At 46.0% G+C, this 135,993-nt stretch overlaps 3 protein-coding genes across 9 annotated transcripts; 2 read left to right on the forward strand and 1 right to left on the reverse strand.

Annotated features, from left to right (window-relative positions):
- Positions 1-17,217: 17,217 nt before the first annotated feature.
- On the forward strand, positions 17,218-48,783 carry LOC119393388 (nose resistant to fluoxetine protein 6). The gene is made up of 15 exons (XM_037660362.2): positions 17,218-18,060; positions 27,430-27,641; positions 36,195-36,306; positions 36,555-36,639; positions 37,177-37,259; positions 37,966-38,145; positions 38,809-38,902; positions 39,440-39,526; positions 40,956-41,121; positions 42,064-42,146; positions 42,428-42,550; positions 43,334-43,454; positions 44,722-44,911; positions 45,963-46,105; positions 46,949-48,783. Exons 1-15 carry the CDS (start codon positions 17,679-17,681, stop codon positions 47,255-47,257), a joined length of 2,370 nt encoding a protein of 789 aa, XP_037516290.1. The 5' UTR covers positions 17,218-17,678; the 3' UTR covers positions 47,258-48,783.
- A 1,462-nt stretch (positions 48,784-50,245) lies between these two features.
- LOC119393389 (uncharacterized) lies at positions 50,246-68,931 on the forward strand. Of its 2 annotated transcripts, XM_037660364.2 has the most exons (8): positions 50,246-50,431; positions 53,888-54,050; positions 58,439-58,524; positions 61,681-61,839; positions 64,112-64,150; positions 64,796-64,936; positions 67,874-68,152; positions 68,529-68,931. In XM_037660364.2, the coding sequence occupies exons 3-8, from the start codon at positions 58,468-58,470 to the stop codon at positions 68,754-68,756; spliced, it is 903 nt and encodes a 300-aa protein (XP_037516292.1). In that variant the 5' UTR covers positions 50,246-50,431; positions 53,888-54,050; positions 58,439-58,467; the 3' UTR covers positions 68,757-68,931. The 2 variants fall into 2 exon arrangements, with proteins under 2 accessions (XP_037516292.1, XP_049272191.1); XM_049416234.1 differs by lacking the exons at positions 50,246-50,431; positions 53,888-54,050; positions 61,681-61,839 and having other exon boundaries at positions 58,453-58,524; positions 68,529-68,929.
- A 13,510-nt stretch (positions 68,932-82,441) lies between these two features.
- On the reverse strand, positions 82,442-131,753 carry LOC119393390 (fibroblast growth factor 1). 6 transcript variants are annotated; one of them, XM_037660367.2, is made up of 5 exons: positions 131,055-131,753; positions 102,026-102,344; positions 96,722-96,832; positions 89,995-90,098; positions 82,442-89,255 (listed from the first exon to the last, which is right to left on the reverse strand). In XM_037660367.2, exons 1-5 carry the CDS (start codon positions 131,094-131,096, stop codon positions 89,058-89,060), a joined length of 774 nt encoding a protein of 257 aa, XP_037516295.1. In that variant the 5' UTR covers positions 131,097-131,753; the 3' UTR covers positions 82,442-89,057. The 6 variants fall into 6 exon arrangements, with proteins under 6 accessions (XP_037516295.1, XP_037516298.1, XP_037516297.1 ...); XM_037660370.2 differs by having other exon boundaries at positions 96,722-96,829; positions 131,055-131,752; XM_037660369.2 differs by having other exon boundaries at positions 82,442-89,252; positions 131,055-131,749.
- Between the last annotated feature and the right edge of the window lie 4,240 nt (positions 131,754-135,993).

Consider the following 135,993-nt stretch of genomic DNA (forward strand, 5'->3'; position numbering starts at 1 on the left):
GTTTATGTTACATTGTTTCGCGAAGGAAGAGCAGTCCTAAAGACGGCCGTCCTCCGTTTTGTAACAAATTGCGTGCAACCTTTCGCTTCGCGACTAACATGATTCGCGTTCTCCTTGAACGGTCCCCATGACGAGCATATCTTCTGTCTTCTGTACTCAGAATTCGCGTGGAAGCGTCGTATGCCTGTGCTTTTCCACGCCTTTCAGTTTCGGTGCCCTTCTAGCAACCTTGTTTATTAAGGCGAAAGCCTTAGATGCCTCACCAAACACGAAAATTGACCGTCGGTGGCGTCGACCCGAGAGATGAAAAAAAAAACCAAAAAAACATCCACATTACGTGATGACATCGCCATATGACATGATCATGACGTCACAGATCGCAACAATTTGTGACGTCATGAAGACGTCACATAACGTGACGTCAAGTGATGACGTCATCACACGACATCGTCGCTTGGTCAAAGGTGGGCTGATCACGCAGGCAGTGCAAAACGCAGGTGAGGGACAGAAAGCTTGCAATGCCTCCGATCTTGGAGGCGATGGGAAAACACGCTATTAGAAAGCTTTTGGAGGGGGGCGGGGAAGGTTCAATACATTGAATGAGAAAAAAGAACGAGATGATGGCTTTCGCCTCCGAGTCGTCAGGCAAATGCATATGGGTCATTCCATGCCAAATCACCCAGCGTTTTTCCGACCATAACAAATATGGCTGAAAAAATTTCCACGCTTTTCTTGAAGTTCAAAACTCGTTCTGCTCGTTTATTTCTGTTGCCAAAAATTTTCCCGCCTGTTTGTGAGAGTCTGTAGTTTTGTGCCGACTGAGCTAAAGGGCATCAAACAACAATTTTTTTCAAAGGGCGTTTATAGGATGCACTCAATAAAATGGTATTTCCGGCAAGCTAATGAAGTGATGTAACTGTAAAAATAATGACTTATTTATGTATATCGATTCTTCGAGGGCTTTTCGCACGAGCAAAATTGAATAAAGTTGCAAAGTTTGATATTTTTTTCCAGGAACAAGGCAAACTCAAAGGGTAGAAATTGATTATATACTGGAAGCCTGTTCGACATACTACAAAAGAAAAATAATTTAGTCGCTGAAGGTGTAGCAAATCGTATGAAAAAAAATTGCAAATTTCACTTTTTTTTGAGAAAAGCTCTGTATTCATCGTCAAAAAACTTGCCTTGGTGGTCGGACTAAAAATATGCACGATACTTCATTTGAAAGCTCTATGTATTAGCTAAACATAGGGAAAGTTAGAAAAAGGTATTATTTTTTTAACTTGAGAAATATTTTTTTGAAATTTTGTATCTCCACCAGCTTTTCGCCGACGTAACTCAAGCGGCATGAAGCACTCGCAAAGGCAGTCTTCAGCCCCTGCCCACTGACCTGGGATGCAGACGTCAAACATGGTGCTGTCTATAAAGCAACCCCATTTCCTTTTCCATTACTTTATAGACAGCACCATGTTTGACGTCTGCATCCCAGGTCAGTGGGCATGGGCTGAAGACTGCCTTTGCGAGTGCTTCATGCCGCTTGAGTTACGTCGGCGAAAAGCTGGTGGAGATACAAAATTTCAAAAAAATATTTCTCAAGTTAAAAAAATAATACCTTTTTGTAACTTTCCCTATGTTGAGCTAATACATAGAGATTTCAAATGAAGTATCGTGCATATTTTTAGTCCGACCACCAAGGCAAGTTTTTTGACGATGAATACAGAGCTTTTCTCAAAAAAAAGTGAGATTTGCAATTTTGTTTCAGACGATTTGCTACACCTTCAGCGACTAAATTATTTTTCTTTTGTAGTATGTCGAACAGGCTTCCAGTATATAATCAATTTCTACCCTTTGAATTTGCCTTGTTCCTGGAAAAAAATATCAAACTTTGCAACTTTATTCAATTTTGCTCGTGCGAAAAGCCCTCGAAGAATCGATATACATAAATAAGTCATTAATTTTACAGTTACATCACTTCATTAGCTTGCCGGAAATACCATTTTATTGAGTGCATCCTATAAACGCCCTTTGAAAAAAATTGTTGTTTGATGCCCTTTAGCTCAGTGGCGCAAAACTACAGACTCTCACAAAACAGGCGGGAAAATTTTTGGCAACCGAAATAAACGAGCAGAACGAGTTTCGAACTTCAAGAAAAGCGTGGAAATTTTTTCAGCGATATTTGTGATGGTCGGAAAAACGCTGGGTGATTTGGCATGTAGGAGGAGGAATAAACATTTTATTCAAATGGCAAACTAAGGTTCCCGTGGTTGGAGCCCCTATTCCAGGGCCCCACTGGCCCGAGCGGCTCGCTTGGCCTGGTCCAAGGTTGCCTGCTGGCTTCCCAAGTCCTGCCGGGTGAGTCGCACCTCCCACGACCTATGGAATGACCCATAAGGGACCGTGTGAGTTTTTGTGACTGTAAGGTTCGGGCATTGAGAGTCCGGCGTAAGGTGTTTTGTTGCCCATAGCTGAATCATATGATTGACGTATCTGCAACCTTGTGCAATCACATGCTGCTGCTCAACCCTTCATATGTAGCGTGGGGTCATGGCAGATACGACGTCACGGAACCCAGGACTGTGTTGCTATAGGCGTTGAAGGATCTTTGACGTTCCTCAAGGCAGGGGTCTACCGCTCGCTTTCGTAAACGTTCGTCAGCTGTCAAAACGTAGCTTCGTCGTGACGTACGGTTGCAATCTGTATGGAACAACAAATTATAGTGTTTACGCGGACATTGAACTTATTTAAGCGCTTATTTACTTCGAAGTCTACCATTTGTCAACAATGACGCGTTTCAAAAAAGCGCCTACGCGCTGTGTGCAGCAAACAAACAAACAAACAAACAAACAAACAAACAAACAAACAAACAAACAAACAAACAAACAAACAAACGAACAAACCAACCAACCAACAAACAAACAAACTAACTAACTAACTAACTAACTAACTAACTAACTAACTAACTAACTAACTAACCAACTAACTACACTTCGATCTATGCTTATTACTTCATGGATCGAAGACAAACGTGAGCAAGCCGTAAGAGCGGCTCGCACAAAAGAACTGATTCACAATGACGACACGGCGGTATATTTCGTGGAGTATTAGTGAAGTATTGGTGCGAGGAGTGCACGGGTTGGATCATGCGCGTAAATATGTTTAAACAACACACCTTACGCATGAACTATGCAACAAAAAGAAAAAAAAAAGCTCCTTTCTGTATTGACCGCGTTACATAGTTTTGTCTTTGCACTCCTGCTTTTATCAGTACAGCTTACTGGGGGTAAGATCACTCCTTTATATCCTCTATAAAGATTGTCAAACTCCCTCATGTGGGTATGCGCCACAGGAATTGGGCAAGCCCCACTACCGAGTACAGCAGGTTCGAGCGTTAAAGGGCCCCTCACCAGGCCACATATCAGAATTTAGTTAGACGCTGGTAATTGTTGTGTGCCGAATGAAGAGCAGTATGCCTCAAGAATTTTTCAGATCGGTTCATTACGAGCTGAGAAAAACAATAATTTGTAGTGGCGCGATACCATGATGCGAGGAGGCGAGTTTCAAACCCTTGCCCCTCGCCCCGTGTACCCTTCGCAAGCCAAATCTCTTCCCTGCCCTCTTCACTTGACACATGCGCATGAACGCGTCATGCGCATGCATGGTCACGTGCGCATGACGTGCCCGAGCCAGCCCGAGGACGTGAGCGGCGTTGCACGGCCGCTACCTTTTTTTTTTATGTAGCGGCCGTGGGCGTTTTGTCGGCGTTCTCTTTGGTGTACTGCCTGTTTCTGCAGGACGGGCATGAAAGTTTAGACATTTGTACGGGCACGAGAGTGGCGGTATCATGAGCCAATGCCGCATTAACGTTTACTTGGACGCGGTAGAATAAACGAGCATAATGAGTGCTCGAACGCGCCAGAACGTTACTTTCGTTTCCAGGGCTGGCGTCTGCTCGATGCGCTAACCGCGGGGACACGAACGCATGGGAAAGGGAGGCACATTAGCCCCGCATCTCTCTGCAATTCACGAAAAAAAAGACGCACACATTCCCTTTGTCTGTCTCATTATTTCTCTCAAGTTTTGTTAATTTGTTCAAGCAACAAATTACACAAACCACACATGTCGTGTGAAATAATTATCGCAGCGTCACGTGCTACTGTTGGCGACGTCAGACCACAGTCGTCTACGTAGAGGAGCGACGTCACAGCACTACCATCTACGTAGGGCCATTTTCTCATGTACGTCATCCCCTCATTTTTCTAAAGCGCGCGTCCACGAGAGGAAGGGCAAGCAGCGTTCACCTGGAAATTTGACCCATTTCCGCGGCGCGTAGCGTTGCAAATTTTAGCAGACGTGATCGTGAACGCTCACTGTATGCATTGCGCTCGTTAGCTCAAAATTGTCAAACCTGGGGAGGGGCCCTTTAAACAAGAACTCTGCTCGCCGAAGGGGAGCATGGGAAACACGGGAAAGAGAGAGGAAGAAAGAAAGCGATAGAAAGGAATAGAAAATAGAGAGAGAGAAAGCGATAGAAAGAAAGAGAAATAAAAGCCGAAGCTTGCACTAAGTCGCGCAAGGCTTGAAACAGCAAAGTTGGACGATTCTGAAGTCGAACAAAACAGTAAATAACCTATAAATAACCTAACAACAACTAGCTAAAGCCTAGCAACAACCTAGAAGCAACCTAGAAACAACCTAGCTAAAGCCTAGCAACAACCTTGAAGAAACCTAGAAACAACCTCCCATCACCTACCTAAAGCCTAGCAACAAGCTACGAGCAACCAGATTAGACTTCAGAATCGTCCAGCTTGGCTGTTTCAAGCCATACGCGACTTAGTGCAAGCGTCGACATTTTTTTGCAGGAAATGAAGCAAGGCTGAGGTTCATAATAGCGACGAGCAACGTACGAAATTATGTGAGCCTCCAGCAAACTTGCACACGCAGGCAAGCGCGATGACAGCAGGCTCAAAGGTCATTTCTTCGTGAAGGAGAAATATGTGTACCGAACGCCCCCACGTGGAATGACATCACTCCCTTTCTCTCTCTCTCTCTGACTGAATAGAAACACGTGATAGCACAGGCAACTGAGGAAGTTCTCCGTGCGGGTTTTACAGTACTTTTCTTCTGTTACACAGTGATTGTTTACAATGTAGAAACGACTGTTGTGATTTCCTGAGGGACGAAAACACCATGCTACGTTTCGTAATGGCGACACAAACGACGTTCACTTGACCAGAAGCATGCAGCAATGGCAGGTAAAATAGGCAATCGATGACGGCGCACATAGAGAACGCGAGAACGCAAGCATCACTTAAGCTCCTCGGGTTGCGCACATCGCCTCGTGAGTGAGCATTGGGTTCGTAATCGCGCCCCGAGTCGTCATCTGCGCTAACGCGACATTAGGGAATAGCTTGGGATGCTATACGCCCACCGGTACCGCGGTGTCGTGGCGGCACGTCACGAAAACAGTTTGCCGCTCTTTACGACACTCGTATTTTTTTTTCTACGCTGGAATGTTTACATATAACGCTTTCATGATATCCTGAGCAAAATAAAAATATATATAACGTATAGGAGTGTGCTTACGAAAGCTCTTAAACTGTCTGTCTGGATGTCTTCGGGAAGCTTACTGCGCAGCAGCAGCCGATCAGAAGAAGTATCAGGGAATTCATTCGTTCATTGCAGCTCTACTGCCTTCGTACGTTATGAAATTTCACGGTCAAGGACGGGAGGAGATGAAGATGAAGCATGTAGTGAGGCTGTCAAAGAAGATATGAAGGAGAAGATATAAAGGAAGATCGAAGGCGGCTGTTGAACGCTTCCAATAAAATCTCGAAAGCTTTCGTAGATTTCTACGTTTTGGCCCAGTCGGAAATGGACTCAAAGGAGCACTAAAGTTAAACAATAAATTATGCTTCACTGATAAATTATATTTTCAAAACTCTAGTGTTGTTAACTTCACCACCATAGGTTTATTAATGGATGAGAAAATCGATGTCAAAAGTTTCACTTTTAAATTTTCCGCCTAAATCTCCCATGGTGACATCACGGATTTCAAATAGTTTTCTTTCGTATTTCGCCAGCACTGGCTCCACGAAAATTTTTCAGACTTGGTATGTTAAGTCTCTCATTCCCTCAGAAGACAATGTACTTAATTTCTACCGATTAGAAACTACCTAGGCCTTAGCGGACGCAGTCAAAATATTTGACATCACGCTGACTGGCGCGGGAATTTCAACGAGGCCTCGCCACCCGCATTTTCTTTTTGTGCGTTTTCTCGCTTACCAAGCGTCTTCGAGCAGGAAGCATGGCGTTTTTTGGTATCCCGAATAGTTTACTATTACGAGAAAAAAAGTTGTTCTTCTCTTTAGTGTCCCTTTAAACATGTTGGCGACGTTCTACGCGAGTGCGGCTGCTCCCGCTTACTGCGCTTTTGAAAGTACGCTGCCTACAAATGCTATCTGCATGCAGGGAGCTTAGAGACTAGACACGCCAGCGATAACATCAATACGCCGGCCACCCTTTCACGGTGGTCTAGTGGCTATGGCACTCGACTGCTGACCCGAAGGTCGCGGGTTCGAATCCTGGTCGTGTGTGGCTGCATCTTCGATGAAGGCGAAAATTCTTGAGGCCCATGTACTTAGATTTAGGTGCACGTTAACGAACCCCAGGTGGTCGAAATTTCTAGAACCCTCCACTATACGGCGTCCCTCATGATCATATCGTGGTTTTGGGACGTTTAGCCCCAGATATTATCAATACGCCGGCCTGCTGTTGTGAGAACATGTCCGGCATCCTTCAACAGTTCCTGGTGGCTAACGACTGCGTACTTACGACCCTCCCTGTAAACAGCAGTCTTGCTTCTTCAAACGAGAGAGGCCGCGACTTCGGTGGCGCATGTCGAAGGCTGTCTGCGAACTTAATGTAACTCCGCCGACGTTCTCTTAAGTGCAGGGTTCGGACAGCAGGCAGCAGGTCTACTTGTGCAGGCGGAGTCGCCGGTGCAGACGACGTGTGGGACTCACAGTTATTACAGCCTATAGGGTTGCGTCGCAGCAGGGATACCGAGCGCCAAGCGGGGCTTGTTGCTGTGAAAATTTCCATGGTATTAGGTGGTGAAAAAAAAAAGAGCACTTGAGTCGTGAAACTAACGTTCATGCACCGCAAGTCGCTCTTTCTGTGACAGAACCAAAAATAAGAGCAGGATATGAAAAGAAAAACAATAATTTAAGCGTGTACAATTTACTTCACTCAGACGCACGCGATAACGCACTACGTCTATACAGTTTGAAACAGGCCACTGAAGTGATTACACAACCACAAAACGGTTATTATTATTATTATTATTATTATTATTATTATTATTATTATTATTATTATTATTATTATTATTATTATTATTATTATTATTATTCGATTTGAAAACATGCACACGCATATAAAGGACAAATAGGGAACATTGAAAGAATTGGGCTGACAACTGCCTCCGAGAGGGCAGCAATACCTGCCTACTCCTCACACGAACATCTTACGAGAGAACTGTTTGCGAAACAAAATTTCAGGGAATGTTGATGCTGGACAAATCGCTATAGTGAAGATGGTTAGTCGATGAGAAGGAGCACCTACTAAGTGAAAACTTTCTCAATTCGGCCCCTCGTTCGTAATGGTCCTTTTCCAATGGCCCTGATCTTGAATTACGCATCCCGTCCAGCTTACCACGACGTGACTCTACCTTGCTGGTCCGTCTATGGCTGGGAGTGGCCTTCTCAAATGCTTATTCCTTTATTATTGGAATGGCTGAGAGCCCGTCATGTGAAGTCTGCGGGTGCAGCGAAACAGTCGCGCACCTACTCTGTGAGTGCACCCGCTTCAACTCCGAAAGAGCGGCCCTCTCAGCCGCATTAGGCCAGCTGGACAACCAACCGCCCTCTCACGGAGAACAAGATCCTAGGGCCCTGGACTACCAGGTCTTCAGCACGAGCCGCTCTGAGGGCGTTGTTGCGGTTTCTCCAAGCAACCGGACTCAATGTCAAACTGTGTCTGCTGGAAGAAAATCTTGCTGTGTAGTATTTAGACTGCGGTTATGACTTTTTTTTTATTGTCGTTGTATTCTGTCGCGTGCTGTCGTCACAAACTCTTCTTCTCTTTCATTCTTTTACATCCCCTTCCCACGTGCAGGGTAGCAAACCGGAGACTGCTTCTGGTTAACCTCCCTGTCTTTCCTTTCTCCCTCTTCTCTCTCTCTTTCCAATGGCTGGATGTCTTTGCTCGTAATATCTCCAGTGACGCAATTGGGCAAAATTCCCTTTTAAGAACTTGTCTGGCGCATGCAATACAGGTTCTGGTTACAACGTGCGGGCGCCTGTAACAAGGAAGTGGGCATAAATTACAAACTAGATAATTCACCTCCACTTATGGAATTCAACGCAGTCTGCAGGAAAATTCATGGCGACGGTTATTTCGAGATGACAGTGGTGCTTGACTGCAAACACTACGGAAAGTGAAAGTAGCAATAAAGTTCCAATACTGGATGGAAATGCCGAAGTCCATGCTCCTAACGTTGCACAATTCGTTGTACAGGATTAATAGGCGTTCGAAGTCGCCAGCCCCGCGTCCTCCTGTTCGGTCCTTTATCGAATAGGTCTCCTTTGCTTTGACATTAGGTAACGTTGAAGACGCCGCTCGTGTAATGACCACGAACTAAAACAGACCTTCCAAGGCTATTTTCGCAGGTGCGGCAGAATTTTTTTTTACATTCTGCACAGCCAAGGTAAAAAAAATTCTTTATTGCTTGTGATACGGATTTCGCTTCAGCTCGTTTCATTCTGAGAACTTGCTGAACGCCATTGATATGTCTTCGTAATGTCCGAAAAAATGGGGGTCGCCTAAGCTTCGCCTTTAAGAGTTGAACGCGATAGCGATAGTCGGCCCCATCATCATCGCGCGCTCTGTTTCGCTTGTCATTATGTTCAGTCGCCCAGTCAAACACGCGCGCACGCACGCACGCACGCACGCACGCACACACACACACACACACACGCACACACACACTTGTGTGTGCGTGTGTGTGTATACACATACACACACATACACACGCATGCACATATACACACACGCACGACATACCTATAGTGCAGGTAAAGGTTTCCGCCCTCTTCAGTAGCACTTTTATGACAACAGTGTACCTCCTACGTGTGTGTGAGAGCATGCGCGCACTAATGTGTACGCTCTTTGTAATGGGTGGCATGCTTTGAACCTGCAGAATGCACGCGCGTGATAATTTTTCGAGGTTACGATGCACCCACTACGTGTTTGTAAGGGAATACGCGCAGTAATGCGTGTTCCTTTTGTCTTGGGCGGCCGGCTTTAAACCATCAACTCGTTATGCAGTTCACATGGTGTGACGCCCGATGGCAGTATACTATGGTACTGCGTTTTACTACGATATTACATCTCGTACTGTGACACCTGTACACACGACGCGTATGTTTGTGAAGCATGGAAGTTAATTTCAGTGCAGTTCCAAGCAATGGAACGTCTCTGTGGTAGAACACCTGCTTGCCACGCAGACGGCCTGGGTCAACACCCTCTAGTGCCTGGGTCCCATTCTCACTCGAACCAAAAAATTTTTATTATTTGTTTTATTTGCATCTTTCTCGATTTTTCGGTCACGGACAAGATGATGATTGTTCGCTCACAACCAACGACACCGGCGCCCACGCCGACACCGGATTTTCTGCGAAACGAGCTCTTTAACGCCATCACGTTAAAAATTCATGAGCCATTCCACTCTGCGGAGATGAATGACCAGCGAAGCTTTGTAGCACACGCCACAGAAGTGACACATACATTTTATGAAACGTATAGAAAGGCATAATTTTTTTTAAATTTAACGTATGCTGCACTTCCACCTCGATATGCGTGGTACAGAAGTGCAGCGCCCAGGTAATTTGTAAATTTATTTATTTAATTTCATTTATTCAATTATACACTCATTTATTTGTTTACTTGTTTGTTCATTGATTAACTGATTAACTTTGCTCTGTTTAATTTTAATGGATCACTGGTGAGTACTGAGGCTTGCCCAATTTCTGTGGCACATACCGGCTAGGGGTTTTCTGTTGGGTAGGTAATTGTTCACAATGTAACCGTTCGCTGAGTTACGGACAGCCCGGATGTATAGGGCTTCGTTGTAAAACCAGGCTATAGCATTTACGCGGTGCTGCTCTGTTTACATGCGTTCTCTATTGGGGTTTTCATCTTGCCGCGTCGTTTGCTATAATACAGGATAAATGTTATAGTTGCGCTGCAGGACACGTAGATATCCTATCTGTAGAGGAGCGCCATTCAAGGGTTGTCACGGTGTGTCTTACTTTTTGAAGCATAAATGTCACGGGTAATTCCTGCGTATATATCTGTGCGATTTTAATAATAAAAAAATCAGTGTTAGCGCTTTCTTTCGTTGTCTTCCTTTCTTCCTTCTTCGTGTAACAAGAAAATGGTTCACGAAAGCGCCCAAAGAGTTACCGACCAAACTTGTTTGAGCTGCACTAGAGCTAGGTTGCTATTTCTTTCACTCATTCATTAAACAACGTGCCTGTGACACCAGAAAACTCTGAGCGTGACTCACTCTAAACACCCATTACAGGTTTGAATCGCACGATCGACGCTACAACTCATCGATGTAGCTGTAATTTTGCATAAAGCACCTAATCATAATACAAGAACTGCGAAGTCCTGTTCTGTGAAAATGCTCGCCAAATTCAGGTGAAAAAAATAGGAACACCGCGCTCACTCTGGCCCCATGGCTAAAATCAATGTTAAGTCTCTTTTTTTTTTGTCTAGTTATATATTATCCTGCTCTCATGTAAATTTTTCTTTTACCGCTTGTGTGCGCCATAACTTATACCTTAAGGTGGTTCTTGTGCGTTAATTAAATTACTACAATATTTATTTGTATCTAAACAATCAAATATGCACAAGCAGGTCCTGTATATAGATAGAGAGAGATAAGATTCTTTAATGAAATGCCCGGAGAGGTTAGCCTGGTTTGTCGCCTGGCTTGCTACTCCAGGTGTCGGGTGATTATGGTATATACAATGATCACATATACACCATATACACTCAAATAGTACATACAGTCACAAGCCTCTATGTAGCTCTCCAAGAGAACCCTTCTGTAGGTAAGTATACTTGGTCAGTTCAAAATTAACAGCCAAGTAGCATTTGAAACTCACCTGGAAACTGCAGTTCAACGTCCAAACAGGAGTTTCATGGCTGAACATAGGCGTGTGCACAGCCCGGGCAGGGGGCCAGCCCCCCCCCCCCCTAATCACCTAAGAGGGGGGCGCGAAATCTGCCACGTACATTGACCCTTCTAGTCACCTAATAGGGAGGGGGGGGGGGCGCAAAATATTCCCCATGCATTGACTTAGTAGGGTGGGTGAGGGCGCTGCGACAAACCCCCCCCCCCCCTAATGGAGAACCCTGCGCACGCCTATGTGGCTGAAGCTTGTTTAAAAACAGATTTCACAGAGATTGCACATGGTGTCCAAAGTATAACTGCCGTCATACGAGACTTAACATAGTTTTTCCCTGTCCATGATTCAGGCTTACGTTGATGGTCCGTTTTCCTCACTGTTGTCTTTATATTTTGTAGCTAATAAGTGCTAAGCGCTTGCGTGACTGTCTTGTAGAAGGCTTCTTTTTTTTAATTTTCCGCTGCGCCTACACTGCCGCAGCGTACACATCGTTCTTACTAACGCTCGCGCATCCGCTTATGGGAGCACAGTAAACTTAAGGGAGCACAGTAAACGCTTTCCATACACCGAAGTAGAAATACGAAAGTGCGAACGTGTAGTTAATGTTACATCACAACCAAGTGGTACAGCACGTCGAATAAAGAAATGTAATACTTCGATATTTTGCACGTAAGAGACGTTTTAAACGTCCATGAAGACGTCAATGAAGAGCAAGCTTGTGCGCAAAGAGGGAAAGAAAAGTTCGAGGTTTCCTTAACTAACGCTTATGGGGCGTTACGGCGATAGCCACGTTTCCGTATGTCGCTTTAAGCAATGTGTTGTGTTGCAATGGTGTTTTATGTAATCACAGTGTAATCATGCGAGGGATGAAGACCTTCACTGCACACTATGTCTCCAGGGCTCCTAAGAGGTCGGTAAAGTCTAAGTGGTTCCGGGATGTTAAACGCCAACAATTAATCAAAGTCTAACTGGTTGTAAAGCGTAGTGGTTGTCAAAGGCCAAATCTACGCAAGTGCCCCGGTTGTAGTGACAGTGCCATTGGGTTTAGCCAACCGCAACACTAGACTTCTTTGTCTCTTCAGCTTGAGCACGAGCTTATGCCCACCAAGCACGAGAGGGAGGTCACGTGATATATATATTTTTTTTTGCAGTCGAAAATGTACGGTCTCAACCCTTCCAAGGTCACTTGAGGTCAAGCGCATACCTAGACACTTATGGCTGGCGCTATAAAATGAAAATGAGCATGAGAGTACAGAAGACCAAGAGGTGTGAGCAACAAAGTTGGAGGGATGGAGTTGTGCAATAAGCGAAGAACAAAACGGGGGATACTAGTGCTGGGTTCCATGACAGAAATATGTACAGCGACTTGAGGTTAATAAAGACGCTTATTTCTGCAACTCATAAGGAAGCGCTTTGAAGGAGTGGGCAGAAACAACGTTTCACAAGCTTAATCTTCTCCACCACCACTGATGGAGGAGGCGAGTGAGCGAGGCGTACACGAAAAGGCTCATAAGGAATGCAGTGGCTGTCCTGACGACGACAGGTCCTGTTGTCCAAACGTTGGCTACAGCGATATTCCCTATTCGACAATTTCTAATTTGGACCCTACGTGCTCTATGTTAGGCACCTCCAAGAACTAAGGTGTAGCCGGCGCCTTATTTGTGTGCCAACATCTCCTTACACCATGTCAAAAAAAAAAAATCTCATCCATACAAGCATCTCATCTTCCCCTGAACTTTTGTGTCGTTTGTCGTTCCTAAAACGTTAGCCCTAACTTAGATATAAAGTATTACGTCGGTAAAATCGATATTGGGCACTAAGGCGAGGAGTGTACGAGGGAAGCTTAATCGAGTCCAAGGAAAAATTGCACTCAGAGTTTGCAATATGCTAGTGGCAAATCGCACTAATCTGTTCAAGAAGAGTGCCTTGCTTGGCGAGTTGGATTGCATCAACCTAGAAAGCAGGGCAAGAAATGACAAGGAAAATGACGTGGAGTCCTTTTCCTGGTCTTCGTATTTTCACTGCTTTCTAAGAGAATTTGTTTAAATGGCTGTAAAGCACACCTCTATCCCTGTGAGTGACATACGTTGTAGTTCAGTACCTGGGATAAGGCGCTCCGCTATTCGCGTTTCTCTAGACAAGGACATCACAGACTGCGTATACACGGAAATACATTTTGCCAAGGTTGGTATAAAAGTACACAATGCATTAGAGCAACCCCAACTCATGTTGCGTTTGGTGTTTCTAACGATGAAATAATAATAATAAAAAAATCATGTTCATACTCGAACGCCAGTTTTTCTCGCGTACAGTAATTCGAACGAAAGTTGCAAGAGACGATGAGCCGTAATTTAAATCAAGGCCGGTAAGTCTCAGCGACGCTGCGATTCAGCAAATGCACGCAACACCTACTAATTAGCCCTTGCGCGGGCGGCATAAATGACGGTAACGCTGCGCAACGACGTCACCGCGTTAGCGGATCGCCTGTCAACGGCAACGCGCATGTGCCAACCACAAGATTGAGCTGGCTCGTGGCATCGGCAATGAACCGGCGAGCTTCTCTTTCGGCGCCTAAGTAGACGGTATGGAAGGTACTCAAGCGTGCGTATCCACTGCGTCACGCGTACAACTGGGCGTGGGGGGCCCATTTACGTCTGCGTCGCGATCAGGTGCCAAGTTTTCAAGCATCCGGTAAGATCGGTCGGGCATTACTGCGGCTTTATTGCCTGCAGCGCTTCTCGATGCCCGAAGCGATGGAAGTGAGCGGGGATTGCGTCTCTGTATATTTCGTTGGAATCACGGCTTCTGCGAAACGGCGGTTCAATATTGCGTAATAACGCGTTCAGTTTGACCGATGGTAAATTGACGATTTCAATAACACAATACAAGACGGGCAGCGCGATTTTGGACGGAATCCAACTCACCTTATGATATGTTATTAAGAGCAGATGAGATATAGATGAGGCATATTTACGCTGTTTGTGGGCTGCATACTTATGTGGCATACTTATGTGTTTGTATGCTGTACCGTTCATGTATGTGGGTTTGTCGAGGGGTAGATACAGGAGTATGCAAACGGGAGGAGCGAAAATATTCGAGTTTTGCCGTATATGTGCATACAATGAGTGTGCTAAACGACATTAGAAGAAATAAAAATACACAAAGCGCTCCTGAACTTAGAGCAGCGTGCAAGTTAAACAATCTAAGCTGCATAACAAATTAATCGGGTTAACTTCGACGTGCCTCGCGCGTACTCAGGTCGTAATTTTTCCACGTGAATCCTCAGATCATAATATAATTTTTGCTATGAATACCAACGCATACTATGAATGCCAACGCGGGGGTATAGAATTTTTTGAAAGAAATCTCTCTGACCCTTCTCTTAAAAATCCCATTAAAAAATGAGCGCTAACAGATGGATTCGCACTGGGGAATAAATAAACTAAAACAGAACAAAGAAAGTGCGTGACCCAACACGGTAGTCCAGTGGGTATGGTGCTCGACTGCTGACCCGAAGGTCGCGGGATCGAATCTCGGCCGCGGCCGCCGCATTTTCCATGGGGCGAATATGCTTGAGGCCCGTGTACTTAGAGTTAGGTGCACGTTAAAGAACGCCAGGTGATCGAAATTTCCGGAGCCCACCACTACGGCGCCCCTCATAATCATATTGTGGTTTTGGGATGTTAAACGCAAATAATTATTATTACAAGAAAGTGTGTCAGACAGACCAGCTGACACTTTGAAAGGCGCCTTGTCATCGTTGACTTAGTTTTAAGCAGCCAGTGGATAATCTACCGGGGTGTTGCCGTATTAGTGTCTTTCTGATTACTGCAGATGCCCAAGAAATACAAAAAGAACTATCACGTGGCATACACTTTTGCGCGCCGTGATTGCAGTGCACCCTAACGTTCCGCGTGCAAACGACCATGGCATTTTAACGGGTGCATTACCGCTTAAAAGGCGACAGGGCAGCGGCGATGGTGGTGGCTGTGCAATGACGCACCTGTTGCTTGCGACAGCACAAGCGATAACCGCTGTGCCCGCTTATCGCTGTCATGAACCGCCGCGATGGAAGCATATCGTTAGTACGCGGCGTGGTAAGGAGCACTGCAATCACAGCGCGCAAGCGGACATGTCACGTGGTAATTTTTGGTATGTCGTAGGCATCTGTGGTAAACAAGAAAACACTAAAATTTAATAGATAAAAAGTTCGAAAATGTCTAATCGGACGTTTTGGAAACCGATCTGCAACTTACTCATTGAATTTTTTTGCGCAGCTTCGTTGCTTCAAAAGTAGGTTAATTAATCTTGCCTAACAGAGCAATTAAACAGAAGAGAAAAATTAGTGGGACTTATACTCCAAGCAATACTCAGCAACGTACACTTTGTCGCGTTGCCATTGAGTGCGTCGGCATCCTTTTTAAACTCTGGCTAGAGTTAACTGGTAAACACGCCATAAACGTTGGTTGAACCCCGTCACCCCCCTACCCGAAAGAAATTTCTCTGTATACATTGTATTCCGGCGTACGAATTCACCCCACGTGGAAGCGATTAGATGGCTACAAACTCATTTTCGTTGCTGGGGGCAAGCAGCGTGCCAGCGCGCTGTAAACAGTCGCGTATGCTCTGCACAATAGCAGACTCCCGGACAGCCTTGATTCATCGCCAGCGCGTTACGTTGCTCACGGGGTAAACTGGCGCCCAAGACGCCGGAAGGAGCCACGCTCACAGCGGTACACAGCCGAGCAAACATAGCGGCCGGTCACCGCAGACTGAGCGAGAGGATGAGAGAGAGAACGAGTAGCGATAGAGGGAGAGACGGAGTTCATGACGTTGTTCCCCTACTCTCCTTCGGGCATTCCAGCCTGAAGCAATCTGTTCCGCGTACACACCTTGCAGCGGTCGCTAATTTGACACGCGACAGTGACTTTCTTTCTTCCTTTCCAATATCTCTCTCCACATCGGCCTAAAATACCCCAGTCCGTAAGGTGTGGTCTACTGCGTAGGTTGCTTATGGAAACCAGCGTCTTCTTCACTGATGTCTGATTCTTTGCTTGTTTACTCCTCCTTTTTCATTTTTTTTTTCTCTCTTCGAATACATTATCGCCGCCCGATTTCCCCCTGCTGTGATATCCGTCTCTCAGACATGGGCATCCTCCTAGCTTTCTTTTCACGCGCAATATCCGTTCTCCCGCCATCTTGATAAAAGAGAAAAGTAATGATGATAAGCACACGTGACACTAAAAGAGCGAGAAAAAAAAAAGTACGCATGACGCATTGCTACTTTCATTCGCCGTCCGATTTTTCGCTAACTTGATTATCTCGTGATTTTTACCGTTTTGGCTCGTTATCGCGTTCTCTCATCCCTTTCGCTATCTTTCGTTAACCTCGCGAGAGCATCGGCGGCGTGACGCCGGGGCCGGCAGCCAGCGTGCATCACGCCAAGGTCGCGAGTGCCCCGCGCGCGCGTATGTACTATGTACGGTAACGCCAACGAAGCGTGGCTTCTTACACAAACCGTGCGCTCGTCACAGCGAGAGCCTCCGGTAGCCGTCGGCGGGCTTCCCTTCCACGTCGACGCTTTCCTCCTCCCCAAAATATCACCCGCCTCTCTCTTTTACTTGTTTTACTTGATCAGACTACGCTGATGGAGAGGTGTGCTTCCTAAAAAAAGGAAGGCGATCCCTCTCAGTGTGATGACGCAAATACGCGGGTAATCCAGTGCGTAACGGCAGCAGGCCGAGAGAAGAAACAGTGAAGGGGAAAGGGTCTGGGGTGGAGGAAAAAGAGAGAGGAGTCTATAGACAAAGAAGCGCGTTATCGAATAGGAAAACACACACAACTTGAATATTGTGGCTGGGAGGGGGAAAAGGACGCGAGTCTCTCCCCCTTTGCTGCTCAGTAAAAGTTTGCTCGGCGAAGGGCACCTCCTTAAAACGCGCGCGCACTTCCGAAGAGGACCCAGTAGTGTTACTTTTATTTGGCGCACGAAGGGTGGCAGATTACGTTCGGAGTGCGGAATCGTCGCGCAATAGCAGACATCGGATATCAGTTTGGAAAGCTTCTGCAGCCAGGTTACAAGGCTGAGAAAGTCTCGTCATCGTGGAGCTTTACGATTCGGCAAGACCCTTAACTCGTCAGTGCAGATCTGTCGATATAAGGAGATCAAGTTCAACTCGGCAGCAGTCCAAAGGCAGCGCTATTCGTTTCGCTCCAAAGACCTCGACGACATTAAGAGTCTTTTCATCGGAGCGACTTTCAATTAGCTCAGTGCCTTGAAACGCGTCCTTAGAGGCGTCGATCGCAGCTTGTCCGAATTCCTACATCTGCACGGGGTAGGACTGAAAGGCGACGAAGCGAACACACTGGCACTTAGTAGTAGCGTAGTGGCTGAGCACTGAGAAACACGAGTCTCTCGAGATGGCATTCCCACCGAGGATCCTTCGTCATCGGCCCTACCTCTTCGTGATCGCGACGGCGTTGATCATGTGCGGGCACGTAGCGGGGTCCGCGAACGTTGATTTTCCATCCAAAATAGGAGACATCGATGCAGGGAGTGTGGACTCGGGACCCGTAGCCTGGGAGCCGACATCGACAGCGCCGAGCACGACGACGACCACAACGACACGTGCGCCGAACATGATGGATAGAGCTCGGAAACTGATAGCCGAGGCCATGCGATCGGCCGAAGGCTCGCCCCTGTTGCGTCGACTCATGAGGACAGAGGTGTCGCCCGAGTGCACCATAGGCCTGCTGCGGTTCATGCGTGACATGCGGAACCTCGAGCCATGGGCTGTCAGACGTGAGTACACGCTCCGTGCTTTACACTATATTCGTGGCGGTGCGGCTAAGTTGTGCCGAGTGGCGAAGAGCACAGCACATCGCTCCGTACCGTCTCTGGATGTTTGTTTCGAGTAACTTGAACTCCGAGACTGGCGTTTCGTGATTGCAAGTTGAAGGTTATTGTCTTGGGCAATGAGTGTTTGCGTGTGGTTTCGAGTTATTGATATGCGCTGCACTGATAACGATGCTACCTTTGGGGCGTCTGTTCCACCAATGAAACACAAGGTAAAAAGAATCGTGTTGCAGTGAAGGTGCATTATAATTATGATACTTCGTATCCTTAATTCATCACTGCCGCAGTGGTTACATGATGCGGTGTCGTCCATTCCTATGCGGCACGCGTAGGGTAGCAAACCGGTCACTCGCGCCAGGTTAACCTCCCTGCGTTTCCTTTTCATCTATTTCTCTCTCTCTCTCGTATCCTTAACGATCACAAAAGATCTATCCCAGACCTCCCGGTAATGGAGGCCGCATCGCGGTGGTTGGGAAAATGCGAAAACACCCGTTGTACATAGATTTAGTTGCACGTTAGGAAACCCCAGGTGTTCAAAACTAACTCTGTGTTTCCTATTACGGCCTTTCGCATAATCATTTCCTGGTTTTGGCGCGTAAAATTCCAGCGTTTAGTTTTTAGTTTAGAGCGAGACCAGAAAAGTTAAGCAGCAGTCGTGCGCCTATAGTCGTGCGTGCATGTAGAATAGGACTTTATATAAAGCCATTATTAACAGCATAAGGACTACGCTGCGCCTCGGGGACAAGGCGGCTTTAGAAAAATGTTTTGTTGTATTTGTTTACGTGCGCGCTTACGTTGCCCGATTCGCATTTCGCGGAAAACATTCTTAGGAAAGTGCACTATGGGCGCTGCCACTTGCGTCAAAACGTGGTCTTTGAGGCCGGCATTGTGTTCACCTTACTGCGCAGAAAAAGGTTTCTTATGGATGAATGGCTCTGACAACAAAGTTGTCGCTTGTTCATCTCCTTCACGCCGTAGCGCTTAACAATGAGACCAGGAAGCCTTTATAGTGTTCGCGCTGCGCAACTATGAGTGAAAGCCTGCCGTGCACACTGCAGCATGAAACAAAGATGTATTGTACGTTGCAGCAGTTGGACGCAACAGTTGTTCACCCAAATCTTCCAAGTATACCTCATTTAGGCAGGTAGACGAATTTGTTTCATATCGATCATCTCCTCGATAAATTATGCAAATTAAGGTACATTTTGTGTAGTTTCACGGGAGGACGCTCCTGGTGCGTATCTAGAGTACACAACAAGACTCAACATTTCTTGAGTTGTTAATTCTGTAATTCGCTTAGGACAAGGCAGCAGCTTAATTTATACTTTTTTTATTTAGACGAGAGGAACGCACTATCTAAACGGATTTATTACGGAGAACGTTTTGTTCGGAATTTTCCCTAATGATTGCTGTTACTTCTTGTGATGTATGTATTCAGGTGTTGTGAGAACTAAGCTCGTAATGCTAGAAGGGAGGTCGGACTTCTCATATTTCTGCAAGTCTCAGATAATATTTTGTCCGCTTTGGAAATGGTTTTGCTCAATCGTTCGTCTTTGGTTGTGACGGCTCTCGACACCGTCACGGCATCAGGATTCTCCGACAGCAACGTGAATTCTCGCATGGCTTCTATACACAGGCGGCCGACCCTTTTATATAAATCCCGCTGCTTAAATTTTTCTCGCCAGGGTGCTTTTTCTTTTGTCCTTGAGACGTCTTCACGGCGGCGCGTGCGTGATGTTTATAGAGGTCAAAGTGCGAAGCACTTTCAGGTTGGCGCCAAATCTCAATGACGGTGCGCGTCATAACGCTATACGACGTTATTTACCGTCACAGGTGGCACGCTCCGCACGCATAACGTCCCAGTGACATGTCTCGCTCGCGCAAGAGATTGCGAGTCAACGGAGGCGCTGTTTGAGCATTAGGATACTGTTTGGAGCACTTAGGCCCCATCCGTTGAATAACTCCGTAGCTTCGTGCGGTTTGCTACAAGCTCGAGAAGTGATCCATTCATGTCTTCCTTGACAGCGTAAGTTTCCACGTGGGAAACTGAGCCAGGTTTCGTCAGAATTTTACAGAAAGGACCGGTTTTCCAGCGGTTACAAACAACATGCTAGGTTGCTTTCTGTCGTACTCTTTTTTTTTCTTTTTTGAAGGCCGAAAGGGTGCTGCCTTTTCGTTTGGTGTGGCAGTTTTGTAGAGTGCATATTAGTGAGTTATGTACTCTGATGACGTCTACGCGAAGGAAGAGAGAAAGAGAATGAGACCGACGTTTCTTGTGCTTAGGTAAGGTCAGCGCCACCGAACCTTTTAAATGAGTGCTGAAACATGTCCGCCGGTAGCGCCAGAAATACGCTGCCAGAATACAAGCATCTCGTGCGCGCACGAAAATGCTCTTTCCGTGTCGGTATTACGAAATAAGCGATCCAGAAAAGCGTTTTACTTTTTACAGCCTGTCGTTCTTTTCAGATAGGCTGACGTATTTGATGATATCGATGATGATGATGTGAGAATTTCTTTTAAACGAAGCACTGACACATCCTTCACATCGGTAAAGTTTCCAAATTTGTCACCGCATTGGATGCTCTGACCTCCTGCGTAATAGACTATTCCCAATTGTATCTCGCCATTTCTGCGCGCTGTGCAAAGGTCATCTTCATCTAAACAGTTTCTCCTATAACCACGCGCTTTCAGACAACCTGTTGTGGCTTCGAAGAGTACTTCAAATCATCATAACGCGTTTACCTCAGTTACAAACAGGGCTGTCGTTGAAGGTGGCTTTTTACTAGAGCTGGCGCGCCTCACAGTGTCTCTTAGCTTACAGTAGATATACTAAAATCTCACATACGGGAGCACTGCATGCGCGTTTTCACGGGCAAAATTCGTGTCGCCTGTTTTTTTTTTTAACTTTTTTAAAGGCTGATACATATGTGTAAGAACATTGAAGCCATCAAAATGTGTGCCGCGTGAGTTGTCAGGGGCAGCTGTTGCTTTATACACGTCATCTCAATCTTACCGAGCATGAAAACGCGCTGCCTCTTTCCGCATGTGTTGACGTAACAAAAAAGAAAAAAAAACAGACTAGAATATCTGACGCCGTAGAAAGCTCCCGACATTTTTCGGGTGATACGAGAACTATGTGTGTTATACTTCAGGTCACGCGGAAGGCTTAAAAAAATGCTAAAAGTCGGGAAACAATAGAGAGCAGATGGTTCTGTCCGTAATCTTGGAGATGGCGCGCGAAATCGTTTTCGACCGGGGCACCGTACCGTCTACGGCGCGTTTTCTCACGAATGCTTTCTCCTGCTCAAGGAGATCAATATATTAGGAAGCACATTTCTATATTCCCATTCTTGTACTCTGTCTTCAAAGCCTTTATTTCGTGTCACGCTTTCACTTAAGCCATTCTTCCGGTGGTGACCTTGTAGAATGTACTACCTATATATACGAACTGTAGAGAAGCAGCCCACATTCTGCTTGCCCACTTCAACTATGGGGACACTGAGGCTGTAGACGCAATACGGGCTGTTCCGAAGCGGGCGACCTTGTTTCCATAAAACGACTCCGTTTCATTTTAGGCTGCAGTGACGTGACGCACGGCGTGAAATCCCCAGACGTACGCTCTGATTTTGGCTACGCTTCAAGAATTTAATGAGCCGGAGACGCCTGGTACTGTTATTGTCAGGCTGTCTGCATTAAGATGTTATGGACTGTGACTAGGTACAAGCAGGGTCGTTCACTACACTTAAAGTATTGAAGGACCTTGGTGTAAGCTCCGGCACATAGCTGACAGTTCTTCATCTTCAAATGGTCTGGGGCACAGCTGTAATCTACCTAACCTTACATCTTCGTAAATATTGTAGTGAAGTCAGATTGAAGTAGACGTTTCTGTGAGTGCCGTTGGCGTTCGGTTCAAATAATTTAAATAATGCTATACTCGTTTTCCTGTCACTGCCCCGCAATACCATGTGGCAGTGCAGTACGGGGTAGTTTACATTTAAATAGAACACAATGGTAATATTCTATTATCTACACTGTCTCAGATAGAGGATGGAGACCCGATTATTAGTCGTTTACGCACAGGCACCTGCCTAATGATGCATATCGGATGCTTTTCTGCAACAGATTTAAAGAAATGGGCTGAGGATGGTATTTTCATTGCCATTTTGGTGCTCAAAAACGAATTCTTCTAAACTATAGGGTGTCCCAGCTATCGCGCAGCACGATTTAAAAAAAGAGGAAAGGCGTTACGCGAACCAAACCTACAGCATATTGTTCCTAGTACACTACAGTAGCCACTGAAAGTTTTTTCGTTAATGAGGTTTAATTAATTAGTCATAATTATATTTCTAACTCGACAAGTACTCGCCTAATTGTCAAAATGTCAATGAGGCGTATGTAGGCGTGTTCAAATGGCATCTAACTGCACTACTTTCAACAACGTGCTAATTGCGCGCTCATTTTTTCCGGCTGATGAAGAAAGCCCGCTAAATATGAAAAATAACACGTGACTACGCTCCCACCCGCAAAGGAAACCAGCGCCCTCAAATAAGCTTACTGCAAACAACCGCTTTGCCTGTTGCCTGTTACGAAAGACAGCGTTCCGCATATTGGCAAGGGTACAGGTCGGGCGCCAGCGATATGCGTGCAATTTCGCTGGGATTCAATCCGTTCGATAGTACGCCGCAATCATCCTGTTCTCATTGACTGTTCTCATTGATAACGCGGCAGGTGTTCTGAGGTGCGTTTCTAGGCCGGGGAGTGGCAGATAGGGCTATGCGTTTTTTTTTTTCTGCATTTTTTCCTTGATACTGTCTGCCTAATAGGGAGCCTGTTTGAGGGCGCTGGTTCCCGACGCGCGCAACACTCTAGTCACGTATCACTTTTCATATTTCGCGAGCTTTCTTGATCAGGCGGAAAAAATGAGCGCGCAATTAGCACGTTGCTGAAAGTAGCGCAGTTAGATGTCATTTGAACATGCCTACATACGCCTCATTGACATTTTGACAATTAGGCGAGTACTTGTCGAGTTAGAAATATAATTATGACTAATTAATTAAACCTCATTAACGAAAAAAATAGCAGTGGCTACTCTAGTGTACTAGGAACAATATGCTGTAGGTTTGATTCTCGTAACGCCGTTCCTCTTTTTTTAAATCGTGCTGCGTGATAGCTGGGACACCCTGTATATTCGATGTTACCTCTTGCATTTATAACTTGCAGTGTTTTCACTGTGCTCGCGGTGTGATAAATATGTTCTTACGAGATCGTCGTAGATTCGATCGTGCTATACAAACGCACTCGCACCACTGCACTAAGCGCCAGGCAATACGCCCATGTTTTCTTGAAACGTCGTTATAGTCCGACCGATATCACTGGTTGTTAAAATCAAGAATTAGCGAGAGGCGGGGGGGGGGGGGGGGGGGGAGGCACTTAGCTTCCTATTAAGATATTGCATTTACAGCGACGATGGATAGCACTATTCTCTGTCGCTACATTTTTTATCCCTTCTTTCCTGCTTGTGCGCTGTACATATCGTATTTTAGAAAAGATATCTTTTAGGACACAAAATAGGGTTACATTTCATCCCCCCTCGCCCCCCCCCCCAAAAAAAAAAAGAGAGAGCGCTAAAAGTAAAGTACGACGCGCATGAATGGAAGCTCAACTGAAGAAAGAAAGAAGCTATTAAAACTAGACGCCCAGTTGTAATGGTTGTGCTCGTCTACTATACCACCCTCTCATTTGTTAACATCGCTACAGGAAAAAAAAAGAAAGCATGAAGCATCAACGACCTCGACGATGACCGCCAGGCTGTGCTTTCCTGATTCCCTACGTGCTCTCTTCCTTTCTCGAATATTTCGTACTCAGCGTCATTGGTCGTTTCCATGACGACATGATGGAGATAGCCTTCTATAGCGCGCAGCTCACGTATATTCACATTGGGAGCCTCCACAGCGACTAAAGATGTAAAAAAAAAGAAGAAAAAAGACAACAGCGCTTTGTGTGCTCATGATTCCGGATGTAACCATTGGGCGATCCTCGCGAGCGCACGCCGAATGACTCTGCGGGACACGGAATCGCATAAGGAGTTCTTCATCGCTGCGGTAAACAACGCCATTTGCATTTCCACGAGATGTCTCATTTATTCGCGCAGGGCAGCTTTCATTGCCGGCAGCGCGGCATCTCACAATACACGAGGAAATGCAGGCGTTGCGGCTCCCTCCATCCGACGCGGTAGCGGCTACGCTGTTGTCGTTTCCGCGTCGAATTGATAGTCGATTAGGAGAAGGTCGCTGCCGGCTCCCTTGCCGGGAGGTGGGGGGTATTTTTATTTGTAGTTCCTTCTCCTCCCCCCTCCCCTCATCTCAGTATAGTACTGCCGGGGGGCGGAAGCACCTTGATTTAAATATCCGGCCACAGGAATTGCTCGCGGCCAGGCAGGGGAGGGGGGGTGCGTTTATTTGACGCAATAGCACGTCTGCGCATCGAAGGCCGTCCAGGCAGGGAGGGCGTCGGTCGATCAAAACGCCTTTACCAAACTGCAGGTTTCTTTTGCCTCAATTACTGGGTATAGATATTGCAGCGCGCGCTGTTTTGGAAAGGCCGTGGGATATAAGATACTACGGCTGCAGCAAGCGACAACGCAGGATATGCTTATGCAATGTCAGATCGAACCGTTTAGTGCAATTTTTCTTCAGCGCACCGCGTTCTGTGGACGTCTGTTATTCTAATAGGAGAAACGAAAGGTTGGAAGAAAGTGAACGTTCACAACGGTGCAACGCCGTTTGCGAAATCGATGCTATCGGATGTCGATAAGAAGTCTGATAAAATGCGGGCCGTTCGTGTCGCGGACGTCCGTTATTTGCTGTACACTAAGCCGATCGATGCCCCAGGCTCGCCGCGAATAGCACATGAAGTCTGCGGATCTCAGGGTCAGTACGCATATGTCGGAGCAATCCGAGCAAAAACGCTAATCTCTCAACCTACAGACCAGTTAATTTTGGCGTTCTTCCTGCGAATTGAGACTTCTTATCGGTATGCGAAAAGCGATCACTTTTGCTGCTACATGGATGACGCTCGAAACACACTGTATATAATCAACGGATGAGCCGAGCGAACGTGTTTTGCCTTCTGTGCACAGTCGCTCGATTGTCTGTCCACAGTGCAGGGCGAATGACTTGCGGCGATCACCGACAGCCATGGGATCTGTGATCTTGACCAAAGCGATCGACGTCGTTGAGTTCATCAGACTCGCGCCCGAGACTCACCGAGGCCGGCGGCCACACTGCGAAATGTTTCCATATGTAAATTACTGCGATCAGATCGGCTTGGCGCCAGTGATTGTGCTCTCGGTTAAAGTGAGCTTTTCCAAGACGCGTGCAGCTGGCGGTGTCGCCGAAAGGAGCTCAGTGTGCGACTCCTAATCATCGCACAGGCAAGCGTGGTTCGCTAAAAAAGATACCGTGCAAAAACTACGAAATTAAATGTAGGCGCACGGACAAAGGTACTCACGACTAATTTTCATCACCTGATCTGATTACGCGAGTGTTTTCGCATTGCCTGCTCGCCCCTCCCCTCTAATCAAAATGTGGCCGCCGCGGCCGGAATAGAATCTGCGACCTCGAGTTCATTAACACGACGCCATACCTACATACTGATCGGAAGCCAGTTTTGGGACACAAAACTCCGAAATTAATTTTAATAAAAGTGAAGAGTGTCGCATCAGCCTGAAGCTTTGCCTTTTGATCCTACTTCGTTATCACTGCATTTATACCAATAAAATGAATTTTTACGTCGAGAAATTGAGGAGGTGGTCAGTTTCTCGAAAGAAAATACGGTCTTCAGCTACTAATCACGGTATATAAACAAGGAATAGTTTAATTAACGTTCTTGAAGTATTGTTCTGCTAATTAAACCTTACTTCAAAAGTTAATATTAAGTCCGCGAGCTGCTTTATTTTCAGAGGAAGTTAAACTAAAGCGTTCCATCTGCGTTTTCATCCCTTTTCTTCTGCAGGATGTATGCTGGTGTACGGCGCATCACTGAAAACTGGAAGCTGGGCGGGGGTTGTTCAAGCATTAAGTCAACAGGGAAATCACGACGCACGAGAAACGCATATTCGCGCACGCTAGATGACCGCAGTTGTGAAATTCACCGCGTCGCGAGGCCCTCAGTATACGGTGTTCAGCGAACGCGTTTTTTATATTTATTTATTTACTCCCGAAGAGTGCAATCAGTCGTCCTTGCGTGTGAGTCGCTTCGTAGGGCGTGCGCCATTAAGCCTGGAGTTAAGGCAAGCACAGGTTGTTTCGGACAATCTGGATTGTTTTCGGACAGCGCGGGTGTATACGCATGAAACCTTACAGGCTTGAGCGAGATGGAACGTGTTAAGGACGCAATTGCGTCGCAAGCGCCGCCTGGCGTCACCTTTGCGCCCGATAACATGCGATGCACACGCTAACACGTTGCCGTCAATATGTGTACTTGTTTCAGGACTGTCCACCGACTCAATCGACGACCATATGACACGTATTTCTGATGCAATTAGCAACGCAACCGGAACGAGGACAGAAAAAATGTGGTAAACGACACAGACATCCTGTGCCGTATAGCATTCCACATGCGACAGCTTGTGCCAGAACGAATAACCCAGTGAGCAGTGTAACAAAAATTGGAGGGGAAGTGATAAACATTCGTCGTGACAAATCGAAGTTAAGTGAAGGCATATGTGTCCGTAATTTGAATGTGTCCGAGTGCGCATGCGCTGCATGCGATGAGTGGTAAAAAAGCATGTGTGCGTATCGTTTTTAATATCTCGTTTTCTTCGTACCCCTAGCGGCTGATGTCGGTGACACTAGGGTGATATTACGTTCGTGATATATAATTCACCCGTTATATCACGTGATAGGTAATTTATCATTTTCCGTAATTTCAATTCATTCTTTCTCCAAATAAAAGTTTTCTAGGTCAGCCCCTATGGGATTTATTGGCCTTACTTTTCTGGTAATTCCTCATGATACGTGCTATAAGAGCTCCCCCCCCTCCTTCCTCCTTATACATGACAGGGTACACTTCACGACGTTAGTGAGCCTTAACCTAACATATTTAGACACTGCTTCTTGAGCTTCTTCAAGCTCGGATCTTCTCTAACCATGACCTTATCACCAGCGAGTTAAATCTGCAGGACATCGTATGTATAGCACATCTTTCTTATGCCGAATGTACTGTATTCCCTAGCAGCAGTATCCATGGGACGTAGGGCTCCTAGGCTGCTTTTCAGATCGCTATAAGGCGTCCTTTCCGATGCTTTCGTTGCAGTGATCGACGCCAGCGGCAAGTACCCCACCGGGCTGTTCCAGGGCACCATCTCTGACATCGGCGCGTACGACGAGTGCGTCGAGACGGTGGTGCACGACCAGTTTGGTCACGTGACTGTGAGCGGACAGTACTGTAACATGTACATCAAGCTCACCAACGACACCTCCGTCCTGGACCACATGATGCCTGCCTTCCTCATGACCAACAGGCGGGTGAGTTGCTTTTCATGTATTCCACCTTACTCCGTGTAGATCAATCGGTTACCTGACCGCTGCGGTCAGAAAGAGAGAGAGAGAGAGACAGGGGAAAGACAGGGAGGTTAACCATAGGAAGCCTCCGGTTTACTACCCTGCACAACAGACTCTAGAGGAAAAGCTGAGTCGAAAGTGCGTCGACCACAAGAAAACCGCCATTACACTACCGTGGTCATTGTTGCATGTGCAATTATATACAGAACGGCTAAAATTAGCGCTATGCAACGCTGCTAATACTGACAATATAAATCAGGCAGTGATTTTTTTACGCATGAGAGACGTGCGAACAAGGTCTGACGTTTATTTGAAATATTTTAAGGAAACATTCAAGGTTATTCAGGTAACTTACTGTGCGCAGGAGTCGTGGAGTGTTTGCACGCGTTTTTGCTAGACGGCGCCACCATATCCACTTGAGTTCCAGATCGCGAACGTTTGAGTGACTTGTAAATAGCAGTACGTCGTCGTCTACGCTTTTTATTGACGCGCGCTTACAAGTAGACTTAACGTGACCTCACTTTCATTAACTGCGATGAAAACTGAGTAATACCGGCAAGTCTAGGAAGCGTCTCAGGAACTGGCAACGTTCGCAGGGTAGTTCAATGGCGGCTATGGCTGCGCCCTTGTGGTCGGAGATTCTAATGCATGGGCCCTATGGGGAGCTTTTCCTATGGCCGCGGTAACCGAGTGGTTACGGTGTTCGGCTCCTGATCCGAAAGGCGTGAGTTCGATCCCGGCCGCGGCGGTCGCTTTTCGATGAAGGCGAAATGCTAGAGGCCCGCACGCGTGCAGCATGATTTCAGTTGAGGTCAAAGAACCCCACGTGGTCGAAATTACCGGAAGCCCTCCACTACGGCGTCTCTCATAGCTTGAGGCGCTTGATGACGTTAGACCCACAAACGAAACCAATCGTTTACCTCACCTGTTGTGCGTTGACGCGGAAGGAGCAAAGAAAGCTTTTTGACTTCACTAAGGTGTGAGAACAATAACTCATGTCTGGTGTATTCATTTGTTCAGTGGTCTTCAAGTTAACTGTAGGTTCGTTAGTAACCAGACGCAAAGTCTTCTATTACAGTTTCCGAACCTTTTAGGAAAATATTTATATGCTTTAAGATAATTACCTTATTACTTTTGAGGGGAAATTTACGAAGAGATGGCAGTGTACATAGTTATGAATAGGCGACGTCCCGGGTTTCCCTTCTTTTTTTTTGCGAGAATTGAAGCTAATGACGATGTACTTTTGACGAGGTACAATGCCGGCGCATAGTTAATCTTCCTTATCTCTGCAACACAGTCCTGTCTGACGTCACATACCGTTGATAGCGCGCAAATACGGGGCCTGTATCCAAACAAGACGGTGCTATCGCCTTCGATCCATATATATGATGCCGTCTGGCCAACTCTACGTGCGTGATATGACGATCAGATCTCGCGAACTACCATCGCCTCGGAGGCTGAATACGTGATAGTTTAACCGCACACCTGCCTCCCCTGCTGACCTCGTCGCCTGCGGCCATGGGATACAAACCATTTTCGAATTTCTGTTGACAGAGTGCAGCGCCTCCTGTATCACGCCTCGGGCTTCCGACTTGCAGTTTCTTTCGAGTGTCCTTGGCTCTTTCTTTGCCTCGGGAGCATGGACGTCACTCTAGCCAATAATAGCGCAGCGCCTTGGGATGGATTTGACAAGTTAACGGAAGAACGTGTTACTTGGTTTGCTAGCTGCTGTTCAGTCAGGCATAGCTCTCACAAGAAGGTCACAAAAACCGAAGCCTGCAAAGTTTACCTGAGATGAACGGTAATATGCTGACTACTGCGACCTTAAAAAGTAGACAAAATCGAGACACGATTAGAAAAGAAACCTCTGCGGTCTTCGTTGATTTCGAGGTCGCTGCTATACGCCTACGTGGGGCACATGCAGTCGTTCATAGGAAGGTCCTGAGAACCAGTGTGTCACGAAATTTGTTAGGTGGTCCAGCTGTGAGAGCCCAGCGGAAGTTTCGTTACTGCCGCTACCTCGTAGCCAAATGCAGGGCCTTCGGCGTCGGAGTTGTTTTAAACATGAAATGTTTATAATATAGATGGTAATTCTCTCGAAGTCCATTGAACTAAGTCCATTCCGTGGCCCAGCCGGGGGTAAGGCCTTCAATGAGCTCATCTGCACAAGCACGCAGTCGCAGTAGTTCGTGCAGTATTCAAGGCACGCGCGCGGCCTGGTCGACCGTTTGAGCAAGATGAATCGATAGTATTTGTTAAAGATAGGTAATATGTGATATGTGTGTTTGTTCAGCATAACAAACCTAACCAAATCTGACATCGTTGTTCGGAAACAAATGAGGCAAAAGATTTCGCTATTAACGAATTAAAGTGTAAGCAACTGTATATGCTGGGCAGGTAACATAATTGTTGGAGTTTAACGTCCCAAAACCACGATATGATTATAAGGGACGCCGTAGTGAAGGGCTCCGGAAATTTCGACCACCTCGGTTTCTTTAACCTGCACCTAAATCTAAATACACGGGCCTCTAACATTCCGCCTCCATCGAAATGCTGCCGGCATGGCCGGGAGTCGATCCTGCGACCTTCAAATCATGCTGGACCGGTAAACGCCAGTGCGAACATTCTCCCCGAACTTCGCTTTGAAGTTCTCGATTTTGCGGCGCGCCCCCTGTTCACAACCAGGCTTTAATTTGCACCAGTATCTGGCCCCAGTCAAGAGCCAAGATCAAACTGCTTGCCGTTTCTGAACCCACCTGCTTAGGCGTGCGCAGGGTTCCCCTTCAGGGGGGGGGGGGAGGTTCATCGCAGCACCCCCCCTCCCTATAAAGTCAAAGTATCGCGCAAATTTTGCACCCCATCCCACCCCCCTCCCCATCATGAACGCCTACGCCCACCTGTAACACTACACTTGAAACTCGAATCACAAGGGAAGTAACCGCCGAAGCATATGACTAAATGTCATTGACCAACGCGTCCGAGCCCTTTGCAGGCTTACTCCGTGTTGAAGGAATGTGCGCACGCGAAGGAACAAATAACGAGGGCCGCCAAAACAATCGACAGACTGTGCGCGGGCCACGCGAGCTCGTCGGAGGTCACCCGTACGAGTCATCGTTTGCTGCTCGGGAATGCGTGTCCAGACTACGAAACGACGAACGCTTCGTTTTGCCGAGACCACGCATCACGTAGTCGGAAAGATTTATCGCACCGAGGACGAAGCTCTGCCTAGCGAGCCGATGAAGAGTGTCGGAAAGCCCCAGGCTGCCGCTACCGGTACCAGTCGCAGGAATTCCGCGCAGTGACCGTACGCGTTGAGAAGCAGCAGCGAGGTCCTTCTGCTGAAAGAACGCACACGTTTCACGACCGTTATTGTTCGGAAGTAACTGGCGTCCTTGCTAGTACGTAGGTCGCCTGGAAATGCGTCTTTGTGAAGCACCTTGATGACTAAGTATGCGAGCAATCACGCTGGCAATTGCTCGCTAGAATGACTCTGTGTGTATCATAACCTTGAGGCTGAAGTGATGACGAAGTGCACACCTGGTAAAAAATCCTGAAGTCACGGAACTTGCGACTAGGCCCGTCATTAGGTGACCTAGCGTTTTGGAGCTAAGGTTTCTTAACTTTATGAGACAGACAGTTACACACTATTTCAAAGTTCTGGTCGCTACATTTGTTATTGAAACGTGGCTGCTGGAGGCCCCCAGCGAAGGTTGGCATGTCACATCAAAGGCTTCAGTGGGTGTTTGTACAATCAATGGTAGAAGAAGGACGACCAAACCTTCCACTCACTGTTCCCAAAATGGTTCACCGTGCATCACTGGCTGAATAATATGGCTGAAGCATAAGTAGCGTGGGCGGTATACATGTTCTGAGTACAATTCAATTAGGTGTCAAAACTGTGGTTTATTAGCTTCTGTTTTTTAGTTCAAGGCATATCTACATATGAAATCTGCGTTGGTTCCCACGGCGCTGCACGCAATTGACAGGGAACCGGCAATTTTATCTCTGGAATGACGTTCTCCCTGTTTTTGATACGATGCGTGCGGGCAATGTACAGTGTCGCCACGTGGCGGTAAAACAAAATATTCTGCAGTACACGCGTCGATGACCGCTGTTCACTCCTATCTCTAGCTGCACAAGACGCTTGTTTTGGTCTTCCTTCTTTTATTTCGGTTTGAGGGAGCGTGGGACTCAGTATACGCGTTTCGCGCGTTCACATACTTTTTTTTTTTTTCGGGGGAGGGCAGGGGGGGGGAGGAGGAACGTATTTTATGTTTACGGAAATCAAGAAGTGGCTTCAAAAGCTGCAGCGAAAAACCCGTTTTCCAGAAGTTTCACGAAGATTCTTGTCCTCGTGTCGTATTTGGCAGCGGACATCGGTTTCAAGCATAAAATGAATACACGATCATAAGACTGATGCGTCAGTTGAAGCATTGAGGATACAGCAAAGTTAACAAGGGTACTTAAGTGTCGGCAGTCCACACTTATGATATAGTTATCCGCTTGTTGCAGTACGTTAGCTCTCGAAAGAAGCAACACTTGCTGTCTGGAAATACTGCAAAATATTTTCTCTAGTAATGTAAGGAGACGCAGTGTGTTGAGGCTGCTATATTTTTGCTCCTTACTCAACAGTTGATGACATACATAAAGAACGGAGGTCTTTGAAGTAACAGCGTCATTTCGTTAAATTTGTGCTTTACTAGTGATTGTGGCATTCTGCAATGGAGGAACGGTTGGAGTACGTGTCACTTTAATTACTATAGTTATACGAGAGTTACCTTACGAATTTGCCATTTGCGATGGTGGCCCAGTGAAGAGCGATGTCATGCTACTAGGGGAAAGAAAAGGGGTCAGTGCGTAGGAACTAGGCACGAGTTGGACCGAAATACCTTAGCGGTATGCATGCCTAGTGCGCCTATAGTGTTCCTGGTGCTAGCACCCACGTCAAGAGAAACCGGAGGAAGAGGTAAATTTTCATCACGGCCGGCAGGGAATCCAGGAGGTGGCGTTCGCGGTCATTGCGAGGTCTGTAGGGCCCTCGGGGTAAGCATTCACTATGTGCAATTAAGTACCTCGTAAAGTACATAAAATCTCGGTGGGCCTATACGGGACCATATATGTGGCAACGGTCTACCAGAGGTCGTCGCGACCAGCAGCTTGCGCTCGCAAGGCCATATGTCGGAAAAGAAGCACTGAATTAAAATTACAGTTATCGCAGCCGGAAATCGAGAAGCTTACGTTCACAACGTCATTTACTTCTTTCTTTTCTTTTTTTAATCAGCATCAAGGGTCCCAGTTTGAAACTTTCTTGTGTCTGGCCGTTCCCAATCTATATAGGGCACACGTTTCTTTATTCGAGCCTCGTGTTCATTCTTGGCCATCGAAGATACGAAGCTTTCGTGTTGAATTTTGGTTGCGCGTCATACAAGTGGAGCGACCGTCCGTCGCTAATTACCTCTACAGTTACGTAGAGGTCATTTTGTCCGTAAAATGCCTAGCCACTATTTTAACGATTGCAAGCAGCGGTATTGGTATTGTTATTGGTGCAAGTGCTGGAGGTTAGCGTTTCCAGCCGTCTGTGTCCCCTTGAGGTTTTCTTTGCTCTGCATATAAAGTGGAGTCGCTGTCAATCGTAATAAATAAATTAAAAAGAAACGGGAAGGTGACCTTTTTTTTTTCCTACGCTACGCGCGTCACACAATAGCAATGACGTTTAGCGAACGTACAGACGCGACCATCTGTATTGTGTTGGTAACGCAAAAACTTTCACGTATGCGGACCAACCATCGTTAGTTCGTATCCATCAGACATCCGCAATGCTTCTGTAGAACCGCAACTGCTTTTTTTTTTATTGGGGGGGGGGGGGTCACGTGTAGAGATAGCCAGATTTCTTGGACGTCATTTTCTTGTGCTTGTCGCAACGATTCAGGACGTCGCCCAGAACTGATGCTATTCACGTCATCTCTACTACATCTTGATTCCTTTGCATCTTCGTACTGCGCACATAGTAATTACATGCGTTAGGCATACGGAATGGCAGGAGGGGAGAGATAACGCAGCTGTTGCGCACGGCAGGTTTCATAGGTCTTGAGAAAGCAGGATCCTTATAACCATAAAAGTTTATGGTTGAGGAACAAGCTGTCACATATCTATTGCGGAATCCAGTTCGAACGAATAGCACGACAGAGGCATCGCCTCGGGGAACCTATAGTTAGCAGCAAGTTGCGGGATGGTAATTTTAATGGCGTCATTCTGATTCCATCAGAGAGATAAATTTGCATTTATCCCTCTCAGCGCACGTGATGCCGTAACGTCGGCGACGTGCACAAAATGGGCATTTCGTAATGATCGCTTGATAGATAGATAGATAGATAGATAGATAGATAGATAGATAGATAGATAGATAGATAGATAGATAGATAGATAGATAGATAGATAGATAGATAGATAGATAGATAGATAGATAGATAGATAGATAGATAGATAGATAGATAGATAGATAGATAGATAGATAGATAGATAGATAGATAGATAGGTTTTGATGCACTTCTTCCCTAAAGAATGTATGCGACAGAGACATATGTTATTCATGTCGTAACCTGTCAGTCACGTTCATCAGACACTTACGTGTTATGCCAGTTTTGGTATATACCAAGTTAAGGACACTACCACGAGAGCACCCAGATGTAGGCGGCTAGACAGATGGATAGATGAAACTTCTAAAACTGCCTTTGTTCCGCTAAAAAATGCTTCGCATATGAAATAAGATTGCCCCGCCACGGTGGTATAGTGGTTATGGCGCTCGACTGCTGATCCGAAAGTCGCGGGATCGAATCCCGGCCGCGGCGGCTGCATTTTCGATGGAGGCGAAAATGTTTGAGGCCCGTGTACTTAGATTTAGGTGCACGTTAAAGAACCCCAGGCGGTTCCGGAGCCCTCCACTACGGCGTCTCTCATAATCATATGGTGGTTTTGGGACGTTAAACCCCAGATATTATTATTATGAAATAAGATTGATTGAAAGATCTTCATGTACCCTACTCCTGTAATACTGCGCGTACGGGTGGACAAAGTGAAGCCCTCAAACCAAACCGGTCTCCGACTTTCTGAGATCGTCCCAGGAAGGATGATAGACGCATTCGTTACGAAATGAGCTACAGGTGACGTGCCGGGGAAAGCCGATACCGGCGGCGCCGATCGCACAGCGCACACTTCTGCGTTGTCGTGTCGCAATGAGCGTGGCCAAACTAAACACACAGTCTTGGCGCACCGTGTGATTTTTTTCTATTTATTTTTATAATAGACGTTCGGGCGCCACGCGAGCTATGAGGAACGTGGCTTCTCAATTAGCAGTTTGGCGCGACGCCGGACACATTAAAAGGCACACGACAAAAAGTGCCGCGCGACGCTCCCACGATGTGCCTCGTCATTATCGCGTCAGTATATCCGTGTAAAGGTACTGCTTGCGTGCCTTTTACATGGAGTGGCGTTTTCCTGTTTTGTGATGGGCGTTTAAACAACGCCGGGAAAGTACAAATCGGCGAATCTTTCGCGTTTTCGCAACATTGGCCGGGGCTGAAAAGCAAGGTTGGATTAACACAGCCGCCAAACGCACGGCCCCGCCCCGCCCCGTCTCATTTCGTCATTTTCAGGTGGCACTGGCCTCCATCATGACAACGCGTGTTTTTGTCTCTATCTTCGTGATGCCGACATGTCTTTGACGCTGGCCAACACTCATTTTCGAATACAAAGCGGCGGGAAAACGCTTTATCATGCCTGTTTCGTGACTGTGAAACCTAGATGCCCTATACAGATTGCAAGAGAGTATACAAGACGGCAGACTTGAGTTATGGTATTTAACGACACGCAACAACCCACGGTCTATGAGACACACAAAAGTGGAGGGTTCCTAACAGGTTTTAACCATCCGGGTGTTGCTTAAGCTAGCTGCATTTAAACCTGTATAGCCAAGATTTTTTTTCCCCTTTCGGTTCCTATAATATTTTCTTCCTGCTGCTCGGATTGAAACCCGGAATTTCGCCCTCGGCCGACAAAGCACGTTAGCCCGTAAGCCACAGCGGCTAGCAGAAAATAAAACGAGATAAGAGATATCAGCGCATAGTGAAAGGTGGACACACATGCTAAGGTGCTGAAAACAAATGCAAATGTTTCTAAGCAAAATACATGTGGTTATAAATATGTAAGCAGATGTAACTGCTCCAGACATTAAAGAAGTGGTTACAAGCCGCATGGCTACACGAACTATTGATCCGTCATTTCGTACGATTCGATTTATTTGTTTATTTATTTGCTCATCTACTTATTCGTTTATTCAAAAACTTACTTTTCGAATGAATTGAGGGCTTTTTGCCTGAAAGCAGAGTCGAAAGACGCTTGGAGACATGCCTCTGCAGACACATCGTTTGAATACGGCACCAGATAACTAGTGTAGCCTTGTCTTTTGCCCTCGTGTTCATCGCCTTACTAATGACTTGCTGTTTTCTTTTTTATGCGCAGACTACGGAGCTCTTCCAACTTCTCGATGACGAGCGTGTGAGAGGCCTGCGTGTGGGGATATGCACCATGTCTGACTGCTCGAGAGAAGACATCCAGGCCATTGCGAATACGAGTGAGACCCCGTTGTGCACCTCTGTAAGAACATTTGCAGAACAGAAGCAGTGATAGCTTATTAATAGGGAATGCGACGACACAATTACCGGCTTAGTGGCTGCTTTTCAATTTTTAGCTAGCAATAGAGCCATTTATAACATGTATATTTGGAAAGTGCGGTGTTTGAGAGCAGCAGCTAAAATGTTAGAAGCTCAGCAAACGAGATTCGTAGACTTGTATTTGATCATGATTTCTATTTTCTTGCAGTTAGCGAAGGAATAGCCAAGGTCACAGTGAACGACTGCGTCACTGGGGAGCCTGTACCCATCTCGGACTTGCAGATAACGCTCATGTAAGCGTGTGATGCCTGCACTGTTACCAACTATAACATTCGCGTGGTTCCGAATTGTTGCTGTGGACTGCTTTTGTGAAGTATTTGCTCGTATATGCAAGAAGAAAACGCCAATATATATAGATGATCTTATGCAAATGAACCCTTAAAGTGATCTGTACCTCTAGGCTTTCGACAAGCCCTTGTTCTTGTAAAACGCGTATCAATTTTCAAGTTATTTTAGTAACTAGTTCACGGAATAGTGCGTAGATTAGGTCTGAGTTCATCTTGAGATTAAAACCATTGGCGTTCAGCACTGGTTATTTGCCGCAAATAAACATTCACAGCCAGCATCATGGTTTGGATATTGTGACATGGTCAAGTCGTCATTCGTTTTTGCTCTTGTATTCGAATAGCTGCGGTATAACTTGTAAGCTCATGCGTTCGGGCTTTATTGCACACTACACGCTGTCGTGCTGTGCATGTGTTTATTGAATATGTTACTGACGAATATGTGTCGTAACGTGCGTATGTTATCTTGCTCACTTTCTTTCGCAGAGCCCTTCTAGGTGTGAATGTCCTCTTAGTGGTCTTCAGCACCTTGTTCGACATGTATGCCAAGAAGAAAAACATGAAGAGAAGTAAGTCGCACGTAATCAAATTGTTTTGTCGAGATACCTTTCCATTATGCCACGACTCGTAGCTTTCATCCGCCAGCCATGATAATCTATTCTCAAGACGCACTGTTAGGCACCATGCTCGGATCTCCCTTTAACGTCCCTGACTAAGCAATACGACCATCAACATATAACTGATTAATTAATTGTATGTAAGGATCTCAGACGTTCTAAAGGCCGGCCACAGGTAGAATAGAGGAGATGTGCGGAGTATATCGTCTACATAGTTATGAAGCAAAACGACAACTCTTTTGGCGAAGTGCTCCTCGGGACTATCTTAATAAAGTTCATTGTCTGTCTTGTCTACTGACGAGACACATCTTGATGAAGTGACTAGTTACTGAAACATAACTGCTAAACTCCTGGCCGAATAAACTGATTGCTCAAGCATTGTGTTTTCGTGCTAAATTCTTCTGCGGGAAAATAAAATTAGCATACGCGACACAGACGAAATTGGTAGTTTTGTATTGATTCGAGCCTAAAAGGGCATTAAATCACATTAAATCGATCTAAATTGGTTTTTTAACAAGGGCATGAATCAGTGGTGGTAAAGATATAGAGATTGAAAGCACTGTAATTTCTATAAAACACTTTGGGTTTGGTTTTAAGCTTATCATCTGTTGAAACTGGAGATATGTAGTAACCATTGTAATATTTTCTTTGTCTGCAGCGATTGTGGTGAAGCTTATGAGTGCCTTCTCGGTTCCTCGAAATACACACACTCTGCTCTACGTAACGAGGAACAGCAGCTCTGAGGCGTACTGCTATCGGTTCCTGCACGGTCTTCGCTTCTTCAGCTTGTTCTGGATCGTGCTCGGCCATTCATCCATGGCGTTCGATCCCGTCATCTGTAAGTACCACTGTATCAGCAGCTTTTCTTTAAACTTCTCTCGGTATTTATTCCTATTCGCCAACATTAAATTAAGAAAATTTCAGCTTCGGTACGTTCGCTTTGAAAGTGCGCTCCACCAACCTGTTAACTGCTTAGAGCCTGTAAACCTGTGACCTGTATACCGTTTCTGTAAATGTTGTTGTTATTTCGTGTATTCGTTAGTGTTGTATTATAACCAAGTTGTTCAATTATTCTTAGTCATCTACCTTGAGGAAAGAAATTGCGTGAAAAGCTTGTTACAAACTTGTTTCATTCTGTTCGTTTGTCTAAATAATCATGTGTGTCTTGTTCACGCTGCTTGGAGTTCTTATCCGCAAATTCTATGAATTAAAGTAAATAAAATAACTGTTAAGCCTGCTCGTCGCTTAAATTATGACTACTTCACCATCGACGCTGTGACCTTTCTTATCTGTGTTTTATGTAAATAAGCGATAAATGGAGCGGATCATTTTAATTAGTTTCACATCAAGTCGATTCAGTGTTTTTTTCGTCACCACAAGGCGGTAGCCCGGAAAATGACGAAAACAGTGAACTGTATTTAAGAATTTACCACACTGATTTAAAGTAATGAAGCAGCAGGTTCATCGGTTACAACTTTCGTGCGTTTGCGTTCTTTCACAGCGAGGTTTGCCAACGTCCTGGAGGCCACGGGAACCTGGTTCTACTGCACCTTTTCAACGGCCTTCCTCAGCGTTGACACGTTCTTCTTCCTGAGGTACGTCGATATCAACAATCGCGGCTGTTTTAAAGCACGCGAGGAAGTTATGTGCAGTAGTTGAGATTATAAGTCATCTCTCTTTAGGTCGAACTTGTGACTTTCCCAGTATGTGCAATAAATAGAGGGGAGATGATGGCGCAGAAATTATGTCTAAGCTATTAATGCTGCGCTAAGATTAATGTGCAACATCCATGACATTCCGCAAACACACGAAGAAGACGAAATGAAAGAAGCTGTGCATCAGACATTTCACTTACATGCATTTAATGCTAAATGTTCAAATGATGTACGCTCTAATTACTCAGTTAATGTTGTTGCAAGGCGTTATGGATACTTTAGCGAGGAACAATGCTTTCGCGAGAGCTGCCGAGGAATATGCTTAGGCTGAGTAGTCCTACTATGGTTTTGTGTTTATTGGAAGTTCCACGTGGAAGCTTGGTGACGAATCCTTGAAAAATGTCTGACACGAGTTTAAGCTCTCAACGTTTTTTTTTTATAATTTAACTTTAATGTGTGATCGACTTTTCCTTGCAGCGGATTTCTCTTGGCTTACAACGTGATCAAGGTTGATTTGGATGCCTGGATCATCATTGCGGTCGCCTTGACTCGTCGAATTATCAGGTATGTGTGTGTGTACGCGTGTATGTTATGAGTACGGCAGCATATCTTTATGGTGTTTACGCATGCTCCAGGAAGTCAGGTGATCATCAGCAGGTCCTCTGTTTTTATTAATATTGGTGAAGGGAATGCAGCTGAAAATTTTGCAAAATTAGTACGTTGTTCAATGCAGGTGAACATGAGGCTTCGTCTTTTTTGCTTGGAGTCTCCTGACGTAATCATCGATGTTTTTTTATCCCATCTGTGTAGTAGGCAAATTTAATTATGAGTGCGAGTGAAAAGCTTCGCTGTGTTATACACTATTGCAAGTGGAACTGTGAGCACCATTGCAAGTGGAACTGTGAAGTGCTGCAAAAGGACGCTATAATGTCGATACCTCACTCTTAGAAAAAAAAAAGGTGTCTTAAAGATATGCAAGACACACGTAGCATCGCTCCCTCACATGCTATGGGAATGTCCCGTCCAGTATCAGAATGGTACTACCGAGACCCTCTCGTCGAGATGGTGCGCTGCCCTGCGCAGCTCCCACCTCGACGATCAGCTATGGGCCATCCAGCAAGCCCGCGAGGCGGCGAAGAGGCAAGACCTCGACGTCCCCACGTGGGAGGCCTAGGCCAACGAACCTAAATTTTCTGGTTCATAATAAAGTTTATTCCTCCTCCTCCTCTTTGCTACACATGTGACCCTCCCATGTATAACTCTCTTTAGAGAGGCCCGCTCACTCTCTTTAGAAGAGTTGTGGGATGTATGACTCTCTTTAAAAAGGCACGTTGACTCTCTTTTGGAGAGTCGTGGGACGCACTACTCTCCTAAAGAGGGTCAACGTGACTCTCTAAAGAGAGTTATTTACAGGAGAGTCACATGTGTAGCAAAGAAGAGTCAAAGGACACCTTTTTTTCTTAAAGTGCTCGGGAAGTTTGCGTTTTTTCAGAACCTCACTGCGCAAACATCGTTTCACGAGACAGTGTCAATCTGAAGCTGCAGAAACGATGCGAATAGGTTCACGGACGCTGGGTCTGACAGGTGCCTCTCTCTAGGCGACTGAAAACATGACATTTCCAATTAAGTTGCGCGAGTCATATTCCATGCGGTGTGAGGCCGCGTCAGTATAGCGTCCCTGGTGTGCCCTCGCACATTGTTTCTTAAAGGCAGGCCCGTAGCCAGCGCCCCCCCCCTCCCTCCCGAAATTTTGGTGAAGTGTTTAACAAAAATAAATAATGAAAATATGTGTTTTTTTTTCAAATAGCCAAGGTTTTCAACAAATGGGCCACCCCCGAAAAAAATTCCTGGCTACAAGCCTGCTTAAAGGTGTTTGTTAGTAAAAAAACAAGCACAAATCCGGTGTGTTCCCTTGACTGCTGTTGATTTGTAGTTATAATTCTAATAGTTAAATAAGGTTCTGACGTTCTTGGCCAATTTATTTCGCCCGCAGGGTAATGGTTCCTGTCACCTACGTAATCTTGGCCTTCTTCCTGGTGCCCCTGTTCTACTCGGGTCCCAACTCTAAGCTGCTCTTCGACAGTTACAACAAAGAAATTACCAGCCGCTGGTGGCAACTGCTCCTACAAGTCCGCAACTTCTACAACTCAACTGATATGGTTCGTCATGATACCCTTTTTGTCCTTAAATATTGTATGAAGGCGTATTACACAAAGAAGTCAGTGGGAGTAAGGTTATAAGTGGGGATAGTTGATTCATGTTGACCTTGAGTGTGCACTGATTGGAAGTATCACCCAAATGTGCTGCTGCGATTTCAAAAGAGCCTGCCGTCTTTCAGTCCGCAATGCAGTCGCCATTGCAGAAAAAGTATACCGTTCTTGTAGCAAAAGTTGAGCTTTAAACGTTTGTCGTAGCCGGTTGTGGTTGCCAACAAGTTGAAAACCTGGCAACTTGTCGTAACAACTGGGTCCACCCCTACCAGATTTTAGATTTAGGGCACTACTTTCCCGTCGTAGTTTTGGACGTCTTTTGTAATTTTTGCCGAAAAAGCTAAAAAAAAAATAATGAAGGTATGAGGAGGCTTGCTCTTCTATGACGGAACGGTTAGGGAAAACATGAAAGCAGTTTTCTTCTCAATATGGTGGCTTCATACAACTGAGTGAGCGGGGAGTTGATTGAAATATAGAGGGGGCCTTTCAATAACGGCAAGGATCTAATTTTGAAGAAAGCAGTGGCTTATACCAACCGTATGCGATCGCTTTGATGATCCATTACTACTGAGGATCGTAGCCATGCTAAAAGTGACACATGCGACTCTCCCAGTGTTTGGAACGAACAACTTGGCCTTTAGTTCGATGTGAGTTGAGCATAGTATGTAGAATATAGCTGAACTACACATTGAAAACTAAAAGCGGTATATTTAGGTAGCTTTCAGATAGCCATGTGGGTGTTTTAGCGAAAGCATTTTAGCGAAAAATATTTTAATGTAAGGCATGGCTAGGTACTACTACAAGTGCCCTTACTAAATTGAGTCGTATGCGAGAGCATTTATATTGATATTCTTGCGTCAGGCTACAATAACCTTCCTTTCGCTGCTGCAGGAATGTTTTGCCCACCTGTGGTACCTGTCTACTGACTTCCAGCTGTTCGTGGTCTGCATATTTGTCCTGGCTCTGCTGAGGAAGTAAGATTTTGTTTTATTCTGCCTTTTAGGCGTTGATCGAAAATTTTATCGCTAAACCTTGTTTTGTCTATGATAGACGAAACTTAAAAATTCGTATACTGAATTCTGACGCAATCTTGGAAACCTTGGGGGTGGAAATTAGCGCGCATTATTGCGCACGAGATTTTCTCTCAACCTCAGGGTGGATTTGGAAACTATTAAACCCCGTCAGTCATGACACTTTCCTAGATCTCAGTGATGCCACAACAATATCCCGTACGTTTGTTTTTTTTTTTTCACAGGCGGCAAACTTTGATGATGTGGACCTTCCTGGGGCTCTCCCTCTTCTGCAGCATATTCTCTGCTTGGCAAATGCAGACCGGAAAATATCTACCGGTCATCCCGTCGGTGGTTGGAGATCTCACGTAAGTGTAGAGGAAAAAGTAGTAAGGTCGTGAAGAATCACAAAGCTATAAAAAGCAGTAGTTAGTGTAAAGATTGTACAGGTGGGCCTTTTAAACGCTACAAGAGTAGATGCTTGCACTGCTGGCGTGGAGATCTCATTTATAGTCGGACAACAGACACTTTAGCGCAGAAATAGGAACGTTCGCAAGCGAGCTTCAACTGCTTACGTACACTTCAGGAGATAGTCTCGTCCTAACTTCGCTTGAGGAAAATACGTGCGGCGCGAAAAGGACGGGGATGAAGGGAGTACACGAGCAGACATACACGGCCGCCACTTTGTCCTTGTATGTCTGCTTCGTCTTTAACTTTGTCCGCGTCCTTTTATCGCCACGCATATTTCCCTCAAGTAATGAACCAACTTGTTCAGCAACATAACCTTTTAACTTCGCTCGCTCTGCACGCCGCTTGACTCCTGCGATTTACATATGACATGTCAACGTACATTACTTGGCCGAAATAGCGTACGTTAGTTTTGCTGTTTCTTGAGCACTGCTTACTCCGTATCCCACTTGTTATTCCACTTCGTCTAGTATACCTCTGCTCAAGTCATTCCCTACGTGCCCCTATCGCTTAGACGTGCAGTGGCTTTTGACGCATAGGCTAGCATTGTCAGATCAGGCGAAGGCTATGATATTACGGCAGATGCACGGCACAGGCGTTATTAAAAGTTGCATTGATTCACAAGAATGTTTTTTCTTCATCGCTGAACTAACTTTTGCTTTACTGTTTATTAACGTTCGCAGGACTATGGCAAACACATTCAATGAGGTCTACATGATGCCGTCGTTCCACGGAGCGAGCTACTTCTTGGGATGCGTCACCGTACTGTACCTGCAGAAGTACAGGAAGGCTGAGATGTCACGGGTACGTGCATGATAGCATGAACACATATTTCGTTGCTTTAAATGATTGCTAACGAGAGCCGTAGTGCTAAAGAAAATACGATTTGACAAAGGGACATGCAAAGACGAATAGTCTTTCGCTGAGTGCTTTAACTCTCTGCAGTAATCATGACGTATCAACATGTCCAACCTGTCACCTTTTTAAATCGCAATGAAACTGAGGCGCCACGGGAAATTACGTTTAGAATCACCACAAAGATGTGCACACAGTTAAAGTTGTCTGAGCAGAAAGAGTGAAACGAAATTACTCCATTTAACAGCAGCTGTTACGCTTTCAGAGAAAGCTTCTCTGGCCGTGGTCGGAGTCTATTGCGATGACTATTGGTCTGAGACGTTCGAAGTGAAGTTTGTTGCGCTTGAGGGGGATACATTTTTTTTTCTAGTGACCCTAGGAAAATCTATTTTGAGGGCTTGTAAAAGTTTTACAGAAACTCCAATAACTTTATTACTTAATGCTGAAATACGAAGTGTACGGATCCGTATCATAAACTGCATCAAAAACAGTTATTGTGTTCATGTAAAGTGCATCAACTATAATGTATCTAAAGCGGACGAACCTGGTAAAGTGTGAATTTCTTACAAGTTGACAATGATTACTCTAGAGTATAATTCACAAATTACTGGTATACTTGAAAGTTGTGTGTATTGCGTCATTCTTTCCCTTTTAGAGGTATTCTACGTGCCTTGCACACAAATGTAATCTTTAAAAGAGTTGACTGTTGGGCGAGTTGGTGTTTTGACATAGAAACCATCGTAAGTAGCGCAACTAGACATGACACACAGCAAGGAACAGCTGAGCACAGGCGCACTGCTCGCCTGTGCTCGTCTATTCCTTGCTGTGTGTCCTGTCTAGTTGCTCTATACTTACGATGGTTTCTATGTCAAAATTGTAATCTTGTTTTGTATGGCTCAGTTAGACTAGTGAACTTGTACATTCTTGTTCGATTTTATTTTTTACACTTACAACAACGTTGACTAAAATGTTATCGAACGAATGCAATATTTTGCCTCTGACAGTCGCCAGATTTCAGCTTTCGGTTGCTTTTCAAGGTAAAAAACCCCGTCAAGTTCAGTGGAGTGCTTGTCGAGAAAATTAATTGGCTACATTTACGTATTTATGTATTTATGTATTTAGCAAATTAGTGTTCCATAGATCTGAATGAAAATATCGAAGCGCAAATGCCCTAATGGAGGCTAAAGTTGTTCATTTTTCTCTGTTATACACGCAGGCTACCGAGGTGGTGCTTTGGTGCGCCAGTGTTGCCTGTGCGCTGACCTGTGTCCTAGCTCGTCGACGCTGGAACGCCGGCATTGTGAACCCTGGTGCGTGGGAGGACGTGGCGTTCGCCTTCTTCGACCGACTGCTGTGGTCTGCTTTCCTCAGCTGGCTAGTCATCGCCTGTGCCCGTGGCCGAGGAGGTGGGTGGAGTGAAGTTGGTTTCTATGGCAAAATTTTTAAGGTGCACAGTACGAACGCTTATTTCACGGTGAAAAGGAACACCAATGTCAACGTCACTTTTACAGTGTTCTTTGCTGGATCTTAAGGCTCATTCACACTTGCGACTAGCACCGGTCGCGCGACCATTTGCGACTGGCGACCAAAAAGCGACTCAAGGTGACCGATGTTCACTCCTGCGTGTGACTTATGCCCGTCGCCCCCATAGTATTCACGTCTGCTCACGTATGGCTCGTATGGTAACTGCCCCGTAAAATAAGCTGACGTCCTGTTCCTGCGCACCCGATTGGTTCAGACGTTTGCGACTGCAATCGCTCGGCTGAAAAATCGAGCAGCGAGGGATTGAGCCAAAGCAGTCGCTTTGCGATCAAAGCGGCCATTTGCGACCGTTTGCGACTAACTCGGTCGCGCGACCGATGCTGGTCGCATGTGTGAACGAGCCTTTACAGTCATGTTCTAAGTGATTCTTCATTTCCATGCGTGAGAGAAAGAAACGTTTAGTGAAAGACAGGTAGGTTAACCAGGAGACACTTCGGTGCGAATTAGAAGCGGTACTTGTGAAAGCGAGATATTACAGAAGACAGCATAATCGAAGCAAGCCGTATAGCATTGGATGTTGGTGCAACGAACTATTTTCAGGTCGGGTTGATTCGCTGCGTCCGAAAGCGATCTAAACTCAGAACACTCCGGCAGTCTACTGCAGTTTCAGCGGCAATAGTCATAATAACATTGAAAATATTCGTCGCTGTCAGAGGTGTTTTCTCGTTGGGAATCTTTTCGGCATTCATGTCAACCCGGAACGTGTGCATTGGATATTGCAGCTGGCTCAATGCATCGTTTTTCTTAACTTTCATAGCTTTTTTGCAGTGCTTATAATTGCTAAGCTGGACCAACATGTTGACCCATTTTTGACCGTGTCGCTATATAAAACCAGCATCTTGGCGCTATAGTCCAATGTGGCGCCCTTAATAGCAATCACGTTCGTGTTCTCATGTGTGCGTTGTCCACTTGCAGGCTTCGTCGGCAGGTTCCTGTCGTGGGGCGCTTTCGTGCCTCTGAGCCGGCTGTCATTCGGCGTGTACCTCGTGCACCTGCCGTACTTCGTCGTCATGTGCTTCGTCGCCAGGGAGCGCATTTACTACTCTATGCTCGGAGTGGTGAGTACTTTGTAACCTGAAATTTATTGCTTGCCCACGTGTGGTGATAGCCGTTTTGCGAGGAGTTACAACCGACTTAAAGGCTTGTCGTACAGCATTTAGGCTTTCTTTTGGTGTTTGAAGGATTCCTAGGCTTAGGAATAGCATGACTTAAGCACGTGTACGCATTTCTTCTCTCCGTTGTTATTGGTGGCTCATTGGCAATCACGACAAGCTTTAGTGGGGGTCACGACTCAGAAATCTAAGGTAACATTCCTCATTAAAACAAAATATGTATTAATTTCATCACTCACAAGCGTTTGGTAGAGGTGCTGAGCAGTAAGCGCACGACATTTATGCTTATCTTTCGTGTACGCAAATTTATTCTAGCGGTAAAATCGAATACTGTATTCCCCCAAAAGGGGCTTCCCTTCCGAGCTCCGTCTTCAGCAGCTCACTTGAATAAGTGAGCTAATTTTCTCTGCGGAAAACAACAGCGTCGTAATGTTAGTTGTTGGAAATTTAAGCATTTTCATCAAGTAGTAGCCTTTAGTAGAACATTTGGCGTTGCTTAGCCAGAAATATTGCTAGGAAGGAAGGAACAGGAGAGCGAAAGAGGGGGGGGGGGGGGGAGTAGGGACATTAACCAATCTAGAAAAACTGGTATGCTGCACTGCACTGGTGAAATATTGGTAGCCAATTATTGGTGCCCGGTTGCTTCGTAACAACAGTTAAATGGGATTAATGGCCAGCGAAATCTCTAATATGTGCAGTGGAAAGGAAAAAAGAAGTGCTTGCCGAATAAGATTACTTTTTTTTGATGCTGTTATATTAAACGTGTTCTTATCTCTCTTTGCCGCGCAGATATCAACGACGTTCTCGATCTTCGTATGGAGCTGCTTGTTGAGTTATGGCATTTTCGTTCTGTGCGAATGTCCGACGGGCGTAATAGAGAAGACCTTCTTGGCCTTTAACGGAATTGAGAAGACCATACACGGGAACCAGCACTTCAGGCACGGTGGTGCGAGCCGCAACAAGGGCTGGGCGTCGGCCGCAAACGGCAAGAAGCAGCCGCCCATCATACCCACGGTCGTCGTGGGGCAGGAGCAGCTTTCAGCGGCAGCCGCTGGCACCGCGCCGCCGGAGACCGTACCGCAGTCGTGTCGTTTATGAGCGACTAGGACATCATCACGATATCTCATTGATGCGAACTTCATTTTTTTTCCCATTTGCGTCGGGGAAAGTCTGTGTTACGCTTTTCGCGACCACTCCTCCCACTCCACGGTGTGTCGACATGACGGGCATCCTGAACTTCGTCGTGTGGCCCTTTTCGGTGCCCTCACAAACTTTAGGAGTGTGTGTGTGTGTGCGTGTTTGTGTGCGCGGGTTACGCACCCGACCGGAGGTGTTGAAAACCCGAAGCCAAAGACGGGCCAGCGAAAGAACACCAGTGACCTTCGAGTGAGAAGAAAAAGTTTGCTGGTCTTGCTGAACACTGGCCAGTGGCAGCTGTTGAAAGCGTGTACTCTTGGACTGTGAAATTATTTAGAACGGGTCTTTCCTATTGTTGTGTCTCTAAAGGGCATCGGCTGATGTTATTTGCCGCCTGAACATTTTGAAGGCAAGATATTCAGGAACGATGTTTTCACAGTGTCGAAAATGACTGCGAGTCATGACGCGTTGAGTTTTAGCCAAGCTTATATCACCGTATTATTCATTGCATATATTCATCATAAAAAAGGGCCCCTACGGAACTCCCTGTCACAGCCTTCTGGGAAAGCTGTTTAATGAGTCTGCTAGTTGCATGAGAGTAGTGGGTACATTCCTGCATGGTTGTTTAAAGTAAAGGGCGCTCCTTTCCCGTTGTGCACTGAGTGCAATGAACCTGGGGATATACATCACTACATCTGTTCCTCTAAGCGCTCTTGCTCCGAAAGGGAGACACTAATGGACGCTATGAAGAAAAGAGGGTTTCCCCATGGATGCTGTGAAGACATTGTGTTTCCGGCAGGTTTGTGGATGGTTCGCAAGGAAGTGGCTATTATACTTTTACGCTTTCTACGAGAGACGTGCTTAAGTGATGTATGGTGAGGCATACTACATGGAAAGAGTCGCTCAGGCGGAGCAATTGCCGGCCAGGTATGCCAGGCTAACACCGCCTGTGGCAACATCACCATCACCACCACCTCTTTACGAACCTTCTTTGCTGTCTGTATACGCTGAGCAGTGAGAAGAAAAATAAGTGTTTTGTACCTTGAAGTGAGAAGGTCGGAACACTGATAAAAAAATCTCACGTTAAAGAGCAGCGCAGCTTTATACAGGGTATTTATCAAGAGTTTTGTGTATATAATCGTAGACGATGCTCACAGGCACACAACGCGCGGACTGCCTATAATGGACAGTGCTGCCTGGTCGATGAAGGCATGTTCTGAATATTCACTAGTCTCTCTTATCCCAGCACATCTGGGAGAACTCGTTTCTTGTGATTCCACTGTATTTTCACTTGTCAACCTTAGCCATGCATTCGTACGTGAAACCGCCTTGATTTAATAGCTTATTCGGCTTTTTGAAATGCAGCAAATTAAGATGCTCTATTGAACCATTGTGAATATTTTATACATGCAATACCTTTCTGTGAAAAAAAATCTCCTTTATCCAAACATTGGCGGTGAAATAAACTCGAATATATGACTCAACGTGGTCTCTTTCTCCATCTTTTTTTTCCTAGCAACGACGCCACCCACGCGCACTCCATTTTAGGCTTCATTGTTTTCCTGAAACATTTAATTAGTCATTTTTATTATTCTATAATTTAGATCAACAAAAGTGTAGCGGCAATGGATATCGCAGATGTTCGGATGGCCAGGTAAGTCGCGAATTTGATTTCAAGGTCAAAGGTTGCAACTCAGTTCACCGTGAAGCTAAGGGAAACAAAAGTACGCGCAGTTTGAACACGTCATATCGCGCTGAGGTTCAAAGATCAAACATTTCAATAGGCGATGCTGACACGTCGTGATCAGCTTTTCTTTTTTCTTCACAACGACGACATTCAAAAGGGTTTGGTGCCGCTGCTTGTGACGTCATTTCTCCGAACGCTTGGAGTTTCTGGCATCTCAGTAACCTGTCAGCAGCTGATCGCTAACGTTACAAGGAGACGTCAATCACTATCTGCCGTGACTCAATGGTTATTTGGCGTTCTACTGCTTTATAAGCAAGATGCGGTTTCTACTACCAAAGTGCGGCACGAACATTTCAGAGGCAAGGGGTCGTGGCCTGAAACAACAACAACAACTGAAAAAAGCTTGTGTACAGAAATTTCATTGTACAAGCACTGTGCCGTCCACCGCTGGCCGCTTCGCTCCACGGGGTGACTGCTGAGTCCGGAAAATTTTGCGTATGAGTATCAATGGCCTAACGAAGGTGCAAACCCGCATGAATTGCTTTAAACCAGCGGTGACGTTGGTAGCCGGTTTTCCTTCGCCACGTGTACGCGTGCTCTGAAGGTGCTGTCTCACCGCGCCGCAGGTCAATGAAAACATTGGCGTAGGTTGATAACGCGTGCCATGCGGCACGAAAAAAAAAGTGCGTTTGGTTACATTGATTTCATACACTGTCTGCAGTCCCTAATGTGACCACGTGATACGCGTAATGGCTGGAATCACTGCCCAAGAGCCACAGTCTGCTGTATTCCTCATTTTGCCGTGGTTTCTCGGATGACAGTGCAAAAGGAACGGCATCTCTAACGCTCAGTAAGCGCGAACTATTGGTCGTAAAACGATCGCGCGTAACCCGCCCACAAAAGTTTTCGGAACACGGGCTCCACTGAAAATGCGAATTTCTGCTCTGTTGGTGCACGGAGCTTCTAACCTAGCGGGTAGCTGTGTAGGTCGCAGGCACTACTACAGGCTGGAGCATTGATTTGGAGGCTATGTTGTCAGACAAAGCCGGAATATAGCGTTCTCTGAAATTTGGAAATTTCGCGTTCCGCAAACTTTTGGGTGCGGGGGTACGTTATCAGCCCACGTGCTTGAATCTATGTTATCGCGGTATACGGCGAAACCGCGAACACCATCAGTTTCAGTGCGTGTTCGGTAAAGAAATACGCCTGTCAACGCCCCTAGTTGTAACTAGCACTTCTGCGTCTCTTAGTCTTCGCATGTTACTAGGCTTATATATACAGTCTCGCATCCTGCAGCTATCGTCAGTCGTAGCCCCGCAATGGGGCGGCCAGCTGGAGCACTTAACACAGCACTGGACGGCACTGAATACGTTCACATCAAGAAATGGTGTGAATGGAAGCGGTCCACTCCACCACGGCGTCGACATTCGTAGTCAAGTGCGACTTCGGTAAGTCATACCAATTAATTATTACCATATGCATCACGGCTATTCTGTGTTATCGTCTAGTAAACAGAGCAAACACTGCCTATACATTGCCTAGTAAATGCGGGAAACAACCGAAAATTATTTAGTGTTTCGAACATGCCGTGTGACTACTGGCTTATGGCGTTATGCTGGGAAGCACGAAGTAGCGATATTCAAGTACGTTAGGTAGACTTGGCAATCACCCTTTATAGGAGGAAAGGTTCCTGGTACACTGGCAGAGACCGTCCCCAGTACAGAGGGTGTTCAAAACGTTGTACTTCTAACGGGCAACTGGTTTTGCACACAAATTATAAGCCTTTTCTTCGTTTTTTTCTTTGCTTCCTTTGCTATTTTGTAACATTTCTTTTCTATTGTCTTTTATTCCTCTTACCCCCTTTCCCCTGCACAAGTAAGCCCCCCTAGGAAATTGCTTATCTCCGTGTCATTCTGTCTATTTCTTCTTTCCTTCCTCCCATTAAAGAGATTTCACCGTGGGAATTCCGTAATTGTAGTTTATAAACACACGATCTGATTGTGACATGCAATAATTCCGTTCTTGCTGGCACTCAGCATCATGCAAAATATTCTAAAGCCACATTTACGTCATGTACATGGGTGGTCAAATATTTCCAGGCCGCTATCTTATGTATTACTATGGCAGCGCGGCATGGGAACTTTTGAGCACCCCTGTACATGAGTACAGGGGTGCTCTGGTAGAGAGAGAGAGAGAGAAATGTAATGCGGAAAGGCAGGGAGGTTAACTAGAAAAGTCTGACAACTAGTGCATATGTCACTGGCGGACGCAGGAAGTGCAGTATCATCTGCATTACATAAATATGCGCGCGACTAGTCCCCGAAATCGAAGTCACCATTATCTTCACGCGCGTACTTGTTCGCCTTTCTTGCAGTGACTGTTTTTCACCGACTGACAGCTGTTGCAATGTTATCGCTCAGCAAGGCAGGCCTTTAGGTATAAGAACTTTCTGTAGAATTGTTGCCCCCTTCTGTAATCATATTTTACGTGAATAGTGACGCTAATATACAGTCGTACTGATTTTGTGACGTATGCACGAGAGCATGCGATAAGTCTGGAATGTGCAATGTGGAATATATCGATAGTATAGGCGTTTGACAGGTATTCCGGCCACCGTGCTGTCCGCCAGTGTAGTTATATGAGTGCAGTTTGTTTTTAAAGCCACTAGTTTGCCTCCATTAAACTGTTCTATATTTAACTCATTGGCGACTTGTGACAATTACTTGACAACCACGTCATATCGCTGCAAATCTGGTCACTAAAAGTAATGTTGTCTCTGAGGTAAGTCAAAATTACGCCGATGCGACGCGAACTGTAGACGCTGGAAACGAATATACGTGCATAACTTAGCCTTAAATTTTCGTCTTTCAATCCGTGAGAACTGTACTTAGACAAAAAGGACCCATGTTTAAAGTATTAAAATTATTGCTCTCCATGCAATCATTCATGCTGGGAACTTTTGATTCCGCAGATTAGTCATTCAACTGTCGTACGCAGTGGCGTAGCCAGTGGGTGGCACACCGGGCCCGTGCCCCCCCCCCCGCCCCCGTTTTTTTTTTTTTTTTTGCCGTGGCATACAGGGCCCGAAATGACACTAGACCACGTCTGCCGACGTGGCCCCCACTTCAGATCAGATCAAGGAGGTGACCCCCCCCCCCCCCAAAAAAAAAAAAAGTTTCTGCCTACGTCGTACGGATGTGTCTATGCTCCATTGAACACCATACTACCATCCACACCCAGCAAGCTCAAGGAGGCTCCCAAGGCAGCATGCAAGTACCAACCGATGCACTACGACTGCTGCTTTTTACTGCCGTGGAACACACCCAGGCGAAGAAGTGGGAGTATCGTGCCGAAATAAAGCACATACGCATGAAAGAAAAAATCGATTACAAATCAATAAGTCAACCACTTTTGCTACTTCTGGTACTGTCACTTTGGCAGCCTCCTCTACCAGCCATAGCTTTTGAGATGCATCAAGAATTTGTGCTCGTGGACATGACTCCTTCAGCAAAATCGATGACTGAGCTCCGCTCAAATTTTTCGCGCAAATCGCTATTTTGGGCCTTAACAGAAATGTGGCTCTTGGTGCATCAGTAGTTGAGTCGAATAAGCTTTATTCGTCCGATGGTTGTTACTTGTGCCCGGGGCTAGGCTGCCAGAGACCCACCATTCGATGAACGTCTTCCGAGGTCCTCGGCGATGGCCCTGCATCAGTAGGAATCACAGAAATAAAAATTTAGTAGTGAATCCACAACGAATGTGACAGCAGTGCGTTAGCATACCTTTATTTAGGTCATTCAGTTGTTCAGACATAGCACAAAGGAACTGCATCAAATTACCTTCAAATGCCTAAATATCCAACACTTGGCAAGAGGAACGTCCTGCACTAGCATTGCGGAGTACTCATGTCTCTGCCTTTCTGTAAATAAATCTCTCTCTCTCTCTCTCTCTCTGTACTCGTATTACGTGAGTGAATACGGTAGACTTCACACTGCCGGAATTTTTTTTTTTATTGCGATAGCAATTGTATAGATACTCGAGGCGTCGCTTGGGCAGCAACCGCGAATTTTGATCAAGAGGGCGCGATCGCGCGCGCTATCTCGACTGACATCAGTAGGCGGCTGATACCCTTGTATGTGTTGTGCTTTCGCCACTGACTTCGTGTTGAAGCGATATACAGCATGAAAACCGCTTCGTTAATTTGAGCAGCCGTACCTCCTTATGCCGGCGCTTTGTAGTTGCGCCAGATCCGATCCTAATGCAGTTAGCTGCTAGCCTTACTTCGTATAACATTCCAATTCGTTACTATCGTATTTATTGCATCGCCCTTGCGGCGAAACTGTGACTATTTTCAGTTGGCCTATTCTAGTGCTTAACGAATTAAAATCGGAAGTCATTCCGACGGACCAAGTCACTGGCGTTCAAATCCCCCCCTCAAAAATTTTTCAATTTTGCATGTGTATATATAGACACGCGCACATATTAACACACGCCGACAATGCATAAAGGTTTAGAACTTGTTGCTGGGCTAGTAGGTACACATCGAGGAAAAAGCTTTGACTCCTAAGCACCACCAGAAAAAAGACGAAGCACAGGAAAAGAGCGTCTTTTTCTGTGCTTGGTCTTTTTTCTGGTTGTGCTTAGGCATCTAAATATTTTATGCGTAAAGGTTGGTTGAACCCCCCCCCCCCAACCCCCGCAAAAAAAAAAGAAATTCTTGCTACGCCACTGGACTAAGTACGCTGTACACGATCACAATACGTCGCTTCTGACTAGAGAAAGCGGATGTGATTGTCTGAGCTCTCGTGCGGGTTCTGCAAGCGTGATCCCCATCCGCCGTTGCGTCCAGGCGTCGGCGGGTTTACGTTTGCGCAAACCGACACCGCCTGCGACGTGGCATGCAGGCGCCAGACAGAGCCAAAGACGAGGAGGGGCTGCTCATCCGGCGTCTCTTCGATCGTTGGGGTTTTTGTTTAGCTACACGGCAAGCAAGGCAGAAACTGCCACCAGAGCGATTGCCAGCCACGCCTTGGGATCGTGTTGATTCTCGGAGCAATGTGTTGACAGGTACGTCGTTGCGACTGTCCCGACCCATTTTCTGATGGTTTAAATGAGCAAACTGACGCGTTGCTCTGTGTAAGGGAATGATAATTAAGTCTACTCGGAAATAGCTCCATCGTTCGATTGAGATTACTTAAAGACAATGGAGATGTTGTAAAAGCGGATAGCCAACATGATAGCCAACATGTACCATTATTCAGGCTACTGTACAGGGGCGTAGCCAAGGGAGGGGGGGGGTTGAAACCCCCACCCCCCAAATTTTTCAGTTTTGCTTGCGTATATATACACGCACACATACAAACGCACGCACGAACATACATAAAGTATGGTTGAACCCCCCCCCCCCCGAAAAAAATTTCTGGCTACGCCCCTGAGGCTACACCTGCCATTATTGAGCAACACTAACAGACATTAGGGAGTTTTCGAATAGCGTACGCAAAGCTTTGCGTTGGCTTTTCGCGCAACTGCGCATGCGTCGTTAACCGCTTGCGGGCTCCCGCTAACGCTAACTTAGCGTACGCTATTCGGAAACTGCCTATTAACGAGTGCTATCAAATGGCAGGAAAAGACCACGTATCAACGTCGTTGTCGTTTCTCCCATTGAGTGGCATTTCCGTATCCGCGACAGTACTTTGAACAAAATTACGTTTTTTTTTTTCATGCTCGTGACGTGTCACTTTGTAATGAGAAATGACTTGAAGAGCAGTTATGTCCATGACCGGTAAAGACGACACGGCGTATCTCATATGGCATCTCTCACAGTTTACCTTATACTGTACTGTAAGTTTGTTAGACCAGATGTTATAACATGCGAGTGAGGCATCCTAAATATTGTGAGCCTTTCTCCCATTAGTTAAACTTGTGAACATAAAGTGCAGCGTTGTACGGGTGCAGGAGGTAGTCTACCATCGCCGTTTTTTTTCGATTTTTCTTTTTTGTGGCTGTGATAGTTATCAGGAAATTGTGGTGTACATAGTTAGAGCCCCGGAAAGCTATAGCAATGCTTCTATCTCCTATATATCTTTTTCTGTTTTTTTTTTTTGCACCGCGTTGTAACAACAATGTGAAACTGTCGGCATTGGCACCCGAGCATTGCCCCAGTCACCTCGTGCAGTTTCCGGTCCCAGACTCGAGGAGAAGGAGGAGGAAGAAGTTGTGGGTTGCAGGCGGATCTAGCCTTGTGAGAGATGCAGGCAGTTGCCCCGCCCACATTCCTCCTTTCATATTATGTTCAAAACGTGATCCTTCTTTTTTAAAGCGAACTGCTGCTGAGGTACCAAGAGGGCGCGCGCAACGCGACGCAATAATGCACATGTCAATGGCCCATGAGCTATCCCAAGCACACGGAGCTGTCCCTGTCCCCCTTATCACCACACAATGTCGCAATATGAGTGCCACTCATCACCAATCACATACGAGGTCTGGCGTTAAAAAATTTAATAGCAATAATTGTTGGGGTTTACGTCCATAAAAAATGACATTATGAGAGACGCCGTAGTGGGAAGGGGGGGGGGGGGGCTCCGGATATTTCGACCACCTTGGGTTCTTTAACATGTACGTAAATCTAAGCACACCATGAAGCACACGGACGTTCATTGCATTTCGACCCCATCTAAATGCCGCCGCCGTGGCCGGGAATCAGTTTAAAATTTTCAAGAGTACTTCATCACTTGTCACATGCGAGGTCTGCAACGTTTAAAAACTTCAAGAGTAGTCGCGACACCTCCTTCCTGAATGTCCATTGTTGCACGCGGATATACCGTGCCGTTAGCGGTATCTCGCATAGGCCACACGCTTCAAAACAATAGGAAAAGGAAATACGAGCGACATTTTATCAACGCGGACTCGAAGCGCTGCACAATCAAGCCGGATGAATGATAAATATTTATCTCGCCTCAGCGACTGGCAAACCGTCGACTCTGCGGTCGCAGTGATCGTCTCGCGACCCTTGCAGCAATCACTGGTCGCGGCAAAAACCGAACTGCATTTAACGACGGGAGTCTGGTTTTGCCATTCTCTGGAGTAAACCGATGAAGACCTAATCAGGTGTTGGCGCTGTGCTCCGTGGTGAAAGGAAGGTCAGTTTCACATTTTTAACTCATTTACCTTCTGTTTCTGCAAGTGCACATCTAGACTGTTTTTTATCTTTGTATTTTTGCGACTGGGTGTCTACAGCCTAAGGTTTGCATGGGTCTATATGGGTCCTATAGTGAAAGAATTTAAGAGTTTCGCCGTTAAAAAGACACACTGCAGACGTATACATATACCGCTGTGTTTCCGTTGAGTTCTCGCTGTTCTCGATGGACGTTATGTTGACATAATATCACGCTTGGTTTTTGTAAGAGTGCAGGGGTTTTTCTCGTGACGCAGGCAGGCGAGTGACGGCGCGATTGATATCAAATGTGAATACAACGTTGACTGTATTTACAACGCCCGTGTTTACTTTAAAACCTAACGACCGATGATTATGAAACAAAAGTTACATTGCGTGTATCTCATTCGCATGAGCTTCAAACTATAGATCTTAAGGGTGCAGGTTTTTAAAAATCTGTAATTTGTATTTGTTACATCTCGTAATATTGACTCCTCGTCAAGTCCTAAGTTTGTGCGGTTGCACCGTTGAAATTGGACGCCGTTGCTGCTGCATTCAAGGCCATGTGGCGGAGAACTTGGAGAGGTGCGCGAGGTGTGGGGGTGAGTTTCGGTGTCTTTGATGCATCATTTGCCAGATCTGCTTGCATCTTTGAAGGACTCTCTTTTTTATGGCAGCATGCAATTCCTTAACATCTGCCAATGTGCTGGACTGCTGACGCAAAGGTCGCGGCATCGAATCGCAGCCTTGGTGGCGGTATTTTGATGGAGGCGAAATGCTTGACGCCAGTGTACTTAGATTTAGGTGCACGTTGAAGAATACCGGATGGCCGAAGTTTCCGGAGCCCTCCGCTAGGGCGTCCTTCATAATCATGTAGTGGTTTTCGGACGTAAAGACCCCAACAACAACATCTGCCGAAACATTGGTACGTGACTCCCACGGTAGCCGTGATACGGCTACTGTTATGACGACCAAACCGTTCTAAATGATCTTGTCCATAGCGACTATCTATATGATTTAATTCGCAGCAGCTGCGGCAGGCAGTAGTTTCGTTCTTGCCCTGAGTGGAGAGCTTTGTGCTTATCAGCTGGATGCCAATGCTGCTGAGCCAGTGCGGCAGGTTATGTTGGCTGACAATAGCACGCATATATTCATCAGAGCATGCATACGAAGCGTACGTTTTTTCGTTGCTAATATTTAGCAAAAGTAGAAATATTGCCACATATTTTGTTATATACGGGTATTTTGCAGTGGCAGTTTTTAGGTAGCGGGGGCGAGTCATGAATTATGTTTTACAAAAGCAAGAAATGTTCATTACAGTCATGTTCAACTCAACCAAAATAACCACTTTTCTTGTGTACCTTGACCCGCGCGTGCTTCATCATTTTGTGATTAACAGTCCGGTGATAAATCTTCAGTTCACATATGAAAAACCCTTCGAATGTAAATATTTGTGGACCAGAGCATTCCTAGGAACCTAGCTGACGCCCTCCTGGTGATCAGCAAAACTTATGCGTTTTGTAGCTTCTTCAGTCACGTGCGCGAAATCTGAAACCAAACATTTACTTAGTTCTATAATTTTATTGCATTCGTTGAAACCCGACTTGAAATATCAGGTTTTATAGTGTACGTGTCCTATACGAAAAACAAGCGCAAATATATTCTTGGTGGTAAGCGACTGAGCACGTTCTTCTTTTACGTTGCAGTGATTATGTTAATCACTGTTACGTCTAGTATAATAATAACGATTAAGTTATGTTTGAGCATTTGTGTTTTTCCTTTCGTTGCAATTTCATTGAGCATTTCGTTTCATTCCCACAGTTGGTTCAGACTTTTTTATGATGCAGGTATATATTCAGTGTTAGTGCCACTGTAGATACATACATTCTTACTCATCTCCATCACATAGACTTGCAGATGAGCTGCGATCTGTGTAAGTTGGCACATATTCTTCAAGATTTCAACCAGCCAAAAGACGAAACACTGAGGAGAGAAGCGGCACACACAACGACTGGACTAATAAGTGTGAATTCAGTTGCTAGTCCAGTCGTTCAGTGTGCCACTTCTCATTTTTTTGTCTTTTGGCTGCATGAACTCCTCAAGAATAGACTTGCACAGACGGGATTGAATGGGAGGCCATATCATTAGCGTTCGAGATAAACAATTTTTACTTCAGTACTTCGGAAGAGGTCTTTGCAAAAATCTCCTGTGTGATTGTTTTGCATACGATGATGAAAGGCTTGTCTTTCGGATAGCATTAAGTCATTTCAGTGACAGCTTGTTGTGTTCTCGAACTACGAAGCTCGGCCATCTTCCTGAAAGCGAACGAGCATGGAGCGCTGTCCAAATGAAGGGTGCCAAAAGGAGCTATCGGAAACGGAACGCAAGGTAGGCCTCGAGTCTGCCAATGAGCGTTGTTTTCGGTAGTGTTACTTCCGCAACGAGAGATCATTCACTACTGCGACGACGCATATCTCAAAGGATTATTAAATGCGAAGCATTTCTAAGCGAACCAAAGGCACTTTGAGCGTTTCCATCTACGTATTTATCTATCTAGCCGTCTACGTCTGGATGCTCTCGTCATCGCCTTCTTAACTTGGTGCAGACCAATATTGGCATGGGAGGATAAGATGACTGGACGAATATGACTGTCTGGTCATGACATGAATAATGTGAAAAATCATGTCGCGTACGGCGTCAAACCCTTCCCTCCAAGGCACGTGTGGCACATACCCGTATACAACGGGCCTCGGTATGAGGGTATGCGCCACCAGTGAGTGACAGTTTAAATCTATCCAGGAACGGCGAGAAGATAGATTGGTAAAATAAATGCGGGAGCGTTAAGAAAAACGGAAACCGGCCGCGTTAACCCGCCGAATGCAAAGAATAAAAGTCAGCGTCCCAGCAGGAATCGAACCCGAGAATTCTGGGTGGCAGTCAGGTATTCTACCACAGAGGCACGCCAGATCTGAAAACTGCATTGGAAAAAGACTCTAGGCAGGCGTAATGTCGGTGCCACGTCAATTGTGGCTGCAGTGCTGGTTATCTATATTTATAATAAAGCAATGAACATTACATGTGTACTTCTATAATACACGCGTCATATCGAGTTAACTTCAATTGTGGCTTCAGTGTTGGCTCCGCTTTTAGAGCAGTCTAATACATTACTTTTTTTTTAATTTGCATAGCTATGATTCAGCAAGCTGTATTCAAGCCCTGCTCGACCCCGGAGGAACACGCTAACGAAAGTTGCACATGATATTCACATCATCGCACCGTAAATTACACTTCGTTTCGGTAATACTGACATCTGTGCTCTAACGTGAGTGGTTACGTTACGTCAGACCATAAATTACCCTTTGAACGCCAGTGTAGTCAACGTGCCCGATAAGCCCGTGATGTGCGCACTACTACAACACTTACAAAAACACGTCGATCCATCTCGTAATGCTTGGCTCAAAGCCAAAAAATGCAGCATGGACAGCTACTGCCTGATTGCTTCGCATGAAACGGATTCCCACAAGGCGTGGTATCTGCCGAATTTTTTCGTATGATCGATGTTTCGGAAAGCGAGCATTCGACATGTCTGATACTGTGTTGCTGACAGGTTTCTTTCTCGTAACAAATTCTTGCGGAACAGTTTTGCCCGATGCCACAAAAGAATATTTTCTGGGTAGTTTTCTGCTTTATGTTCGCTCAGTGAGGATGAGTGTCATGGTGAAGATATTGCAAGAAAAGTATCTTTTTTTTGTTGTTGTGAACGGCGTTTTTCTATTATTCTTTCAAATCATTAAAAGAAAGGTAGTCGTTCTTTAACGAGATGCTGCTGTATATATTTTGATAACAAGTACCACAAGGAATACGAAAGAAGTTATTATTACTATTATTGCTACAATTACATTTTAGTCACTGATTTATACAAACACTGACAAGAGAAAGAAAAGCAGATAGCAATTTTACAGTAAGCTCAATATTACACATTAACGATAGACATTGTCATAGAAAGCTAAAGGCCAGTAGTGCGTGTGTGAAATGATCTTCGTATAAGATTTAATTTAAAGCTTTTCAAGGCAGCTGTGCTTAAAGTTGATTCCAACAAGCGCTTTGAATCGGTCGCAACTTTCTTCTTCAATTCCAGGGGCGTAGCCAGAACTTTTTTCTGAGAAAGGGAAGGGGGTCGGACTCTTTTTATGTATTTTCGTGCGTGTGTTTGTATGTTTGCGTGTACACACAGTAAAAGCTTGTTAATTCGACCCCGTTAATTCGGAAAATTGGATAATTCGGGCGTGTTCTCTGGTCCCGGCAAGCATATGTATTGTTCAATGGCATCAAACCCTCGTTAATTCGGTCATATTTGGCCGCAACCCGGTTAATTCGGACGATGCTTGGAGCGCGCCAAGCACGAACAGCCGCAAAGGTACGACACAAATAAGTGAAAACGGTGTTCGCGAATATTTGAAAAGGCCGCGGGCCTTCGGAAAGGCGTGGTCGCCATCCAAAAGCTTACCACAATGGCTTAGCTGGCTACCAAGGCTTCAGCGGCTGCGGCATATTTGCTTCGTTTTAGATTTTACTCGGCGCACGCGAACTGTGTATGCTCTATATATGATTGTGTCGACAGCGACTGTGCTCAAAGCTGCGACAGGCAGTAGTTTCGTTTTCGCCGCGCGCCTTCAAAACTGCGTAGTCTTCATCCATGGCTGCGCATTAGCGAGCAAGGCTTATTCAGAAGCAGATGCGTGCACAGCACTTTCGTTTCTACTGGGCACGCACGCCGCTCACATGCCTTCAGAACTCCGTGGACACTACGATCGTGTCGTTAGCGATCACGGTTTTGTCAACAGCCGATGCATCACTCTGTATCTTCGTTTTGACTTCAGGCAACGTGTGTGTAATGTCACAAAACTCTAACACGGTGGAAGCTGTTGAACAGCTTGAGCCGCGGTCCGCATGCTGGCGTAAAATTCGCTTGCTACAATGTGATGAATGAATGATCAGTTGCCGGCCATTATACCAGCTGAAAAATTATCTCGTGCGCGTTTTGGTGGTGATTGCACGTGGCGGTACGTAATGAGCGATATGTTCAGAGCACGTTTTGGCTTAAGACCCGGGGTTCTTGAGTCGCGGTCACATTGTGAATGAAGTCGCGAATGACGAAAAATGAGGCTTTTATACTTTCTTATGCAAAATAAGTACAAGATGTAAGTGTTCATAAAGAAAATTCAAATGCATTGATGTAATAGGCACTTGTCTGTTGTTTTCTTGATACTTTCGATAATTCGACATTAGGTTAATTCGGACATTTTTTCCGGTTCCGTGAAATCCGAATTAACGAGCTTTTACTGTATGCACATGCAAAATTTAAAAAATTAAGAGGGGCGTGTTGCACCCCCCCCCCCCCACGCGCACACACACACCCTGGCTACGTCAATGTACTGTTGTATCCACTTTTTTTATGACAGCTGTATCTGCTATGTCAATGACGCGTAACCGTTATTGATATTTTGTATTGATACTTATCTCTCTTTTCGTCATATCTCTCAGCCACACCTGGAAAGATGCGCCTATCGAACAGCTCCCTGCAATCTGTGTAACGCGGATATCGTTTTGAGCAATTTTATAGAGCATTGCACCACCGCTTGCCCCAAGAGAAGCGTCATATGCAAGATTTGCACAGCTGCTATCTTCGCAGAGGAAACAAAGGTATTATTGAGTAAGACTTGTTGCTGGGCGAGTTGGTTGAAATCTATGGGGTACATTTTAGCGCAAACTGTGAAAGAAAGCACGGGAAAAGAGTAGAGGAAAGCAGAAAGGTCGAGCGCTAAACTTCAACTGTTTATTCGAAAGGTGAGGCCAACAACAAATAACCATGTGCGCATGCGCGCGCCAGTAAGGGAAAAAATCACACTTTCATGTCAAATAATTGCATCTCGTTTTGGAACAGACAAACAGACGTATCACTGATACAACTCGTGCCTCTCTTCTTAATATGGAACGCCTCCAATAACTCTCGCGCTAATGTGTCACTGCTCCTGCCTATTACCTGGATCTCACGAAGCAGAGGCTCACAATTGCAGGCTGCGCAATGCTTCGTGAGATCCAGGTAATAGGCAGGAGCAGTGACACATTAGCGCGAGAGTTATTGGAGGCGTTCCATATTAAGAAGAGAGGCACGAGTTGTATCAGTGATACGTCTGTTTGTCTGTTCCAAAACGAGATGCAATTATTTGACATGAAAGTGTGATTTTTTCCCTTACTGGCGCGCGCATGCGCACATGGTTATTTGTTGTTGGCCTCACCTTTCGAATAAACAGTTGAAGTTTAGCGCTCGACCTTTCTGCTTTCCTCTACTCTTTTCCCGTGCTTTCTTTCACAGTTTGCGCTAAAATGTACCCCATAAAGGTATTATTGCTTGGTCACCTGTGCATTTTTTTTTTATTCTCAGCCGCAGCACTATATACCGAGCTTGTTCACGAGGGGTTATCTTTCGTAAGTGCAATTTTGCACAAACTAGACGCCTTCACTAATTATATTGCCAGGATCAGGGTTGACTGCCAATTTTTATTAGGAGCAATCGTAGTGTGTGAGCAGTTTGCGTATACATGTAGTGTCTGCATGCAGTGAAGGACAGCAGTCTTCCTCGACATGGTAATTGCTCATGTTACTCTGTGAATGACTGAAAAAAATTGGGGGACGCTTAAGCTTCGCCTTTAAGAGTTGAACGCGATAGCGATATTCTGTTCCTAGTGCGCAGTTCCAATACTACGAGTGTTTAAAAGAATGCGCGCACTAAGGTGTGTGCCTTAGGTAATGGGTAGCATGCTTTAAACCAGGAGATATTATGCGCGAGAAACTTTTCCGAAGTTGCGATGCACCCACTACGTAGTCTTAAGGGAATAGGCGCAGTAATGTGTGTGCCTTTTGTAACGGGTGGCTGTCTTTAAACCACCAAGTCGTTATGATATTGACATGGTGTGACGCCCGATGGCAATGTACGCTTGTACCACGCAATATTACTCCGATATTACATCTCGTACTTTGACACCTGTATACAGGACGCGTATTTTTGGGAAGCATGAAAGTTACTTTCAGTGCAGCTCCAAGCAGTGGCGTGGTTGTGTGGTAGGACACCTTCTTGCCACGCCCACGGCCTGGGTTCGATTCTCACTCGGACCCAACATTTTTATTATTTATTTTATTTGCAGCTTTTTCGATTTTTAGGTCACGGACAAGATGATGATTTTTCGCTCACAACCAACGGCCCCGACGCCGACGGCGGAATTTCTGCGATACGAGCTGTTTAACGCTATCGCGTTAATAATCGGAGTGGAGTAAAGGGGTGGGAGGTTGCACTGATATTAGTTACAAACTTGACAAGATACCGTGTCCATGTAGAGTTGTAAACAAGGTCTCTCACGAACACTGCATTCCAAACAGGTGGGGACAATAGGTGCGTTTACGTGAATAAGTTTCGTGGCAGGAATACCATTTCCCCTGCTGTCGTCGTGCATTCGTTCGAGCTAGAGGTCAGAGTTCCCATCTTAAGAACTCTGGCCATCGATGTTTCGTTTTAAAAAATTGAAGCTTTATTTTCAAAAATACCACGAGGGAAGGCGTCAAGATTACAAGCCGTTGTCTGCCATTGCACAAACAGCTAATAGCATGTACACACTATAATGAGGACCAGCAAAGACCACTGTGTTTAAACAGTTTCGAACGGCTCTGCTATTTTTAGAAACGCATGCGAAATTAAAGAAAAGATGGAAAGAACAGTAGCGGAACACTGCTGTCTTCGTCCACTTACTTGCTATTGTAAATAACATAGAGAGCAACATGCCCAAGCGTTCTCACAAACAATACTTAGTTTTTCATGCGTAAAGTGAACGAATTATTTCCTATACATTTTGTTGCAACAAATTCTGAAGCACGTATGCTTCCTTGCAAATGTCGAACGCTTGCTGAAACTTCTTTTCAGGAACACTCCGAGACCTGCCATGTCACGGGCGACAAAGAAGTGAGTCGTGTTCTTTTATTTCTTGTTTTATTTCGTAGCATGACGTCGGCTTAGAATAGACTTAGAAAAAAAGCTGTTGACCGCTACAGGCACCAGTTATTACAAAATACACCGTAAGTCATTGACCCTGAGCGTTTGAAACCAGTCATAAAGGCTCCCAATGGCTCCATTTCCGGTCCCTGAATCCATTTACAATCACAGAGAGCCAGCACGCCGCAAAATTCTAAACTTAGTCGGTACGGCTTTAAAACCTTTTGCATTGTGTCTAAATAAACAGCGGATATTATAGAGCTTCTGCCAATGAATGTCGCGGAAATTTGCAGATTCTTACGTAGCATGAAATTGACCGTTACCTTCCGCTGGGAACGTCCCACGCGAATTGAAAGAACAGGTTTACTTTCTTGCGCGCGGCACGCCTGCAGACTTTTCTAAGTGCTGGCAACATGTTAGTGAACATGCCGTACAATCTACTTGTACACGGTGCCAAGAGATAATCAATAGAACAAACCAGAAATTTCCAGTTTGTCGCATACCTCAATTTTTTTGTTATGCGTCGATTCTACAACTAGTCGCACATGTTTGCAAAGATATAGCATACTTTATCTAGACTTTTGTTTGTCGCTTGTGGTGCTTTCAATGTTGCAGAAATCGGTCGACCCAAAAGGTAAAGGCGCGCCGAGGAAAAAGGCGAAAAGTGGCAGCACGAATGCGGACGCCGAACTCAAAGAACTGCGGAAACTACTGAACGCTGCGATGAAGGAAATAGCCGAGCTGAAGCTTTCTCAGGTGCGCAAGAATTTCTCTCCAGAAAGCATGACTGGTTTTCAACCCGTTGTTTATTTGTTGTGAATGATTAACACACAGCATTAACCTGTGCTTCGTGGGGCAATGACGGGGATGCCGTTGAATGGGGCACAACCTGCGTTTTCGCTCACAAGGAACAAAAATCATATGGTCCCTCATGCATTTGCCTAAGACAACCCGAAGCCCATGACAGCCGTCTTTCTAAAATAACACCCAAAAACTTGTGTTGTAGCACAAGTCGTAAACGCTTTAGTAAATGACATCAAAGAAATTGCGCGACGGAAACACGGACAGAAAAAGACGAGTACAAACACAGCGCAATCTTTCAACTGTTGAAAGTTTGCGCTGTGTTTGTACTTGTCTTTTTCTGTCCGTGTTTTCGTCGCGCAATTTCTTCGATGTCACGGATCACCAACTAGCCCAAAATGCTGCTCTCGCTTTAGTCAATCCCGAGCTTAAATCTTTCGAGGAATTTCCTCGTAAAAGGAAGTACAGCAGTTTTTCCATGTGAGAGAAATGTACCTCTGCTTTTCAAAAACTCATTAATCGTTGCTAGGCCTGCTTGTAGCGTATCCTGAAAGACTTGAATACTTGAATCCGCTGCCCATATGCACGTTGTCAGCATAAAGTGAATAATTCAAGGTTGCAGGCAATATGTGTGACAGTTCAGCCATAACACCATTAAATAAAAATAGGCAGAGGACGCTACTTTGGGGAACACCTTGATCAACTTTATGCTGTTTGCTTTTGCCATCGACACTTTCAATCAAAATTTTCCTGTCTTTCGAGAATTCTGAGATCCCTCTTAGTGTTCGTCCAACTATGCCCAACTTAATTAAACCATGCAAGACGCGTATGTGGCTAGTTGTGTCAAATGCTCCTTTACGTCTAGAAACACTGCTATGGTGACTTTCCCACAACTTCTCTCGTAATCTACACGTGTAACAAGATCGAAAATAGCATCCATCGTACACCGACACCTTCGAAAGCTTGCCATATTTTCGGGCAGTACGTTGGTCCATTCTGTCCTCCACTGAAGCCTAGCATGAATAATCTTTTCCATAAGTTTACATCATCATCGACGGAGGGTGGGATGGGACAGGGGTTCTTGCCCCCGCCTCACCCGGAGGAAACTGCCGGCCTTTTACTAAAATTCATTCATTCATTCATTCATTCATTCATTCATTCATTCATAAGTTTACACAAGCAGCTAGTCAGACTGACAGCACGGAAGGAACGTATAAATGACTTTTGCCAGGTTTTAGTACCGGAACGACTCGTGCGATTTTCCAAGAAGGAGGAAGACATTCTGATACCCATGCATCGTTCAGTACTTTTAACAAAGTATTTGTGGCCACCGGACCCAGGTTTCTCAGAGCAGCATATGTCACCCCGTCCGGCCCAGCTGCTGTCTTCTGACGGCACGATACAAGCGAGCTCTTTGATTCTTCTAGCGAAAACACCTGATCTCGGTCATGATGAGTACGGAGAGCCAATGCTATCGGTGCTTTGACTTGTTCTACCGAGTTTATGTACTCTAGTGTACTCACTGCTGCACTTGGGCGTGTAATAAGCTGGCAAAACTCATTCGCAACGCTCGTTTCCGGTACATTTCGGACCAAATCCAGGTTCTTGAACGGCTGTTCGTGTGTTACAGAGCGGAGGACATTCCATAATTTTGACTCTTGTGTAAGGGGGGTAATTGAAGTGCAGAATTCCCGCCAGCGATTTTAGCCTATAGTCGCTCCAGTTGCAGACTCATACGATCATGTATTTTTTGGCATTCTCGGTCATTTTCAAGATGACCTGTGCTCCGGTATTTCCTTTCAGCTCTGCGGCGTATTGCTCTAAGTCTCTCGTATTCAGTCTACTCCAACGTAATCATCAAAAATTTTAACAAATTTTAAACACACATTTAATTTGCCCATGAGGGATAACAGGGTGCCTGTATCAGTTAGTGTCTGATTCACTTGTTAGGTGATATCGAAATGCCTGCCAATTGGTTATCTTTGTAGAACGCCGATAAGTTGAAAAGCGTAGTCTGGGATGCTGCCTGTCGGGCGCGCGGTACGATTCAAATAAGGTAATGTTGAGGCTGTGTCATAGTGCGAGCTGTTTTTAGTCATGAAACCATTCCAACCTCTAGCTCTTTTAAACAAGACGCATTGTTACCGCAAGCTTGATCGCGCATATGCACCGAAACTGGTGCCGAATCAATAAAACTTCTTTTTGGTGAACGCTTTTTGCCATTGGCCGTCCAGATTCAGCAGTAGTACGACAAGCCCCATGACTGGCCGAAATAATTTCTAACGAACTCCTGTAGTGTTAGTCGTTTTTTGTGAAAATGGGCCCTGGTGCCTTCGAGCAAACGTTTGAACCAATCTTTAGAATTTGTTCAAAGGTGATGCGGCCTTGCAGTGCCCCCGGTAGCAGTTCGTAAATCGAAATGGTTGCCGTAAAGCACTTAGTTGAAAACTATATATATTAAGGTTTTATTCATGAGTGAACTGCGCATTTAGATTTATCTTGGTAACAGCGTCTGCTACAACGAGAAGTGTAGTTCAAATAATCAAATTTTGACGATAAACGAGCGTCGTTTTTATCCGTATAATCTCTAACAGAAACCCCCGCTAGTGCTTTCGACCTCGTGGCTATAGATCCTTTCGGAAAAGTACGTGTTGACGTAGCCAGGGGAGGGTTCAACAGTCCCCACACCCACCAACTCCGAAAAATGTTTCGATTTTGCATGTCCATACACGCACACATACAAACACACGCACGAACATACATAAAAAGTGGTTGAGTACACCCCCTTCCCTCCCTTTCGATCCATTTCCGGAAAGAATTTCTGGCAACGCACCTGGCATTTTTGCTGCTTGGTTCATGAGTTTAGAATTCATCCTTTGTGCTTTGTTTCAGAGCATTCTGGAGAGGAAGACGGCAGCGCTACTGCGTCGAACTGGAGCGTCGTTCGTCTGGTGCTTGGAGTCGTACCGGCGACTTCGCCGGCATGCGATCTCGCGCCGCGAAGACTGTCTCAGTGAGCCGATCTTCTTCGGCCTGGCCGGCTGCAAGTTTCGGCTGCAGGTTAACCTGTACGGCGTCGCAGGCGGTGCTGGAACCCACATGGCCTTCTTCGTCCAGTTCAAGGTCGTCGACCTGGCCAGGATGGACAGTTGCTGCGTGAAGAAAACTAGGGTAAGTCGCAATAATTTCTGCGGCGTCTAGCTAGCCCTCTTACCAGACTCACATTCTGCAAATGGGCTACGATGTGCAATGAACGAAGCCCGATTTGTGACCGAAATAAACTGCAACTAAAGAAAAATAACTACGGAAAAAGAAGGAAATTAAATGTTAATTCCAGTTTCTACTTCCCGATTCCTAATAGACATCCGGTTTCTGCTTCCCGACCTCTTAATTGACTTCCTCAGCCCACTTCAGGCCTGTGAATTCCAAATGTAACGCGGCAACCTTATGCCATGACGTGCCTTCATTCGCTCTCAATGCGATGACTGTGGTACGTGACTTTTTTTTTATGTACAATGCGGTAAACGTAACCTGCGTGCACATGCAGTGCCTGATACGAGTGGCGTCCCAACGAGAGGGCGTCGACCACGTCGACCACACGTTTGACTTCTGCGTCTCGGGCCAGGACCGTCGCCGCTCCACGAGCCGTCCGCTGCACATGTGGAACACGCTCTTTGGTCGCGAGAAGTTTATCCTCTTCGAAGAACTCGAAGACCAGCGTGTTGGATACGTCGTCGACGACATGCTGATCCTGGAATTTCACGTTATAGACTGACTTTAAAAAAAAAAGGTCAATTAAAACAAAAAAACAATGAAGCCAGAACAAAGTGTCGCGCTTTCTGAAGCCACGTGGAAATAACTCGGAAATCACCGTCATATTTCAATAGTGTTTCACGGTAATTCCATAAAGGGACACTCAAGCGAAACAATAACTTTAGCAAGGGGTACCACAAAAACACACGGGACACAGAGACATCACGAAGCGGTGTTGTCTGTTCGTGTCCCGTCAACACAACAGCGCTTCGCGTTATTTCTTTTAACAGCAAAGCTTTTTAGCAAAATCATTCCTTGTCCGGCGAACCAAAAAACTATCATCTTCATAAACGGGTTTGTGCCACAGAAATTGGGTAAATCCCACTATTCACCACTGCGCCACTAAAAATCAAGAAGGCAACAGTTAGCCCAACAAATGGCTGCGATGCGACGGCGGCCCCGAAGCGATGGAAGACCTACGCCAGCGACAACGCACCCGTAGATCTATGAGACGTGCGAACGCTTTGTTTCAGCGCGAGGTTCTGTCTCTGGAGTTTGGACATCCGTGTCGTGTCGGTGACTGTCTGAGGTTTAACTTGAACCTCTCTGCGCTGAGAATCAACGAGGCAACAACCTAGCATCACCTAGCTAAAGCCTGGCAACGACCTAGAAGCAACCTAGAAACAACCTGCATCGCCAAGCTAAGTCCTAGAAACGACCTAGAAGCAATCAGATTAGTCATCAGAATCGTCTAGTTTCGCTGTTTCAAGCCTTGCTCGGCTTAGTGCAAGCTTCGCGAATTTTTTCTGTCCCTTATGCTTTTGCAGTTACCTTTGTTAATTATGAATCACCAACTGGCCTACACCCACACTCTTCTATGAAACAATAGCTTAGTTGAGACTGACAAATTATACTCTGGAAACACTAGTATAATTAATTTGAACACCATATGGTAATAAATATATGAGTAAATCAATGTTAAAAGGGTCACCTCTAAATATCCTGCCGAAATCTCCGATAGTGACGACACAGATTTCAAGGTTTTTTTTTTTCGTATTTTCTGGCCAACATTGGCTCAACGAAATTTCCCGAAACTTGGTATGTTAAGACTCGGGCTCCCTCAGAAGGCAACGTACTTCCTTTCTACCGACTGGGAATTACGTAAGCCTTTGTAGACGCCATCAAAAATCTATAGACGTCACGGCGACTGGATCGGGAAATTCAAAGTGACGTCGCCACCCGCCTTTTCTTTTTGCACGTTTTCTGGCTTACCAAGCGTCTTGCCGCAGCAAGCGTGTTGTTTTTGGTATCGTTTTGGTATCGAGTAATTTACCAATACCAGAATTTTTTTTTTCTCTTTGTCCCTTTAACCTTTAATTTGTGCTATGAGGACTGAACAAAATCTAAAATTAATTGTCTTGGTGAAAGTTAACGCCTCCTTTATGATACAGTTAGTACATCAAACAGAAAACCAGTGACTTACCAGAGAAACACAGGGGCAATAATACTACTTATGCATTTATTTTATTTCACTGCGAATTTTCTTTCTGTTCACCATTTCGTTCGGGGATAAGTATATTGTTTGTTTATTTTTCCGTTCTTGAGCTACATAATTTGACCTCTTCATTGGAGGAACACTGTAATTGGAGTGCGCAAAATGCTCGCTCAATCGAGGTGCACATAAAGGCTTCCAAGCGCACTCAAGCAGGGTTGCCAGGTCGAAAAGACAAAAAATAGCCAATAAATCGGAAAAACTAGCCAGAAAGTAGCCAACTTGAGCCAAGGGCAATAAAAGTAGCCAAAAGTAGCCACACGTGTGTGAAAACGACTGCAACCTTGTTATTCAAATGACTAAATTCAGTAGCCTTTTGGTGGAAACGTAAAGAAATACACCAGAAACCCTTCAATATCATAATTTCTGAGAATAAAGCATAAATTGTTGACTTTAGCAATCATTTCGTGCCGCATGATGAAGTTTCTTACGCTGTTACATAAATGACGTCCTCTTCGCGTGCCTTGTGTGACTTTTCTTGAAAGGGCTACAAGTACCACCGACAATAAAAATTAGTGCTGCATAAGTGTGCACAAAGTCAGTTTCCGAGATTGAAGCATAAAGCTCACTTCGGCAATAGTTTCTCGCGTGATGACGAAGTTCCAGTTATTAATATTCTCGAGTCGCAGTCTGCCCCTAATTCTTGGAAACGACACAAGCAGTTCGTCAGATATCCGATTTCTAATGCCGACAAGTGCATAGCACGTTGGATACGGAGCGCTTTCGGTTGTCCTGTTCACTTTCAATTAGTTTAAAGTCGCGTTCAGCAATATGTGGTCTGCGAAATGAGACGCCATGCAACAATTTTCTCCCAAGTCTCAGCCACTTATGCATAAGACTTTTCTTTTATATAATGCGAGCGCCAAATTCAATTTCGGGAGCTTGTAACACGCCTTGATAACCATGTTTTGACACCAAATACTCGAACGCCAGCGGCTGCGACGTCACAAGCTACTGATAATTTGGTTCAAATTGAGGCAACAAGAAAGTAGCCAAAAAGTAGCCAAGTAGCCAACACACTTTTTCTGCCGCCACCGGCATAAAAAAGTAGCCAAATTGGCGCAAAGTAGCCAAACCTGGCAACCCTGCACTCAAGCGCGCTTGGTATTGCGGCGCCATCTGTGTTTATTACTGAAAAAGACAAGAGAAGCGGATATGGCCTCGACGGTTGGCAGACGCCGTCACTCGGTGGCATTGCGGCCTGCGAGCGAGCATGCGAGTTGTCGCAACTGTTGGCATCCGCATGGCCTCCGAGACGGTCGCATGAAGCGGCAGCAGAAAAAGATTATTTCTCGTGGATTATTAATGTGGATTAATTCTCGTGTATTATTTATGATTATTTATGTTATTTGTGCCCCTGTCACTTTATGCCCAATAAACTTTCGATAATTTCTGGAAGCTTCATTTAGGTGTGAGAACATCTCAAGAACAAATTCATGTGTATCAACGTCAGAAAGAAAAGGTACGTTGTCGCGCCATTATTCGGATACGTAACACTCGTGCACCATTCAGGTATTCAACCCGATCGGATCATATTAAAGCAATACATGGACAGCTCAGTAGTAATGACAAAAATATCATTTATTTCCGCAAGCCATTTCCCATGGAAATATGAATCCGCTGACGCTGTAAACTGCTCTCCTGTCAATGCATTCATCAACAGAAGTTGGAGTTCAACTGGTAATAAAGTTATCGGTGTTATCTGTATTTCATATGCAGTCTCTTGATCCTGCATACTTATCGTAAACCTTGTTTCCATGTTTAGGTGTGTGTCATTTTAGGTGTGTCATTTTTGTGTGTGCTCACGTTTCTCGCTCTGTGAGTATGATTTCATTCTTTTCCATTTTTGAGCGGTATTCAAAGTTGTACCCACTCTGCATGTGCCCGGGGAGGGCCCCTAGTATTGTTAAATAAATAAATAAATAAATAAATAAATAAATAAATAAATAAATAAATAAATAAATAAATAAATAAATAAAATTATAGGACCCTCGCAAAGTGACAAGCCACTGGAACATCAACAGGTTTGTACTTTATCAAGTTTTTAAATATATGTTGCTTAAACTGTGTATTGAATCCTTAAGATCTTGCTTAACACTAGATTGTTCGAAGTGACGCGCATTACTCAAGCAAGAGATCGAAATGCCCACTTGAATAACTAAAAAGTTACAAGTTCAGTTTTTAACAAACTGTTAAGCACATATTGCGTTTTACGAATTGTATCCTGTGCTTTGGCAAGGTATATCTACTTCTACGGACTTCTCAGGAAGGCGCTCGCATCAAAGTAATGAATCATTTATAATGCAGGCTCGCTTACGCAGACGTGAAGGAATACGATGCGCGTGGAGGAGTTTTGAGAATTTATCCTTCTTGCATTTGTCGAACTGCGGAGCAATATACTAGAGTAACACAATTGCCGGCACCCCCCCCCCCTCCTAAAAATATTCTCTCGGAAGATCGGTTGCCCTGGTCAACCAATTTCTGACAAATCAATGCCAGAAAAACCAATAAATATAAACGCAGGGGTCGCAGACGTGTAATTCCACCGAATTAGCGGCGCCCGCAGGGGCATATGTTGACGAAATGGCACGCATTAGGCAAAAGAGTATATGCAGCTTCTATTTTCCCAGCTGCGTTGCGAAAATTCTAGGATAGTCTAATAAAGTTTCGATCAAAATTATGGTAGTTTCTATTACTTAATACATATATTTATTAGCTTCTATCAGCAACATAGTAATTTACATTGTACATATATCAGTTTATAGGCAATTTTTGTTGTACATATACAGAGTGAAAGTCTTCACTGATAGAGTGCATAGAAATATGTAGGACATCCGAAACATCGGACTGTTAGACTGCAAAGTTTTCCGTTCCTTTAAGCTGCGGTAACGGACCATAATATCATATCTGTAATGTAACTTGTGTAGAAACTGAAAGAAAATTCGAATTAAGAAAGACATAAGGAATGAACGAAAGTTAATGAATTGATCATGGTGGAGTTCGATAAGGGAATCGGTTTCAATAGACTCAATCTCAAGCCACTGGATGAATGCCTGTTGAAGAACAAGAGAGAGAAAGATAAAGGAAAGACTGAAAGGTTAACCAGAGGAAGTCTGCGGTTTGCTACCCTGCACTTGGGAAGGGAAAGGGGGTGTAAAAGAATGAAAGAGAAGAAGAAGAGTTTGTGACTACAGCAGGCAACAGAAAAGTCATCACAGCCCAAGTATTACACAGCAACGTTTTTTGCCAACAGTCACAGTCTGTCATTCAGTCCCGTTGCTTGAAGAAACCGCAACAACGCTCTCACAGCGGCTCGCGTTGAAGACCGGGTAGGCCAGGGCCCCAGGATTTTGTTCTCCGTGAGAGGGCGGTTGTCCAACTGGCCTAATGCGGCTGAGAGGGCCGCTCTTTCGGAGTTGAAGCGCGTGCACTCACAGAGGAGGTGCGCGTCTGTTTCGCTGCACCCGCAGACTTCACATGACGGGCTCTCAGCCATTCCAATAATAAATGAATAGGCATTTGAGAAGGCCACTCCAAGCCACAGACGGACCAGCGGGGCAGAGTCACGTCGTGATAGGCGTCCTGTTGTTCAATGTAGTTCAAGATCAATGCATACACTGATCTTGAACTACGTTGAAAAATAAATGATAAACATTGTACAAGAAGGTCGCTGGCACGACGAATGCCTCCAGCATTTCATGCGTATTTCTTGTGTTTTTCAAAAAGATTCCTCAAAATTTCGTCGTATTCTGACATTGTGGAGTCATTTTTAATTAAAAAATAAAGGTAAGCCTATGCCTCCACAATCAATTGCAAAAACGTTATCAGTACCAGAACGGCTCTCTTTAGAAGAAGCTTGCACTAAGTCGCACAAGGGTGGGTCACAGCAGAACCCTGGCGGGCACCTATAGCTGGTCCTGGCTTGGCTAGGCTTTTATCCCACTCACCTCTCCCTTTTCCACACCTTGCTATAATAGATCCGCCACGGTGGTCTAGTGGTTATGGTGCTAGACTGCGGACCCGTTGGTCGCGGGATCAAATCTAGGCCGCGTTTTTGGTGGACGCTTGAAGCCCGTGTACTTAGGTTTAGGTGCACGTTAAAGACCCTCTGGGTGGTCTCTCATAATCATATCTTAGTTTTAGGACGTTAAACCACAATAGTTATTATATTATTTTTGCTATACAGTACTGTAGATGGCTATGCTTGCTCTCTTATTTTATATCGTATTTGTCTGTGTGTCACCTTTTTATAACTTTCTCCGTCTATTTCTTTCCGTTTTTCTTTTTCTGTCTTTCTTCCCTTTCTTTGCCTTTATTTTTCTCTTCTGTCTTTCTTTCTCTTTCTCTCTCTATCTCTTTGCACTCTTTCTCCCCTCCCTCTTCATTTTCCTCCTCCTTTCCCACCCCCTTGCCACACTATACTACACAAGGCTATGCTGTGCTCTGCTAGCGTGCCTGAATTGCCGAGTGGTTTCGGTGCTCGTCTTCGGATCGTGGGTGCACGGGTTCGAATCTCGCCTCGCCAAGAAATTTTTTTCGCCAAGAATTTCTCTTTTCCTCTTTCTCTATATTTCTTTCTCTCTCTCTCTCTACTCTTTCTCTCGACCATCAGAGTAATTGCATCACACGCTGAACAAATCGGCGGGGGGGGGGGGGGTGATTCTTAAAAGGAAGAAGGAAATGAAAATGAAAATTGGGTGTAGAGTGCACGATAACTGTCTCTCAAGTGAGGACACCTCAACCGATACACTCACGGGGGACTGGGGATTGAAGGGACAGTGAGAGTGAAAAGAGATAGTAAAAGAAGAAAAAAAAAACAAAGGTAGGAGTGGAAGAAGAAAAAAAAGAGAAAAAAAAGGTGAGGGGGGGGGGTCAGGAGAACGGGCGGCGCACGTGTTCGGGAGCGCAGCAGAAGAGGAAAAAGAGAGCGCGTTCCGGTTCACGATGACGATAATTTTCTATATACGACACACGATAAACCTCGAGCATAACATATCTGCTGTAAAATGGAGCAAGCGTCGTTTTTCCAGCAACAACGACACACTGTCCATTAGCCGCGACAGAAAGGCGGCTTTCCAGCAACACAGACTGTGGGAAAATGTTTTGGGCCCTTTCTGGCAGCGTTAGAGCAACCTCCCCCCCCCCCCCCCCAAAAAAAAAAAAAAGAAATAACGTATTACAGGTCACCGCTTCAATGTGTGACGTCAGACAAAAATTGAGCTTTATCATAGGTGATAAGGGCCTCAACTTTTTCGACTGCTTTTCGACCACTATTGCGGGGAAGCAAACGCATCAGTGGAAGCTTTCGCTCGGATACCTCCATTTAGCACGTGTAGTAGGTAACCCCTGCAGGGTGTGACGTCAGACAAAAGTTGAGCCTTATCATAGGTGATAAGGGCCTCAACTTTTTCGACTGCTTTTCGACCACTATTGCGGGGAAGCAAACGCATCAGTGGAAGTTTTCTCTCGGATACCTCCATTTAGCACGTGTAGTAGGTAACCCCTGCAGGGTGTGACGTCAGACAAAAGTTGAGCCTTATCATAGGTGATAAGGGCCTCAACTTTTTCGACTGCTTTTCGACCACTATTGCGGGGAAGCAAACGCATCAGTGGAAGTTTTCTCTCGGATACCTCCATTTAGCACGTGTAGTAGGTAACCCCTGCAGGGTGTGACGTCAGACAAAAGTTGAGCCTTATCATTGGTGATAAGGGCCTCTACTTTTTCGACCGCTTTTCGACCACTATTGCGGGGAAGCAAACCCACCAGTAGAACCTTTAGTTTGGAAGGCTCCTTTTAGCATGTGTAGACGGCAACCCCTGCAAGGTGTGAGGTCAGAAAAAAGTTGAGCCATATCATAGGTGATAAGGGCCTCAACTTTTTCGACTGCTTTTCGACATCTATTGCGGGGAAGCAAACGCACCAGGGGAACATTCAGCTCGCAAAGCTCCGAAAAATAAGGTATAAAGCGGTTTGTGTCATTAAACGGACTGCTTTTGTTATCGTAAACGTTCGTTACGCTGCGGACATTCAGGTGGGGTTTGTCGTTTTACAGCGTAGTTGTGCAGCTTATTGCGTGGGCAAGGAACACACCTTGGATATAGTTTAATTGGTACTACAAATGGACCGAATAGAGGATTATGAGCTTTTAAATGCATAAGCAGTTCTATGCAGTTTCCGCAATAAACGTGTGCGTCTGTCTGTCGGTCCCTTTGTCGCGTAATACTAATGGCTATAAAGAAATAAGTGTATGGAACAAAAGAAATTTTCTTCGGGGTGCTGGGTTTCGAACCTACGACCTCGGGCTTAGAAGCCGAGCGTTTTACCCGCTACGCCAAACACCAACGCTTGCGGAGCGCGAATGTATCCGAACTATATGAATGTGTTGTGTCGATGGTAAAATAAATTTAAGAAGAGAACAGTTTCTGTCAACAAAAATACCTGGGGTTTTACGCCCTAAAACCACGATATGATTATGAGGGACTCTGTAGTGCAGGGCTCTGGAAATTTCGACCATCTGGTGTTCTTTAACGTGCACAGTGCACAGGACCCGAGCATTTCGCCTCCATCGAAATGCGACCGCCGCGGCCGGGATCGAACCCGCGACCTTCGGGTCAGCAGCCGAGCACAATGACCACTGTACCATCGGGGCAGACGTAGAAAGAGAACATTTTTTGTGAAGGCTTCGTTGAATTCGTAGTAGTGAAAGAAAAAGTGGCACCATCTCCCGTTGAAGGGGACCATGAGACGATGTGAAGCAGCGTTTCGGCATGTCGAGCCCGCGTTTCAGAGGGGGAGTGGAGAGGGGGATAGGGGAGTGGGGGAGGGGGATGGGGAGGGGAGATGTGAGAGGGGTAGTGGAGAGGAGGTGTGCGGAGAGGAGGTGTGTGGAGAGAGTTCGCACATGTGCAGTAAGGGTGGTCACGCCGCACACCACCACTGCCGTATTGAACTCCGCCATAAGATGCTTCGCATCTAAAAGCCTCTTTAGGGCGACATGTCGAGCCGACATGGAGCATTCTGTAAGTCATGAAATTTCCAGTTTTATGAAAATTAATGCCAAGCGTGCATTTTAGTGATCGTGGGATGCGCCTTCCATTGAGCCGTTCCAGACGCTGGCGGACGTTAAAAAGAGGACAGACGCCGCGCCGGTGCTGCCGGAAAACAACGTTGCGGGGAAGGCTGCAACCATACAGTTTCCTAAAATAAACACCTGCGCTTTCGCGTCACTTACGCAACTTCAAAAAGAGATTATGCGTGGAGTTTTTAATGCGTAAGAACTTGTACTCTGACTGAACAAGGAAACTGTACGTCAGTCCCTGTGTCAGGTATAAATGTACTAAACGAAACAAAATAATTCCGCGGTGCTGGGTTTTTCGAACCTTCGGCCCCACGCTCATAAGCCCAGCACCGACTGTCTTACCCACTGGGCTAACCAACAACGCTTATTGCGAAGCTGAATGCATCTAAACCATGGGAAGTATTGCTGGCAATACAAAAGTTATATACGGTATATAAAAGACAATATAAATGTATACAGATACAAAACTAAATTTGTTTTTGCGCTGGATAATTTTTAGATAACTTTTTATTGCGATAGCAATTATATGGACAATCTCAGTGGGTTCTTGCCGTCGTTACACACACACACATACACACACACACACACACACACACACACACACACACACACACACACACACACACACACACACACACACACACACACACACACAGCACCACTTACCTTCGGTGGTACGTAGATCTCTCAGGTGCTTCAGCGTGACCGCGGCCGGGCTAGACTGCACGCGCGCGCGTGCGGTCTAGCCCGGCCGTGGCGTGGCAGAGGCTTATTCACTATCACCCGTGAGATGGCGCAAGCTTTCAGGGGCGTCGCCCCGCTCGTGCTTCGCCGGAGTTGCGCTGCGCACCTCCAGTCCTGTACTTTGACCTGCAGTGCATGGTCGCCCGTGCTCGTGCGCTTATGTCTTGTGGGGGGGGGGGGGGGGTTCAACAGATGACTGTGCTTTGATCGCAAAGTTTGCGTTGAAGCCATCGACAGCTCGAAGGTGACTTCGCTCGATGCAGCAACCGTGTTTGCTAAAGGAGTGAGCAGCTAGCCTTTCTTCGTATGAAATTCCAATTTGTTGATGTCGAATTCATTGATTCGCCCTAGCGGCAAAACCATGACTTTTTTTTTTTTTCAAGCACAATGCTCACAGGTCGGTACTACAACAAGTGCGTTCGGCACAGGTTGTTGTTGTAGGCAGAGTGTCGGAACGGAACGAAAACCGAAAACGAAAAACGAAAAAAAAACGATATTTTTGACCGGAACGAAAACGTAACCGAAACTTTATTTATTATTTCGTTCCGGAGTGAAACCGAAATTTTTTCGATCGTTTTTCGGTTCACGAGAAAATTTCGCAATCCGGAACAACTGAACTCATGCAGTGTAAGCATATCTCAGGGTATAGTATTAGCGCGTACCTCAGACAGGAATTCCAGAGCAAAGATATGTTGAAATTGTACGAAAAACGAAAACAGTGGCAACGAGAGATGTTTATATTAAGCAAGTGGGCTTTTGCGCGCCTGTCAATCAGGCCAAAGTGGAGAGGGCATTCTCGGCGCTGAAGTTTGTTACAGCGAAAGCTGTTATGAGATCACAACAGCCGATTTTGGCGCCATAGTTGTCCGCTGCTGCCGGTGTATGTGAGCGCTATCGCGTGACATGAGAAAAAATTAAATGAGAAACAAATTTCTAGGTCTTCCACTACAGTATCACGCTGGCGCTTATAACTCCGTTGCAAAAATACTCTATACAGGCGTCATGTCGGGCAAGGAATCTTGTTAACATATGTAAGATAGCGTGGCAGAAGAGTAAAATAACAACCGGTCATCACACAATGCTAATAGCGCGAAGAGTGTGTGGTTTAATGCTTCCAACCAGTGTTGCGGAGTGGCCACTCCTGAATTTGAATGACTCCGGAATCATTCCACATTTTCGCGACCCCGGAATGGAATGGGGACAACGCTCGGAGGAATGGAATGGGAATGGAATTAAGCGCCTTTTGCACCGAATGGAATGGGAATGGAATTACGTCTTTTTCCGAAAATAGAGGACGTTTTCTTCTACGTGCTCTTTTTCAAACTTCAAACGTTAGTGAGTCAGAGCCTCGCAAATTAACACTAAAGCAGTATTTTTAAAATAGCTTGGCTGATTACAAGCACGGTACATTTATAAGCAACGGGCCTACTACAAACAGAGGCATAAGTTAGTGTAAAAACAAATGCATTATCCCAGCAGATACCGAAGGGAGAAACAAATTACCCCTGCGCGTTGGTTCCCATTGATACCCCCACCCGAAAGTGGCGAATACTTTATGCAAAGCCTGATCTTTATCTCACGAGCAGTTTAGCACCTGACACACGTAAATAACCTTTGCGACAAGGAAGACATTGCATACCAGCGCACAGGCGAACACAGAAAGTTCTCCTCACCCAATCCATGCTTGCGAGGCGCGCTTGACAAGCGTGAATGCTGACGGGCAGTGCAGCCCAGTGCTCCGTATTCGGTGCAAAGGCGCTTTTGACAGCATAAAAATACGCTATGTGGTCATTTTAGCATTAACAGATTTATCCTTAAACAATATCAAAACACCACCATTCGTTCAAACATTTTGACCACGCAAATACTATAGGTAGCGGGAGAACTGCCCCTATGGGAATTAGTAGGGTGGTTGTACTGCACGAGATATGTCACCATGTTACTATCCCTCGGCCTTGGTAACGTGTCTTGCGTACTTTTGCAGTTCTTAATGCATCTCATGACATGAGCTTTACGGGGCGTTCATTCTTAACTCGATAAAGCTATCAAGATGAATTTCCTACGTTGAGGAATTACAGGAATGGAATCGAACTGCCAGGCCTTTCCCGGAGCGGGAATGGGCTAAGTTTTTTTCATTCCGAGGAATTGAAAGGAATGGAAATGCGACAAGTTCTAATTCCCTGGAATGGAATTGGAATGGAGTGGGGGCGCCCATTCCGCAACACTCCTTCCCACCCACTGCAAAGTGCTCAGCCATAATTCTTCATTTTCAGCCACAGCACAAATTGCAGATAATGCCTTACAGATGTGTAGCGGGTACCATGATTCTCCGAAGAATGACGAAAAATGGCATAGTGGAAACTTCGCTACTTCAGAAAAATAGCAACGATTTATGACGTGGTGGGTACCTTGCATGTGTATTTGTATTAGTTGCCCCAAGAGATAACAACGGGTTCTACAAAGTCCGCTCTTCTAGCTTTTGCTGTGACTGTGCTGCGTGTTTCACGCAGGCCTGGCAATCTTTTTATCAGAACAGCGGTCTCGCACATAAGAGCTCTAGTACACTCAATGACGTGCTACTTCTGAGATCGTGCTCACTCCCTTGACACAAAGCATTAAGCCAACTAAAAAAAATTCGTATTTGTCTTGTGAGAAAATAAATACTATGACTTTGAACTGAATACTGGTTTGTGCTGGTTGGTAGGAATACGTGTTACAGTTACTTCCGCACCTCTGATGAACGTATTTTACCCTTGTCCCACTTTCTTAAGAGGAGGGCAAGTAACTACATCACAAATCCAATGTTTTTTTTTAATGATTGCCTTACCTTTTTCACACTTTATTTTCATACAAAAGAAAAAAAACCATTAGGAACCGTTACGGAACGTTCTTTTTTTTTCGTTCCGGAACAGAAACGGAACGGAACTTCTTGCGGTGGAACGAAACTAAAACCGAAACGAAAAACATTTCGTTCCGACACCCTGGTTGTAGGTAGTGGTGATGTTGTGCTACGACAGAAACGGTTATCCTGGCGTACAACGCCGGCAATTTTTCCGACCGAGCCTCTCACGAGTCGATAGTGCGGTTGTGTAACCAGCTGTTGATCAGTTCCGAGTCTCAGAGGAATGTGATTCATAAAATAAGTTGTTCGTATTGGACACCTTTACAACGCGCGTTTGATGTAACATGTTCACGTACTCAATCAACAGATGGCTTCAGTTTTTTTGTCAAGCGTTGTTGTAGCGGGATTTTCGTGGTCAACTGCTAACGTCTGCGATGTCTGAAATTCGATGGCCCGCCACAGTGACAGTAGCTTGATGGGAGAACTATGCAGAAACACTAGTGCACTTGGTTGTACAGGTTCCCGTTAAAGAGGTGCCGCCGGTGAGAATAAAAACAGAGCTATTAGATGCGTACGTCGGCTCTCGTAGTCTGTGCTTCTTGTCATGACGCACCGCCATCCATCTACTGGGCACCATCGAATGACATTCGCCAAGAGCTATCTTTGGCGATCCAAAGAAAAACATTATTCGGAAGTTTGGTAAGCACTTTTGTGTAAATAATTTTAACTCGTGGACAGTTAAGAAATGATGAGATGAAAGAAAGAAAAGGTAGTGAAATTGACCATAACAAGAAAATATTATGGCAGCCTCGCACTAGTGGTTCCAAGCCTAAATCAAGAGCGCAGGCGGGTGGCCTTCCTTGTTTCTCATTGATTTTTCTTTCTTTCTTGTCTTTCTTTCTCTTTCTCTCTGTTTCTTGGATACCTTTTTTGCATGTTTCTTTCTCTCTCTTGGTTCTTGTTATCTTTTTTGTCTTTATTCCCTTTGTTTCTATTTTCCCTTTCTTTCTTTCTTTCTTTCTTTCTTTCTTTCTTTCTTTCTTTCTTTCTTTCTTTTTCACACGTTCGTTTTCGTTTGACACTCGCACCTATTGTATACGGAAGTGGGGCTTCTCCAATTTCTGTGGCGCATGCGCACAAACTTCGGCGAACTACGACAGCTTACCTGCTCAAAATCCATTTATTACGCTACACTGAGAGTGAGGGAGCAGAATAGAAAGGTGAGGCATACGAAGAGATAGAAACGTAGTGCACGCAAGCAATCACTGCTGTTCACAGCACGGAATAACACTTGTCGGTACTTGTGTCGCTCATGGAGATCCCCTTTAGTAGGAATTCCGATAGCAAATTTATAGTGCTCTGGTGCCGCGGCTTGTGAGGTCGGTATTCTAAGGAATATTTTTTCTGAAGGAATTCCATGTGGAGGCATGCACAGTCAAGACTCATTTTAGGCCCCGCAAATACTGGTAAGAAACGTCTTTATTGATGTAAAAACGTCTTCGGCAAAAGTTATCTCCCTGAGTTAATATGCACAAGCGAAACAAGAAGCGGACAGGGCACACACTGTCGGGGTTTGAAAGGAACTATTGTCGCATGTTTATTGGACCCCCTTCGAAATGCACAATGACTAGATATACAGTGAAGTACGTTGCACATACGCGACGATCTGTCAATACATTCGAGCGCGCGTTTTCACTGAAGCTGCTTCATAGATTAGAGAGTTTTAGCGCACTGTTACGTTGACCACCACTGTCTCCGCCACGAGCTGACAATTCGCGAGCAATCTCGTCGCGCCTACTCGAATGCGGCGCCAACAGCGGTGGACCAGTGACGGCATGCTAAAACCTTCTAAACAACACTGAGTATAACATTGTCAGCGACAATGTGTACAAAAGCGAGCACACAACAACGGAAATGTACATACACACTCCGCAGTTACGCATACAATAACAACAAATGTTAATGATCCGCAAGATATATTACGTCTATAGGGCACAACACTTGCATACAGAAGCCATAACTAGGTATTATCTATACATTAGAAAAACATCTGGAGTCTGAAGCAACATACTGTACATTCAAAGCAGTTTCGTACGTCCCTACAATAGCACGAAAGCAAAAACAGGGCTCAGGAATTGTGAAGAATCCTCAGAGAACGGTAGCAAAAATAATGTACAACCACGGCAACAGTGGAAAGTAAGGTTAAGGCAAATAAGCCAGCTTTATACCGGCACTACGCACACATTAAGATTAACGACTTTCAGGAAGGTTACGTTAAGACGAGACGGTTTTGACAAGTCTTAGTTCTTGTCTGCCGACATGACGATCCCTGTGATCGCAATAACCTTTATGTCGAACACAGGAAAATTGCAGCTATGTGCCTGGGTTTGAGTGGAGGTGGTTCAATACAAGTTGCAGTATTCGAGCTCCAATTATTCGAGCTCCATCTTTCGCCTGTGTACATTTATGACATCCTGAGCCACGCGATCCCTTGCGAAGAATTGGAATAACGGGCTTTACGACTTGGAGCGCGGTCCAGCAAAAGTCTGAGGATACGGCGTCCAACGGGCATGATCTAGTCACGTAGACAGCTTTCTTTTTTTTTCTTTTTTTTTACTTGACCTATCAGTGTTAACCCTGCTGTGCTCCGCTTTTAACAGCAGGTGGAGCATATGCATTGCCTGACAACTGCCACAGAAAAAAAAAAAAATCTAGCGGACTTCTAGCAGTCATCGAATGATTCGTCCTCATACCCTCAAGTTACATTTACCTGGTGTAACTTTTACGCGGCCAACTTCCTAAGGGATACGCTTGATAATATAGCTATAATATAGCAATGATACTGGGGAGAAAACACATCATGCGTTTACATTCTTCCACGTTTCCATAACCACGGAAACTGGTTAACCACAACGAATATGCATTTCGACGCTCATTTTAAGCCAGCAGTTTTCGAAGATGACGCGAATGACGCATTGTAGTTCTTCCTTTGGCAATCACAGCGCACCCTCTAAAGATATAAGTGCGAATTTATGATTGCGTACTAACCATTTGACAATGCTTTCTTCGAGTATTACACCCATTTTGATGTCTGCCGCCTTTGGCTGCAAAAATCATAACTTTTCATGAAACTGTTGTCTTGTTTATAGGTTAAGTGTCATTCACATCAACAAAAAAAAAAAAGAAAAAGCCCACGCAATTCGAGTCCTTTCTAAACCAATGGGCAAGAGACCCTGCACAACAGTGGTATCGGCTGCTTACATGAGGCTGTTCCCCACGGAGCATCCGTAGTATCATTAGGTGCTCGGTTTTGGAATGTACACCCCTTTGCAGGTGTCCTAGCCTCCTAATGCGCAATTCATATCCTGCGACGCGAATCACCAATGGCGGCGGAGAAAAGTGAAGTAGGAAACCCAAACAAATCAGAAGCTGGGAGTAATGTATCGATCGATCTAAACGTCCGTGGTCGCCAGTAGTCGTTGGGCATGGATAGAGAAGAAATATTAGAGAAGAAAAGGCAGGGAGATTAAGCAGTTTAGGAAAATCGGTTTGCTATCCCACACATGGGAACAGGGTGGGGGAGACTGAAAGATGCAGAGGAAAGACAGAGAAAGAGTGCGCATAGCACAGCACTCACACATTACCGAAAACTCAGGAAGATGAAAGTGTACAGTGCTCAAACCACTCCTCCTCAACTTCCTGTGTAGCCTAGACGAACAATAGCCGACTTCCGGTCGGCATTTGAATGCGCCCACGGTCTTCCTCCAGACTTTATGCCTCAATGCTTACCAATCGAGCTCAGACTAAAAAAAAAAGACAGATATACAGAAAAAGAGTTGCCCAAGAAGAGAGACGGAACTGGCAGAGGGCCATCTTTGCAGCTGTGTGCGTATACGTTCGTTCAGTCACGGGCTCGAGGAGATGTTGACTGCCGGTCCGTGCCCTTATCTCGTACGCAGAACGCTATGTATAGCATCTGAGGAAGTGTCTCTAGGAACTCGGCGCGGGGAAACGATGCGCGAGCAGCCGTCTGGGTTGAAAAACGACCTAAGAGGACGAAAAAGCCAAGCCCTTACCAACGTACAGCCTCCCTCTTTGATTCGTTTCGCTGTTTTACTTTCCTGACCTTTTCGCAATGTTCACAAAAAAAGTACACGTTGCGACAGACACACGTGGTACTGCGTATTTTCGGTTTCTTTGAAAGAAGCTGAAGAAGGTTCGATGGGCAACGTTAGCTGGACTACTACTCGTACACGAAAAGACCAATTGAGTGAAGCACATCTGCAATGCGGTGCGGGCAAGGAGCGAGGTTATTTGCTTGAATAAAAAAAAAAAAAACACTGAAGGATGAATGGCAGAAACGAGAGAAAGAGAGCGTTTTGGCCATATCAGAGAGGAATTAATGTGTACAGGTGTCAGGCAAAAATTCGTCTGTCACGTGTCGCTGCGAAGGCATCATTGTGGCCACTGCTCAAGTGAAAGCGTGAACAAGGCTACATTACGAGACATTCGGACTGTCAAGCAAGTCAAAACACTGCAAGAAGCGATCGAGAAGGAAGTAGGCTGCAGAGCGCACGGTTCAAAGTTTAAGGGGCGGGGGAGGGAGGGTCTGTGAAAGTGGGAGGCGAGCCGAAAACCACACGCTAGCACATTAATGGGCATTGTGGCAGAGAGTACCTCATACAAAACATCAGCACGACCGGGTTCTTCAAGGTATATACCGGCGCCATATATACACGCAAACACTCGAATAGTTGGGAGGCGTCTTTCACTGTGGAACTTTACGCTGTCGGATAAGTAAAGTGAAGTTTGCTGTAAATCGCAGTAAGAGTCCCCCCGGTTGTATATAGTTGGACGCAATTCCACAAGAAGTAGCCAACAGCACTTGTATATCGCAATGCATATCGCCATTCTGGTAGCACCATAACAACAAAAAGTGTATTTCTGGTTAAAACCATTTAACTTTTCCTCGAGACTAAGCGGATGTCACAGTTGTTTGTTGTTGTTGTTGTTGTTTTTACCAGGAAGCATGGTAGTAGAGAATGAAGCGCAGCTAAGTTTCTGGACGAACGCCAACCGCACACCGTTCTGCCTCTGTCGACATACCTACAACTACACTTCAACCCAGGTCGAGGTTAACAATCTTTTTGCTAGAGAAATGGCAAATAAGATTGGAGCCTGGAGTTAACCAGGGCTATGTTTTCTTCTACGCAGCTTCGCCATAGTATCAACGAAGGCCTTCAATGAACATTCAAGCAACAATAAGAAGTAGACGTTCCGCAAAGGAAACTGCGCTTCGTGCTTTTCTGTACCAGCAGATGTTGCTGAAAGAGGCGAACCGCTCCTTGAGTAAAGTGTAGACACCAACAGAAAATTCCGTCAGTTCGATTTGTCTAAGCTTGAAAAAGAGCTTTGCTCAGAACGTCGAGCAAATCTATCCACTTTTCGCAAGTAGCAACAGGTAGCCTAAAGCGAAATAGGCACCTGATAAACGTTGGTAGAATTCTAACTAACTTAAGTAGATATACGCTCTGCCGGTCAAAATACAAAAAAAATATTTCTTTGCGCTATGAAATAATTACAAAGCTATATGTCTACGCTGACGATGAATAATGGTAGACGAGTTACCCTGAGCGACAAGAACATCTGGGCCACGAAAACGTGTCACGCAAGAACCTCTCGTAAGGCAAAAAAATATTCACCAAGATCCTGATGCTTGGCATATCATTAGCGAAGACGGCTGACTAATCAATGACAGAGAGCAATTATGAAATAAAGCTTTACGAATTCGGTCACTGGCTAAATTGCAACAAATAAGCAACAAAGTTCACGCATGCTTCTTTTCGCTTCTTTCTTTCGGCTAGGAACACAGTCAACTAACTGTGCCGTCAATTACCCTTTCGCCTTATGGTACTTCTTAAAAGTGGAACTACAGTGATGTATGCTTTCTTGAAAGTCCTTTAGACACTACTATATAGGTAAGGTGTCTCGCCCTGAATACTTCGTTTAGATTACTGCTTGTTATAGATTCGAGTCCTAAAAAGGGATCAGTGGTACGCCCTTATACAGTGTTACGATGGCTCCATAAAGCTGCGCCAAACGCATCTTACGGTACGTCATCCCATCTTCGGTTATCTACATTTATATCTCATCACAGCATTCCAGCGAAGACGCCAGTTCAAGTGAGGCAGAGAAGACAGCGACCCAAACCGGTGGCTGATTCTTTGGCTTGGGCATAACTGCAAGTTTGTATCGGCCACAATCACATACGCACAACCGTGGACATCTAAACTACGCTCAACAGTTATTGGGACGTTTCTACGTCACACTACAACCCCCGAATCCGAAGTTGCCTTCACAGAACACCTATATGTAAGGCTTTTCCTCACTGGCCAGCGTTCAATTGTCCACCACTCCCGATGGAGTTCGGCGTTAGCGAAAAATGAACAATCGCAGCAGTAAGTGATTGCAGAGGATCAAGGGTAGTTTCACAAACTCCGTGGCAAAACAATAAAAACTGCTCGCGCCTACAGTTGCCCGTTTCACTCCTGCTTCGTTTATAAACGTGAACGCCAAAGTGCGATCGCTGTTTTTTACATAACGGGTACATAAGACATTATGAACGGTTAAGCCGCCCGCTTAATAACCATTCGCACTGCTTTACCATTCTTATAGTTGAACAAGCTAATCCAAGCTACCATCATGGTACAACAAATGGCTGCGAGTGCGCGCAAAAATCACTCAATCATCTTCAAACTACATAAGTTATAACAAACCCTTGCCGCCGAACCCGCATTTCAAAAGGTGCTGACGTCAGAATGCATTTGCGCATATCCACTGCACAGCTACAGCAGTACACGTCGAGTACAGTGTCTATTACAGAATCCGTAAAAAGCAATTATCACTCGCATGCGACAACAGAGGCTCGGCAACTTGCGGCACAACCACTACTGATGCGAAGCCTTTCACAACACCAAATATGGCCGATGAGACAGAGCATTCATGTCGTTGTCCCGTCATAATTAAGAGTGCGGACAAGCGAGAGAAACTGAACACCTTGTTCTCACATTGTGAAACCGAACGCAGAAGAGAGAGAGAGAGAGCCCGGGACATCTCGATTGATTTTGCCGTCTCTTTCATTTTTCTTTCTTTTTGTTTTGACGCGAAATCGGCAATTTTGCATGACTTAACTCTTACAAGAATTACCCTGGCGGTACGTGACGCCGCCCAGTAGATCGGCTGTTTCTTTACATCGAGGCTGCTGGGAGGGCATAGCGTTCCCAACAAGCGTCTGCGCTTAAAAAAATTCACTTTGGCTTCTGAACATTACGTGAAGTGGCTTATAATGGAAACTTGCAGGTTCGTCTAGGTTGGGCTAAGTGCATTTGGTCGTTCCTCGTTTTGGCAAGGGATACTTCAAAGTGGCACGTCAAACGACTGGCAGCATTCTGTCAACAGCTGTATTTCGTTCTTTTTTTTTTACTTCGCACCAGCTTCTTACAACCTATTCACACGTACGCCTTTTATTTCTCGTATAGTAATTTCATTTCTTTTAGCTACGCTCCGAACTTGTTTTTGTTTAAGGACGAGATCTTCCCAGCATGTGTCATGCTTTAGTAGGAAAGAAACTGCGAGTAAGGCAGTCAACTGAAGCTTCCCTGACGACGTTTGAAGGTAATTTCCTGCAATTACCAAAAATAAGTATGCTCGTCTGTGTTCGTTCCACCGTGTCTTCCAGTTCGAGCCATGCCGTCTAACTTTCTTTCACGCCTTGTAACTTCAGCTGGTCTGAAGGTAAAAGTGCAAAGCCGTAACAACTGTTCAGGTCCTCGGTCCATTGTATAAGGGCCTCTGAACTCGGTGACACGTGATCGCTCCTCGTCTCTCACACCTCTTTTGCGTTCAATTTCGTCCGCGGAAGCCTACGTCCTGACTTTCGACTCCGACAGACCCATGCGTCACACGCATGCGCACACCGATCTCCGTGTGGCTGCGTGGCTGGTGCCAGGCGATGTCTCGTCCTCCGTTTCCTGGTGGAGCCTTCGACGTTAGGATGTAAGCACCGCAGGCTGTTGACGAAGCACCGAGGCTGCGGGAGTAGAAGGACTAGGAGCGTGGCTTGGCGGCCCTGGGAAGGAACTGGACGGCTTTCTGTCCGCGCGCCGTGCGTGGTCCCGGCTTGGGCACGCCCGACTTCTTGATGCCCAGGTACCAGCCTTTGTCCTTGTTCAGCTTGCTCAGGTAGAGGTTGTAGCCGCCCTCGTACATCTCGTAGAAGATGCCCTCTTCGTCCATCCGGTTCTTCTGGAACAGCGCAACAAAGAAGGGGAGATAGCGAAAAGAAGACGCGCGTGTGTTAGGAGATATTCCGGAATGTGTCAGGAAGTGCTGTCTTATCTTAAAGGCCCAGTTATAGTTCGATTGAGCTTTACATCCCGGAAGGCTCCCTAGACAACGTTTGTTCGTAGAAGGCTGTTCTGTATTATTGCTGCGAGAAAGCCTGAATAGCGAATTTCCCGTGCTCTTAAGATTTTAATGTTTCTCACAAAGAATAATTCAACTAGCATAAACTCGAGCTCGTAAATTTACGCGCTAACACTAGCTAAGCATACTAAAAAGGTTGTTCTACCACCTCAATGACAAGAACATAAGAGGTTTTTAATTCGACTTTTCGAAAGGGAACCAGCTGCGAATGTGGCTTATTTTATATAAAACTCGCACACTGAATACACTTTCGATTTTAGCTACACAATTCTTTCCGGAATGTGTTCTGTCTGGCGATTTTAGCATATGCAAACAATTCCTACGGTTTTCTGCCAAGCCAAACGCTCGCTTTCACAGACAAAGAAACACATTCAGACATCCGGACAGAGACAGGATCACTGACAGCACGGGGAAAGACGGCTCTCCGTTGAGTTTGCTTTGCTCTATTTTTGTGTACAGGAAAAGGGTGCGGAAAAGGTTGAGTACGTTCCTAGCCGACTGCACGTGGGCGCAGAAAAGCACACAGCATTTATAACGGAATCGCGTTCACTGTATTTACCTTGGCGTATACTCTGCCTTCGGCGTCCATGCAGACGAACAGTCCCGTCTCGACGCCACGGATTCGCACTTGGCCAATGTCGTGCGAAAGAAGCTCCAGGATTGCTGAAAAAAATATAACGTACTGTACACTGGATTGCTTATTTCGTCCGGCTACTAACGATACCAAATTAGTCGCATCCATGCAGAGAGCTGAACAAAAAATGGCGCATGTCAATTGAGACACTCAGAACATACAGATATTTTGATTGTTAGGTTAAATACCAGCAACTAAATAAAGGAAAGGGACAAAATATTACGAGGGAAATAAATGAACACAGAGAGCGACGTCCTTTTGCGAGATAATTCTATCAGTATAAATAGGTGCGTAGACTAGTGATGCAGAACTATCGGTAAATTGACTATCGATAGTATCGATAGTTTTTTTGAAACTTTCGATAGTGCAGACAAACTATCGATAGTACTGCTATCGACAAACTATCGATAGTGCACTCGGTAGTACCACGGTAAATATTACTAGCGATATTACTGCCACGCCTGTTTATTGCATTGTTTTGATGTATTCGGGTTTCACCCAGAAAAACTGTTAGCAACGTTTGACGCAGGCCGCGCCGTAATGTTTGAGAAGCTTCACGATTGTTTGAGATCATTCTGTTAAGGTTACGCGCCGGACGCGAATAGTAAAATTTATTCGAGAGCTTAAGCGAGCACCAGCGATAACGCTGTAAGGTTCGATGACTGATGTATAAAAGACTACGCTTTCCACCGGTGATCAGATTACTCGACTGCCGTCGACTGTTCTCGCCGCTCTCAGTGCGCAGCCTGTATCGCTTGTATTTTGAGTTTTGATTTTCTGGTCACAAGATCGCCCAAATAAAGAGCTCCATATTTCCCAGTCTTGTTGCAGCATTCTTTACCGCCACAACACGACAATACTATCGATAGTGGTGTGAATAATTATGCTGCTGCTGGCCAGCCATATTGTCAAAATATTTTCGATAGCCTACTATCAGCTTCGCTTAATTTATGAACAATTTTTGGCGAGAGAAATAAGTTATTTCCGTAGTGAAAAGGGCTGAATATGTCAATCAAGGAAGTCATATCCAAAAGCTACCAGTTACACCTTACAATTAACAGTTAGTTCTTCATAATTTTTTATTTTGAAATCATAAAATGCAACACAAATTTGAAGCCGCGCAGTTACACCACATGTAACGGCTTCCTTTTCGTTGAGCTGAAGAGTTTTACTTTATGACCATGTGTCAGCAAAGCACTCTGGTGAAGAACACAAGCCTGTCAACTTTCTTGGCCTGTCAACTTTCTTGCCCTTCAGCCTGCTTCTCCGGCTCTCCTATGTACCGCGCGCGCGGGGAACCAAGTTTATTCTGCAATGAGTTCGTGCTGCTGGTTTTATACTATCGATAGTGCCATCGAACTTTTTACTATCGATAGCGCTATCGATAGTATTCTTTACTATCGATAGTTCGATAGTGACTCAACTATCGATAGTATCGATAGTGCCATCGATAGTTCTGCATCACTAGCGTAGACGCTTCAAAAAGCAGAGATGCGTTTCTGTTGCTTATGGCTTCGGTATTGGTAGGCTTGGTTGTTAGGGAGGAAAATCTCCCTGACAAAAGGGAGAAACGCTGTGTCTGCAAGAAAATATAGAAATATGTGCGTATGTGCAGTAACCATCCCAAAGACCAGCGTTCTGCTTGCTGCCGCTGTGTGTTAGCAAAGTTTATCGACAGAACAGCGTACTGGACCGAGAACACAAAGAGACATCAGAATGCCGATTGATGGAATGTCAGATTATACATGGCTATCTCATTTACGTGGTGATAAAGCTTAGTGAATAGCATCCCTATGGCGAAGATGCAGCTCGTTCTCATTCAGTGGCTTCGGGGACGCTGCGACATCGTTGGCAGCCACCTCGGCGATGAGGCGGCCCGCTTTGCCAACGCTGGAGCTCCGATACGTTTTATACCGCTATCCATAGAAGGCGCTACATGAGAGCTCCGTTATATCGCGCTTGCTGTCACGTCTGATCATTTAAATCCTTCACAGGACTGGAGCTGTCGCTTATACAGCATCAATCCATCATTACATCTACACTTGCCAACGAATATTTCACGACGTGAAGGGATCGGCTCCTGTGTCGGCTGTGGGTGGAGGTAGCGTTCCATAACTTATACAGCTATGACGTCAGTACTACTGTCTCATCCACTCATCCCAAGAGCAGATATGAAGGAACAATCGATTAACTAACGTGTCACTGTTTCTTCTTCGGGGAACAACGCGAAAACATGTCAGCGTGCCTTGATTAGACGATATATGGCCGACCTGATAGCAAGAGTCCTCAGAATTTCGCATTACAGCTAATCAACCCTGCTCCCCCCCCCCGCCCCCCTTTCGCAATGAAGACAGAAAATCCGTTGGAGCTTTTCCATAGAGCACATGAAGGCTGTGGTGCTCGATTGTTGATACGCTGTTACATACCTTGATTTCACTTTCAAAATTTACCCGCCACTTGCCATTGTAGCCCAATAGATGGCGTCACGCTGCCCAGCAGCGTGACTCGTGGGTTTGATCCCAGTCGTGGCGCCCGCGCTTCGATGGAAGTGAAATTCAGTAGCCATCGTGTACTAAGACAGAGGTGGACGTTATATAACATAGGATGGTCAAAATTAATGCGGAACCCATCGCTGCGATGCGCTTAATACGCATATAGTGGTTTCGATATGCCAAACCTGAAAATTTATGTAATTTTTATTCTTGATAGTAAAAAAAAAGTTCATCGTTTCCAGAGCAGCCGGAGGGAAAAAAGATGCAGCAGTGGTTCATTGTATCAGAAATAAATAAAAACTTTGCATCTCCTTCGCTGGGTGAGATGGAAACTTGACAATGGGTTATTTCCTCGAGAGAAAAGGTGGCTGAGGCGTGTCTAACATTTTCGACAACGGCTAGAAGGGAAAGTATTGCATATAATAATTTCTGCACATGCGCGTCTTCAAATTTCTTTTTAACTTCCCAATGAAAGTTAATCTTACTATGCCCATTTCTCTGTGCTCAGCGCTAAAAATGCTCGGAAAGAACAGTTCACGACCCAGCTGGCCAGGTTAGAGTTATGACTACGCTGGCTCGTCAAAACTTTTTTTTATCATTACTAGCACAGCGGGCACCACATGGTTCATGTCATGAATGTTCCCTTATCTTACGCATATAATACGGCACAAAACGTATGTAGAGCCAAGCCAGGCACATGCATGCCAAAAAGTGGCCGTTAGCGAGTGGAAAGGCATGCATATGTACTGGGAGCCCCGGAACTAACGCAGACGTTCTAGCATGTTCGCGACTGTTTAGTCAGAAAGCTAGACAGGTCTGCTTGTCGTTATGCTGACTTGGCACCAAGCCGTCGAGGCTGCCGGCTGTTTGTCTTCGTTTGTTGCTAATTATACGAGCTTGAAAGATGGCCGTATTCCCGGTGCACTTGTTTAACTGCCTGCCAAGTGAAGGGCCGAGGCAGGAGGACAGTGCGGACCGTCAGGTGCGTGGCCTGGCATACATGACGAGAACATACTGCTCTCGCTCCTTGAACTATTAGACACCGTCACGACCTTTGAACTACAAGCCAAGGTAACGCTCTACGTGACGCCAGCGGGCAAAAACAGTGTTCCACAGTCGCCGTCATGGCTACGAGTGGCACGCTGGCTAACACTCGCAGGATTACACAGACAGAAATACGAAATAAAGTGAATGGGAAATCGACCGCCAGTATAGATCAATTGGTAGTGCATCGGATGCGTTATCAGGATGTTGCGGGTTCGGCCTTTACAAGCGACAAGTTGATTTTCAACCCCTTTAATACATTTCCGTTTATCTGGTAATTACTACGCTACAGCTAAAAAACTACAAATGTTCCCTACGCCTCCGTTGGCTTGATTCCCTGCTGGTTTAACTAGGTTGTGTTCAACAAAGAAACGAGCCCTTAATTCATTCAATTTCGGAACAGTAATAGTTACTCTTCCGCAATTACATTTCCACCATAGCTGGAAGTGGCTACCAGGGTGCCCTACATCGAACTTTTTCACAATGCCCTACTTTTATTCATTTTCACGAAAAGAAAAGGTCAGTTATCAAAATTTTCCTGCCAGTCCACGTACCCGGAAATATATGTGTGCATTTTATCTTCCTTTACGAGTGCTTTTGCTTGCCGTATCGGAATGGCAGACAGTGCTGCCTGTGACCATTGCGACAGCGATGAAGACATTGAACACATTCCTCTGTTTTCGTCCTCCCTACAGTTCCCAGAGACAGACCCTTCCAGCTGTGTTAGCCCGCCTCGACGACCAGCTGCTTTCCGAGCACTCAATCTCGGAATGCTGAAACGTACGATCCTCACATCAGAGAGCGACCAAGACGCTGGAGTTTCTACCAACAACCAGCCTCGTTGAACGACTATGACACTTCCGTGTTTGCTCGCGTGTGTGTGTGTGTTATATTTCTACCTCTCTCTCCCTCTCTTTCTTTCTTTCATTCTTTCCTTTTATACCGTTTTGTATCTCGTTATTCCGCAGCATAAAATAGCAAACTTGATATTTATCTTGCGATTAACCTCTCCGCCCATCACTTATTTCGCTCTCTCTCTCTCTCTCTGCAAATCAAAAACTCTTTCTAAATTCAGTAAACAAGATACGTGGCTGTGACAGCACGTTAGCATTACTGCCATATTCCATCACAGGGCGCTAATGTTATAGCAACAGAAAGACTATTGATGGTGTACGTGTGCCACCGGTGATGCAAGAAAGGTTTTAATTATTTTAGGGCTAAAGTATGTTTTACTTGCAGAGGCAAACAGTGGCCACTACTGTTTGCAACAACAGTTAAGAATTTGCAACAAACCCGTACAGTAAATCTTCAGCCAAGTGATGTTATAACAGCGTGAGTCTTGCTTGCTTCGTGCAACATATGCAATTCAGCAACTCCTCGGATCATTCGTTGTTGCGTGTCTGTACCTCTACATTGTTCTAATATGCATTCTGCACTTTTACGAAGAGTAAAGCACATGGGGTACTCATTGACAAAGCGCCAGTCTTTCGGCACGTGAATTTGAATTATCTTTTGCGTGTTAGTTTATGAATGACACCGGAACAGGTTAGATTTATGCATACAAAAGTATACTACAGGACAGACAAGCGTGTACAAAGAAGATCACGCCAGCCAGCACACATATAAACAAAGTGATATCCCTGTTATAAGCAAGGAAACAAACGTTAAAACAAAACGACATTTGCATGACTGAGTGGGTGTTTCGGCGCTCCCTTCACGGAAAGTTACTCGCAGCCAAAATGGAACGGAAATAAAAAGAAACAAAGCAAGAGCAGTAAAATTTAATTTGTCCTTGACTACTCTGTTCAATGTATATAAAAAAACGGCGTGCAGCTCAATTAAATTATATCTCTTTGATCGAGGCACACGCGATTGAGACTAGTGCATGTCAGAGAGATATAGGAGACTCGGTTCGCTAGATATCGGTCACCCATGAGGTCAAATAAGCAAACAAACAGACATCCATAACAACAGCCGTATACGCTTCCAGCCTATAGTCATAGGTGTCAAGGGAACGTGGTAATGCAGCGCTCATTCTTTTTCATGGCTAGGGGGTTTACATGCAAGTAAAAAGCCCTACAACCAACCGGGCATCAAGTTTCTCGGCGTGTGAAAAGTTGCACGTGAACAATGACTCGAATTACATTATTAAAATGATATACACTCCCCGTACAGCAAAGGCGTGTACAGCGTGCGAACACAGCGGGTGATGTTACGATCCTCGGCCGGCACTTACAGAAAAGTTCACGCACTTATACAATTGAGTTTTGCGACACAAGCACTCCTTTACGCGAGTGCTTCGCGTGTGCTCACGAGGCAAGGAAAAGTGTTGTGACCCGTCATGTACTTTGTGTGAACCGTAACGCGAGAACGCATATTTCCGCAGTTGCCCGCAGAGAAGTGACCTCCGTGCGCAGCGTTAGGGAGCCCGGTATCTCGCAGACGCAGGAGTTGCAGCCGTACGTGCAGATCTACAAACTTTAATGGCCGCATACCGGACAGAGTAAACGGCGAAAAGAAAAACGTGTTTACACGGGCTCACCAAACTGGCAGCATGTATCTTTCTGGAGTCAGGCCACTGAACAAAGAAATCCGAGAGCCTGGAAGGTTGCCACTGTTTTGTCGAGAATAATAACAGGCTGGGCAAGGTTTCTAGCATTGTGCGTGACGTAATGGATATTGCCTCATCCGGTGTGGTCAAGTGAGATACGTGAGCAATACTGTAGACGAAAGACATATTTTGAAAGTTCCGTATTGTTTTTTCACCATGTCAGCTCGCGTGTACTCCCGGAGTCTGTGGCCGGTATGCGTGACATTTGAATAATTTGCATATGACGTTGCTGTTTATTCATTGCCTCGTAAATACTGAATAAAAATAAAAACATTTGTTGTCACTCACAAAATCATGATTCATACTGAAGTTCCGGAGCCCACAAAGTTTCTGTTCACGATGCAGCGGGCATAGTACCGTTGCCGTACATTTGATTTGAATCCGTAGCAGTTCGCGTAGAGGATGAGTATGCAGATTGCATTGGTAAGTAGTGACTTGTATGCAGCGCAACCTGTATTAGTACGTAGTGATCCGAATACCGAGTATTATGACGCAGAGCCTGTACCGTTTTCAGCGAAGTGCTCCTGTGTGCCGTGGACAACACCGACAGGCTCCGCGTCCTCTTCGACATCACCGTCTTCGACCCGCTCTTCTAGGTCAACGCCTTCCGCAGCTTCTTCGTCGCCGATGAGCACATCACGTGGGATGAGGGCGAAAGAAACAAACAAACAAAGGGCAAACACCGTCAGACCGGAGGTTATAGACATATCCAAAGAAGATGATGAGGACGATATAGCGAGGTCTCGGGTGCTCTGCAGGTGATGAGGAGATGCTTTAGCTTATTGCGCTCGCAGAAGCCACGTGACAAGAATTGTCAAAGCGATGAAGGCAGAACGGGAATGCGATGAAGAGGAAGCGAATGTCGTGGACATGAACCACATGAGCGGATCGACGTCGGACAGGCGGTACAGGATATGAAGGGCAGTGAGGCACATAGCGAGGAGACACATTACGGACACATGAGAAAGCGATGATGGACGAGGCAACAGATGCACTGGACCGTCTGGGTCATCGCAGGTTCTCTATGCGATGAATTCATACACAAATAGCGATAAGCCTTGGGGCACGGATAGTCAAAACACAGACAGAGAAGGGGCGGACAAACGTAAAGCTTGCGGGGAGTTGAAAAAGAAAACACATCTCTCGTGGCACATTTTCTCGACGTTTGACATTGGTTCTTTTCGAAAACGAGGCCAGAGTAAGGTTCTATTCCTGCTTTAGTTGTACATTAATGTGCAGTTCTGGGCAGCGCGGCCACTGCAATTTACACACAAAGGAACGTAGACTTCATTCTTCAACTTGGTAATCACTGATACCACCGAAAATGTTTATACTGTATGTACTTGCGCGTTTCTGCGCTTACCAGCCGACTCATCATCTCTGTTGGCAGCGCCTTGCACATACACAGGTAGTGTATTTGTATCGATGCTGACTGTAGCGACTCAAACAGGCAACAACGCTGTGTACTCATGGACGCATCGCTACGGAACACATTTCGGCCGCCAGACAAACTTGTTCGGAATTACAGTGGAGGAATTACAGCGAAGAGGCATGTGCAGGCTGTTTCACACTTAGGGGAAAACACGGAGCGCATCGCAAGGCGCTTCACGTTTTCCCCTAAGCGTGAAACAGCCTGTACATACATGTTCCCCGGCTAGTATCGAAGCTTTTGTACAAGGAGCCAGGTCTCATTTTTAGAAAGGGGGACAACAACTTTTAGAAAGTTGTAGCTTCGCTACAACTATATGGGCAGGAAAGCTTCCCAAATTTGAAGCTAACTTCTCTTTTTCGTCTTCCTCATAAAAAACGCCTATTAGAGTGTATGTTATTGTATTCTTTGATAACACGATACCGACGATGATAGAGAACGTTGGGGAGACACTGATGGAAGTACTATAACAGGATAAGACAGCAACACAGGGGCATATGCTACTGCGTGAAGCAACAAGAAAATATAGACGATAAACACATGGAAAGCGGAACTTGGGTGTACACGGAAGAATGTGCAGGTGGTTAAAGCAACGATGAATAGAAAGGGGAAAAAAGAAAAAAAATGTTGGACAGCAGGACACGGGACGACAACTTGCAGGCTGCTTTGTCGGAAAAGCAAGTGGACTACCAAACAACGTGGTACAAGAAATAAGGCATGTTTATCAGCAGATCATGTATTCTATATTACTGCTTATGATTAAAGAAGAAAAAAGAAAACCGCTGGGGCGGCTTATAGTAACTATGACGCTGCTAATCACGGGAGTGTATTTGATTCTTGGCAAAGGTGACCTTATTTCAGTGGGGGATAAATGAAAAAACTACCATATATTTAGATTTGAGTGCCCGTTAAAGTACCTCACGTGCTCAAAATTAATTCGTAGTGTATCACTAGGACATGTATCACGAGAACATAGCGGTTTCGGCAAGTAAAACTCCAGGTATTAAGTTTAATTTTTAATAAGCAATATTTCGGCGGTTCTATATAAGTTTAGTTGTTTCCCGTGTGAATCATATAAGGACTAGTTTGCATCAGCAAGTGTTAATCTTATCTTTACAACATAGCTGAATTTACAGCGGCGTATACCTGTACGTTGAAAACGAAAAAAACTTGGGAAGGATAGACTTCTTAATAATCTTCGTATGATGCATATGTTTTAATTTTGCGCCAAATAGCATTAGACGCCTAGATTTTGCTGGTACGATATGCAGCAGCAGAACACGCTGGCTGCTGGCCGCTGAAATAGTGGGCGTTGTAAGACAAAGCTGTCACCCGATTCAGCGATGAAAGAGAATGCCCTTATATTTCATTTTTGAATTAATGTGACGTCTGAGGAAGTTTATTGAGGATTAACACAATGAGAAGTTAGGCGTAGTTTACCATAACGTATCGCTAAGAAAGTGCTACAAAAACTACTTGAGAAATTGCATGAGTGGAAGTATCGCTGGCTCAAGTTCATAAGGGTTCAATAATGCATGTCGCTGGGCGAGCTATCTCCAAAGGGTTATCTACAAAGAATATCCTTTCTATTTGTACAGCCAGCTGGGACACATTTTTTACAAAAGCGAATTTATCAGGTTAGACATCTTTGTTTTCTAGACGGAGGAGGTGGATAAGGATGAAACAAAGGTAGGGAGGTTAACCTGAGCTGAGTTCTCTATAGAGAACAAATCAACCTGGTTTAGTATTTGTTTAGTACAAATGCTGTAGTATTTGTACTAAACAAGTTATAAGATCGACATTGTACCAGTCTCGCGGACCTTTCACACACGAGTGAAAATACCATCACAATAATAAATCTTTCTACAGAATAAAGTGTCAGCCGTACTTTGAGCTGTACGACGCCTTCGATGCATTCAAAACAGTGAATAGGGCGCGAAACACATTTACATTTCGTAATACCTTTCGTTTATTACATTTGCAATTGAGGGGAAAGTAATTTGCTGCAGTGAACAGCTAACCGCGGGCTCACTTGCACTACACCCGCTTGGAAACGGCACTCTAACTATAAACTCAGCATGGAAACAACGAAAGTGGCTTGTGTACTCCCCTGGGACAGCGCTCTGTTCGAACTCTTGTTTCCTCATACTCTTTCGCGCTGTTTCACATTCGATATGTGCAGTGCTCGTCAAGCGTTAACGATTTCGCCAGTTTTGAGTTTTATGCGTTTGTAACATGGGCCTGATTAATTATACTCGAAAACACACACTTGGGACTGTACACCATGTTCAGAAAGCGGAGATATCGGGCAATTAAGCATAGTAAATTCTTGCAATTAAAGGGGCCCTGAAACACTTTTCCAAGTAACCGTCGAATGGCTTCACTAAAGGAGCTAATTGCCTCACGAATCGACCGCCTCAAAAATGTTTAGAATCCGTCAAGTACGAGCGGAGTTAGAGATTTGTCGCACGCTGTAATTGCGTTCTCTCTTCACGTCCCGACGAGCGCGCTGGGAGCTAAGCAGGGAGGGAAGGCACAGGGGAAAGAAGTTACGTCGCCCGCGCGTCATGACCTTGAGCACTTATTCCTTTTTTTTTTCTTCTTCGAACGCGTGGCTTAGTTTCAGTGTGATCGCGAGCGCGCGGGCACGTGGCGGCCTCTTGCGGCGGCCCCAGTAACTATGCAGCTCACGATGCTCAAATCAGCCAATGGTCGTGTATTTGGGTATATGGCGCGGTCATTTGGGTATATGGCATAATCTGTAGAAAGAAGAGGGAACGATTTCTAGCTGACAGAATTATTTGTAAATTCCAGGCCACGTGCTGCGCTGTAATATTTGGCTCGCGTGTTCTCAGGAGCCTCGACTACCGATCGGCAGCATTTCTGACCATGTTCAAAAAGTGTTGCAGGGCTCCTTTAATCCTAAAGCTCATTCACACCAGTGATACGCAGCGGTACCACGGTCAAGTTAGTCGCGAAGTGGCCTGGGGCACGTAGTCGCAAATGGGCTATTTGTTCAAAAAATTACTGTTTTGGCTCAGTCGCCCATTATGACGTAATATTTCAGCCGCGCGCCACGCATTCGCGATGCTTGCGAACCAGGGGCGTAGCCAAGGGGGGGGGGGGTTCAAAGTCCCCCCCCCCGAAATTTTTCAATTTTGCTTGCGTATATATACACGCACACATACAAACGCACGTACGAACATACATAAAGTATGGTTGAACCCCCCCCCCTGAAAAAAATTTCTGGCTACGCCCCTGTTGCGAACCAATCACATGCGCCTGCACCGTACGTTTGGTTGTTTTACGAGGCAATCGGTGGTGCAAGAAGACGCGAACGGCACCAATCGTGACGCATTTCGGTGTGGCAACGGGCAGGCCACACCGTATAATTCAGAGTGATAATAATAATTGTTCGGGTTTTACGTCCCAAAGCCACGATATGATTATGGGGGATGCCGTAATGTTGGGCCCCAGAAATCGCCTCCACCGAAAGTGCGGAGGCCACGGCCGGGATTCGATCCCGCGACCTTCCGGTAAGCAGTGTATAATTCAGAAGGGCAAACTGTTGAACTAATAAGTCGGATTTCTTAACCGCAAAAAAAAAAATAATGGACAAGATACAAGTACAGTGATCCGTTTTTCTCTGTTCCTTGTGCCTTGTCCATTTCAGTCGCTCGCAGTTAAATAACAAGCCACGCCAGCCTCAATGACAGCATTGGTCCCAGTGAGTCGCTTCTTGGTCGCAAATCGCAATCGTTCGCACCCGATAGCCAGGTGCGAATAAGCCCTGAAAGGCGTTACTGTCTGTTCAAGCTTCACTTTGCGAGCATTGCCCTTACAAGCTGCACTCTAAAAATAGATCGACTAAAAAAAAATCACCGCATCGTACATTTGAGCACGTGATGTGGGACTGCCCCCACATACCCAAGGAACTCAAGGCGCAAATCATCCCAAGACAAGGGTTTTATTCCGCCATCAGAAGTACGGATCGTCACCGTCAGCTTCGGGCAATCCAAGGGGCCCACGATGCCGCAGGCAGGTACTCCCTGCCTGTTCCAACGTGGGAGCGGCCCGCAGGGGCGTCGGGGTAAAACCCGGCTCTCCTCCCTCGGTGTACAATAAAGTTATCTATCTATCCACTAATGTGAATCATGACGAGTGGCGAAGCACTGGGTATCGTGCCGGTATGTCACCGTACGTGGGAAACGGAAGTGAAGGTGAGTGGGAGGGGGCGAGCTCCGCTGTTTCCTCAGTCTCAGCACCACTAGTGCGTAGCTACCCGAATATTTTCACTCGATCTTTTCTTAGAGTGTACCCACCACCAACACTCTGGTTCACTTGCAAGATGGCATAGAGAGTGAGAGAGTGAGTGGTTACCGTATCGGTTGTACGCCTCCCGTGTGCCGTACACCGTGCCGGCGGGGAAAACGGCCAGGTTGTGTCCCGTGCGGCAAAACAGCTGCTTGACGGGCCCCAGGTGGTCGGGCAGGTTGTCGTCCCGGCCGCCCAGAAAGGCGGGTCGGAAGCGAGCCATGTTGCTCCAGATGGCGCTCGCCTCGCCCACCAGCCGAGACGGGGACCAGCGCGAGCCACACGCACGGGACGAGTTCGAGCCATCGGGCACGCCGCCGTCGCTGGCCGCCGTCGCATCGCCCGTCGACGGTTCGGTCGAAGCCTCACGCGCCAGCTCAGCCTCCTGCGTGTCGAGTGCAGAGAATGTACGTCAGCGTACATTCGAAACACATTGTGTACATCTTAAATACAGGGCCAAAATTAAGACACGCGCGTGTATATGCGTGCGTCATTTAGAAACCACCAATGAAACCTACAGACAAATAAGCCAAGGAAAGCATAGATGACGTTATTTGTTGTTTTTAACTGTAGTTTAATGATTATGACACAAATTGAAAGGAAGTAAAGTGAACAAAAAAGCACCTATTCTCTCGTTGGAATCTGAACCCACAACCTTCGAATTACGCGTCCAATGCTGTACCAATTGATCTACGATGGAGGGCGCTCCCTCGTCCACTTTGTTGGGTGGCTATGTGCGTTTAATCCCTGGGAGTGTTAGCCAGCGCCACTCGTATCCAAGGCGGCGAGTGTGAAACACTCTTTTTGCCAGAGGTCATCACGTGGCGCGTGATCTTTGTACGAGGTGTCAGCTGACCAATAAACCCTCGAAGGCTAGCTAGGGCACCAAGTCTGCAAGAAACGAGCCCTTCAAAGATTTCCCCTTCTTTCGTACTGTGTCATTTAGACGGAAAGAATAAGCGCTAAAGATTGACGAGCACAAAAAGGAGAACAGACAAAGGACTCAATTTTGTGCTCGTCAATTTTTAGCGCTTATTCATTCAGTATTCATGGATAACCAACTAGCCCAACAGTCTGTTCTGCTAATGTGTCATTTAGGTCGTTTGTGTAGGCAACAGTGGCAAAGATTGCTTTATTACATAGCAGGTACTGGTATTATTCGTCCAAGGGCTTTCAGCTTGTCAATGTCCGTAAAGGCTTCATAATAGACTCGTCGTTCAGAATGAATCAATATCCAATTTATATGTCTTCGTTGTAGTTTTGTATGATATTTTTACGTTCTAATCTACTTCGCTGCTGCTTTCTTCTTCTTATTTTAGCCATGAAAGTAGTGCTGTTCAGGTGCTATCCATTGTCAGCTAGTAAACATCGCCATTTTGTATCGATTCCTCTATTTCCCAAAATTACATAACGCAGTTCAATGAAACACGTGGCATTCAAGTGCCCTCTGAGCAGCGAGATCACATCGTTCAAAACTAGCGAACGCAGGGATTCTAGTTTACTTAAATATGCCTGCTCATGGCAATGAAAGTAAGATATCAAAATTTCGCACGAGGAGTTGCGCGCACGCTTTATATAAATAAAGGCGCGTGCGCACGGGAGCGCCGATGAGCAGATAAGGAGCGCGCTCCATCCATCACGTGCCCTTCGCCGAAAGTGAGAGGTCCCTGGGAAACTTGCCAGACAGCCAATGTGTCTCTGTCTTTTGCCGGTTTGCTCTCCATCGCAGGAGACAAAATCTATAATATTCCAGGAGGTCGCACGCTTAACTTTGAAGTGTGCGCTTAGTCTTGATATACGGCATAAGTTCGTAGTACTTAAACACTGCACTGAGGTTCTCCAACCTTTCTCTTAGGGGGCATGGCTTTACTCTTGAGTCATAATTTCCTATCCAGCAGTTCTCTTTAAAGCGCCTTTGTTTAGACTGGGCCGTCAACGGCTGCATATGTGAGTCTTTCTTTTTCGAAGTTTTCCCAATGGCACACACAATTAGATATACAAGTGGAGGCCGGTTTCCGCGATATACACCAACAGTACTTCATGGTTGGACTCATAGAGCCACGAATCATAGTCCGGTAATCTCGTTGGATGAAGGCCCACTGCTTTCAGGTAATGCCGTCGTTTTGGTTAAGGCCAGGGCATGTCCATAACAAGTGCTTCACTGCTCGTAAACCTGCTGCCAAGAGCCTATAGACGTTCAGTGTCGTGCAGATATTTTAACAGAAGACGTGAGCCTTCCTTGCGCACAAGTCTCGGCCCTTCGGGGAATATTTTTTGTCGCACACACGCGTTTGTAAATTATATTGTTTGTAGGTTCATCAAGTAAAATTTTCCTTTCGACAACGAAGAGCTGGCTGGAGTAAACGAAGTGCCCAAGTCGTCAATACTCTGTATCACTCTTAATCAGGTCCTGGTTAAATACTGGTTAAATGCTGGTTATGTCCAGGAAACAAGACGAAAAAGGTCAGGTTTCCTGGCTATATCTAGCACTTTAAGCGGGACCTGATTAAGAATGTAACGCTTTCCGAGTGCTTGTCACGCGAGACTTGCTCCGAGTGAGCAGGGCTCCTCATTTGACATCACATGACAAGAACTTTATTTCAGTCCTGAGGAACTCAGCTCAAGAGAGCTGGAGTAAGATATGCAAGCATTTTATGACAGCTGGGAAAACTAGAAATAAGATGAAAATCATGGATAAAAAAACTCGTTCAGAGTACAACAAGAAACTGTAAAAGCATTACTACCCTAATAAGCACCTAATGCCAATGAAAAGCCGCAAGAAGTGAAAGGTGATCACAGATGTTGGTTGGCTTCTGACGGGCATTGAAGCATCCGGTGTGTACCATAACACGGACCACTTTGTACGGCAGGCACAGTCCAGTGCTAATCGTTTTCAACCCATAAGTTCAGCCGGGATCTAATATGCCGAGATATCGGACATCAAGCTCTCGGATCCAATGCTTATATTTTCAGTAACTGTTTTCTGTTGTACACTTTCTATTGGGTGCACATTCTTATAAGGGTGCATTTGTGAGGTGTTCGAACTATTAGTTAGATTAGACGACAGAATGGTCTTTCTGGGCTGTGGATATGAGAAGCGGTGGGTACTCGATCCCTGGACCTCACAGTCAGTAGAAAGCTGCAGCCAGGCAAATTTAAGGCAGGTCTTAGAATGCAGCTCTTGACACTGCATTGAAGGCCGTCGTATTGGTTAACATGGCTATAAAACAAAGGGTCGTGCCCAAGGCGGGTCGACAATGGGCACTGTCTGCCGCTATCGACGTATTAATCGCACTGCGCTCTCATAGTCACTGGTCGTCGATCTCGGAAAGTCGAGGACGAAAAAAGGTCATAAAGGCAGTAAAGGTTCACGAAACTGAAGGCAGAGGCAAGGACGAGAACAGAGTTGAAGCCGATATCAGTTCCTGTCTTGCCAGCGCCGAAAAATCCAGCGCAGCTAGTTTTTGTTTCCTTTTCACCTTTACGATTCACACGTGCATGTCACATGATCAATAAGAAAGTGGCACGGACGAGTTACATTTTAGAAGGAGATAGAAATAAATAATCCAGGGCTAGCTAACGTTATCACACTACACAGATAACGCAGTGGCGTCCGCGACATAGTTGGGTGCAAGCTAACTAACGCCACAAGCCAATTGTAGCAACTCATCTCACGGATTCTCACCCTTTCTATAACGCCATTTTGTATTGCCAAATATATGCTAAAGTGTTTTGAAGTTAGTGATGAATTGGTGTTGTTGGAGGGGCCTTACACTACAACGACATCCGCGCCCTTTCGTAAGGGAAGCACTCAATGAAACCTCAACGCAATCGAATGCTGCTCGTGCACGAACGTTGCGGCCACACGTTTACTATAAGGTCTTCATGTGGTAGTAAACGAGTGGTGTGTATTCTCGCAACGTGATTTGACTACGATGTGCAATCAGATAAGCGCTTAACCGGCTGACGATCCCAATTGAGTGAGAACCAATAAAAGCGAGGAAACCACGCGTGAGATGCACAGGCGCCGCGCAGAAGTCTCACGCGCCATCTCATGCTACAAAAGTCAGGTCACGTACACGCGTGGAGCCAAATTATACGAGTAGTTACGACTAAACGAGCTCATTAATTACATTAAAGGGTATATATATAGTTGAAAAACTCGGCAATGGATAGGGGCAAATAAGAGGCCTGACGTTTTAAGCGACGTCCCTTTTGAATCGCTAAGCAGTTCACATGGCCGCTTATTTGACAACACTCGGCACTGATTTTTATTACGCGCGTTCGTGTCCAGTTCTGCAAATGATAAAAAAAAACAAGTATCGAAGGCCAGGAAGAGAGAACGTTTGAACAGGAATTTAGAAACATCGAAATGCCAGCAGCAAAGTAAGTAAAACAGCACATCGTCTTTATAGGAAACAAAATACCGCAGCTGAAGCAAATCGTAAAATACAAGCGCCCCGACTTGGTATCTTCGTGAAACCCAGCAGGCCGGCATACATGCTCCCTCCTGCCCTCCCTCCTTCATCTCAGCTCCCTCGTGCCAGTTATTTATTTATTTTCGTCCTTTAAATATTTGCGTTTCAAGGAAACGGCGGCAGATTCGACCACAGAAACAGCCGTGGGTGTTCGGCCTTCTCCGAAATTTATTGAGAGCCACGCTATCTTCTCTTTGCTGGGCAGTCTCGAAATACGTGTCCTATAAAGATTGCATGATACGCAGAAAACGTGGCATCGGGAATACGTATTGGCCGGGAACGGTCGGCTTGGGTAACTTGCGATGAGATCGCAGCTACTTTGAAACGGAGGGTGGGGGGTCGTCGTGTCAAACGCAGCATTTATGTTACTAAGCGGTGAGCTGAACGAATGTCAGCGATGAAACACTCACATTTACTCGGCTGCAAGCTGCGGAGCTTCACTGGCATCTAGTATAGCCCCTCGCATATACGGTACAGTGATATAACCAGACGTCTAGCTCGAGTTAACCTTGTGCGAGACTCCGAACAATAAGTAAAAATTACAGAGCCTTTATTGCAGTCGTCGTCCAATGCATTGACACCAGGATCTACAAAATACCTGCCTGATATTTACCTCTAGCGTAACTACGGTGTAAGGAGTATTTCTCTCACACCGTGACCGTAACTGTGTGTTGCTGTTGTCCATTATTCTAATAAGTGATCGGTAACATTTATATTTTAAAAACACTATATTCAGCTTTCATTTTTCCGGAGAAACAATAATTGATGGCGACAGGAGAGGATCCAGGATTTGCTTAAGACTGGCTGTTCTTACTTTTCGTATGGTGTTGATGATTGTGATAACTGCACGGTTGGTTACGATGAAAAATAACATTAATAAGCAAGGAAGGACTTCATCAACTTGTCACGTGTCGCACATTCCACGGAACTGCCCCCATAGTTTTTTATTTGGATACCCTAAGGGCCCGGAGGGCATTATATAGGGGGCGATAAATTGGAAGTGAAAGATACAGTCACAATTCAGGCTTACTGTAATTGAAAAAGTAATACTATCAATGCAATGCGAAAACGTAAAGATGTTAATTCAGGCATACAGGAAAAAAAGAAGTATAAATACAATGCAAACCACATGATATACAAATGTCAGGCATACAGGAAAAAGAGAAATATTATAAATACAAAGCAGACAATATGATTTACAAACATCAATAGCGTTGGGATGATGATATTTGTAAATAATGTGGTCTGCTTTGTATTTATAATATTTCACTTTTCCTGCATGCCTTCAAGGAGACGGGGAAGGGGCAGGACAGCTGGTCCTTGGATCCGCGAATGAACAGCGCTGAAATCGAATGCTAACTTTGTCTTTACAATGTTTGAAACGGCGGTGACAATTAAATTAGTGTGATTCCACAATATTGTATTTTCGCGCATTTGTTTCTCTCCTGTTTTTTTTTTCCCAGGAATATACTATAGTTGCCGGAGTATAAGCTCGCGGTTATTTTCAAATACAGTATAATTACCTTGCTGGTGTTATTTTTCCGTGGAATACACTTTTAACCAGCCACCGGCCGACAGAGAGCATTATAGTACTGGGAACCCAAAGTGTTGGGTACCCCATAACCAGAAAACCAGCTCGCGAACCGGAGGACCGAGTACACAAAAGAACCCAAAGCTTAGGGGCCTCTGTACTAATACTCTCTGCCGTTACCATAGGCCTGCTCAGGGTTCCCCATTAGGGGCTGCCAAGTTTCACCCCCCCCCTCCCCGCCTGTTCGTTAGTAGAGTCCGAAAGAAAACGCCCCCCTCTTCGTTAGTCAAAAAGCATACGTAGCTATAATCCTGCGCATGCAAAAATGACGTGAAAGGGCTGACCGAGCAAAGTAGAGTTACTGTATAAAGGTAGCATACACAGTAACTCTAGAGCAAAGGTTTGGGTCAGTCGCCCTGCCCCCGTGTGCACGCCTATGACCGTGACCAATATCTCTGACGTCACCGAAATCAGACGATGGAGAATTTCAAGATTGCGTCGCCACCTTCCATTCGTTTTCGGATCTTTCCATGGCTGAAATGGTTTCATAATTCAAAAAGCGTAATTTCTTACCTTAAATTGAGGTTCTTTTCTTGCGTTCACTGGCAATCAACACAACTTAAGAACGCGCCACTGCCAAACGTATATATTACAGTCGTAAATCTAAAGAAGGTCCACTTTATATTAGCATCATTAATGATTAACTTATTTATTTCTTGCCGTACAGGAAAGACAACTCGAAGGCCGAGCTACTCTTCAGCTTTTAGTCAGTAGCCATGCATAACGAAACGCTTATGTACGCTATAAGAAAAAAAAAAGTCCTTTGACTCCTTTTGGGGAGTCTTGATTTGCCACGTATATGACTCTCCTTAAAGAGGCACGTCAACTCTCTGTGCAGGTCACTGTACTCTCTCCGGAGAGTCGTGTGACCCACAAGAGAGTATAAACGTGTCTCTTTAAAGAGAGTCATATACGTGGCAAGTCAAGACTCCCCGAAAGGAGTCAAAAGACTTCTTTTTTTTTTTTAAAGTGTATAAGAGAACAGAGCACCGGCAGACACATGGCTATGTTCTTTACCGTAATCTTGAGAGCTCCTCGCCCATCAAGACAATCAGGAAGCTCTTCGTCACGCAGAGGGCGCGGCAGATGTTCTACGCATTGCTTCTGTGCATTATTTCCCTTATCGTGTTTTATCACTTCTCAATGTTCCTTGTCGTATCGACAAGCAATGGCTCTCAGGTGTCACCACCTCGAGGGATAAGAGGAGCTTTTCCGAACTGCACGAAGGGTTACATAAACGGTGTACGAAACAAGGAACTTGGCAGCATACGTGGAGCGAGATAACAAATGTGCAAGACTATGGTAACATCGTGCAGCAGATATTTTCCTTCTGATATAAGAAATAGAACGAATCAGAACAATCTGCGACAGACTGCTCGCTAAAGCAGACTACAAACAATAAAACAGTTACGCTAACACGAATTTATAACGCCTTGTCGAGCCTGATTGCCTCTATCCGGCCCACGGAAGCTAGAAGATTTGGACAAGAACACTTGTACTCGTCTCTTCGTGGAAATACTGAGTCCGGCAGGGCCCCTTGTTCGACACTTTCTCCTCACATTGCTTATTTTATGCAGCTTGCCTTGCAAACAATCTTGATTTTATACAAAAGTTCGTGCGGTCACAAAAGAAAGAAAGCTTTTGGAGACATTCCAATGTCTACATTACCCATGTGAGAACAAGACCTGGTGTCTTGAACTTTACCGTAAATAAATACATACTCGCTAGAGTGTTATGATTTCCAGGTATTCTGCTTTAAAAAAAAAGCAATTTAGACCACTGTTCAGGTCGTGTCTCCATCTACGAATATACCATTTCACAGTAGTCACGTTCACTCTGACTACAGCTGAATATAAGTTTTGCACTCCCTCCGAGATCTGCCTGCGGCTGCCTTTCGGTTGAAAACTAGTTACCTCTCGCTGTCGACTTTGCGCAGTATGACCCATGAAAAACATCGACTCGCTCTACAACTGCTGCAGCCCGCGAACGCTACGACCCGGTTCGACATACTTAAATCGGGGGCAGCGGTCTCCGTGAAGCTCAGCAGCAACCTCCAGGGGCGATCAGCCATCTGCCATCCCCCAGCGAGATCCCAATGCGGCATCTACTACTGCCCGGTTACAAGCATAAATGCAAATACGACATCGAACACCGGAATGTTGATCGATCACGTTAACGATACTTTCCCTCTTGCTGGACGTGATGGCCAGCTCAGCGGCTGTCTCACTGTAGCGGCCGAAGCACCCCGTCAGCCGGTTCAACTAATGAACGTGCACCAGAAAGCGATATCCCCCTAATGTGATCGATCAAGGATACTCCGATTGGAGGGAAAGGAAGGTCCCGTGTACGGGTCAGTGAACCACGAAGCGCCTTCTCGATCAAGCCTCCCTCGCCCATCAACTTCGGCGCAGCGCGTTTGCTCCGCACGGCAGCCAGGCCGCGTTAGGTTGAGTTTACCTTTAGAGAGGCGAAGTCGCAAGCGTGGAGGAGGATCACGACGGAGAAGAGCAGCAGTGTCGGCAAACGAAGCTCGACGTCCGGTCGGCCACAGCTCATCACTAGCGCGCGCTGAGGAGACCATGACCGCTGCGGTAGCCGTTAGACACCGCCGCACGTGCGCTCTTGCCGGCTTCTCATCACCGACGACGCTTCCCATGCAGAGATCTCGGACCGCCGGCGTGGCCGGGTGGCGCTTGTTTCGTTTTCCCCTTGCCGACTACGACTTCAACGACGACGCCTGCAGCCGCTGCCTACCTGCCTGGAGTGCGACCGTTCGGGGCGGAGGAAGCGAAGGTCAGTCGTGGCAGCCGGTGTACGCCTCCGTTGATACGGCGACCATAAAGCGACGTGGTAAGGAGTCTCGGAAGAGGGAAGTGCTCTCTTCAAGCCGCCGCAATTATCCACGCTTCGTGAAATGCCCGTGAGCCGCGGCTTCGTGGACAATCTAGTTGGGCATCGCTCGGTAAACACCGGTGAGCACCCTACCCCGCCCCTCCCCCCGACTGCCTCCCCTTCCCCTGCGGCACCCGTGTGTGTGAGCGTGACACCCTTCGCGGCGTCCGCTGGGGTGCCTGGGGAAACCGTCCGCTCCTGTCTCACGTTCTCGGAGACGGCGCCCCGCTACAATGCGATTATCCATGGGCGGCGACGGCGTTGCACCCTCGGCCGGTACACGTCCAGGAGCCGGTAGTGTCGGCGTTCACCGTGCATCTCGTCCAAACGACTCCCAACTTGTTCCCCCGATTTTCCACGTTGCCGCCGCTTGCCACCGCCATTGAAGAACGCGAAGCGGTTGTGTGCAGTCGCAATTACGAGGAGGAGAAAGGAAGATGGCGTAGAGAGAGAAGAAAGTTGTTGGGAGAAATGAAAGTGCGTGTGTGTGTGCGTGTAGACGCTATCCGCCCAGGGCTCCTTCTCGCCGTCGCCTTATATATTCGATAGCGATCGGACACGTCTCCCCGTTCGAGAAAAAGCCTATCCTGTCGGTTGCCGTGGCTTCCAGGGCAGGAGCCCCGCCGTCTGTGCTCAGGGAGAGAGCGGTAGCATTTGGATGACTCGGGCTGCGCCCAGGCGCCCGCTCGTATCGCGCGCGTTGCGCGATGCGCGCGTTGGCTGCGTACTGAGAAGTGCCGCCCTGGCGCTACGACGGGTGCCCGCGGATCACGTAGCGGAGCGCGTGCGCCGCTCGTTCTATTTAATTACGTGCAGCACTGCGGAAACTACACCGTCCGCTAGAGCGGTCAGCCCTGCACGGTGGAGAGTGGTCGGGAGTTTCCACTCAAATGATGCTTCATATTTGAGATTGTTGTACGTTGTACTTCTATGGTACACTCGATACACTTCGCAAGCAGCGTCGAGAGCGTGAACCACCATCTGCATGACGTTAAAGCGCGTGTCGGGCGCCTCAACGCTCCGTAGCTACAGTTGTAGCCGGACTAATTTAGGCTACATGTCATTCGCTGACTTGAACATATATATCAGGGCTGCGCGAATAAAAAAAGAAGACTGTGGCTTTCTTCTCCCGTGTTTTTTTCGCACAGCCCGGCTATGTGTGTTCAAAAATGCACTAACTAGCCCAAACAAGAGCCTTATTGCTTCGCTGACGTATGTCATGGCTCACTGGAAGGGATTTACACATTCCGCCGCCATACAAACAAAGATGTCACCAGCTTCGTCCGGGGAAAGTACACACAACTCGCGACAGCTGAAGTGTGCGCCACGGATGACGCGAACGTGCAGCTAGCACGGCGATGCGCTTCGGTATTCCTTTCGCTCTCGATCGGCTGATACGAGCCTAACCGCGTACGCACCAGTGCACCGTTTTAACGAAACGGAGCGTGGCAGTCGAACGCCGTGTGAGAGAAGCGCGGCCGCTTGACGAGTCCGTGAGTAGAATTGGAATCAAGTATCTCGTGACCGATTCTGCAGCCGCCGTTCTATACGAGGCATGCAGCGCGCGCCTATATGTGTGTATACTATACTTAGATAAACGCGCACTTTTGTCCAGGATCCAGCGCAACTGTGAGGTAAGGCGGCGCGCAGGCGACTGTGGAACGCTCCGGATAATGAAGTGGCGGAACGTGAACGGCTCCAGCGACCGTCTAACCGGCAAATGCTACGAGTGGGTGCTGCCGTTTATCGGCACCGTCGATCGGGCACGAGGCCCTGGAAACATGAAACGTAGCGTCTGCTTCTTTGTATATTGACTTTCCTCAAGACAAGCCATTCGACGCGGTAAGGATATAAGCTTCAACAGAATTCAGCCATTGCGAACAACGCGGTTTGATTATGTATGTGAGCAAGGCGAATCAATGACCGGACCATCGTTTCTCTGAGGGCTTAAGCGTCGTATATCTTCCTGAGGATATCGCGCTTATATGTCACATATGGAGGCTTGTAGGCCACCCAGAAGATAAACGACGTTTTTATGCCCGGTATAATTTAACTGGCATCGTGTACACACACAATAAAGCGCATGCAGCAACACTTTCCATTGTGACCCTTAAGGCAAATTTTCCGCTCATACAAATATAGAACGCACTCGGTGAGCAAGTAAACACCTATATATATGCGGCACGCAGCAAGTCGAGAACGGAAGGCCCTCGGGCCATTTGGCCTGCTCGCAGGGGTGCGCGCGTCTGTGCCATACACTTCCTCGATCCGTATCCCGCGCATGCGACCCAGGCACCTACGAGTCCGTATTGCGTGTTCTATTGATTACCCATAGTGATAAGATGACACCACAAACCATAAAAGTGGGAGCGTATAGGCTTTAGTCTGCTGGAGTGTTCCGTCCGGTTGTAGTACACGCGATGATGAATTCGATTTGTAGCTTCCATTTGCAGCTTATTTTCATAAAAACGGAGTGCAAAATAATAACAAAGGAAAAGAAAAAGAGAAAGAAAGATGCTTATACTCTTATATACAGAAGCGCTTAAAATAATCCAGGATAGTCTGCCTTGGTGCTACAGTTTGTAGCTTCCATTTGCAGCTTATTTTCATAAAACCGGAGTGCAAAATAATAACAAAGGAAAAGAAAAAGAGAAAGAAAGATGCTTATACCCTTATATACAGAAGCGCTTAAAATAATCCAGGATAGTCTGCCTTGGTGCTACAGTGGTTGCGGTGCTCGGCTGCTGACCCGAAAGTCGCGGGTTCGGTCCCGCCCACGGCTGTTCCAATTTTGGTGAAGGCGAAATGTTAGAGACCCGTCGACTGTGCGATTTCAATGCATCTTAAAGAACATCAGATGGTTGAAATTTCCGGAGCCCTCCATTACGGCGTGCTTCATAATCATATCATGGTTTTGGCACGTAAAACCCCACATATTACCATTATAAGAATCCAGGGTCGTCAATGTAATTTCATAGCCATCTACAGTGGGGTTGCGGCAGCTTACTGCGCAGCTTTAGAACGCAATAAGTACACGTCAATTACTTACACTTTCGGTCCACCGATGCTGCAGACAACGATACAAGCAGTGTACACGTCGACACTGCGGCAACAAATCCTTGATTTACTTTATACTTTTCATTTTTCTCTTGCCGTTCACTCAGCTCTTATTACTTTAATAATCTTTGACTCCGTATTCCTCTAGAAGTTTTCGGGAAGGAACTACGCTTCGCTTTTTTTGTTCGAGAAAGGAGGACGTTCGTTGTGATATTCTTTTTCTTAGCATGGGCAATGCGTCTTTCAGAGCTCGCACATTGTTCAAGAAGTCCTGTCCTTATCTGGCCACCACCCACCCTTATGTCGTCCCCCACAGGCGTGCATCGACGTGTGTTTCCTGCTTCCACATTCATTGCGCGTACAAAAGGTCTTTCGGAGGATCGATCCGGGGCGGTGTCCCCGGGTTTGTGCGTCTGAGGAGCGGACGCCCGGATGGCAGGCTTCGAGCACGAATCGCAGCTCAATGAATAACGGACAGAACCGGGTACGGAGCGTATCTAGGGCACGTATACTGGCGCTCACTGTATGGCAACAAGAGAAGGAAGGGCACGATGCGACGCGTACTCCTGGCGCCATGTTCAGTTCAATCGCAGTGTGTATACATTTGTGTACGGGATTTCTTTTCGCCATTCGTGACCACTGATGGCAAAGAAAACCCAACAGACACTAAGCTTTTGGGGAATATGACCCCGTCCATACTCAATTTATATGAATTTACCTCGCAGTGGGGTGGATATTGTTAAACACGATCACTTTTGGGGAGACACAGACAAGCATATCATGTCCGACAGGCCGTTAGCGATAGCCACAGCGAAAGAATAACATTTTTTTGTAAATGTCCTGGAATGCTGACTGATAATAAGTAAAATTGTGTTACGTACTTAGTCGATGATTTACTCATTTTTGTGCAAAAAATACAACATGAGCGACAGCGCAATAGCATATGTATACAGAGCGATCCACCCTATCACCTTTCTTGCAATGAAGTGTCAAAATTATTGATAATTACACACGTCATAATTCTCACCTGAAGGCGCTGTAATGATATACAGAGGCGGCCCTGAAGGGCGCTGGCCACCTGTGCTGATGCACCGGGGGCACCGTTAATTTAATTACTCCTCAGGTCAACCAGACTCAATCGGAACTTGAGCGTAAAAACAAACCAATACTGATGAGGCTCTCAAGACTCTATACGTCGTTTTCTCACGAGCACCCATCCGTGTATATTTGGTGTTGCTGGGTGCATTACCACTGGTGGGGCAGAATTGAAACGACTGCATTTAATGGTTGTGTAGCGTATTAGTATTGTACTTGACAGTTAAGATAAGGAACCACTCTGGAAGGTGTGCTGAATGCATCAATAACAGTTGGCTTTAGTAAAAATCGTGATTTTAAGAAGAAGGTGTTTAAATGTAGTAGGGTATTGAAGAACACAAAGAGTGGAAATCAATGGAAGAAAAGCATATGTAATCATTTTCGCGAATCTGTAATTCTGCTCTACTCATACAAATGCTCGAGGCACAATTGTGCTCGTTGAGGCTAAGAATTACATTAGATCGATAAAAGAACCACGCGATAATATTAGTTTATGTCGGTCTAATGTTATCCCACATTTTAAAAAAATTGGCGAAACTTGCACTAAGCCGCGCAAGGCTTGACTCAGCGAAAGTGGACGATCTGAAGACTAATCCGGTTGCTTGTAGGTTGTTTCTATAGGCCCTAGCTATATAGGTGATGAGGGTTGTTTCTAGGTCGTTGCTAGGCTTTAGCTAGGTGATGCTAGGTTGTTTCTACGTTGATTCTCAGCGCAGATATGTTCGAGTTAAACAAGACAGTCACAGACAGGACACAGATGTCCAAACTCCAGAGACAGAAACTCGCGCTGAAACCAAGCGTTCGCATCTCACAGTCGACACGAATGTCGAACTGTTGCCTTCGTCTTTTGTAGTGGACCAGAGGTAAGTAGTGGGATTTACCCAATTTCTGTGGCACATACCCGTTTATGATGATGACAGTTTCGTGATACGAGATACAAGGAACGATTTGCTAAACGGCTGCGCTGTTAAATAGATTAAATCCTAAATTGTATTAGGAGCTATAAAAAGCTTTCTTAGCTCTCCTGGAGATCCCCGCATTGATTCTATAAGTACTTGTTACTCTTCCCTAATCGCCAGTGTAGGGTAGCCAACCAAAAGTTTTTCTGGTTAACTTCCCTGCCTTCTCCTTATCTATTTCCTTCGGGCGCTTCAGATTTCAGCTGCCGCAAGGACTCGTGCACAATACAATACGTGCACAACCCCAAAGGTTTTGAAATATTCTCGTAAACAGTGACGCCATACATTTGTAGAATTCAACAAAAATTAGCTTGCATTATTCCTGACCAATGATATTACTTTGTGGGGTAGAGTTATTCTTTTATAGTTTGTTTTTTTTCACGGTATACTTCAGGCTAAAGTTTTGCCCATCTTTCAGCTCCGTATCCGATCTATCGCGAAATGAGGCTCGAAGGAAAATAAATTTTAAACTATCATAGAAGCAATTATGAATGATTCAGTAACGTGAAAGACGAGTGATAAGAATAAAATGAGCAGCAGTGCGAATAGCCCTGCGCCGAACGCGGAAGCATCTTCGAACTGGATGAGACAAAAAATACATATTGTAAGCGCATTTTACGTACTTCATCGTTCTCACTTGTACATAACCATCATCATCGCTATTTTGCTTCGTGTTTTGAGCCGAGGCAGACACTGCGAAATAAACGGGTCTGCTGGTCTGCTGGCCTTGTCTGGGCCAGTCGTCCTGCGTCTTGCAGAGTATGAACAGAAACGCGATCCTCCCTTTCTTTACTTCTTTGTCCGAATCGTCTCTCCCTGACCTACCTACGCTTCAGCACGGCTTCCACGCCGCTTCCCACGCCATCAGAAGCTCTCACAAAATTCTCTGTCAACCAAAGAATTGGTTGCGGTGGGGGAAAAAGGGTATTCACCCTTTCTCAGACAAAGGCGGTTCAAGCCAGTGCAGCCGGGGCTCTTCAAAAAAAAAAAAAAAACGGCTCGATACGGGAGCAAGTCAAGACTCGTCCCCCAAACCGGCGTTGGGCGCCGTTTGAGAAGCACAGACGTCTTTGCAGAGTGGGGTAATAGACACGACGACGCTTGACTGCGGCGAAACACCATGACGACAGATCTTTAACTAACTGCCGCCATTTACTCCCTGGTATGCAGAGCGGAGACCCGCGAAACGTTCCCACGCACCTATGCAAAAAGAACACCGGCGCCAGCAGTTAGCCGTTAGGCCTGCCCACCGCGAATTTTTCCTGCTTGTGACACTTCTCCGTTTGTTGTTTATGTCTTTCCCGGCGGTCCCCTCTCTCCGCACCACAGCCGAAGTAGAGTTTACTCCAAGGTCCTTCGAGTACACTCAAGCTGAGACGTCGTTCTTCATCGTAATCGCTCCTGTCCTCTCTACCCGTCGTTGTCGCGGCTTCCTACCTCCATGAAATCGGGTTCTGCCCTCTTGGTTCTGCCTCGTCCGAGGTTCGATTGTAGCGTCCCTCTACTATAGTTCATACTTTCTTTCCTTTTCTTTTTTTCTGTGTGTGTGTGAAAAGCAAACTTCGGAATCCACGGAAACGAGTTTTCTTGTTTGTTGTTTATTTGTGACGGTGGAGGGAGCTGTGTATAAAATGCCTTTTTTTCTTTATGTACTCAAGTAGGCTTAGCCGGTGGGAGCTGTATGAAGGAGGAGCTAAAGCACTGCTCTTTGTCCTCTATTAGCCCTCGCGGTGGGGACGACTAAGTGACCGGTCGAGAGTACTTGAAAGCTGAAGTCGTTTCAGTGATGAGGTCCTTTGAAGATCTTCAGTCCATAGGAAAAAGAGGATCACCTGTTTGCGAACATGGCGACGATATTTCGGCATTCATTCTACATCGCTTCAGCTTGTTGTCACCTCAAATATTATTCCGTCTGAATTATTACTTTAAAAATTCAGGAGCCCTTGCCTTAACAAAAAAATGGAGGAAAGAGGCTTGGCGTGTGTTACTTTCTTCGTGCACGTACTACTTTCTTTCTTTCTTTCGCAACACTTCAGTCGCTACAGGCAACAAAACGGTCATGCGTTCATACCCAGGCAACAATGAAAATCGGCAACGTGAAATGACAAGGCTTCGATGAAAGGTGGGATTGCCATATCAAAAACAGCTGATTGCCGAGCCCGACGATTGGGTATCTCGCTACTGCGGACTGTCGCAGATTTTTCCCACATAGGCCACTATTTAGGTATGACCAAGAATCGGGTGAATAAGAGAAAAAAATTGTGTATTGAAATATGCGCTCGAGGCCAGCTCGTGAAAATCCTACTAAACAATTAATGGGAATAATTTCTGGGGTTTTGCACGCCAAAACCACGACATTATTACGAGGCACGCCGTAGCGGGGCGCTCCACAAACTTCGACCACCGGGTTTTTTTTTATTTTAAGTGAACTAAAATCGCACGGTATACACGGGCCTCTAGCATTTCGCCTCCATCAAAATGCGACGGCCGCACCGGGATCGAACCCGCGCCTTTCGGGTCAGCAGCCGAGCCCCGTAACCACTGTGCCACCGCAGCGGTTAGCGTACCATACAATCATTCATGATTACTGAATGTTCATTATCCTTTTTTGAAAGAATATAGACAGTGCAAGAGATAAATTATCGTAAATTTATATGAACCCTACATGGGCCGCCAGACTGTTTTATTTCCAATTTCTTGACACCGACGTTTCACGTGTGACTTAGCCCCGGTGTACACTTAGAAATAAAATACCGTAACGTTGGCTTTTTTTCATGGTATTTCATTTACTGTTTTCTGTTATGCTCGGAATTTCACCGGGTAACCACGTAGCAACTATATATTTGCAAAGGACTAAGGTGTGTTGCTCAAGTTTATTTCACTTGCTTTCGTGCCGTGAATGACATCCGCTCCATACCAAAACGCATAGCTCGAGGAGCTCCGTATCAGCCGAGCTCAAGAAGCACTCGAAAAAAATTGCACCATTTCCCGCTAGAGGGGACCATGAGGCGATGCGAAGCCGGAGCACTTGCACGATCGCGTTCCGTTGGTGTTCGTTGGGCATGCTACCGACCTCGCGTCGTGGAACGCGAAGAGGATTACAAGAGGATTACGCGTATGCGGGGCGTTGCGCAGGAGAGAATTTCGGCATGTCTAGCCCGCGTTTCAGAGGAAGAGTGGACAGGGGGATGGGAGAGAGGAAGTGGAGAGGGGAGGGGCAAGGGAGTGGGGAGAGGGTAAGTGAAGAGGGGGAAAGAGGAGAGGGGAGATGGGAAGTGGAGAGGGGATGACAGAGGGGATGTGGAGAGGGTGAGTGGAGAGGGTATGCGCATGCGCAGTAAGGGTGGTCACGCCGCACACCACCACCACCACCACCACCGGATTGAACTCCGCCATAAGATACTTCGCATGTAAAATATTTTCTTGAACATTTCCGCTTGCACACCTGAGTCACGCTGATAGCGCAGGAGGTATGTCCTGTGTCTATTTCCCATGAGCTCGCAACCCTTGCGTCTGATTCGCGCCTGACATGTTATACATTTGTGAGCAACACTGAGACATAATAAAATATGGTTAGATTCGATTCGGTGTAATTTGATTTCCAAGAGGGGGGGGGGGGGGTATCGGAAGCTGTTAGTAGCAGGAAGCTTCCGTCTGCAGCTTGACCTTGCCCAAAATTAGATGTAAGGCTTGGTTGGTGTTACTCCAGAGCACACATTGCATGATAAGTGAACATACATATATTGTGTGGTTTGATAGACACTATTTGCAGCTCAACATTAATTGTAAACCTTAGCGATGTCAAAGATTTCAATGTGAAAAACGCAGACAAATATTCGAAGGTGACAAAACGAACGAAGAGTACAATAAAGTGGTGTGCTGGGCCAGCTGGTGCAGCATATTGTAGATTGTATGAGCGGAAAACAGCCGGAATAAAAGGAAAGAACTGTCTGTCCTGTCAAGTTCTTTCGTTCTATTCCTGCTGTTTTCCGCTCTAATCTACAATACGAACGAAGAGTGATCGCAACGTCATTTATTTATTTATTTATTTACATTACCCTCAGGGCACATAAAGGCGTTACAGAGGGGGTGGGTAATATACCAAAAAATGTAGTAAAAATGAAAAAATGAAAAAATGTAGTAAAAATGAAAAAATGAAAAAATGTATCAAAATGAAAGCCCGTAACCGTAGCGCATGTCTTTTGGACGAAACGGAAAATACAACGGCAAGGTTAAGAACAAAAGCAGAGAGCTAATGAAAATTACAAGCGTATTGTAGTAATCGCCCATTTGCAATTTATTACCTTAACCGCACTGGTAAGGGTAAGATTACGTTGGGTAATTTTACCGCTACCGTAAAGAAAGAAAGAAAGAAAGAAAGAAAGAAAGAAAGAAAGAAAGAAAGAAAGAAAGAAAGAAAGAAAGAAAGAAAGAAAGAAAGAAAGAAAGAAAGAAAGAAAGAAAGAAAGAAAGAAAGAAAGAAAGAAATTGGTGTTGCCATAAAGAAGTTTCAGGTGAATTTCAAGCGCCGTTCACGCTTTAAAACATCGTTTTGACTAATAGGACATGTTAACTAGCGAAAAAAGACGTGGACGAGAAGAAGGAATACAGGACAACGCTAGACTTCAACTAAACTTTATTACACATAACATTCAGGTATATATAGACAACTTGGCGGGCGCATGCGCGCAAAGGTCCTGTTAACACCGAAAATTAATCAGCACAGAAGAATTATCAGTTGCTTTCCAGATAGCCAAGTTCCTTGTCAGAGAGAGCCAAAGAGGGACTGCTGACACAGGCGTCAGCTTCTTTTTTAATGATCAAAGCTTCAAAAATCTCCCTCTCCCCCTGCGTTGCGAACCCGCGCAGCACTGACATTTTTTCATAGTATGGAGAGCATGAACATCTCCTGCAATGGTCGGCAAGGTGTCCACCACCAGCCAACGCCTTCACTGCCGCTCGGTGCTCCCGCAGCCTTACGTTAATGCAACGGCCGGTTTGGCCTACATAACACCGGCCACAGGACAGCGGAATCTTGTACACCACAGCAGTTCTGCATGGAACAAAACGAGTGGCGTGACTCACTTTACAAGCCTTGTCTTGGCTTAGCCCGTTCACCGCTGCACACATACGTACAAGCTTGGTGGCAAGGTGGTGGACACCTTGCCGACCATTGCAGGAGATGTTCATGCTCTCCATACTGTGAAAAAACGTCAGTGCTGCGCGGCTTCGCAACGCAGGGGGAGAGGGAGATTTTTGAAGCTTTGATCATTAAAAAAGAAGCTGACGCCTGTGTCAGCAGTCCCTCTTTGGCTCTCTCTGACAAGGAACTTGGCTATCTGGAAAGCAACTGATAATTCTTCTGTGCTGATTAATTTTCGGTGTTAATAGGACCTTTGCGCGCATGCGCTCGCCAAGTTGTCTATATATACCTGAATGTTATGTGTAATAAAGTTTAGTTGAAGTCTAGCGTTGTCCTGTATTCCTTCTTCTCGTCCACGTCTTTTTTCGCTAGTTAACATGTCCTATTATTCACGTTACCAACTAGCCCAACTTTCCGCCTTAAATCGTTTTGACAGCATAGACTCGCTCACGTGCATTCTGGCATAAACATATTGTGCGTGGAACAGCTCGACAAATGCAGATTTCTTTTTTTTTTTGTACAGTTGAACTAAGCCATGTAATACGAGATAAAATTGAAGCAAAACAAGAACGTCCGGCTTACCTTGGTTGAATCCTCCTCCGTCCTCTCAAAACAAGAACTGCGCTCGATTGCCGAGAGTTATACTTCCTAAAGTTTACTTCTTCACCGCGTTACGCGACTCTATTGAGCGCCACTTTCGGAGCCACTTCACGGAAATGAAACGCGGGCGCTCGTGACCTCGAAACGGTGTGACCGAACGTGCCCAGCAAATTGTGAACAAATCGATCCCTGAAGCGCTCTGAAGCACGTCAACAGCAGCCTTCTTTCATTCATCAACGAATGCGGCGAGACGACGTTGGTGCCGATGAAACCGTGCACAATCGCGGCGACGAATGTTAAACCTGTTTAGGTGGTCGAGAGGTCTTGCGCAGGGAAGCACTGAAAGGCCGTAAGAACACGGAACGTCCGGAGCTTGAAGTACTCCGCGCGGGTGTTTCAACGCCGACGTATCAGCGACGGACGCCGGCCGGTGCGCGAGCACTCGCTCTCTGACCACTGCTGACGGAGCGGCCCCGACACAGTGGGTCGGCGCGTTCTTGTGCGAGCCCTGCCCAGCACCTCTATCTCTATACGTTATCGTGCTTTTCTTTTTCTTTTATTGTCACGCAAAGCGCGGCAACGTCACGCGCGGGGGCGCGTGTCGGTTCGGCGGCGCGGTCGAAGGTGGGGGAGGAAAAATGAAAGGTGACAAAAAGAAAGCGCGCAGGACTCGCTGGCAGCGCCGTCGCGGTCGTTGCGTGGGATGACGGAGCGCGCACGACATCGGAGGGAGTGCGTGAGTGTCTACAACGTGTGTGCTTTCTCGACCGTATAGCCGCTACGTCACAGCGCCCGCACTAATCGTTCCCAAGCCTGCAGTGCCTTTCCTCTGACATGTATGTTAGTTCATGTGCGCGCGCATGTGTGTGTTCAGTGTGCGTGTATGAGTTCGTGTAGCGAGCCAGTGCAAGCAGCCGACACGAACTCACGCTGCTTGCTCGTCTCACGAGCGGCTCGCGAAGGGGCTAAAATAGGAGCCTTCATAGGGCGAGGATCGGCGGTGCCCAGGCCGCTCTCTCGTTCGTGAGCGCACACCGTATCTCACATCTTGACACGCAAGCACAGACAGCCTCGGCGAGCCGCCGCCAAGGATACTCGTAACACGTGTTTGCGTGGGATCAGCTTTTCTTTTTCCCCGTGTTTTTCTTATACCAAGTGCTGTACAGGAAAAAATAAAGAAAAAAAAACACTGCAGTCCAGAAAATGCGCTATGCTGTCTAGTAAAAAAAAATAAATGAAAAAGCGTGTTTCGCTTAACCGATAGGGCGCGTGCAAGAACTGCGTGTGCATTACGTTATCGTTCAGGAAACTGCGAGTAGATCGTCTTCTCAAAGCTTGCCTGGCAGATAAGCACGCGGTAACGGCAGCAAGACCGTACAGCGCGAAAACATGGCCACGCCGACGAATTCTTTACGAGCGCCCTGAGTAACCGCGCTGGACATGTTTACCAAAGCTGGCTTCTCTAAGCGCAAGCATCTAAAAAAGTTGCAGCCATAAAGCAGGATATGCCTGTCAGAAGGCTTGCTTCACAGCGGCTACCTTATTTATTATTTTTTACCAGGCATATTACATGGCGTACAAGGTGGTAAACGCAACCGATTTCAGTCACTATGGGGCTGAATTGTAACAAAACAACGCCGCCGTGCCTGAATATTTTATTCTAATTTTGAGGGGAATCAGTCGACTGCGTTGCTGCTGTAAGTTTACGACTCCAGTTGCACAAAATGTATTTAGTAAAGCCTCACAGTGCTGTTTATTTGCCCTCATGCACACTGCGCCGGCGCGGGTATATAATGAAATGAAATCAGTTTATTTGCTACCACGTCCTACAAATACTGATTGCAGGACGGCATGTAATTAAGCCACCTTATTTTTCTTCTCAGTCGTCTGTATCAAGCAGTCGCATTTCATAGGGCCCGTATAAGGCGCCTTGCAAATGCAGCGTGTATCTATAGATACGCTTTAAGGGAGTGTATAACGTTGGGCGAGTTGGTGCATAGAGAAGAGAAGAAATAGTAGAGAAGCAAAGGCAGGGAGGTTAACCAGTTTAGGGCAACCGGTTTGCTACCCTACACGCGGGAACAGTGTGGGGGAGACTGAAATATACGGACAGGGAAGACAGCCCATAACACAGCAAACACAGTCAGTCACAGTCCGTCACTCTTGCGTGGTACGCGACATTACTGTCACAGGTGCATAGCTTAACGAAATTTTACTTGTGGCACAACTGAGAACAAAGAAGAAAAACGAGAGAAGACAGGATAGGGCGCCATATATATATATATATATATCCAGATATGCGCACAAATAGGAAGAAGCAGGGAAGCGTTAGCCCGTGTACTACTTGAGGCGCCAGGTTAACCTCCCTGCGTTTCCTTTTAATCTATTTCTCTCTCTCTCACACATACAGAAGAAGGGGGATGGATGCGTCAGTGTCCCTTCGATATCGAGGGGGGGGGTACCCATTCTATCGCCCATCAGAGTTATCGGGAGCGAAGCAGAAGAGGAAGAAGAGAGTCATAACACCTACAGCGCACAGAAGGGACAAGAACACAGAGATAACGACGCGGACACAGCGCTAACTTTCAACAATTGATTTATTTACGAAGCAGTATAAGTACAAATATAGGAAAGCGAGATTAAATTTTTAAGACATCGATGATATCATGAATGATGTGCAGCCAAAGATAACATGAAAGTACAGCAAAAGAAATATTTACAAGATTACCAGGCCATGCTGTAGAAACCATCTTCTTCAAGTCACCCATTCTATCACGTTTAAAAAGTCTAGTTCTTTCTTGTCAGCTCAACTGAAGGCGAATTTACGCACGTCTCTCCCAAACTAGCAATCTTCGCCGCCTCGATAATTTCCCGTGTTGTCTTCGCTGAGCTTCCTCCTACCACACTGCACTGTGAATACATAGGGACGCACCCACAGTTTTTGCAGTGAGCAGCGAGGTGGCTCGCGCTTTCAGTCCGCAAGTTTGCTTGCCCACGCAGCCTGTCATTCGCGCACCTTCCCGTTTGTCCAATGTATTTTCTGCCACAAGACAGCGGGAGCTCATATACGACGTTATTCTCGCACTGAATAAAGCTTTCTTTGTGCTTTTTCTGGCAACTGGGCTTCTCGGCACCACAGTAGCTAGCCTGGCACAGATTGGACAGCTTGTTTGGTGCTGAGAAGATGACCCCTACATTTGCGTTATTGCCAATTTTCTTGGCCCTGTGTGAGACGTCGTGTATGTATGGTATTACTCGTATTATTCTTGTGAAAAAAAAATGCATCGGACAAACGGGAAGAAGAAGAAGAAGATGTTTTAATGACAAGAAGGAGGAGAGGTCGGCCTGGAAAGCGGATTTCTAGCCTGCTACTCCTCACGGGGGTAAGGCGAATGGGGAAAGAAAGAGAAAGAAGGAGGTGGGATGATAGGTGACTATGGCATGGCGCAATGAGTCACTGTACACACTGTCCTGCACGGGGACAGGACACGCGCTAAAGTCTTTATACCGTAGCACATGCTCTAAAGACGAGCATCTAAACCTGTATCGCTGAGAAATCTCAAGAGGCACTTTAAACTTCGTTGGGCGCGGTCTGCATGTTTCCAAGCCCCCAAAAGCTTCTCCTCCGAAAAAGTTCCGGAGTCCAGTTGATCTACGACGCACTTAAGTGATTGTCTGGGGGCACACGCACAGGATGTAGTGAATAGTCTCAGGCGTGTGACACACACTGCAGTTAGGGTTTCGCTCCTGCCCAAACTTGCAAAGGTATCTCAGTATATGAAAACATCTATGACACGCTTATGGAATGACCCTAATTATCGCCAAGAACGTCTTCACAGACTTCACTCTGGTCGTACTTTTCGACTGCCATTCCGGTTAAGAACAGACCAGGAAACATTACTACATAGATTGCGGCTGGGTGTTGCATATACTATACGAGGACAAACGGGAAGGTGCGCGAACGACAGGCTGCGTGAGCACGCAAATAACGTACAGACTGAAAGCGCGGGCCATCTCGCTGCTCACTGCAGAAACTGTGGGTGCGTCCCTATATGTATTCACAGTGCAGTGTCATAGGACGAAGCTCAGCGCAGGCAACATGGGAAATTATCGAGACGGCGAAGATTGCTTGTTTGGGGGAGACGTGCATAAGCGCTCCTTCAATTGAGCTGTCAAGAAAAGAATTAGACTTTTTAAATGCGATATAGGAAGGGTGACTTGAAGAAGATAGTTTCTACAGTATAGCCTGGCAATCTTGTAAATATTTCTTTTGCTGTACTTTCATGTTATCTTTGGCTGCATACCATTCGCATGTATCATCGATGTTTTAAAAATCTAATCTCGCACTTATGTGCCTGTGCGCGTTGCTTCCCGCTTCCTATATTTGTACTTGTACTGCTTCGTATAAATAAATCAATTGTTGGAAGTTAGCGCTGAGTCCGCGTCGTTACCTCTCTGTTCTTGTCCCTTCTGTGCGCAATAGGTGTTAAGATGGAAAACCAACGTGCCCAAGCTCACGTTCTTTGAAGAAGAGAGCACGTGCCGTTCATGATGATGGTCGTGAATGCGTACCCAGGAGCACGGTACTCGCGACGTTCTCACGTTGTGTTCACTCTGATTGATTGATTGATTGATTGATTGATTGATTGATTGATTGATTGATTGATTGATTGATTGATTGATTGATTGATTGATTGATTGATTGATTGATTGATTGATTGATTGATTGATTGATTGATTTTCTCGCCCCAAAGCAACACGATATCCACACGAGATGCAGTGTTAAAGAGTTCTTGATTAATTTCTGTCTGTTGGTATGAATTCCTGTTGTTTATGCTTAGCTTACAAGTCATTAATAACTTAACTTTTTGTTTTGTTTTTTACCGCCATGGTTTGCATCATTTGGTACGAATAGTATATCTGCGGGCTAAAGGTAAGAAATGTATCAAGATCATATTTTTCTTGCTTTTTCTGTGCGATTCTTCATGACTTAGTGAAGTCCATTTAAAGCCTGCAGTAACAAAACTAAAAGAAACGAAATGGTTGTTTTTACACTGCGTAGCCTTCCACAGACGTGAGGAAAAGCGCGAGTCGGTTGCGTGTTCTTTTTGTGTGTGTGTGTGTGTGTGTGTGTGAAACAAATACTACAGCTCTTGTGGAAGAAAAACGACTTTGTCCCCTGCATCGAGGCACACGGAATGGCCGTAAATTTTTGCGGGGGAAAATAAACTCGCAGCATCAGTGCAAGCACGTATTTTGCTTTACGACCCGGCCACGAAAGACCAATAGCTATCCGCGTGAGCCTGCTGTGCTTATCTCCGTGCCCTTTTGCTTCTGAGAGTCGTTCACTCGAACGCGCTCTGGCAAATCTAATAAGAAAGCTAGCGAGTGTCTCTCGTCATTGCAATGTGTGTATTTTTACCAGCGAATCCTCAATCATTGAAAAAGGGCAGACTCTTATTGTATACGTAAGAAGTAAAACAATAGACAGCTTTAGAATAGGGTTCGTATAGCGTTAGCGTTCGTTGGGTACGATACGCTATTTTCGTAACTTAACGTGAGTACCCAAGAGGATAGCATATGACGCCTGCGCAGAGGCGACAATCGCTAACGTAAAGCTTTGCGTACCGTGTTCAGAACTACCTAATAATAATACTTTCTGTGGTTTTACGAGCGATGATGATTTCTATAGTTTTAAGGGTTGGGGTGGTTCAAACACACCCTCCCCTCCGAAATTTTTCAATTTTGCATGCGCATATATACATGCACACAACCGAACATAAATACGAACGAGCGCACGAACATAAATAAAGTATGGTTGAAACCCCGCCCCGAAAAAAATTTCTGGCTACGCTACTGCACCTGGCGTTATGTAACGTGCACGCAAACCCACGTACACGGGCGTTTCAGCATTTCTCGCACACAGTAGTGAAGCTACCGTGACTGGGAAACGATCTTTCTTTCTACCTCTCTCTGGAATATTCAGCCGCGGCTTCTAACAATTTACGTTCAAGCTTCCTCGCTCCGAACAGTGGAGAAGATTGCATCAGCAGTTTTGAGTTGCCGGTTGCTATAACAGAAAGCGGCCTCAGCAACGGCGTAGCCAGAAATTTTTTTCGGGGGGGGGGGGGGGGGTTCAACCATACTTTATGTATGTTCGTGCGTGCGTTTGTATGTGTGCGTGTATATATACGCAAGGAAAACTGAAAAATTTCGGGGGGGGTTTCAACCCCCCCCCACCCCCCCCCCTTTTGGCTACGCCCCTGGGCCGCCTAAGAACGAGCCTCTCGTGCCTCCGCAATCATCTGAGCGCAGGGCGTTCATTTTCTTTATCTTGGCTCGGGAGTATTTGTGCGGGGCAGGCACCCGTGCGTTGTGAACTTATCGCTTCCAGCTGGACGCATCAAGTGCACCACGTGGCCGCGTTACTTTACTCGAGAAGCCGCGGTTGGTCGGGCTTAATTTTAGACCGACGTCTATGGGTAGCTATATATATTACTCGCTTTCGCAAGGCGATTTGCTTTTGCAACAGCCGACGCTTTTCTTTTTCTAATCGGACGGGCAGTCGAATGCTTCTAGTTAAACAAATGCTTGGACAAGAAGTAGAGCTTAAATACATGTACCAAACTGTAATGTAAGTGCGCATTAGAATAACAGAGAGCTGAGCTAGTTGGTAAGTATTCATTTTAAAAAGACAGGGCGTGCAGACACGGACACAAGAATGTAGTGTCCTGACTTCTTTCTTGTGTCCGTGTTTGCACGCCCTGTCCTTTTAGAATAAGTGCGCATCCCAAGCACTTTCGTCCCGCTAAATGACGGTGACTGACGTACCAAAGCACTAAGCTCGAACTTAAGGCTGCATTCGTACCATGTTGGAAAACAGCAGTGAAGTGGCTCAAATTATTCTTATTTTTTCTACTTTTTAGCCACCAGAAGGTAGTACGTGCTAACTCGGCCCAGCCCTTCACCTTGGTTAACCAGAAATAGCAGATATTTGCTTGTTTTTTTGCTTTTGCATTCTTAATGCTATCGCATCCCAGGCAGACTTCGCACACTTTGTAGGTATCCGACAATGTCTGCGGTGCCAGTATAACTCAACGTCTCGAAGCGATAGCTTTAGCGGGATAATGCGACATGACGCACGCTCCAGACGATTTCAAAGACCAACATTTCCACGCGATCAATTCTCCCCTTTTGGGAACATCATCTCGAATACGGCGGTGGGAGAGATGGCTTTCTAGCGGAGAAGAGGAGAGCCAACTGGCCCTTCTTGACCAGTGTAGCCCTGGACTAAGAACCCCACCCACTTGCCCAGAAACCTGCGCAAGAATGTCGCCTAATGATTAGAATACTCGGACGCTGTATAATCATTTGCCTTGACATGGAAACCACGCGCGTCCAGGAATACGCCTTTGTTGGCCAAAGAACTATGTCAGTCTATAGAGAGCCGAACTGCTGGCTGTCAGTTGACACGCATGCATTAAGCCCTAAAAGAACCTTCATGGAGGACACATATCACGGTATACACTGACACTCTGGCGGCTGTGCACGTACTACGCCCCTATACTCTCCACCGCGCCCTAAACACACAAACACGCCGATCCATCATCAGTAGGCGGAGGCATGCACCGTGCACCCTGTGCACTAAGGGGAAACTGATTTGTTGTGTACTGGGCCACTGGCAGCTGCGAGCACAATACATTTAACAGCCTCACCGACATGGAGCATTCATGCCCTAAAGAAAAAAGAATGACGGCACTGCTGGGACGCTTTTCTCGCATCAGCGAGAAAGATGATGACAGTTCTGTGAACGCTGTAGTCTTATTATACAATAAGACTACAGCGGGTACCGAGATCAGCCTATGGATATCGCGGTTGTACCATTCCGCTGCTCAGCGATGTCGCGAGATCGAATCCCGGGCGCGGCAACCACGTTCTGATGGAGGCAGAAAGCAGAAGCGCTTGCGCGACCAGACCGAAGTGTATACATCATCAGCCTGTCTACGCCCACTGCAGGGCAAAGGCCTCTCCCGTGTTCCGCCAATCAACCCGGTCCTGTGCTTTCTGTTGCCAAGTTATACCTACAAACTTCTTAATCTCATCTACCCACCTAATTTTCTGTCTCCCCCTCACGCGTTTGCCATCTCTTGGAATCCAGTCAGTTAGCCTTAATGACCACCGGTTATCCTGCCGACGTGCTACGTGCCCGGCCCATACCCATTTCTTCTTCTTGATTTCAACTATGATATCCTTAACCCCCGTTTGTTCACTGACCCACTCTGCTCTTTTCCTGCCTCTTAATTAAGGTTACACCTAGCATTTTCCTTTCCATCGCTCGCTGCGTCGTCCTCAGTTTAAGTTGAACCCTCTTTGTAAGTCTCCAGGTTTCTGCTCCGTAGGTAAGTACCGGTAAGATGCAGCTGTTATATACCTTCCTCTTGAGGGATAGTGGTAGACTACCATTCATGATTTGATAGTGCTTGCCGAATGAGCCCCATCCCATCCTTATTCTTCTAGTTATTTCACTCTCATGGTTCGGCTCCGCGGTTTACTCCGTGGTTCACCGCGTGTTTACAGGAGGTTTTCAAGGCCCTAGACTGGGAAGAATTAGGGATAAGAGTTAATGGAGAGTATCTCAGTAACCTGCGATTCGCTGATGACATTGCATTGATGAGTAACGCGGGAGACGAATTACACCTGATGATTCTGAACTGGATACGGAAAGTAGAAGAGTAGGTCTGAAAATTAATATGCATAAAACTAAAGTAATGTGGAACAATCTCGGCAGAGAACAGCGCTCTGCGATAGGGGGCGAGACCCTGGAAGTTGTAAAGGAGTACGTCTACTTAGGACAGAAGTGTATACGCTCATGGTTTAATGTCATCACTACGACGTCTCTCGTGGCTCATTGCACATATAGTAGACGAAAAACTCAAGCTGCAGTGTCACAGTTAACTTATAACTATATTAGAAGGAAATGCCACGCTTACTGATTCAATTTATGAGGGACATATTACCATTAAATTGTCAGAACCAGTCTCAGAGAAACAACGTGAGATATGCAAGCAGTGTGACGGAAGCTTAAGGTGCTGACCATAACTTCAATCAAATCAAATTTATATCAACATACAACTGATGTTGAGGACCGTGCACAAAAAGCCAGCAACGCTTCACGTGGTTCATAGCCCCGTTTTACAGGCAGCAGCAGCTGCTACTCTATACAGCTTGCATCCATTTAATTTATTAGAACGCGGCGCAAAAGTGCAGAGGTTTGAGTTACCTCTTGTTTGTCGTCGTCCTGTCTGTGCTCCTCCTCTTCCATTTTCACATCCGGTTTGGTCCCGCCTCGTGCGGAAGTTCAGGCCAGAGCAAATCGAAGACAGGCGCACAGCGCCCCAACTACTCAGGCGTCGCCGAAGCACGCCGACGCGGTGCCGCGAGAAACATGGTCGCCCAGCGAGTTCACAAAATTTCTTGGTCCAAGCGCGACTCGACGCGTCACAACCCGACTCCCTTTCCTCCGCCTCTATGCACGGCTCAGGCGAGCTAAATGCAACGTAAATACGACGAATGGACAATACTAAGACTGGTCACAAAAATCACACTCGGAATTGCGAAAGAAATCTCGGCCGATGTAGTCACACCCAGGTTTTCTCAGAGCCGCTGTCTTGCTCTGGAGAATCGTTTCGTCGCTGACAGAATCCCACGACGATCCCGCGCAGCGGGATCCATCGACCCCATCCGCCACTCCAAGTCCACCTGAGCATCAGAACGCGACAAGCTTCGTGTTGGCGAGACGCGCGCGCGCTACCTCGCACACCGCCTCAGAGTCTGAGGATTGTGCGCGGGACTGTTGCGCGAGCCGTGAGCGTCACTCAGCGTCGGATGCCCCTCCCCTCGCCCCCACGAGCGTCCCGTTCTGAGACGAGCGCCCCGGGCGTGCGCAATAGAGCCCGCGGCGCGGCGCCGGCAGCGTGGTCGTCGTCGTCTCGGGCCCTCCCGACTCCTCCTGACAGCAGCCGAGCGGGCACGTATAGCTCTGGATGCACGAACCTTTGACGCCTACTGGCACGGCGGTCGGTCTTATTTCGCTTCGGATATCTAAGTGCGCGTGCCGCGCACGCTGACAGGGCTGAAACGCGGGATGCCAGCACTTGACAGCTCGTTGATGCATCGGAAATACGCATCAACTTATATTTATCAAAGGGAGTGCGCTTTTCACCGATAAGGGACTTATGCACCGCACATTAAAACATATTGTACTACGTCGTTTTACGATGACGGTGCCACAAATTTAAATGCGTTGGATTATAGTGAGAGAAGCAGTACGAGGGAGCGGCGGGGGAATCCTGATGTGCACTGGAAGATTATTTGCTTTTGTTATAAACCTTCGAATATTCGCAAACGCTGTACAAATGAATAATTGATGGGTCACGTGGCATTCCTTGCACACGCGTACGTTACAACCGTCAAAGTGAAGTCGCGAGTGCCTACTTCGTGCTTCTATAGATCGTTTAAAGTTACGCCACAATCCTAACTTAATGAAAGCTGCAGTTCCGCTTCTGGTGCTAACTTCAAAGTCACCTTACTTACCCAAAACGTTCTTTGTCCACTAAAGAAGGGTTCACAGAGTTCTTGCACTTGTTGCGAGGGTCACTGTAATATTGAACACTAGTTCGTATATGTAGTGATACTGCCTCCACTTTTCACCGCCACTCGTGAACCAGGGGAAGTCAACTTTTTTTCTGTAAAGATAACTACACTCTTGCTTGAACCGAGCTATAAACATCTATCCGTTGGTGAACGTCACACTGCTACTCCGCGTGCATCGTCGCGCGATACAATACTTCCCAAATGTCGGCCGCTCGCAAACTCGCGCCAAGAGCGAAGGGCGCCCAAAGCATCAGCGACACGAAGAAGAGCGAGATGGCTCGAGAGAAAGAGAGAGCGACGAAGAGACGGCCCTCTCTATGCCTTCTGCCGTGAGTATATATTTTCTTTTCGTACGACGCCGCCGACGTCGGCGGCAGCCGCGACGTTGGTCGCGGTCGTTCTCCTCTATGGCGATGGAGAGGCGCGCGTCGTGTAGACTCCGATCGTTGCCGGAGGGGATGGAAAGGCAGCCGTTCAATCCATTAGGGCCACGTCTCGGCGACGCCAGTCCGGCAGTCGCGCCGCGCTCGGATCCGGTTACCTCAGCGCCGACGCTGCGCTGACCCCGAGGGAGAGCACTTCCCGACTGTCCATTTCGCCGACGTCCGCACATTTTATGAACATGAACGAACTAGCTAGGAACGTCTACGTCTTCGCGCGTGCGATGGATATGCATGCGATGTGCGCGTTTGTCCTACGGAGCCCTTGTTTGTGGTGGCTTTTCGGCAATGGGCAGCTCTTGCTGGCGATTCCCGCTTGCGTACTGGCTACTTTGCGGTTGAGCCACTGGAGATATTTGTCGGTTCGTGATGTTTTACTTCACAGTAGAGTAGCCGCTTTTACAACGAAGCTCGCTCAGTCAACCCTGTGCCGTCGTCGTCGTAATAGCAGTCGTAGTAGTAGTGGTAGTAGTAGGCATCACGCAGGTCACGTGACGAGAGGGGGAGTGAATAAAGAAACAAAAACAAAATGATGATGAATGAGGATGATAATGCACGTTATCTCGCTAGCCAATCACATGCACTCGCGCGCTTACAGCAACGCTGTCCGAAGGTTTTCACTGAGCGGAACTGGCTGAAATTTTTTGTTGGTCGGGTACTGTAGCCGTGAATGTCACCACGTGATAGGGAAGTCTCTTAAGTACTGCGAGTGTTTGAGCTGCAGGCTTGTACAACAGTCTCGCTCTTTCAATTGAATCAGTGGCATCAGAGCACGTGGAGCAAGATTGATCGGGACTTTCTTCGTGAATGTAAGGCCGCGCGTTTACAGCAGCCAGCGGCAACCAGAGTGCGGCTGAACTTTTCCGTGCGACGATTTGATGCCGGACGCCAAGTGCTGCTCGATGCGTGTATGCTATACACCTGCATCTTTTGCTCTCGTATTCTTTTCCACACCCCTCTTTTATTTTCCCTCATTTCCTTGACTCGTTATGCTCCTTCAGCAACCTCCTGTTCTTCACTCACTATTATTTTTCTATGTACTTCAGCGCACAAGCGTAGTGCCATTCCTGGTGGCAGTTACTACCTAGCTCTTCTCCTTTCTATGATCGTTCTTATGCATCCAATAATAATAATAATAATAATAATAATAATAATAATAATAATAATAATAATAATAATAATAATAATTAACGCCTTAAATATCACATGCCGTCAAAATTGAGTTTTTTGTCTCTGACTTGTTATAGTGCTTCCAGTGCCAAGTATGCGGTCGAGGCTGAGAACACACATATAAGCCATTCCATTTTGTTCATGGCATCCCCAGTTCAAGCAACCTGAATGTTGAACGTTTTGGAGCATTAGATTACGTCATCACTTCACGAAGCCCAGCAGCAGTACCCTCGTGCTAACAACCTTCTTTGACTTCTATCTGCGCTAGGCGTGCCACCGCGCAATGGTGTTTCCCAAAATTACGGCTCTAAGACAAAGGTGTCGTAGAGCCTGACCAAAGAGAGTAGTGCAGGCCGGCATACTCATTCAGAGAACATCCCCCGAGTTTGCTGTCACGAATGGCTGCGAGCGCCTACGAGTGCGATTGGCCGTGTGTACGAACGGCAGGGGCGTAGCCAGAAATTTTTTTCGGGGGGGGGGGGGGGGGGGGTTTGAACCCCCCTACCCCCACCCCCCTTGGCTACGCCCCTGACGAACGGCATTTAGTGCAAGACGTCTTAACTCGAGTGAATAGCTGTTGGTGTGATTGGACATCAGTGAGCGCGCGTGGGCGCATATCTTTATAACGGAACAAAGCGGTGATTATGACCGAGTGCCTATTGATACCTCCGACCTATGGCGAGTAGGAGGGACGGTACTTTAAGACGGCAGCTTAAACAAAATGTTATGTTAGAAAATGACCAGGAAATGAGGTGAATGAGAGTACTAATGCCCCAAGGTCCACTCAGTACACTTCTCCGCTGCAGGGGTCCGATCGCACTCAAAAGTGACACTGACTTCGCTCATGAAATTTAAACGAGAAGAAGGCTCTACCATGGATCTTTAAAACCTTAATCAAGGTTAGCCGTCCTAACTACGCAACATTAAGTAGTACGCTACAAGCTCAATAACCGTTTGAAATTGCTGTTGTCCTTTTCAAAACCGCAAGCGGTCTTCCCCTCACACACATCAACGCTGCAACAAAGCCAACTTCTCGTCACAGGTAGAAACTGTTGGCAATTTGGAGGCGACATTCAGGAAATAAATAAAAAGCGTACACTTCGCTGACCTACTTAGAACTCAAGAAAAGAAAAATAATTTATTTTGTATAGCCTTCGGCAAAAGCTGAAAAAGAAATTAGGTCACTATAGACTAACATCTCTAATTTGTTTTGTTGTGATAGGTCACAGAAAACGGATGAGTACACTTTTTATCCCTTTCTTCATCACTGATTTTGATTGAGCGGGAGAGTACAACTAGATCAGCGTTGTTTCACAGGTGACGTAGGGCCGCCATCCATTCGAGACAATGTTTACGCTTGAGGGCCCGAACTTAGATTTACCTACAAAAATACTCGTGAGACGCTTGCACTGCAAAACAGCTGACAAGACTCGAATAAATCTGAGCTGATTAAAAAATGCGGGAAGTTTGCACTAAGTCGCGCAAAGCTTGGCACAGCGAAGCACAGGCCCGTCGCCACTCGCACTCCCCGTCGACCGGCGCGTCTAGCTTCGACATGCGCGGCTTCCTCCTCGGGTGTACGCACTTCCTTAGGACGCCCCATGACTGTCTCGATCGGCACGATCGTGCGCAGCAAGGCTATGCACTGTAGAGCGGAGGTTGCGCGAGATGTCTCCGTCGGTGGGCGTGGCTTAGCTACTGCGCATGCGCGGCTTGGCCAGGTGGGACGCTATCTGGTCGCTAGACGACGTGATGCTTGCTTCGTCTTTCTTTCTGTCTTTATTTCCTCGATCTCTATTTCTTTCTCTTTCTTTGTTGATCTGCTCTCTTTCTGCATTTCTTTCTCTCTTTATCATTCTTTTTGTGCTACTTTACTCTATCTCCTCCTACTCACCATCACATCTTCCATCTTTATGCTTACTTCCATTTCCTGCCCCTTTGATACACTATACTATG

Source organism: Rhipicephalus sanguineus, chromosome 5, assembly GCF_013339695.2.
Source record: "Rhipicephalus sanguineus isolate Rsan-2018 chromosome 5, BIME_Rsan_1.4, whole genome shotgun sequence".
NCBI lineage: Eukaryota > Metazoa > Arthropoda > Arachnida > Ixodida > Ixodidae > Rhipicephalus > Rhipicephalus sanguineus.

Excerpts from the sequence above, each read along its gene's own strand:
- LOC119393388 (XM_037660362.2), top strand. The coding sequence starts at position 17,679 with ATGGCATTCCCACCGAGGATCCTTCGTCATCGGCCCTACCTCTTCGTG. Across the intron at positions 41,122-42,063 it reads TCTACAACTCAACTGATATG|GAATGTTTTGCCCACCTGTG; the intron begins GTTCGTCATGAT and ends TCGCTGCTGCAG. Across the intron at positions 43,455-44,721 it reads GGAAGGCTGAGATGTCACGG|GCTACCGAGGTGGTGCTTTG; the intron begins GTACGTGCATGA and ends TTATACACGCAG.
- LOC119393389 (XM_037660364.2), top strand. The coding sequence starts at position 58,468 with ATGGAGCGCTGTCCAAATGAAGGGTGCCAAAAGGAGCTATCGGAAACG. Across the intron at positions 61,840-64,111 it reads TCTTCGCAGAGGAAACAAAG|GAACACTCCGAGACCTGCCA; the intron begins GTATTATTGAGT and ends ACTTCTTTTCAG. Across the intron at positions 68,153-68,528 it reads GCTGCGTGAAGAAAACTAGG|TGCCTGATACGAGTGGCGTC; the intron begins GTAAGTCGCAAT and ends GTGCACATGCAG.
- LOC119393390 (XM_037660367.2), bottom strand. The coding sequence starts at position 131,096 with ATGGAAGAGGAGGAGCACAGACAGGACGACGACAAACAAGAG. Across the intron at positions 102,345-131,054 it reads AGGACGACGACAAACAAGAG|GAGGCTGAGCTGGCGCGTGA; the intron begins GTAACTCAAACC and ends CTCGACACGCAG. Across the intron at positions 96,833-102,025 it reads GGAGGCGTACAACCGATACG|AAGCTGCGGAAGGCGTTGAC; the intron begins GTAACCACTCAC and ends TCGGCGACGAAG.